We start from the raw sequence: 144,179 nt of genomic DNA on the forward strand, positions 1-144,179 counted from the left end.
ATTTCAGAGCATTCTGAAATGTTTTTTCACCATATTTTTTTTAAGAACAAAACCTCCTTCACATATAAAATGTGGAATAGTCGTCTCTGCTGTCTACATGTAGCATACCGCCACCTGGTGGTCTATCTTAAAATAGAACATGGAAAGTGACACACTAAGAATTCTACCTGTAAATTCATTGCCTGATCGTTTGCTGTCTTCACTTATCACCACTTGCCTTCTGCTCAAGCAGATGTTTCTGATAGCTGGTGCAACTTTTGAACTAATCTTAACCTCACTTAGAAATGCATTTGGGTGGAGAAATATAATATTCAAACTTGGGATGATAGCCTTCTCTCCCTATACAAAAATGTTGATTTTATTTATATATGATCATTTGACAAATATCTGTATATGTTTTATCATCCACATACCATGTCTTTGTGTATTGTTGTTCATTAAATACCTTGCACCTAAAGACTATGCTGTTTAAAAAACAATATCCTATGGTTGTATAATTACAATAAAATCAGGAGTCACAAAATTTGTAAATGTATGTAGCCTAGTAGGAACTGTATGGCTTTGGCCAAAGGATTAGCACATAGCACCTCTTTACATTTTTTTGAATCAAATTTGCTCTGATGGCTGGAGAGGCCAGGCTTGGGTTAGCATAATCAACAATATACATCTGTAAGAGTCAGTGAGTTCTGTTTCTTACAGTTAATGTTTATTCATCTGCATGCAGAGAAATTTCTTGGCAGAGTTGTGCATGGCCGCCCAGAGTTTGCAATGCCAGAGCTTCTATGTGTCAGATTCTAAAGGTTGATTTATAAATACACATTCTTCACAATAACTGCAGCATCCCATGATGACTTGCAGATTAAACCCCCCCCCCCCCCGCAGATGAAATTTTTTTCTCCCTAAAATGGAATCAAAGCACATATTCACCTGAGGATTTTCAAGTGTTAATCAAATTAGAATGATGTCTGTGTAAACTGACCTTTTAATCATTTAAATGAAGCTCGTAAACATATCAGACCTTTGGATAACCTCTAGGCATAACATAGCCACTTGCTTATATATACTGGTAGGCAAACAGGCAAGGCAGTAATGTGGATACAAAGGATGTTGAACAGTAATGTGGATACAAAGGATATAACCACATGTTGATGCCATGGTCAGAAACATGTTTGCAAAGTGGGGTTTAGACCATCTGTGGTTACTGTTAACATCTTTACAGGTGTAATATTCATTAGGTAGCTTGAAAACTAAAACAAGAATGCCTATAAAAGAAGGGAGAAATGTGAGAGTCTGTGAGTCACTCCAGATCATCTAATCATCAGTTAGGCCAGAGGCCTAAATCAACTCTAAATTTGATTTATTCTAGACACAAGCTCTATTCCTTCAAGCACTACCCCTTCTAGACACAAGCTCTAGTCACTAGAGCAGCCATTTTTAACCACTGTGCCATGGCACACTGGTGTGCCGTGAATGGTCCCCAGGTGTGCCACAGGAATTTGGGAGGGGGTCATTTATCAATAGGACCATTGAGGGATGTGAGCCCCCACTGACAGCACAGTGTGCCTTGTCAATTGTCAAAAAGCTGATGGTGTGCCTTGACTATTTTAATGCCTTGCCAGTGTGCCATGAGATGAAAAAGGTTGAAAATCACTGCACTAGAGCTTGTGTCACCCTGTGTGAGAGCTCATTGTGTTACCCCCATGATTGATCATACCAGACCATACAGAATCAATTACAATATCATATGCACAGCCTAAATGCAGTTGCATCACAAGGGTTGGTGTAACCCCATTAACTTTGTTTATTTAAATATATAAAGAACAGATCACCCAAAAAATCAGTAATCCACAAAAAAGTGTCAGCTTGATGATACTCACACAACTGAATAAGAGCTGTGTGAATTAGATCTGATGCATGGAAATGAGAGCTGACTCATTCTGACACTTCATTGGCTCTTGGAACCATCAGTCTCATTGTTCAGTTTTGATTTAAGCAAATCCACTTTTTGGTACATAAGGCAGTTGTGTTTTCCTTTTCTAGTTTTTTTGTTATACCTTTTTGTAGAATAAAGATATTTCAAGGTGGTTTGTTTCATTGCATTGGGCATTAAATTACTCATCAAGTGATATATAACATGATGGTATTATTGGAAAGTACCAAGATATTCACAATTAAGTAGACTTAAATCTACTATTTGATTGGAAGCCTACTCACACTTACTTGGGACTAAGTTTCCCAATGGGACTTACTTTTGAGTAGATAAATAAGATTGCACTGTTTTGCTATATTCTCAGCAAAGCTGCAAGTCAACACTCATTGTATTACAGCATGTTCATTTCAGTAATACAATGTAATGAAGTTAATCATTAAATATAATGCTATAATATATAATTCTGTATTAGCAATGTTCTTCAAAAATTACAGTTTGGCTTATGAATGATTAATATATGTTTATGATACATACATGTTTAGCTGTTCGGACTTCTGAAAAAGTTTTTAACTCTTTGTCTGAGGATATTTGATTAACACATGTAAAAAAATGTTTTTACATTACAATCCACTTTCCACCACAAACTAGGACAGAAATCCCCCCAAAGTTGTTATGTTTCTTTGCTCAAGAGTGAAGTGGTCCTCCTGACATAACTACCAGTGATGCCTCACCTTTCATATTTGCATTTAAAAAGAACTGCTATGTATTAGTACTATTTGCTTGGGCAGTTGTATTAAGAAAGTATCTCTCAGGTATGCAGATAGTTGCCTATTTTTCTTTTAGGCCACAAATGATTACTATACATATGTATCAGCAGGTAAGTTTTGTCAGGTCATTTGCAAATTTGCAGTAAAGCAAGAGTGGGAAGTATGTGAAGCATTGTTAGCATGCTAAAAAATAAAGTTGGCTCTTATGAAAAGGAAAGCCTATAAAAATTTGACACTCAGGGCTATATCTGAAACCCTTAACCTGTTTTAATTGTTCTGAAAGTTGGAAAATAACAACATTGTCATTCACCATGTGCACAGTGCCTCCCTCCTCCCCACCCATCTGTGCCACTAGGTTTCTAACTAGGACTGAGCCCCTGCACTTCTCTGAAAAAATAAATCAGTGTGCATAGCAGGAGATTTTAGCTGGAAATCAGAAGCAAGTATTCATTGCGAAACCTGCTTAGTTTGTACCTCTTCCTGAACAGAGGACTTGCAATTACATAGAACTGAGCTTTATTAATGCCACAGCTTTGCTGACCAGAAATCCAAGCTGATGATAAGAGTCACAATTTTAAACATATAAAACAAATCCTTGTGCTGTATTTTTCAGCAGCATTTTCATTGCTGAATTGAGATTAGCTCTCTTCTCAAGCCTCCTGTGAACTAAGACATCTATACTCATATTAGTGATCCTGCAAAAGTCGAAGAGATATATGTAGACTATATCCACCAGAGATGATCCAACTTCCAAGTTGACACAGATTGTTAATTTGATCTGTAGCTTATATGAGCTGCAGCTGTGGCCTGTGAAATGAGTTGGATAATGTTCTGTTAATGATAGTTCTTTTAGCAATAAATGGATAAGCCAGGCAAACTTTAGAAAATCCTTCCAAGGGCAGGAGTCTTCACGGCCAAGTCAGCCATTCTCCTTCTTGATTCATGCATGCAAAATGTGTAGGAAAAAGTGGACAGAAAACAGCCAATATCGAGGCTAATGTTATAGCATGGTTGAAAGTGCTTCAGTACAATTCTGTATATACCTAACTCAGAAGTTCCACTGAGCTCTGTAGGACTTACTCCCAGATACACATGCCTACGATTGCAGCCGTAAACACATTTCCGCAGTAGGACACCCTTCCAAATAAAGGAATGAGTTTAGGATTAATGTTTCAGCATAAATTTTTCTTCCTATAGGGAATTTGATCTGAACTAAGAAAAGCAGTGGAGATTAACAGAAAGGTTAGAATTTTGTCTAGTTCAGTGATTTTCAACCACTGTGTGTGGCACATTGGTGTGTTGCAAAGGGTTCACAGGGGATGCGAGTCCCCCCACCAGCAGTATGGTGAGCCTTGGCAATTGACAAAAAGGATATGGTGGGCCTTGACAATTTTACCACCTTGTCAGTGTGCTGTGAGATTGAAAAGGTTGAAAACTGCCCGTCTAGTAGAACTGATGTTTAAGGGCCCAAAACTATGCATGTCTACTCAGAGGTAAGCTCCATTATAATTAGTGGAGCTTGCTCCCAGGTAAGTATAGGTAGGACTGCAGCCTAAGCCAGTTCTGAAACTTTCAGCACCTACCAGGACCTACTTTTTAGAATGCAAATTTGTCCAGACCCACTGGCAGTTAAGTCATTAATCTGGAAGTGATGTTATGGCTGGAAGTGACATCATCAAGCAGGAAGTGCTTTCCTGAGAATGCAGCAAGCACTGAAATTGTGCCATTTTCCCTAAATAGGCAGGCTATAAACAATTATAATGAATAATTGGAAATAATTAAATAGGGGGAGATAAGTTGGTAAAGCCAGCCCTGTTCCACCAAGTGAATTCTCTCTCTGTAGCCTGCCTACGAAACCTAAAGGCCACCCCCACCCCCAAAAGCACCACAAGACTTTTGAGCCCTACCCAGTGCCCAGTTCAATTTCAGTTCTTATATTTAAGCCAGTTCAGTGTGATCTGGGACAAAATCAATTTTAAATCCAACATTTTTTTTGTTTCACTATTTTGAGATTCAAAGCTTGCCTCTAAATAGCATTAAAAACCCAGAATAACGAGGGGAGGAAATAAGACTCCGGGGGGGGGGGGGAGGTCCTCATCAGATCAGGACCATTCTGGTGGCATTAAGATTCCTCTCGCCCTGCCCTTCACAATGGACCAAGGCACAGTTGTCTACTCATGAGTAAATGCACAGTATCCCTTGGTTTCACATTTCACAGTGTTCAATGCATTTTGCTCGTCTGCTATCAGCTTATCAGTTGCAGCTTTGTAACACATCCACAATCAGGTGGTGACCCACCAAGTGTCACAACCTACAGTTTGAGAAACCTTGGTTCAGGCAGTTCAAGTTAAGACCGATTCAAAAAACTTAGAATATAATGCTTTGCACCTCTCATTTATACAAATGCAGAAGACATAGCAATGAATAATCGGTCTTAAAATAATAAATGAATCAATTAAAGATCACTAACTTTTCTCATAACCATCAAATTCCCTTTGCTTTGCTTGACTTTTGCTTTTAGGCATTTTTGTGCAAACAGCTGTTCGATCGCCTAAGAAAAGCAGAGACCATTTGTAGGCTCGGAATCCAGTGACCACAGCTGATTTAAACAGTGGTTTCAAGCAAATATAACCACACAAAACTTCTAAAGTAAGATGCAAAATAGGAGCAGAAACAAAATCTTCAGTATCATGATACTGATTCCACTGAAAAGTGGAGAAAAATTTACCTGCTGGAAATCACAGTCCTGTGAATATCCATTGTAAGGCTGGTGTGTGTGTGTGTGTGTGTGTGTGTGTGTGTGTGTTAAGTCTATTCCTCTAGAAAAGAAAGTAGTAAAAGATTTACAAATGATTATTGACAGCCATGCAGGTTAATACTTGGTTACAACTAATTATTTCAGTAGCTTAATCAAGGAGGAATTTGTTTCATAGCTAATTTTTCTGTTCCAAGCATGCAAAAGCTTTAGGCCTCAGATGGAGACTGATGGTCTCAATTACCTCTATAAACTGAAATAGGAAGAAATTAATAAAAGAAGTGCATTTGGAGTTTTAAAACCAGTATTTCATCTTTTAAGTTACATTTTCAAATGGAAAAAGTAGACTTTGAACAAAAACAATATTTTATTGCAGTGTTGTATGAGGAACAGTTAAGAATATAACACATTTTGCGAGAGAGAACATAATTTATACTCTTCAATCTACCTCCAATTCCAGTAAAAAAGGACATCCATGTACTTTTTCATATTTGTCTACATTTTATTGCATTTCATTAAACTGCTGGTAACTTAATATCTACAATAAGTTAAGAACATGTTACTTTCTAAAGCACAAGAACCTAAGCTCTTATAAAGAGCAGGACAAATTAAACATTATACAACATAATGTGACTATACCTACTGCACAGGATCCTATTTTCAGAACATTTCATTAAAATAAGATTGTTCTCTGTCTGACCGTCAATTTCTAACCCTGTGTTTCTCACTGGAGAAAGAAAACCTCTTTGGTTCCTTTAGATTTATTTTTTGTTCTTTGAGGGCTTCAGTATTCTTTTCTTCCTCTTCCAGAAGTGAACGTTCTCTGTTTTCCAAAGCAAACTGTAGAGAGCTGTAAAATCTTAAAACACAGACATATTTTTTTAAGGTTTGTTAGACTTCACCAATCTGTTCCGCTTCTATAAGGGTATAAGCAGGTGTTACGCATGTAATTAACACACTGAAATGCTGCTGCAGTCTCAAATGCACCAATCTAGGTGCTGCTGCTTTGATATGCTTCTCTCAACAATAACTCATCCTTTAAAAGGCCCCCTGCATTTCTTGTGAACATATAAGTATTTTCTCCAACACTTCCATAATTATCTCCTGAAGCCACTGTCTGCAGTAGGTGCTGCGTACCCCTGCACTAGGCCCCTGCCTGCCCCATTTGGGGCACTAAGTGCTTCCACTGCCACCAGTACTGAGTGTTAGAGGCAGACATGATCAGGTGGACCTTTTGATGGGCATGGGCCTTTACCAGTACTCGATCTGACCAACCCTTGATGGTTGGAAAAACTCTGGCCCTTGTTGAAGCCCATGTTGGTCTGATGCAACTGCTGCACGCGTAACAGCCAAACTGTTTGGAAAAACCTTTTCCTACCTGGAAAAACAACTATCATCACTGACTGCAACAGAATTGTTGTGATATATGAAATTGCCATGACTATCTGTGCCCCATCCTTTAGAGCAGGGGTGTCCAAACTTTTTGGTAGGAGGGCCACATCATCTCTCTGACACTGTGTCAGGGTCCGGGAAAAAAAGAATTAATTTACATTTCAAATTTGAATAAATTAACATAAATGAATATATTAGAGATGGAATTTAGAGATGAATGAATGAAGATCTTGCAAGGCCTATAAAAGGCCCTGCACAAAGCAAGGCCAGCCTTTCCTTTGCTGCTGCCACTGCATCAAAGATGTGAAACAGCAAGCAGTGGAGGGAACCCTCATCCCACAGCTCACACGAGAGGTCAAACAGTTGGTTGTCATGCTAAGAACAGTTGCATCAGACCAACGTGGGTTCCAACAAGTCTCCAGAGGGCCAGAGGCTCATTGGAAACTGGGAGCTCCATGAGGGCCAGATTGGGAGTCCTTGAGGGCCACAAGTGGCCCCAGGGCTGGGGTTTAGGCACCCCTGCTTTAGAGAGTTATTTCCAAGCCTACAATCAGTCTCATGAAAAATGTGATAGAATGATATTTAATTTGCTTGGCACGTACAATCTCTTATAAGATAATTTGAGAACTAGAAACAGAATGAGTTAATGCAATGGCAATGTTGGATCCTGATATCAATGTAAATGTTAGTGTATCCACAGACGAACCAGTGACATTCCTGGCCACTGCCCTGCCCAAGACATACCCCCAGGGGTGCTGCGCCGACCTGGTGGCCCCCCCATGCCCGCTGCCCTCCTTGGTGTTATGAGGGCGGGTAGACTGTGCACAGCCTCCCCGTTCCTCAGAAAACCTTGTAACAGACAGAAATCGTCACTTCCAGTTTTCGGTTAAATATTGGCAGTGCCGATTTTCTGCTTCCAGAAGGTCTTACGAGGCCTTCTGAAGGCCAGGGAGGCTACATGTGACTTTCCTGGCCTTCAGAATGCCTCTGGGGGGCAGGCTTAAGGGGTAGCCCTTAGATTGGCATATAGATATCGGTGCACTGACTGTTACCATGGGGAGTGTTTGGTGGCACGGCAGCAACCCCCAAATGCCTGGGGCATTTGCCCCCCATGCCCTCCCCCGGTACACCACTGAGACGAACAGAATAGTTTCAAATGATTTTTCAGATGCTTCTGAAAGCAATGCTTTATTCATGCAATAAACAGAGCATCATTCTCACTGAAGTGTAGAATTACTGTAATGAATATTGAGAAGCAGTAGATGTTTAATATAAACCACCATGCATCACAACATTTACTGCATCATTGGCTTCTTAAAAGTTGGTTGTATATATACTATATTAACAATATATGCTGCCTTCAGCATAAGCCTAACTTTTAAGTACTATTAATCAACATGTGAGAAGCCATAGAACCACAGGTATTCTGGTTAAGGAGAAATAGCAAATAAATATATACCTCTTCCTTCAATCATGCCAGCTTCTTTAGAAATGTCTGTCAAACTCCAAAATTCCTGTCTTTCTCCAAGAGAAATATAATGGCACAGTGCAATCACAAAGTCCCCCACTCCCTGCTATTCAATCAAATAGCTCAAAGTTTAGAACCACCTAAACTGCATGTTATGATTCCTTCTGTCAATAGAGACAGCATTCTGTATTAATGAATCAACACTAAGAACATGTTATGTCAATTTAGCTCCCCCATTCAGTAGCTATCTACATACTTGACATTTTTCTAGTCATGATAAATCAACTACCAGGATGGAAATCTTTTATATCAACGAACCTGCCAATTCTCTTTTGGTTTTCTTCCATCTTCTGATTAGCAACTTGAACCACAAAGTCAACATATTCCTCACTGACCATCAGTTTTCCTTTCTGACTTAATGGAACTTCTAAGCAATGAGTACTCCGGACTGCCTATGGTGATACAAAAACAGGATCCAGAACATTTTCATTACTGGAAGTCAACAACTTTAACGGATGTCCATTAAAATAAGACTAATATAAAAAATTAATATTAGTTAATTTTATTGTGCATATATTGTGCATATATATTGCGCACAATATATATTGTGCATATATTGTGCATGTGCGCACACGCTATATATATTGCAGGTGGAGAACAGTATTTGAAGCAGCAAAGAAAGAAACAATCTGTTTCTGCTACAATGCACATATTGTATAATGCTATAATTTTTGAAAAGCTATTTAATATTTTACACAGCCTGCGGAAAGCTAAGGGTTGGATCACACCTGTGACAGCCCCTGTGCAACTGCCTCTGAAAGCAGCTGATCCCTGGCCAACATCCTGTGATGACAGTGCTCAGAAAAGTGCCCCTGCCATCAGGAGACTTGAGGCAGTCACAGATGCATTCCCCATACAGAAATACTGGTTTCATATGCATCCACGTAATCCTAACCCAGCAGTGAGCCCAACAGCATATTTCAAAGTGATCATGGTCATTCCAGAGCAAAACAGAGAAAACATACCATCATAATTTTCCCTTTCCGCCCAACAGTTATACCAGAGTTCCTGAATCCGGCTTCCATCGCCACTGTATGCTGTAAAAAGAGCAAGCAAGCAGGAAACATAAACTGCATGCTTAATTTGGTTTATTTATTTAAGAAAAATTCTCTCTCACTTTCCCAGTCATACAAAAGCTTACAAGGCCCACCACCAAGCTTCAAAACTAACAAACATAGTAAAAGCTTGCAATGAATCCACACTGAAAATCTGATGTTGCATCTTTAAGATTTCCTTTCACCTGCAGGAAGATGCCTTGCTCTTGCATGCGTGTGTGCACCCCTATCTTGGTACAGCTTGCTGAAGAGCCAGGTCTCCAATAACTATCAAGAGATAGACAGGCTGGATGCCAAGCAGATCTCCCAGGGTAGGGAGTTCCTCACTTTATGGTAAATTAAGGATTTCAATTGTGTAAAGATTTAGGCTGCAATCCTAACCATTCACTCTTTCCTGAGAGTAAGCCCCATTGAACAGAATAGGACTTACTTCTGAGTAGACCTTGTTAGGATCGTGACCTTACAATAGTATAATCAAGTGTGTCATTAATTGGCTTCTATTCCATTGTTTATTCCCTTATTTTTTTTAACAAAACAGGATGATAACCTTCTCTCCCTGTTAAAAAATGTTGATTTATGTTTTCTCATCCCTAGAGTCGGACATGACTAGGCTTAATGCCGGGGAGAACCTTTACCTCTGCCTTTATCATTCACATATAATATGGCTAATAGTTTCAATCTATACCCAAATACCAAGAGCTGCTCTTGCTTTGAATGATTCCAAAATGTCACAGCAGAAGGAAGTACTGCAGAAAAAATTAAAATGTTTATGACTTTGTGATGAATCTACTGTTTCTCCCCTACTGATTTTTTTTACTTGTTTTCCTTTGTTTTTGGACACTTTTAAGTCATTACAAGCTCCTGTACAAATTCAGCAGCTTAAAAAGCTGCTGGGGCATACTTTGTAAGCGGCCTTTGTTGTCTGTTTGAATCTCCATTATCTAGTCCCACTTGTGTTTATAGATTGGGGAAATTCTTCCACGTCTGGAGTGGAAGGCGAGTGTCACCTAGCATGTGACTGGGCAGCCAAATCTGTATAGCAAGTCAAGGGGGTGGGAAAGAGTGATCCAATGCATTCCAGTCCTCCAATCAGGTAATGATGAAACCATCAAAGCAAAGCTATACATTTCCCAGCCCACTGGAAGTGGGGATTGTTCTTTGCCAGCTGCTTGAGTGATCCATTTGTTGGGAGCTCATAGAAGAGTACCCATTTACTCGCCTGTGAGTGTAATGTACCATGTTTCCTTGAACCATGTTAAGTAGCTTAAGCTAAGGACTGTCTAGCTAGATTGTAATCAGGGACCTTAGTTGCTTTGTCTGTCCTGTTATTCTAGCCTGTGTGCAAATGACCCTTGTTTAACACAGGAAGGAGTTGGGGGGTTGTGGGCTGAGAGTCTCAGTAGCATCCCAGCTCTATCTGCTGAGCTGTACTGGTTACAGCATCCATTTGGTGTACTTTGAGTATTCCAGCCAAGCTCAGGCATTTTCCATCAGCCCACTTGTACCTTTACTATCATTTTTTCTTTCCCATTCTGTTAATTCCTTTCTTCTTTTGAACTTCTAATAAACTAATTACATGCTGAACCTTCGCCTGCCTGGTCCATGTTCACAGGTTATTCTGTGAATTGTCACATCTCTTTGCCCTGCAGATGCTGCTTTTGGTTTGGTTTGGTTTTTTATAAGAACCCCTGGGGTTCAAGTGCTTCCCTGGGAGGGGATTCCCCCCCTCAGACAGCTCTCCTCTGTCTTGTCCCTGTAGCCTGGGATGATGGCAACACAAACAAACTACTAAGGCTTTTGCCTTGTTCAGGTGCAAGTCCAGTAAAGGAAAAACAAGGAGCAAGGAGGAGTGTGTTTACCACAAGGCATTACTTCCCTTGGGCAGCCGGCTTTCTCCTGAAACCCCTTTCCCTTACTTGAGTTCCTTGAATACTTATTTAACATTCAGCAGAGTGTTCAAAGACAGCGTGAAAATACATTTAGAATCAGAAAAACTAGATGTCATATGTCAGGCAAAAATGAAGCAAGCCCTTTAAATACATGAAAGGGCTTGCATAGGCAAGTCAGACATGCATTTTTTTCCTCTTAACAGAGATCACTGTAATCTGTTGAAGGCTAGTTTTTAAGCATCATGGAGCTTTAAAAATACCTTGTAATCATCATGAAAAGGGGAATCCCGGGGGGGGGGGGAGCAGTGAGTCTTCCCCAGTAAGCCCTTTTCTGGACTGTGACTGTAGTACATTCAGTTCAGCCAAATATGGAAGAAATACATTTTCTTGTTGATGTGAATCAAAGAAATGGAAAGATCTTGTGTGCCCTGAATGGCTCCTAAAAGTTACACGGTTACAGTCCTTAGTTGGTTTGCACCAAAGGGTAATGGCTACCAGGCTTAAGCTGTCTGCTATCAAACAGCTCGGAAAGTTGCCACTGGCCCCAAACCGAATGCTTGTTTCTGAAATTCTCATTCCAACAGTCAGTGGGAACCTTGCCACTGATTTCAACCAAACCATCATTTCATTTATGACCATCACATCTGCAGAAATAATACAAATCCCAATTTTTCCCCATCATCATATTTTCATAGTCCAGGTTATTAAACCCACAATGCTTCAGGGAATCTTCTTAGGTGAGAAAAGTGAGTCAAGTGCCAACTATTACTCATCAAGCAAGTATGGAATTTAAGTATTACAACAATAATTTTTTACTTTACCAGAAGTTGTGCGTCTTGCAGCTCTTGACACTGCACGTGAAGGACAAACGGTTCAAATTTGAATATGGCATCATCAGTGGCTCTCTGCAATGCCGAAAGCTAAAAAAAGTACACATTATGTTCATACCAATACTACAGCTGTGAACTAACAATCAAAACACTCATTAAAGATCTAAACCTTGCACAGCAGAAGCAGATTCAGTCTGCTAATTAAATACATTTCGGTGACTTGTAATACCCATGTGCTTTGCTTGGTTTATTCACTTCAGCGGAACGGTTATGAACACAATACGTGATTGAGTTTCCAAAGGCTGAATACAGATGAGTGTTAGAGGCAGTAATTTCCAACTGTGATTGCCCACAGTACACACATTTATTTTTAATGTCTTACCAAAGGTCATCCTGGTTCTGTAGATTCCTGAATTACTTCTATCTGTACTTACTAGCAGTAAAGCCAGGTCTGCTGTAATAGACACATATAGATTTGTGTGGGACTCCAAGGCACCCATTGCTAAACCTGATAAGTAGCACCTTATCTCCTGGAATTAATTTTAAAGCTGTTCTTAATTTTAAATTTAAAAGATCAGTGCATGTCCACACTATGGATTTTAAAAAATGAACAGTGCAAAGTGATTCTCTCTCAGCAATGCCTTCATTCATTTTATCTTGTGAAAGTTTTCATACAGTGCCTAGAATCTACTTGAAAACACAGCCTAGGCAATTTCACACTGTCTTGACTCATAATGGAATATGTACAAATAGCTCCAATTAGGACACGAATTTAGAGGCTTTTCTCCTTGTCAGAAGTCTACTCAGTTATGTCTGTGTAGTTATTAAGCCGCTAATGCAAGATCAAGGCTTAGGAAATTTGCTCCTAAGTACTTACTCAAAAATACTCCTTTGAAGCTTCCAGGGTATTTGCAAATGTACTTTCATGATAAAGCTTCATATATTTTGTGATATGCATATTTTTGTTTATCACAGATAAGTCTAAACAAATAGCAGATACCGTGAAAGAATGATTCCATCCTCATATCAGTAACAGGATATGCTAAATATGCCCATATCACTACCTTAAGGCAGTGATTTTCAATCAGTGTACCACGGGACATTGGTGTGGTGTGAATGTTCTGCAGGTGTGCCACACGAGCTTGGGGGAGGCTTATTTATTAGTAGTGGCCATTGGGGGATGTGAGTCCTCTTCCAGGAGCGTGGGTGCTGTCAAATGTCAAAAAACTGATGGTGTGCCTTGACCATTTTAGCATCTTTCAGTTGACCTTTCAGTGCACCATGAGATGAAAACAGTTAAAAATTGCTGCTTTGATAAAAAAAGAGATGTGCATGCATGGTGAGAGGGGGGAATGCCAGGTGCAGCAAGACAAGAGCCTTCTTTGAAGCAGCACCTTGGACAGACAAAGAGACCAGCTTCAACAGACAGTACAGTTTAAATAGCACCACTCAGAGCTGCTATGGCAAATGCTTCAAAGAAAGCTCTGGCTGTTCTCCCTCCACACATATTTATAGCTTCTCTGGCATGTAGCCTAAGTCTACAGAGATGTATAAATCACTTTTTCCCCCAAACTATGTTTTTGAAATCTATATTGTGATTGAAGGACACTGTTACCTTATAGCTTCGAGATCACTAATTTCCTGCAAAAGGTTCAACTGCAGTATTAAAATTGTGAAATTAATTTCCTATTATATCTTCAAAATGTCCTGTCACAGACTGTCTTTCATAAGAGCCAAATGCCAAACTCCCAGTGGGTAAGGGATCAGCCTCTCAATCAATAAATATGAAAGCATAACCTCTGGAACTGTAATTATACAGTGCAGGGCTTGCAAAAGGTCCTTCTTCAGATTTCAGAAATACCCATTTTTCATTAAAGTATAAGCAGAGAGTTTTTGCCATGTGGTCTTTTGATTAAGGACATGGGTGTCAGTAAGATTTTTATACAGTGACTGTGGCTACAGACTTCCTTACAGAGGCTCAACCAGATTTTCAGATGTGGACCAGGATCTCTGTTCCTGAGCAACTGAGGGCCCAATCCTATCCAATTTTCCAGCACTGGTGCAGCCGCAATGCAGCCCCAAGAAAAGAGACCAAAGGTTCCTATACCTTAAGGGGGCCTCTGTGACTGCTGCTCCACCACAAGATACAGTGCATGACCCATCGGTACAGCTGCACTGGCACTGGAAAACTGGATAAGATTGGGCCCTGAGTTGGAAAGATATCACGCATTAGTCGGATAGCAACCTTTCATAAGATATCACAAACTGCATTAATGATATCATTGTGTACAGTAATGCAACAAGTTACAATGATTCAAACTTGCCATCACAAGAATTTTCTTGTCAGTGAGCAAAAAGGTAAGAAGGTTTTCATCCAAAAAACTCAAATGTAATTTCAATGCTAACTATACAGCAAATCCATAGTGGGTTAATATACAATGAAATGCCTTTTTGAAAAAAAATAAAAGCAGCAGCACTTCTACTTAAAAATAAACACAACTGGAATACACACTAACCAACACGAAACTAATTCATAAATGTAGTTAAAGTTCTCTCATGTTTTCACTGTAACAAATCAGTTAGCTAAAAACTTCTGGACAACCAGCAATTACATTACACAGGCAAACAATCTCTATCAGAAGTCTGCCCTCATCTGGTAGAAACTGGAAGTTGCTATATATATTTTTTTTATTTTTGCAAAAACAAAAACCACCCCAAAAAGATAAAACTGTATAACCAAGTATTAATTCAACTCAGAATTACAGTGTTTACTCAGAAGTAAGTCCCACATAATTCCATTTGGGATTTGTTCCCATGTATGCATAGAATTGCAGTCCCGATGGACTTCAGTGAACTGTCACTGAAATACATCGAAAGCAAAAAATTCATGCAATATTCAAACATTCTCATTTTAAGCCCAAAATGATAGTACAGTAGTCTATTAGTATAACTGTCAGCAGATCTCCCCTTAAATCAAACTTTAATTCTGTATTTTAAGTATGAGTTTTTTAATACTGTATTTTTTTAAATCATCCATAAAATCTTTATGTTGAAAGCAGTGCTTATCAAACCCAGAATAAGTAATATGCTCTCATTAAAGCATGTTTTTACTAATGTAAATTGAATAGCTTGTGATATGTACAGCTTCTAGTGCACTATAGACTGGTAGACAGCATGCAAAATGAAACATAACTGTTCTTTAAGCACATGAAAGCATTTATGCTAGCAGAATACTCTTACCACATCCTCTGTGGTACATGTCTGATGGGTCACCATGAGCCAGGTACAGTTTTGCTTCTGGATCTCAAAGCCAGAAGTTGCCTAAGTGAAGGTAAAAAAAAAAAGTTTCACAAGCCTGGATAGGCTTCACAAAGGGAAGGTTTCACAAAAGACCCATTCAGATGATTCATGCACTTTTCCAGACCAAAGTGTACCCTGGCTGGAATTTCCTTCATACCGTGAAGGGTAGCTGGACAGTGACTGAGGAATAAGATCACGTGGCAGGGAGAAGAAAGGGCAGAGATACCAGGAAGCCTTCTTTTTTGACCACCCCACATCAGGCTCTGGTAGAATAAACCTTGTGAGAACTGGAAAGAGCACTGTCATTCAAGATTATGAGCAGGTTGGAAGGTGCAGGGGAAGACTGTGGTTTGGAGAAAGATGATGATGATGAATTTGCTTCTAGTAGCAGAGAGGCCAACAGATATATCTGTAGCTGCTCTGAATTCTTGCAGTCCAATTCTATGCATGTTTACAGATGCAAAACTCACAGTGCAATCCTATGCATGTCTACTCAGAAGTAATTCCCATTTTGTTCAATGGGGCTTAGTTACTCCCAGGAAAGTGTGCCTAGGATGGCAGCCTGAATTTCAATACATCTTGCTCCCTGGGAAGTGTGCAAAGAACTGTAGCCCAGGGCAATGTGAGGGACCACAAGAATTAGTGCAGAACCAAACACAATACACACACTTTCCAGCAACAAGCGCAACCACAACATTGTGCCATAATTCCCATCATATTCAATAGGGAAAATGTGCATAGGGGATGGGGAAAGTGTGCATAGTCCCAGAAAGTGTGCATAGGATGGCAGCCTGAATTCCAATACTCCTCGTGAAGTGTACAAAGAACTGCAGCCCAGGGCAGTGCAAGGGGCTGCAAGCATAAGTGCAGAACTAAACATAACACACACATTTTCCAAGCATGACCACTGCACCATAATTCCCATCATGTTCAATGAGGAAAGTGTACATAGGAGATGGGGAAAGTGTGCATAGTCCCAGGAATGTGTGTGTAGGATTACAGCAGCCTGAATTTCAACACATCTTACTCTTCAGGAAGCGTCCAAAGAACCACACACAACACACACAGTTTCCAAGCACAACCAATGCAGCATAATTCCCATCATGTTCAATGGGGAAAGTGTGCATAGGAGACTGGGAAAATGTGCATAGTCCCAGGAGAGTGTGCATAGTCCCAGGAGTGTGCTAGCAGATGGGGAAAGTGTGCATAGTGCCAGAAAAGTGTGTATAGTGCAGAAAAGTGTGCCTAGGAGATGAGGAAAGTGTGCATAGTGCCAGAAAAGTGTGCGACAGTGTACTCTAATCCCCATCATGGTCAACAGGGAAAGTGTGCATGGCTGGCAGCAGCCTACATTCTCACACATTTTGCTGCTTGGGAAGCGTGCAAGGAGCTAAGAACATAAGAACATGAGAACAGCCCCACTGGATCAGGCCATAGGCCCATCTAGTCCAGCTTCCTGTATCTCACAGTGGCCCACCGAATACCTCAGGGAGCACACCTGAGAACAAAATAGCTGCATCCTGGTGCCCTCCTTTGCATCTGGCATAGCCCATTTCTAAAATCAGGAGGTTGCACATACACATCATGGCTTGTAACCCGTAATGGATTTTTCCTCCAGAAACTTGTCCAATCCCCTTTTAAAGACATCTAGGCCATATGCCATCACCACATCCTGTGGCAAGGAGTTCCACAGACCAACCACACGCTGAGTAAAGAAATTCTTTTGTCTGTCCTAACTCTCCCAACACCCAATTTTAGTGGATGTCCCCTGGTTCTGGTGTTATGTGAGAGTGTAAAGAGCATCTCTCTATCCACTCTGTCCATCCCCTGCATAATTTTGTATGTCTCAATCATGTCCCCCCTCAGGCGCCTCTTTTCTAGGCTGAAGAGGCCCAAACGCCGTGGCCTTTTTTCATAAGGAAGGTGCCCCAGCCCAGCAATCATCTTAGTCGCTCTCTTCTGCGGCAGGGCAGGGCAGGGCTAGAGGCTGCAGGGGCCCCTCCCACAGCCCGTGCCAAGGTGCCAGGAGGCGGGTGGCGGGCGCCGGCAGCCCCAGCAGGAAAGCCCGGGCTGGAGCTCACCTCGCTGGGCGCGGGCGGCTGCTCTAGGACCACCACGCGCCCCGAGCACGAGCTGGTGGTGCAGAAGCTGTCCTGGCCGTTGAGCAAGCACACGATGCCGGCGATGGGCTCGTCCACGCTGCCCTTCCGGCTGCCGTCGGCGCGCGACAGCCGCTGCTCCTTCCAGCGCTTGAACTCGGCCATTGGACAATGGCGGCTCCCAGGAGGCTCCCTGGGCGCCGCCATCATGGCCCGACGGCAGCCCGCTCGGGACAAAAGACCTTACGCGTGCAGAAGGGGCTGAGACGGGCGGTGGAACTTTCTCGCCTGCCTAATTCCCTTCTCTGCAATGCTTCGAGCCTTGAACAGTGTTGACTCGAGCAGTGTTTCTCAAACTGTGGGTCTGGACCCACTAGGTGGGTCGCGAGCCAGTGTCAGGTGGGTCCCCATTCATTTCAGTATTTTATTTTTAATATATTAGGCTTGATGCTCCCATAGTATGTGACTGCATTTGGGGAAATGTTACGGACTTGCATTTCTAACAAGGCACTATGGATAAGCTTTTAACAATGACAGTAACTGGGACTTACTCCTGGGTGAGTGTGGGTAGGATTGCAGCCTAGAGTGGTGAAAAATGTTCCTGCTTGATGATGTCACTTCCTGCGGGTCCTGACACATTCTCCTTCTAAAAAGTGGGTCCTGGTGCTCAACGTGTGAGAACCACTGCTTCAAAGCATAGGCACTCTGTCCCCCTTTGGATCTGGTCACCCAGTCCTATCACACTTACGTGGGAGTAAGCCCCACTGACACTAATGGGACTTGCTTCTGAGTAGACATGCATAGGTTTGGGCTGCTAAACGCACTGAGAGTAGCTCAGTGTCTGAATCATGGTGCAAACCTATCTCCACGCTTCCCTGGGAGTGAGCACTAAGTACAAGAGGTCTTGCTCTTGAGTAGACACGCTGAGGTCTGCGGCTGCTGTCTCCCAGGTTAGTGTGGGTAGGACTGCAGCGCCTCTAAGGACGTTGCCCGGCATCTCACTCCAGCCCAGGAGACTGCAGGCTGCCGCCCCAGGAGCACTCCTGTCAGGCGCTTGCGTAGAAGGACCCTCACTGTGCCTTCCCCGGAAGCCGCCGGAAGGGCGTCAAAGTCCGAGTTGCGCTGAGTGCAGCGCCTGCAGGCTGGCGTCACTGCGTCTTTCTGCAGCACAGAGGTGAGCAGCGGCACGCGCACCGCGGGTCACAGGGGGAGAGGTGGCAGGAAAGGCTTGGGCTGGGTCTGCAGCATGCGCTAGCAGGCAACTGGCAGCCCAATCCGAGCCACGCTTACTGGGGAGCAAGCTCCATTGATTGTAATGGTGCTTACTTCTGAGTAGGCAAGCATAGGATTGCGCTCTGAGGCTGCAATCCTGTGCACCCTCCCCTGACAGGAAGCCCCACTGCAGACCATGGGACTTATTCTGAGTACACAAGCAGAGGATTGTGCTCTGAGGCTGCAATCCTATGCACACTTTCCTGAGAGTAAGCTCTACTCAAGACCATGGGACTTACTTCTGAGTAGACACGCACCTTATAGGATTGTGCTCTGACACATCAGGCAAAAAGTTGTCTTCCAGCTGCATCAGGAGCCTGGAGATATTTTAAATATTTTTATAATAAAATGCCGAGTATTGGATTTGTGTTGGAAAAAGGCAGGGGTTTAGTATTGTCATGTGGGTGCTTACAAATCTGTAAATAGTTTCAGCGCTCAGGCTAAAGGGTGTCAATTTGGCTGCCTGGAGCAAGGCCCTAAGTGATGTGTCCTGAAAGTCTAATGATTATGGCTTATCAAAAAGATTGTAAATTAATGATCTTTATGCAATTGGAAATTGACATGCTATATGAAAATAGATATTTTGGGTAGGTGTGAAGAGTGTTTTTACCCACTCTTATATCACTTCTGTGTCTGGCCTACTTGGTCCTATCTTTGGTTTCTTTCTCATAAAGATGGTGAATTTTGTGACACTAAGAGTTAAAAATTAACTTGCATTGGAATTGTAACTGATTCTGAAGGATGCAAAGGTTGCAATGCTTACAGCTGTAGAAAGACAGATATTAATTATTAAAGGCAGGTGGGGTTGATAAAGTGTAGGTGCTGTAATATAGTGGCAGAAGGACAATGGGGTTGGAAAGGTAGCCTGTTCTCCAAAATTTCACAAAGGAAAGTAAGCTTTGTCCACCTTTTTTACAAACTGTTTACTGTGTAGTCATCTGTCCTACATTTGCTTCTGAAGCATGGTGGGTTAGTTAGGTCCTCTACTAACTTCAAAAAATCAAGAATGGTTAACAGATGTTTGTTTATTTAAAAGACGTGATATCTTGCATTTCCTTTGGACTCAAGGCAGTTCACAATTAGAACAAAAAAAATTTAGACTTGTCAAAGCACAACATTAAGAGGAAAAAATCTCAGTTCAAACATAATGAGAATAAACAGTTTAATATCACTGGAGGTCTGGTTATACTTATTGCAAAATATTTGCAAATCAGACAACATTCTGGATAGATGGGGCTGGTGGAAAGAACACCACCTTCTGTTGAGACAGAAGGAAGGCACTGCATGGACACTTGCTGTGCACATGCAGTTCACACACTGGTTTCACTTAGATACCTGTCAACCTTTCAAAGATTTAGGGACCTGAGGAAGGCTGGAAACCTGAAGAATGAGAACAAGCTGCTCACATGGACAACATTTTTAAGCGATATCCCCCAAATTTTGTCAAAAGATATCACAGGAAGAAAATGGGAAGAGTGTTGTGCCACAAAACTAGGAATGTTGGCGCATGTGAGATGAAAGAGTGCTCAATCTTGAGTTGCTAGTACACTACTGAGAAAAACTGCAGTCCTGTGCGCACTTAGTGGATAATAAGCTCCTTTGAACATAGTGGGACTTACATTTGAATAAACGTGTGTAGGATTGTGTTGTAAATTGAACTTTTGTGGGGTTCCTCCAGAGTGTTCCTTGAACTGTACTGACCAGGCCTCCATAAATCTTGACCTCACATAGAAACTTGCTGTGTGCAACTCACATAGCTGCAAATGACAGAAGGGAAAGTGTGCAAATCTTATTCATAATTTCAAGATAGGAGAGAGCCCAATTATTATGGCGGGAAAGCCCAATTATAACAGGGGCCTGATCAATTGCTTCTGGGGGCTGTATCTGGCCAGCAGGCCTTTTGATTGACATCCTTGCACTAAACCAGGGGTACCCAAACCCCAGCCCTGGGGCCACTTGCGGCCCTTGAGGACTCCCAGTGCGGCCCCCAGGAAGCCCCCAGTCTCCAGTGAGCCTCTGGCCCTCCGGAGATTTGCTGGAGCCCACACTGGCCCAACGCAACTGCTCTCAGCATGAGGGCGACTGTTTGACCTCTTGTATGAGCTGTGGGGTGAGGGCTACCTCCACTACTTGCTGTTTCACATCTGTGATGCAGTAGCAGCAGCAAAGGAAAGGCCAGCCTTGCTTTGTGCAAGGCCTTTTATAGGCCTTGAGCTTTTATAGGCCTTGAGCAAGACCTTTATTCATTCATATAAGTTCATCTTTAATATATTCAGTTATGTAAATGTATGTAAATTTATTCAAATTTGAAATGCAAATTAATTCTTTTTTCCCTGGTTCTGACACTATGTCAGAGAGATAGTGTGGCCCTCCTGGACACTTTGGACACCCCTGCACTAAACCATAGCACCATATTGTTACCTCTCAAGGCATAGAAGAGGCTTTGTGCTAACTTTGTTTCTTTGCCTTTCTTTTATCCTTCCCCTATTAATTGGAGTATTTAAATATCTCAGTTTAGATTTTAAACATGTCTTTCAAAGCAATATGTATAATTTCATTTTTCAGACTTTTACTAGGATGTAAAGTGGTACATTTTTGTGTAAGTGTGTTTGTAGTTGAATAAAGTTGAGGAATAATAAAGCAGTAGTCCTGAGTATGCTTTCAGTATTTTATTAAGAATATTTTATATTCAAGAAAAAAAACAAAACAGAGTGGTTTGTTTTACATAGCAAAATATTTTCAGGTCCAATTGGCCTTTTAAAGCCCAAATTCAGTTCCAGGCTATGTATTTTAAGGACTATCTCCTCCCACATCAGTCTTTAAGATGTGTAACCACCAGGATCTTGCTAATAGATTCTCTGCTGTCAGAAGTATGGCTGGAAGTAATCAGAAGCAGAGCCTTCTGAGTGGTGGCCTTATATCACTGGGATACCCCTGCCAAGAAGGCCCTATGCTTCTGTGCCAAGTAACACTTGAAAGCCACTCTGCTTTGCCAGACTTTTGTTTTGTAGCATGATCAGTCGGGGGGGGGGGAGCCCTGGAAAAAATTTGTTTACTTCCGTTTTTACACTTTTAGATTTTATATGGCTTTCGTGCAATATTGTTGTACTGTTTTTATTTTTAAGTTTGTTGGCCATCTTGATATGTCTGTGACCAAAAGCAGGATATAAATAGAATAAATAATAAGCCTAGAAATTTCCTGAGAATTGAGAGACATCCTCTGTAGAGATGTGAAGGTCCGGAAAAAGACCGGAAAAATTCAGGGAAAAACTGTTTTTTCCCCGTTTTTTCCTGAAGACTTTTTTGTTTTTTTCTGAAAAATTGAAAAAAAGAAAAAAAATTGATGATGGAATGTTTTATTTTAACATGATGAATAAAATAGTTTAAGACAAGCTGTTCAAATATTTTCAAAATCATTTCTAAAAAAAATATGTATGGTATCAGATTATTCTAATTTCTGTGCACTGTGGACTGGCAAGTCCGAGGTTACAAACCAAACTCTCCAATGCAAGAACAAGATGCATTTATTCCTTTAGGAGGTGCTGCCGTTGTCACAAGAAAAGAAAAAGGTTTCAGTTCTGTTTTTGCATGTGGGTGGGTATGTTTGGTTCTGTTCTGTCCTCTTCACTAGGCCTCAAAGCATTGGAAGAAAATACAGAGCAATAAAAAGGACCTGAAAGTATATACTGAATTTAAAAAGGTAAGAGTTGACATTTATCTGATTCCAGAAAACTGAATCATTTAGCTACGTTAGTTTATCTTTATAACCTTTGTGTAAATAATGATTTAATCACTACTAATCTGTTTCTTTACTTCCCCCACCCACAACCATAGATTAGTATCTTCTTGAAAACTAGCCATTAAATTATTTTTCTTTCCTACTCCCCTCAGGAAAATGGTGAGACCAACATCTAGCATATGGAGGCATTTTCAAATTACAAGTTCTTCTGAGAAAAAAAATGTGATTTGCAAATACTGTCAGATGAAATATGCATTTCCAAATGCTACCAGGATGACAAAACACATTCTTGTATGTAACAAGTAAAATCCTTCATGAGGACCTTCAAGTGAAGAGGACCACAATGATGAAAATGCACATAGTTTTTCTCAACGTTCTCGTTCAAGAAGTCCTCTTTCTATTCCATCTACAGCATTCCATCTATTCCATATACATCTATCTATTCATGTAACATCAGCAGCAACACAAAGTGTTGCCCATCAGCAACATCTTCAAGTAAACATACTGAAGACAGCTGCTTCCAAAGTGAAGCAGGGCTGTATTCTTGCGCCAAACTTGTTTGGGATTTTCTTCGCTGTCCTGCTGAAGCATGCCTTTGGAACTGCAACAGAAGGCATCTATCTCCGGACCAGATCAGACGGAAAGCTCTTCAACCTCTCCAGACTGAGAGCAAAGTCCAAAGTCCAGCTGAAATGTCTGCGTGACTTCCTCTTTGCCGACGATGCAGCTGTCACTACCCACTCTGCCAAAGATCTCCAGCAGCTCATGGATCGTTTTAGCAAGGCCTGCCAAGATTTTGGACTGACAATCAGCCTGAAGAAAACACAGGTCATGGTTCAGGATGTGGACTCACCTCCCTGCATTACAATCTCTGCACATGAACTGGAGGTTGTCCATGACTTTGTGTACCTTGGCTCAACGATCTCCGACACTCTTTCTCTCGATACCAAGCTAAACAAGCGGATCGGTAAAGCAGCTACCATGTTTTCCAGACTCACAAAGAGAGTCTGGTCCAACAAGAAGCTGACGGAACATACCAAGATCCAGGTCTACAGAGCTTGCGTCCTGAGTACACTTCTGTACTGCAGCGAGTCATGGACTCTTTGCTCACAACAGGAGAGGAAACTGAACGCTTTCCACATGCACTGCCTCCGATACATCCTCGGCATCACTTGGCAGGACAAAGTTCCAAACAACACAGTCCTGGAACGAGCTGGAATCCCTAGCATGTATGCACTGCTGAAACAGAGACGCCTGCGTTGGCTCGGTCATGTTGTGAGAATGGATGATGGCCGGATCCCAAAGGATCTCCTCTATAGAGAACTTGTGCAAGGAAAGCGCCCTACAGGTAGACCACAGCTGCGATACAAGGACATCTGCAAGAGGGATCTGAAGGCCTTAGGAGTGGACCTCAACAAGTGGGAAACGCTGGCCTCTGAGCGGCCCGCTTGGAGGCAGGCTGTGCAGCATGGCCTTTCCCAGTTTGAAGAGACACTTTGCCAGTAGTCTGAGGCAAAGAGGCAAAGAAGGAAGGCCCATAGCCAGGGAGACAGACCAGGGACAGACTACACTTGCTCCCGGTGTGAAAGGGATTGTCATTCCTGAATCGGCCTCTTCAGCCACACTAGACGCTGTTCCAGAACCACCATTCAGAGCGCGATACCATAGTCTTTCGAGACTGAAGGTTGCCAACAACAGGACGTGCATCTCATGGGCTCAACTTGCTTTTTAATGATATTATGAAACTGGACACCCTTCAAATGATCTATAGATGAGCAAAAGAAGTCATAAAACATATAAAAGGTACTCATATTGTAGCTGCAGTTTTCAAGAAGAAGCAAGTAGAAAAAAATGCAAAGAATAAAATAGTGACCCTGAAGCTCTGTAGTAAAACTCGGTGGGATGGAGTGGTGATCTCCTTTGAAAGTATACTAAAAAACAAAGAAACTCTTCAAGAAACAATAATAGTTGAAGATCTTAAAAGTACCCATACATACATGTTGGCAACCTTCAGTCTAGAAAGACTATGGTATCGTGCTCTAAAAGTACCCAGGAGTGTGAGAAACACTGTTCTTGATCAGGATGTCTTCTGGGTTCAGCTGCAAAATTCCCTGAAGAATCTAAAGCCAGTTGCTGCAGCAATCACTGCATCTGAATCAGATAGTGCACTTTTGTCAGAAATTGCTTGTTTAATGACCAAGCTAAAAACAACTGTTTTTGAAAATCTCAGTATATCTCCACTTACAACTATAGAAGAAAGTAAAGTGAAAGATTTATTTTAAAAAGGGAAGAATTTTGTTGCCACCCAATTCATGCTGCTGCAAATTTGCTGGATCCAAGATTCAAAGGTGGAAATAGAAGTGATGATAGCACTGCTACTGCATTTGACTGGATTACAAAGCAAGCATCACGTTTAGGACTTGATGGTGGGAAGGTACTTTCAAATGTTGCAGAATATAGAACATCTTCAGGGATTTGGTCCAGGAATGCAAGCTGGGATTCTGCCAAATATATTCCTCCTGCAACATGGTGGCAAGCTCTTTGCACAACACAGCCTCTGACTCCTCTTGCTTCTTGCCTTCTTCAGATTCCTCCATCTTCAGCAGCATGTGAAAGAATCTGGTCTCTGTTTGGAAACACTCACACTAAATCAAGAAATAAACCTTCATGCGAAAGGGTAGAGAAGCTTGTTTCAATCCGGGCAAACCTTCTGTTTTTAGAAGTCCATAATAACTGTGATAATGACAGACACAACAGAGTAGCTGCAGAAGCAGAGACTGTCAGCCCAATCCTGAGCTGCCCGGAGTGCCTAGGCTCGGGGGCACCAAAAAGGGCTGCTGCTGAATTCTGCTCCTCCCGTGCTACCATGGGAGGCTCCTCGGGAGAAGGGGACGTTCGTGCTCCGACCACAGCATTGGGCTCTGAAACTGATGCTGATAATGACAGCTCAGAAAATGATTCTGATTAAATTTCATGCCCATTCATTGAAACTTAGTCCCATTCCCTTCTATACACTTTCCCCTCCTCAATTCTTTTTATGAGAATGGGTTTTTTATTTTTATTTAATACTGTGGAGAAGAAATGTGACTAATTTTTATTTCTGGATTTTTAAAAATTGTTTTGTGGGGGTTTTATTGTCTGTTCCACATAAACTAGTAAACAGTTCAAGAGATTGTTGCTCCATTTGTTACAATTACAAATAAATATTATAAAAATAAATTCTGTTTGTAATAATTGTTTGGATACACTATATTTTTAATATGCTAGTTGTGATAATTTTATGCCAAGTCAAATTGTCTATAGTCATATTTTATGTTCCTAAAGTAACAGAATGACTTTCAATCTGGAAAAGAAAAAAAGTGCTAATGTAGCATTTTTAAAAAATTTTCCCCAAAATTTCCTCCCCCCCCCCCCAAAAAAAAAACCGGGAAAAAACCGGGTTTTTTTCCAAGCTTCAAAATTTCTGGAAATTTTACATCTTTAATCATCTGACAACATTAAATAGAGGGATCTTAATTTCTGTAGCAGGCACTGACCATGCTATTGAGAGACTTATTATCAAAGTTACGACTAATAAGTCCCATTGAGCTCTGCGGGCTGCCAGGTAGGAACAGACTGTGTGAATTATGGATTTGTCAGAAATTGTTTTGCAAGCTGACCATATACTTTTTGCACAGAGTCGGGTAATTACAAACTCTTACATGCATTGGTATGCCTATTGTCATAGCAATTCAATTGTCCAATCTAGGTTGTCCATTGGATAGCATGTGGTGCTCCTTGAGTCAATTGTAACCATGCATGTCCTTGTTGACCAGCAGGTGGCTCTGAACATACTTAAAATTAAAAATATTGCATTTCAGTCAACACCAGCTGCTGCTAAATTTAAATTTAGATTTGCAATGGCGCTTTCACCGATGCACAAGTCATTTCTTGATGCTGTAATGTTTGGGTGATAGAGCTTTCGGATGTGAGCCAATCATTTCTCTAGAATGGCAGATGTAATTGAGCACTGGAAGTGGGATGTGGGAAAGAAAAACCTGGTGAAATTTGTCTTTAACATTACTAGCTTACATTTGGAAAACCATTGTCCTAAGTCCTGTTTATAAATGGTTCCGGTCAAAAGTATTTATGAAACCTGTCTGTAATGAAGTTCAACTGAAATTATTGTAGTTTCTGTTGCTTTACAAAGGAATTACAGACTGGTAGTAAAACCTGTTTCCTTGTGACTGTCTGTGTGGGTAAAATTTGTGTGGGCAGGACACTTCTGGTGTGATGGCGGACTGACCGGTGCACCTAGTGTGTATCTCCTATTGGAATTGCTAATATATACTGAAGAGGACTTCTTGTTTGGTTTCACTATCTTGCTAAGTGCCTTTTAATGACTATTTGGTTCATTTCTTACTCATTTCCCTGACTTTCGTGCCAAGGTTGCCCTTGAAAATGCCTTTGAAAAAAGTTACTCACCTCCGTCTCTTCAGTTTCTTCTCCCCCCACTACCAGACAGATGTCTGCTGCTGCTTCTGCAGTTTTACTTTCAGCAACAGCACCGGTTGAGGATGTCAACAAGTTAAACTTTTGGAACTTATGGAAAACTTCCAGTAGCAAACTGGGAACTATCAAGATCAGATATCTAATCAGATTAATTTGCAAATGCAAGAGCTAAAAAAACTCACTGGAGCTGTTCAGGAGGTGCAAGATAATCTTTCTGCTCTTCAGACTAAAGTAAATACAATGGAAACTAAAATTCATGGTTTAGAGCAGTGATTTTCAACCTCTTTCATCTCATGGCACACTGACAAGGCACTAAAATGGTCACGGCACACCACCAGGTTTTTGATAATTGACAAGGCACACCATACTGCCAGTGGGGGCTCATATCTCCCATTGGCCCTATTGATAAATGACCTTCCCCCAAATTCCTGTGGCACACCTGTGGACCACTCATGGCACACCAGTGTGCCATGGCACAGTGGTTGAAAATGGCTGCTTTAGAGGATCAAGTTAATCATCAGGGAACTGCTATGCATGCTTCTTACTCTCTTATAAATGCCCGTGTATCCCTGCTGGAAACTAATGCTAGGGCAAGCAACATTCGTGTACTGGGCGTTCCAGACTCTCAGACCTGTGCCGGAGGGCCTGGGGAGGCTATAGTTTCAATGGAGAAATTCCTTCGTCTATTGTTAAAAATACCAGATGACGTTGAGCTCTTCCTAGAGAGAGTCTATTCAATTCCACGTTGGGCAACCAAGGCTATGGCAACTCAGTCTTCTACTAAGATATGGATTGTGCAATTTCTGCGACCATCTATGCACAGCCATATTATATCTGTTGCAAGGCAAATAGGCAACCTGGAATGTCAACAAAGTTGTATTATGCTTTTCCCTGATCTGTCGTCTGAAGTTGCTCAGCAAAGATACAAATTTAGGAAAGCCCATCTCATGGCGAGAGACCTCAAGATTTAATACTTCACAAAATATGCTGCAACTCTCTGCATTGAAACTGAAGAAGGCATAAAACAGTTCAGAATCCCAGAATCAGCTGAATCCTTCCTTGCTGGTCTACTTCAGGATATGCAAAAAGATAACGGGCAGCCCAATCCTGAGCTGCCCGGAGCTGCAGGACCTGGTGGCTCCACAGTGGGCTCCTGCCGGATCCAGCGCCTACCGCGCTATCGCGGGAGGCTCCTCGGGAGAAGGGGATGTTCGTCCCCTTCCCCCAAGTAAGGGAAGTAGTCCTGCAATGGGACTACTCACTTTAGTGGCAACTGTTTGGTCGCTGCTAAAGTGAAGGTGCTTTTGTAGAGCAAGCAGCCCTGCCCAAGTTCCCTGGATCCTGAGGAGCTCAGCTCCACGGACCTGCCTGTCCCCCGTCACACCTCACCCACCCCTTCGGTCATGCCTCCCCCCTACTGGGAAAGCCTCCCCCACACCCGCATCATCCGTTCTGTAGCCCAGAGGTCATGGAGACCACCAGGCTGCGGAACCCGGGTGCCCGCTGTGCACTGGCTCAGCAACAGCCAGAGCTGAGCTAGCTCCAGCGGGAGCCCAGTGGTAAGCCCCACAAATGTGCCTTATGGCACGTTTGCGACTGTGGTCCACGCAGCGGAGGTGCAGTGCGGACCACAGGAGCTGGCTCTTCCACGATGAACCACTGGAGAATTTTTTTCCTTTTTTCCCCCCATTATTTGGAACTTAGTACTACTGTCACATTACTGCTGCTGTGTTAGTTTTGTTTATTTCTTTTTATGCTGTGTCAATAATATTCTGGGCATTTTACCAAGAAGACACTTCAGGTCACTTCCTGAAGGCCACAGAATTTTAAGAATTTTAAGGAAGAAAAAAGAGGGAACTCTCAGAAAGAGAGCATGTCATTTCAAGAAGAAGAATCATCATGTTTGGATTAAATCTAAAAAGAACAGAATGGAGAAAATGAAAGAAGAAAAGAGAGGGATTAAGAAATACAAGAGTCAAGAAAAAGAAGAAGAAATGGAAGGAGCAGAGGGAGGCGCAAGAAGGAAAATACCACCAAGACAGAGAACAAAGAAAGTACTAAAACAGAAACTGAAAATGGGTGAACAGTGGAAATTTTCTTGTAGATATTAATGGACTGAATTTTCCTCAGAAGCGAAGAGTATTCCATTAATTATATCAAATCAAAGCAGATATAAATGAAAACAAATTTGGAACACAAATATTAAGATAAGTAAAGTGGTATTAAGATAACTAAAGCGATATCTTTTAAAGATAATTTATATAAAATGTTTTATAGATGGTATTTAATTCCAGAGAAAATAGCAAAAATGTACCTGAGTCATCAAATAACTGTTGGGTATGTAAAGAGATTGAAGGAACTTTTTATTATATGTGGTGGAGGTGCGAAAAAGCAAAGAAATATTGGAAAATACATAAACTGTTACAAGAGATATTGAATTGTGCATTACCATTCAAACTGGAAATATTCCTCTTAAATATGACATCAGAAATTAAAGACCAAGACAAGAAACATTTTATTGTATATATCAATATAGTTGCAGGAATATTGTATGCGTAAAATTTGAAGCCTTTTAATGACTGGATAGATAATTTTAAACAATATTGAGTGTTAAAACATTAATTAGTATAATCACAAATATGATAATTTTTGTATTGATGGGTATTTTTCTTTTCAGTCATTGTTGATTTCTTTTTTGGATTAATGCAAAATACCTGTATTAGTATGTTGTAATCTATGGCCAGTACCCTTGTGCGTAACCTGTGTCGTACCAGTCCTAAGGCTAACCAATTTTCCTCAACTGTATCTGTAATAAAGAAATAAATAAACTTTGCTAAAAAACAAAACAGAAAACAGAAAACGATTTTTCTCAAGCTAAAAAACAAAAAGAGGGAGGGTTTGGACTTCCCATCCTTAATCTGTACCATTTTGCATACTTGCTAACTTTCTGCAATAGATGGAATAACCAGCACAGTGAGATACCATCATGGGTGGTGTTAGAAATGTCTGTGTTAGCTCCATTGTGTAAATGGGTAGCATTGGGGTCTAAACATGTCAATAATAATACCTGTGACAGTAATCTCAGCTAGGTATATTTGGAATATGATGGCCCAGAAGTTTGAATTTGATCCCTATTCCCACCATAGATTAACATTATGGATGAATCCAACTTTAGAGATTAATAGGGAATCTTTTTAATGGAGGAGCTGGACTGATAGGGCAATTTTTACATTAGATCAACTTATTGATCAGGTTCAGGAATTTTTCTCATTTGATAGACTTGGTGAACAGTATCACCTTCCAAAGTCCGCTAGCTGGCAATATTTACAGTTGCAACATTTATTAATTTCTAAATTTGGTCCCTCTGCATTATCTGCTTCACCAACTCCCCCACTCCTAGACATACTTATGCAGTCTGATATGAAGAAACCAGTAATATTTGTTTATAAATATCTAATGTCATGTACTAAGTTTGATACACATTTACTCCAAACTAAATGGAACTCTGAATTGGAATGTCCTATCCTGGGTGAGCAATGGGATGTGACTCTTAAGAATATACACGCAATATCTGGAGATCTTAAATTATGCCTAATACAGCAAAAAATACTCTTTAGAATATATTGGACACCACAGAGGCTATTCCTTAAAGGACTTAGCAATGAATCTAGATGTTGGAGATGTTTGCGTTTGAATGCTACACTTACACATATGATGTGGTCACGTCCTGTTATTGTAAGCTTTTGGGATGAAATAATTAATATTATAAAGAGAGTGCTATAGCAACCTTTAATTTTTACAGATATGTATGTAATTCTTAATTGTCTACCTGTTATCTGGAGATTCACACCTGGACAATTGAAATGGACTCTCTGTGCCTTCACGGTAGCAAAAAGACATATTACTTCATTGGAAGGAGAGATGCCCACCTACATATGCCCTATGGACAAACAATATTTATCAGTATTTGAGCGACTGGCATATTGGCATCAGCTGCGTATGGATCTATTTGAGGGTATCTGGAGGTTATTCCTTGATATAACAACATAAGCCATATGAAGTGTTGATATGCAGATACTCTGGTCGTGTATATGTATAAATTTTTTTTCCTTTTTGAAAGTAACTCATAAGCATGTATCAATGTAATACTCTTTTTTTGTTTTTGTTTTGTTCTGTTTATGTAATAGAATTTGTGTGGACTGCACTGAGAATATGAATAAAAATGATCAGCCTGTTAAAATGATTTTGCATTCTTTTGGTCCCAAAGAGAGTCCAAGGCAACATTGATATTTTTTTTTCCTAATGTGTGATCGAAGGCTTTCTGATTTTTGACTCCCAAGTTTCAAACTATCCTTCTAAAAGATCATTTTTAACATACAGCTTGGGGTTACCCAGAAAATTTTTTAAAAACAAATTATTAACCTGATATGGTATATAATTTTGAAGATGTGACAAAGGAACCCTTCATAAGCTGGCACATTTGCCTGCATGCTTTTATGCATTTGATTTTTTTTTTATAAATTCAATTTCTGCTCCTCTTGCAGGCTAGAGAATATCATAAGGCAAACCCCCAATAGCATGTTTTAGATAAGAATAAAATGGCTTGTGAACCTTTGATTTAAATTTCAGCTGAAGAACAAGTTATTTGATCCTTTCTCTTTGAAGTGGAAAAGGAGGTGAAGATTAAGACACTATATTTTTTTCGCTCTGATTTTTTAGGTTGCCATGGCGATGGGGAAAAATGTGATGAGAGCTGTCAGAGTGTTTGAATTTGGTGGACCTGAAGTGCTTAAGCTGGTGTCGGATGTCTCGTTGCCAGTTCCTAAAGAGAACCAGGTAGGAATGAATGCTTTGGACTGAGTGAAATCCACTGAAGTGATGGCGGTGGTGAACTAATTGTATGAGAAGCTTTTCTGCTCCAATAAAGAACACACAGCAACTGTTGGGCAGAGTAAAGTTTGATACTATAACAAAGGATTGCATATCATTAAAATGCAATACAACAGCAACCAAGTGAATTGGAAAAGCAGCAGCATCCAGAAATGATCAAAATTGGCATCAATAATGTAATATTGTAAAGAGCTCCTCACTTCTTGGGGGGAAAGCAAGGAACCAGCTGAGTGAGTTCCCCAGAATAGGTGCTTCACTGCAGCATGAGCTCCATGTGCAGCAGAGTTTACTGGGAAAATAGTGATGAGATGATCTCCCATTCAGGTATCTACAAGTAATTTAGCAGCAGATACTTCTCTGATCCCCATTGTTATGGGATTAGGTCATTAAGCGAACATTCAGCCCAATCCAGTGCTTTTGTTGTGTAAACAGACACTCCCTGCCAGATGCTGACTGTTCAGGCTACTGGAGACCAATTGCCTTTTCTTTGCATTAAGAGCCGCCTCTTTGTTGTGTAAAGAGACACTCTCCTGCAGGCTATGGGAGAATGCTTCATTAAGAGCCTCTTTGTTGTGCATTGACCACCTTCAGGTCCTTAGGTGGTAAGTTGTTAAGAGATGCCTACCTGTAATATCTAGTCACCTATTTGGTTATAAAGAGAACTATTTTGTCTGTGCATTCTTGGCACCTCTTCAGTAACACCCATAATACAACACAATTTTTTTTCCTGTTTTCCATTAATTTCAATTTGGAAAATCTTTATACCAAAAGACTGTTAATCAGTGTCAGGCAATTATCACACACAGGAAGTAGCCCTAAAAGGAAGTGTTGTAACACCTATGTGTCACTCAAACCTAACTGATGTAGTTAGTTAGTAACTCATTCAGGTAGTAAGAGGTGCCCCAAATTTATTGTCAGAGCAGCATTGGCAAGGGAGGCTTCTCTCAAAGGGTGAAGTGGCCTGTTCTCACCTTGAGGTGGAAAAACCAAGGAAAAAGAAAAGTCTCTTGTGTTGCTTGGTAGGGCTAGGCAGTTCCTGTGGAGATCCTATAGAGTAGGGGTCTCCAAACCCTGGCCTGGGGGCCATATGCGGCCCGCAGCCAGCCTCTATTCGGCCCGCGGCCAGCCTCTGATCCCCTGAGAGCCTCTGGCCCAGCTGACCAAACACAACTAGAGTTGTGCTGTGCAGTGGGGAAATGGGGGTCCATTTAAGTGTGTGCTTTATTTCTTGGGCTGTTTTGGTGCTTGGAGAAATCCTGGACATTTGAGCCCATTCATCCATCTAAGTTCCATCTCTAATATATTTATTTAGATTTTATATTTAATTTTTTTTTCCGGCCCTCTACACTGTGGCAGATGTTAGATGCAGCCCTTCGGCTGAAAAGTTTAGAGACCCCTGCTTTAGAACAGTGCTTCTCAAACGTTTTAGCACTGGGACCCATTTTTTAAAACATCAATCTACCAATCTATAAGAATAAAATGGCTTGTGAACCTTTGATTTAAATTTCTTATAGTTTTACTAGACAAAAAAGATCCAGAAAGACAGTTTTTATTTATTAATAATAATGAATAAATTATTAATTAAAAATAATTGGGGTCCTGTGCTCCTGAGGCTACTAGAGACCTTAAGTATGCGTGTGTGTGTAGCCATTTGCTAGACTTTCCCTAAAAATAGCGTTCAAGGACTGTTTGCTCAAATCTTTACAGTCATTCCAGTGTACCCTGAAAGCTGAACTGGAGAGCAAGATGTGCAGTTAGGGACTTCCAGCCCAGACAAAAGGCTGAAAATGGATTTGCACATGATCTTTGGCACACCAATTACTAGAGAAAATTTAAAAAGTGAATTTTAATTTGGGGGCATGAAGATTAACTCATACCTCAAGTTAGCATTCCAGCTGATAACAGTTTGGGAAACACTGCTTTAGAACACATTCAGAATGGGTGGGCCTTCCTGGCCCTTGAAGCTGCCACTGCTTGTCAGACCTGCGGCATAAGCAGTGATCAAATTTTTGTACTAACCTGTGGGTCTGTTTTTCACAGAATGCTAAACAAATGTTTATAAAGTGCTGGGCATTGGGCAGCCTTATGCAAAACTTGGTGACTTGCTCAAATATGTTACTAACCGACTTTATTCTGCTTGAATTTTGAACCTTCTTTTTAAGGAAAAGGGGTGAGTGTGCATAAAGAATTGAAGCAGAAGTGAAATATATTCATGTTAGCCTTATATATGTTGGCCATTCAACAAATGCCATTTGTTTTCCAGGTTCTCATTAAAGTTCATGCATGTGGCATTAACCCAGTGGAGACTTATATTCGTTCTGGGACTCATGCTAAAAAACCATCATTACCCTTCACACCTGGGTCTGATGTGGCTGGGGTGATTGAAGGAGTTGGGGAACATGTGACTGCTTTCAAGGTATTGGAGTTTAAACCGACTGATAAGCTATCTCTAAAACAATACAGTTCTATGGCCTTTACCCTGAGTTTTTCTCTTTGAGAACATGTTTGCTAGCATTGTTTCTCCCAAGCAGTTTGTAAATTGACATGGTTTGTTCTTTTCTCTGTCTGTTCCTCTGCACCTTATGATATTTGTTCAGACTTGTGTGTTATTGCTGTGCAATTACTTAGACTGACCAATTATAATGCAGCTGAGTAACTGAGGCTAGAGGGAGTGGCTTGTTTAGGCCCCCCAAAGAGTTCATAGTAGCAGGGATGCTGCCAGAAGTTGACCAGGTTGGGCCAACGCACATTGGAGGGCTCACCTGACCAATCTGACCCATGAACACTCAGTACCAGTGGCAGTGCCCATTGGTAATACTTAGGGGGTGAGTATGGGAGTTTTGTGGAGGGCCCTAATGCAGAATTTTGTCCTAGGGCTCCCACCAACCAGGTATTGGCGTCTCTTGGCAGAGGTGAGATTTAAATCATGGAAGTTCTGATTTGCCTATCAGTCTCGTAGCCACTACACTAAACCAGCCCTCATTTTTGTGCTCTGGGAATGACTTTGCATACTGGTATGCAATGACTTTGTGCTGGTACCTGATTAGCAAACAACTAGTAGGGGTAGCAGTTTGTAAATGAAGTTCTTCAGGCATCAAGAATCTCCTGAAAAGACTTCCCATTAAATATTGATGTTCAGAAAGTTGCATCTTTATTTGTCTTTATTCAGTCTTCTAAGAATCACCCAATATCTCTCTGTTAGTGCAAATAGGATAACTATAGTCATACCACCAAAAATGCAGCTTTCTTTAGTGCTGCTTTGTTACAGCATTTTTTTGTCCTGGTATAATTGACAGCCATTCTGGCCAATGGGAGCAGTACATTCTGGATCAGTCAGTGCCCGTCTCCTGCCTAATGGATTAAGTATTCTATAGTACCACTTTGCGCAGTGCTAAAAGATGTACACCCTGCACAATTGGTGATATTTCTGTATTTAGTATAATGTTTCTGTTACCTTGACATATTCATTTCACTTGGAACTGGTTATTCCAGTGTGTGTGAACTTGTGTGAAAATGTTAATTTTACTTATAAACTATAGAAAACATTTTGGCACAATGCTGTACTTTGTGCATTTGTTTTCTCCTATCAGAAAGGAGACGCGGTTTTTACCCTTGGTACCAGTTATGGCGGTTATGCAGAATATACTGTTGCTTCAGCTCATACGGTCTTTCCCTTGCCTGATAAACTGGACTTCAAGCAAGGTGCAGCCATTGGGATTCCGTATTTTACTGCATACCATGCTCTCTTTCAAAAGTAAGAAAGCTGCACACTAAAATTCAAATCCATGAGGTTCTGCCCTGATAATTCTGCCTATTTCCTTAATCCTCCAAATTCATGAGCATTCTGGAACTTTTTTTTTTTTTTTTGGTGTTGACACTGTGGAGTAAAATACAAGACTCTTGTGAGGTTGAGATATTTTATAAAAAAATTGTTTTGGCAGAGACTGCTGCAAGCTTTAATCTCAGCCTTTTCCATTGGCAGTCCTCTTAGGTTGGTTGGCCATTTGGCAAATAATGCAGTGATAATCCAGAGCCTGCAGCGGGTTGTTTGTTCCATACACTATCGAAACCATAGAGCGAACTGATTTTTCTCAGCGCTGCTATGTTTCTTGTGTGTCCCCTCATTTACATGATTGGTCTGCATCCATACACCCAGATCATACTGTAATTGGACTGGTTGGCAACCTTCAGTCTCGAAAGACTATGGTATAAGCCTACAGCACCCGGTATTCCCAGGCGGTCTCCCATCCAAGTACTAACCAGGCCTGACCCTGCTTAGCTTCCAAGATCAGATGAGATCCGGTATGTGCAGGGTAACAGTTGCTGCAATTACTGCATGTATATAAGTAGTGGCAGTTACACAAATGCAGCTGTTGCCATGGAGCAGATTCCTGATATCCAGAATGCTCTGGGTCAACTTAAAATCCAAGCGCAAAGAACCCACTGAATGTTGTCTTGACTCTTTAAAAACTTGACTTAGCATAATGGCTAAATATTGGGATGGTTTGGATGATATATTCAAAGTAGCTGCACTCATGTAGGATGTGCACACTCATGTTTCACTCCCTCTCCTGGCAAGCCATTCCAATGTTCATTCTCATGAATGTGCATGGTTAAAATACTGCGATTTATATATTTATGTTGCATGCTATTTTTAATTGCTAAATATTTAAATATTAGTAAAACATTTATAAAATAATACTGCTTTAAACAGTTTAACTGATCTACGCCCCATGTAGTAATAAAAACAGATTGACATACCAGGAGAGGGAAGTGCTATATGCATACTCAAATGCTGCCTTGCGTGGGGCTGGGGCTGACTTGGATCCATCACCTGAACCAACTTATTCTGGTTGTATGATGTGTCGCAATCAAATAATTATAATGCTGATAATGTTCTGTATTTCTCCCCCCCCCCAACCCCAGAGGATCTGCCAGAGCAGGAGAAACCGTGCTAGTTCATGGTGCAAGCGGAGGGGTAAGTATCTTGATTGAACCCTCTGTGCTGAAGGTAGTAAATTTCTTTGACTTTAGTGCCTCAACACAGCAACACAGCAATACCTACAGGCATCTTTTTAGTCTTGACTATTGAAATTCCTCCAGGCATGTTTCAAACGCATCTTTAACTCCATAATGGACATCAATATGATAACCTGTGCATCTGTTGATTGAAAACATATTAATCAAAATGCATTTATTATTATTAATATTTCATTTGGATGGACAAATGAAGAGCCATACTTTTGAGAATGTTAGTTCTCCTTATCCTGCTAATGCCAATTTCACTGCATTGCTAACTTATGAGCTAACAGGCACTAAATAAATCTTCCTTGGGTCTCATAGTAAAGCAGTTTCTTTGCCAGTACTAAAATCTCTACAGAAGGCAGATGTATTAATTTGCTGGACTTGTTACTGTAGGTGGTGGTCATTTCAACTTACTTTCTCCCAAATGCATCCATTTCTATTGAATAGTCACTTCAGGCTTCTCTTACTTTCCATCTATAGCTATTCCTTTCTTTTAGTTTCAGCCTTGAATGAATTGCTTTTAGGGGCTTTTCTGTTAGTGCTGCATGAAGTCATATTTCTGGGAAATCAGCAAGCAGTTTTAAAATGTCCCTGGGTAGACTTGAATGACACTTGTCCTGTCCAACTGGCTCCATGCAATTGTGGATGTAAGTGTTCACGGCACACACTAATCCTCTTGTTCGCTTGTTCTTTCTATAATTGCAGGGGAGGGGGAAGAGGTTTGTTTGAACATGCACTACTATACCTTGTTACCGGGACTTCTGCATACTGTTACCATGCACATCTGTAACGGTATAGAGCTAGTGGGGGGTTGGAATAACTTTCCTAATTGGTCTTTTATGGGAAACACTAGCAGGGTATTGCATTTATCTCTTTGTAACTTTCTAGGTTGGAATAGCAGCATGTCAGATGGCAAGGGCTTATGGCCTAAAGGTTCTGGGCACGGCTGGGACTGAAGAAGGAATGAATCTAGTTTTGAAAAATGGAGCCCACAAAGCATTTAATCACAGGAAGAAGGATTACCTAACTGAGATTAAGGTCCCTTTTAAAAACTTGTATCGTAAGATCTTTTGTTTAATGGTCAACAGTTTTAAATTCAATTCATGTCTCCCTTTTGGAATGATTTTTGTAATTTATACTGCATACGATAAGTCTGCACTGTCAGCATGATTAAACAGCTGGTCTCTTAAGCTGTTGGTGATGCTAAGGACCACAATATCATTCTGATAGCTTATGCACATCATGTGGCATCAGAGTCGCTCAGCAGTTGCACCATGGTTTGCACTACGGCCACTGCCTCCCTTTCAGTTTTGAATGTGCATGCAAGTGAACACACGCACACCCATTGCTTCCACCTGTACTGCCACCTCCTGGTCACCACCCTGCTACGCAAGGGTGATTTTAAAAACCAGAAAGAGAAAATGTGTGGGGAGAATGAGTGGTGGCCTAGAGTCCTTACATGTGTGACCCAATGTACTGTGGCTTGTGTGCAGTGTCTGACCCACCCACACATTTTGACTGGTCTGCTTTATTAAAAATTTTATATACTGTTTTTCAACCAAAAAAAGTTCACCAAGTGGTTTACAGTACAAAGAAAAGTCATTTAAGTCAATGGTCCACTGTCTCAAGAGGGCTTACAATCTAAAAAGATACATTTCTTGTATTGTAAAGTCCTTTGTTTAATAGTCAACACTTTTAAATTCATTTAATGACTCCACTCACTCCCATGGATGAAGTTTGCTGGTCTGGGTTGTTCACCAAGAATGCAACAGAGAGAGAGAGAGAGAGAGAGAGAGAGAGAGAGAGCAAAAGCAGCGTCATAGCTTCATATATTTTCCCCCTATTATGAAAGAGCAGTGGTCCTCCCTGGGAGGAAGAAACCAATAAGCCTTTTTGGGGGTAGGGCTGCAGCAGCCATGCAATACCAGGATCCCGCTGCTGCTGGGACAGAAGGGGTGGTTTTCTTACCAGCAAGCTGCACCGGCTTCCAATCAAAAAGTGGTTTCCATTCTCTGTTTTTAGTGAATCAGAGGCTTGGGGAGTGCTGGGAAGGGCTCTGCAGGGCTCCCTGCACCCCCCCCATCACTCGTAAGTGAACCGCCCTTCTGTCCCAGCAACGACACATTGCTGGGGATCACTTCGCTGCCTTCTGTCCCTTTAAGGGGCATAGGCCAGTGCTTCCCAGGCTGGTGAGTCACAACTCACTAGTTTGGGAGCTACTGTCTTAGAGTCATGTACAAAATGTATATATTTTATATAATTAATTTTATCCAGCCCATTATAAGAGCAAGACTGAGTGGTGTGGCCCTGGAAGCTGAAAATGCAGGAACTCTGGTAGAGATGTATGCTCCTTGTCACATAATGTATATGCAGTGAGGGGTAGTTACATTTAGTTTCATTTGATTAATTTATACCTTTTTCCTATGCTTAAGTCACTCAAAACAGCAATGCGTAAAGGTTTCTTTCAACCTATGTTGATTCTGACTGTTGAATCTTGAAGACATGTAGTTATTATTCCTAAGAGAGAGTAGTGTGTGCATAAGATTGTCTGAGCTGGTCTGTTGCTTTAAAAATGATGCCATTAAACTTTTGGCATAGTCTCATGTCTTCATATTGTAACTTGTGACATTATGTCTTTCAGGCAAGAAACTTGCATGACTTTATGTTGAGCAAATAATTTTTTGTTAACTTAGGAATTTGCTGGTGCAGAAGGCATAAATGTGATTATTGAGATGCTGGCTAACGTCAACCTTGCCAATGACCTGCAGCTGCTGTCAAGTGGAGGAAGGGTGATGGTAAGCATGTACTCCTTTCTTTTAATAAGAAGCTTTATATCAAACCTTAAGTTTTCCTTAACTCATTCTTCCTTGTATCACTTTTGACAGATTGTAGGTTGTAGAGGTTCCATTGAAATAAACCCAAGGGATACTATGCTGAAGGAATCGAGCATTAGAGGAATTAGTTTGTTCTCTGCATCTAAGGTAAAAAAAGAATTCATACTCTATTTTTTTATAATTCATTTAGGTCAGTTACCTTATCTTTTCTGCATCACATTCTCATTTATGGGATACTATAGGTCAAAAACTTGTGATGTTAATTTCACTTTCATTCTCCTTTACTAATCTTTCACAGTATGGGGAACTTTACATAAATTCTTGGAACTCATGTACAATGAAATAGTACTTTCCCATAGGATCAATCTTTCAAAATCTCGTTTTGCTACTTGGTATGGCAAATTACTCCTTATGCTTTATTGTTTTGTAATATACACGACCACTCACATTTAGATGTAAAGCTCTACAGCAGTGGTTCTCAAACTGGTGGGATGTGACCGAAGCTTACCCTGTCCCTTTAAGGGGTGGAGGATGGGGGATCCCTAGGATCACGTCTCTAACGGGGGTGAAAGGGGACTGTTTTTACTTACTGAGGGATGCTGGCAGCTGCAGGAGTTGTGAGGAGTCTGAGCAGCCCTACACAGGGCTCCCCAATGCTTAGAATGTTGAGGAAAAACCGGTCGCCAAGCAACCAGGAAGTGCTTAGTGACTAGTTTTTCTCAACATTCTAAGTCAACATTCTAAGCATTGGGGAGCCCTGTGGAGGACTGCTCAGGGCTCCCCACAACTTTTGCAGCTGCCAGCAGCCCTCAGTTAAAAGAGCCCCCTTTCACCCCCTGCTCTAGCCACTCCCCACAAAGTCTGACTTAGGGAGTAAAACTCTCCCTAAGTTTGAGGACCACTACTCTACAGGGTCTTCCCCCCCCCCCCCGGGCTTCAATGTAGTTTGATTTCTGGAGGATGGCGGAATATTGTCCTTTATGCTACTATTCTTTTAAAATTGTTGTCCTTTCTGTTTAGGAAGAGATGCGTGAATGTGCAGCAACACTACTTGCAGGTGCAGATGTTGGCTGGCTGAAACCAGTTGTAGGTCGTCAATATCCAATGGAGAAGGTGGCAGAGGCTCACAAAGATATAATCCATAACCAGGGTGCTTTGGGGAAGATGGTGCTTCTTATCTGTTAAATCATGTTGTTGAGTGCCTCTCTGCCCTATCACATAAATGTTGAGCACAACCTTTATGCAATGCACTTTGAAGGCCTTGCAGAATGTGATTTGGATGCAACTGCATTTTGTGCATTTGCATTTTGCAATGCATTTGCATTTTGAATGTGATTTGGATACAACTGATTTTGGATACAACTGCAGTGGGCACCAATTCAGATAAAACAGTGATTATTTTGTATAAAATTTGTAAAGGTAATTGCTACTTATTTTTTGTTTGTGCTAGTCACACTAGCCCTCTTCACTCATATTTGTTCATGTGTTCATTGAACGTGGGAAGAAGTGGAGCAGGAGCACACCTGCTGACCGTACACCCCATCAGCTCTCTTGTGTATCTTCATGTTTCACTGCTTGTATGTAGATGACAGACTGAATGCAGAGATAGAAATCATTCTAATTTAGCTAGAAATCTTCCTTTTTTGGCTGGCCAAAGGTCTAGTCATAGGTAAAATCGCTCCTTGCATTCAGTGCTGACCTTTTCAGACAGGTGTAGAAATCGAACTCCAAATGGGTGTGGCCAATAAGAGCGTCAGTGCGTAATGTGTGGCTTGCTGGCGGACCTCTATTCCTTCTATCCCTGAGTTCATTGAATGCAGGAAGATTAACAAATGAATAGGACTTACGCTGTTTCCTCTTCTGTATCCAGACAATGATGTTTTATCATTAACTTGAAAAAGTTGAATGTTCATTTGGTCATGCACAGGAGAAGTATATTTACTTAGTGTGGCTTTTAGTATCTGCCAGTCACAGAATTGCACTCTAGAATGCCTCTTCCTTCAAAATAAACAAGCAATATAAACCCATGTGTCCATGTACTTTTCATTTTTTTTTTACAGTGAATCTCATCAGTAAGACATGTTTATTAGCCATATCTCCAGCAGGTGTGCATATTCCAATTCAGTCTTGCTACTCTTTTGCACAGGGTGAGGGAGGTGTGATGTGAGCATTACAACTGACCTTTGGCTTTTGAAAAGGAAGGGGGACTACATACCATGCAGTCAGTACAAGACATACTAATATGTAGACTTATTGGATCCTTGCGAAATTTAAACTCTGGCTTTCATATATTTTCTTTGATAGTGAGTTGTAATATTCCCCCCATTAATACTATAATACCCATTGACCTGTACTGCAGCAATTTTAGTACAGTTTTAGTACAAACAGTACTATGAGAGAATTTGATGGATTGCTGAATTCTGTTACCTTGTCTCATGAGGTCTGGTATGTATCTGCATCATATCAAGATTGCAGTTGGGTTATCAACCAACAGCACACATGTTTTTGCAGGGAAAAATTGCTCTGACAAACGCAAACATGCATGGAAACACATTTTTTAAAAGATGTATTTTTTCCCTTGGGCTACTTTTTTTCCTCAAGGTTAAATAATGTCATTGTAAGTCTGAATTGTTCAGGCAAAATTGAAACATTTAGATCCTTTCTTGATGCTAATTTTGTGAATTGGCAAAACTCCGCATGAGTTTTGTTCTGGGCCTGAGTTGGTTCACTGGCCTATCTACCTCAGTATTATCTATGCTGACTAACAATGGGTCTTCAGGATTTTGGGCAGGAGTTTTTTCTTTTTTTCCCCAGCATGGAACTATCAAGCATTGAACCGGGAACCTTCTGCATGCAAAGCAGATGTTCTGCCACTGATCTAGAGCTGCATCCTCTGCCAAACCACAAAAGGGTCTAGAACAGCATTGCTCAATGTACGTATGTTCTTGACAATGGTCCACCTTTTGGAAATACCAAAATGATGATGTCATCACCAGTTACTTCTGGATTTGGAGGCCAAATGCAACACGACAGACACCTGTAAGAGGCTCAGGACTGACGGGAGGGCTTTTTCGAGCATGCAAAAAGTGCATGCTGGAGCTCTGCCCACTGAGCCTGTTACCACTGTTTGTTGCATTGCATTGCTGGTCTTGCTCTTAGGCAGTGGGAGTCTGGGGGCCCTATGTGTACCACTGGACACTATTTCAAGTACCACCGGTGGTACAAGTACCACTGGTTGAGAAGCTGGTCTCAAATAAAGAGGCCTGACTATTAATGTGGCAATGGGAGAATTTATTGACTTCTCACCAGAAGGTGTCATACTAGTGCTGTTTTTAATGCAATTCTTATCTGATAGCATTTTTTCCAGTGGGGAAAAAGGGAAATAATCACAACAGCACTTGTCAAAACATAATTTCACACTTTCTACCTGTGACACACATGGAATATTATCTGGAGAAATCTGGAACTCTACAGAATTTCACTTTAAAAAAATTTTTACGCAAACTTCTGTTTCATTAATTGTATCATTGTGATCATATAGTTGTTGTTGTGCATCCGGTATAATAAAACTACCTCTCTTCACAAAGAATGAGAGGTCAATCTCTTTGAAATGTTTTTGACCTGGTCACCGTATAAGCAATAAACTAATGCTGTTAATTTGTGTACAGCCCAATCCTATGGGCTCGGGGTGTTTGGGGAATGTGTTATACATTGGTGTAAACTTCATTCCAACTCATTGCTTTGCACTTCCGGGTCACCACTAGATATGGCAAGTGGCACTTCGTATGCAGCAGAGGCCAGGAGAGGCTTCACTGGTTCTAGTATATTGGTGAGGTTCCTGGAGGGGCAAGGATGGGAGTAATGTCATAGGCAGCAGGGGATGTATCCTGGTGCAAGCAAAGTGTATCTGGATGCTATTCCCCTCTGGAGACTCCCAACACCCCCTTTCTTTCCTAGGACTTGCAGCAGCTATATTGCTGGTGCAGGTCTGACCCATAAGCGATCAAGGGGTTTATGAAGGGGTAATGAAAAATATTTTCCCTTGTCTCTCCCAGTGTTACCAAAAAGGGCTGTTATGTTTTAAGGGGAATTATTATATTACCCTTTTTGGAAACCTCAGGGTCACAGGCTGGATAACAAAACAGCGTAATGCAAAGAAATTCCCTTGTAACTTAAAGAGGAGACTGGGAGAAAGGTAATGTTCAATCAAAGATTATATTTTTTATTACAAAACACACAAAGGTAAACATAATACATTTCTTGGTTCTAGTACTTGAAAAATGTACCTAGCTTTTATGGTCGTTGCATGTGCTATGTATTTGGTGCATCCGAGAAGGAATCAGAAACGGATAGGTTGTAGGGAAGGATTTTAGGGGTCCCTTAATCTGCTAAACCCAGTTTGCTAACTAAAGATGGGGAAGAAGGGAGGAATAGATGGGGAAGAAGGGAAAGAATTTCAGAAACGCAGGATAATTACCTGTCCTGGGGAGCAGATGGATGGGGGTGTGTGGGGAGTCCTATGGAGGACCCTGTGCCGTGTCCCTGAAAGGGGGGGGGCCCAGAGAGAGCCATGTGCTCGGAGCTTTCTCTTAAAGGGTTGTGGCTGACCTAGAATGACCCGGATGTGTCCTAGTGCTGGTCTAGATGCGCATGCTCAGTATACACACAGGTACATGTGGAGTATGTAAAACAGTGGGAGGGTCCAGAAATCAGCTATCAGCAGAGGTTGACTCTGGGGGAGGGGGGTAGCTTGCTTCCTGTTGCTACTGGACTTTGGAGTCTGGATGTAGCTTAATGGCTGTGATTTAGTTAACAATAGGAGATATTTAAGCAACAATTTAGGTGGAGGCTAGGTAAGGTGTCTGCATATTCAGTAATTGACTTAAACAATAAAGACATTTCCAGTGTTCCTAGAGAAAATGAGTCTTTCCAGACTGAAGGTGGCCAACAACATGAGAAATGAGTGAGTTTATGATTTGATTCCTTTTGTGGCCTGTAAGAGAAGTTTTAGGCCTGCATTTTAGTCCAAAATACATAACCAGATATAAAACCACAACTTGGAAGGGAAAAGGGGATTTTCACGTAACACCAGTCTCCCTCTCTTCCACCCACTAAAGCATACAGTGCAGCCTGTTTTGGTGCGTCTGCATGCTTTAGCAGAGGGAGGATAGAATTGGGCTGTTAGGTACCTAAAAATGCCTTTAAAACCTGGATCAATGCAGTGTAATAAAAGCAACAAGGTTTGCAGCATTACTTTGTGCTGAATTAGAAATTTAGGGCTGCTTCATTTGTTCCCTCCTCAAAGCAGAGCAGCATGGTATGAGAAGGCTCTGCATGGTTATGTGTAAACTACAGTGTATTGTGTCATAAATGCTTGGATTAGACTGTACACTATAGAGTCAGGAAAAGTCTTTAGCTTTCTTTTGGATCCGTGGGGAAGGTAGGAGGCCCTTTCTCCCTCTCTAACTTTGAAAACATTCAGAAAGTTGTGTGTCTTAGTAATCAACAGGGTATGAGGGAAAATCTCTAGATTTGAGAGAAGGAAGAAATCAAAGGTATGGAGCTCTGTTTGATATGACCAAACAATCTAATCCAGCATCCCCCTGCCCACTGTAGCCCACCCAGGCTGATGCCATTAAGGCCACAATAGGGCCAGAAAGTTATAGCCTTTTCTCACTGTTGCTCCCCAGAAACTGGCACAAAGAGCATACTTCATCTGAATATGAAGGCTCCAAATAGCCATCATGACAACCATAAACTGATCTGTCCTCCATGGATTTGTCTACTCCAGCATTTCTCAAACTGTGGGTCAGGACCAACTAGATGGGTTGCAAGCCCATTTCTAATGAGTTCCCATTCATTTCAGTGTGTATTTTATTTTTAATATATTACACTTGATGCTACCCTGGTATGTGACGGCATTTGGGGAAATGTTAAGATCTGTACTTTTAACAGGCTACTATGTATATACTTTTAACATAGGTAATGAGGCTTACTCCCAGGCAAGTATGGATAGGATTGCAGCCTTTGGGAGGTTTGGGGAATTTTTTTTGAAATAGATCAGCAACTGCTTGGGAGGGTTAGGAGGCTGATTCTTAATTTAAATAAATGTTTGAACTTTTTGTAAACTTGATTTACTTAATTTAGTTTGATTTTGTCATAGGAGGGGTGTTAAAATTTTCCTGCTTGACAATATGACTTCCGCCTATGACATCACTTCCAGGTTCTGGTCCCAGACATCACTTCTGCTGTGTCCTGCCAGACAGTCATTCTAAAAAGAGGGTCCCAGTGTTAAAACGTTTGAGAACCATTTGTCTAATCCCCTTTTAAAGCCAACTAAGGGCCCAATCCTATCCAATTTTCTAGGGCCGGTGCAGCTGTGCCAATGGGGCATGCACGGCATCTTGTAGTGGGGCAGCAGTTACAGAGGCCTCCTTAAAGAATGGGAACATTGGTTTCCTTACTTTGGGGCTGCATTACGGCTGCACCGGTGCTGGAAAATTGGATAGGATTGGGCCTGAAGCTAGTGACCATTACCACATTTTGTGGCAGTCATTGCCATACATTAAGTTATGTACTATATGAAGAACTGCTATCCCTTATCTGTCCTGAATCCACTGTCCATCAGTGAATGGACTGAATCCATCAGTGGATGATTCCAACTGCTAGTATTAAGGAAAGAGAGAGAAATTTCATGAATAAATTTATAATCTTATGTCCTACCCTGCTATCATATTTCTAAGCTAAGCAGGTTTCTAAACTTCAAGTTTCTATTGTAAGCCCTCATATTTCTAAACTAAAACACTTTGAACCTTCAGCCTTTCCTTGTAGGGAAATTTCTTCACCCTCTCCTCCTTTGAGTGGCTTTTCCCCCTGCATCTTTTTTAGCTTTACAACATACCTTTAGAGATGGGATGACTAGAACTGTGTGTGGAGCTCCTACTGATCCTACATGCCAAGGAAAATTTATGCTGGCTAGTGGCAAGTGCATTTAGGACCCTGCCTTAGTCCTTTACATACCCATAAATGCATTTTCATCCCTCCCTTGTCTCTCCCTTTCTACCCGCTCCCAAGAGCTTATTTTAGAATGTGAGCTCCTTGAGGCAGGGATCTGTTTTTGCCTATTGATTCATAAGATGCCATGTACCCTGATAGTATTTGCATAACTAACACCATAATAAAACTTGGAAGGAAGCTGTGATGTTCAAGTTAGCACTTTTACACTGCACTTAATTACCTTACAGACTTTGGTATTTCCAGAATATTATGGAGGGGAATATTCAACCATTTTTGGCTTCTCTCCTGAATCTTCTTTAAATGATTCTAAGTTCCAGTTCCAAGTTCTGCTTTCTCTAAAGAGCCCTGGGTGTGTGTGTGTGTGTGTGTGTGTGTGTGTGTGTGTGTGTGTGTGTGTACTGAAACTATGCCACACTTTTCATAAGTAGGTCCAAGCCTGCAAAATATCCCAAACTCTCCCCTCCCCCTAAACTCTGTCTTCTTCTATAGACTCTCACAACACCTCCCTCTATCATTTTGTCACCCCCTATCATTTTACTTGCCACCTGTCTGATGAAGGGTATTGGAGAACTCAGAAGCTCTCTCCTTTTTCACAGAAATATTGTTACTCCGTAGTTGGTCCTAGTAAAGTTACAATCTTACTTTGGATTATGGATTTTTTTCCCCTCTGATGGCCGAACACAGCCACCTATGATTTTGGATGAATATCATTGTGGATGAATTCCAAGTTTTGCTTTGCCTACACAGCCCTGGGTGTGTGCATACTGCAAGCATCTCACACTTTTTCATAGGTGGTTCCAAGCCTGCAAAATATCCCACACTCTTCCCCCCCCCACTAAGCTCTATCTTCTCCTACAGACTCCAACGTGCCCCTTGTTTCCCACCCTTCATCATTTTGCTTGCCCCCTGTCTGATGAAGAGTACTGTGGAACTGGGAAGCTTTCTCCTTCGCAGAGATGAATGCCATTTGGGGTCAATGGCAGTGCCAAGGATCATTTGATTTCCTGGCTTGCCTTTTTGTCTCTCCCCCCCCCCCCGAGATTTCATCATGGGGGTATAACTGGGTGGAATAGGGAGGGACTTTCTAGACATGATGCCTCCTGAATCTCAAAGGGGGCGGGGGAACAGTTCTCAAGTAACATACAGTCCAATCCTACGCACACTTTCCTGGGAGGAAGCCCCACTGACTCTAATGAGACTTACTTCTGAGTAGACATGCCTAGGATTGGGATCACAGTTTACACATTCATGCCGCCCCTGAGCTTCTCAACACTTTCAGCATGTTTACTCAGAAGTAAATCCCATTGTAGTCAACGGGGCTTACTCCCAGGAAAGTGTGCAAAGGATTGCAGCCTTCGTGACCTCTGGCAGCGCATGCCCTGCAGGGATCAGAGCTCCCTCCAGAGCCCCCCCCCCCGCTCCCATCCAGCCTGCCATCAGACGCGTGCTGCTGCCCCAGCATCTTTGCGCCGGGCTACAGGCGCCCGGGGAGCCTGCCCGCAGCAGCGCGCGAATGGCAGCGCCGCTCTCCCTATCAGCCGAGAGCGCCTGCCACCAGCTCCCCATTCATTGGGCGAAGGGAGTGTTTTTCCCCCTCCTCCCTGCCCACCTCCTCCAAAGCATCACCACGTGGTCCTCCTCCCTTAGCAACGGGAAGAGATGCCTGGGTACAGTCAGCTGGGAGGGGGCAGGAGAGGTCTCTTGCAGGCTGCCTCCTTGGGGGCAGAGACTGGGCTTGGGGCACTGGAGTCAGCGGCCAGCCTCTAAGATGAGCTCTGCCTCTTAAGAGCACCAACAGCCGTCTTGCATTAGCAGCCAAAAACATAATTAAAAACAAAAAAGCCATTCTGCAACAATGAATCATCCTCACCCTGGGTAAGTGACAAGATTGCAGATATCAGCTGGGTGGTGGTGGTGGTGGTGGTGATGATAATGATGACAGGGTAGATGCACTTCTCTTGGGTGGAGAGGCTTTGCTGTTGCAGCTGTGTGACTGTGCCCCCCACCCCCCCCATCTATTTATTTAACAGTCATTTGGTTTGACTGTTTTCAATTCTGCACCTCCAAAAAGCAAAGGCCTTTTCTCCCCATTACTGAAATGTCATTTCTTTTAAAATGAAATATAGACTTGCATGTATAATGATGGCATGTGTCATGCCAGCTGCACTCACAGGCAGCGAGGAGCTAAATCTCAATTATAGGAGGGGAGTTGGGTTGGGGGAAAAGATAATGTTTAGTGGAAAGTTATAGATAGCAAAGGAATTTGGACAGGGTGAGCCAGGGCTGAACTCATTCCTATTCTTCAGGAATGATGCAGCGCCAAGGAACAGGGGGAGTAATTTAATATTAAAAAGCTGGATCTAGACTAAAGTTGCCATTATCTTCTTCCTTTTGGGTTACCTGTTCGAATACAGATTTGACAGAGCTTACTACTTAACCATTGCCATCCTGCCTGCAAAACAAATGTGGAAAACTAGTATTCTCGAAATCCCTTGTTGTGATGAGTTTTTCCCTTTTTAATGAGCTCTCAGAAGTAAAAAGAGCAGGTAGGCAAGCTACCCCTGAGCTCACACTGCAACTAATTTAGGTATATTCTCTTCCTTTCTCTTGGGCTTATTACTTTCTTGAAGAAAAAAAATCTAAACAGGCAAACAAACCAAAATCTGAAGGCAGGCAGCTCAAATTCACAAGTTCCTTGTGTTAGAAACGCAACAATAACCTTGATGTTGAATGTTCATATTTTTTGGTGTTTCTAATTAATTCTTGGGGAATAGCGAAATCAAATGTAAAGAAATAAACAGTAATGAAGTCACAGCTGAATATATTTCATTGACTGTGCTAGAACTTGCAGAGTTTCAGTAATATTCACCCAGGGCTTGATTCCAGATAGATCATTTTTTTTAAAGGCACTTCTGACATATAAACATGTGTGCTCAAGTGAACCTAATGGAGATTATCTTACTGAAGACTAATTCTAGTGTCAAATTTTGGTATATATTTCTCCAAGACAACCAAATCAGGATGCTCTCTATATAACATTTCTGTATGGGTGTCTTTTTGTTTATGGACTGTTGATTCCGTTAACTATCATATTCTGATGACTTTGAGTAAGCAGTATGTAGGGGGTTAATGTACTGTTGTGAGGAAACCAATGTGTACTCATATTTACATAATACTGAGAGTGTACAGTACGAATTGTGTGATACAGCTGTGACTATACAGTGCAATGTGTTCTGCTGGCTTGAGAAGTGTATTCAGGGCAGATACTTTTGAGCTGCCCAAAGCACTGTTCAGAAAAATCCAATTCTGTGCTCAAGTTTTGAAAGTGTACTTCTTTTGTATATGTTGCTTGATGGATGCTTCACTGCTGACTTCACATCTGAGACTTTGCTAGTCTGGAAAGTGGAGGAAAGGTTCAGGTAAAAGCAGAAAAAGTCACGTACAGGGAAATGTTATCAGCAATTGCAATGGAAGCTTTAGCCTCTTGTTTCCGAAGATCATCATCATACCTTTTTTGTCATAATATAGATACAATACACGGAAGTCTTGTAAAGGGAATAATAGAATCATGTGTTGTGAGCACACCTAAGGAGCCACACCTAAGGAGCAAACGCAAGTTCTTGCCTCCAAAGGAATTTCTCTGAATCTACCATAAAGCACCTCAGAGGGCATAGAGTTGCATCTTGCAAGAGAGAAGGCTCTATGCTCATTATGGCATTTTAAAAAGTAATTTAGCCATGTGCCCACAATTAACTGGGAGATGCAGATATAAAGGTGTTCCCGCTGATATTGATATTCATTTCATTTGTTTGAAATATTTGGAAATCACACACACAAAACAATCCATCAGACAAAGAACAATCAATAATGATCTTTTAAGACTTAAGTAGAAGGGATAAAATATTAGATATGATCAGAATGAAAACACAAGGTAAGAAATGACACTGCAAAAGTAAAAGATGTAAAAAAACCAAAGCTAGAATCCTATGCACACTTTCCTAAGAGTAGGCCCAACTGAACATATTGGGACTTATCTGAGTAAATGTGCATGGGATTCTTCACAAACAAAATGGTTTTAACCTATGTTCTAAAAAAAAATCAAAGCAAAGGAATCTCCCCTGTTAGCTGGGAAAGAGTGTTCCACAAATGGGGTGCCACCACTGAGAAGGCCCTCTCTCTAGTTACCACCTACTTAACCTCAATGGGCAGAGTCACTTGGAAGAGAGCCTCTGTTGCAGGTCTTGCATTTTGAGCAGGTTTGTAGAGGACCCAATAGTCCTTTACTTGGGTATTTTTTTAAAAAGCCACAAAGTATTTGACATGCCATCAGAGATTAACATGTGTTGTGGTATAAACGTTTCTGGACTGGCACATGTCATATGTTTCTCAATATAGTTATAGTCATGGGCCCTGGGGGGAGGGGAAATATAACAGATTTGAAAATAGTACCACCCAAAGGCCATGAAATATGGGATGGGGGGTGTAGCAGTCTCTCTAACCAGAGTGGTACATTAGCTATCTCTCCGATGTGCTAGTATTCTATCTATAGTACGATATTAGGGAGGCAGGGGAGACTGTTCAAGAATACAGAATTCGATCTTAAAACAGACCTCAAGGATTTGACCATATTACCTTGCTGAATACATGGATTAACTAAGTGCAGACAAACTCTATTGCAGCAATTTCATCTCATGGCACACTGACAAGGTGCTAAAATGGTCAAGGCACATCCTTGGTTTTTTGGTAATTGACAAGGCATACTGCACTACTGGAAGGGGGTTCGTATCCCCCAGTGTCTCTACTAATAACTGACCCTCCCCCAAACTCTTGTGGCACACCTGCAGACTGCTCATGGCACACTAATGTGCCTTGGTACACTGGTTGAAAATTGCTGCTTTACTGGAAGCCTGCAGTCAAGGAAATTGATGTTTAGTTCAAATCAACATGTGACATTTGGACTCTCCTTTGCCCCCATTACTGCTCTTTTAGGATCACTAGGTTATAATGCTTCAGTGACTATAGAAATCAGAGCTATCAGAATTGCCGTTCTGAGCATTTCATAAAAGTTCAACAGCCCATTAGAATCTAGAATAAACTATATTCCTGGTCTACAATCCTCTCTAGCCCTTCAACGAACTCCTACATGTCCATTTCTCACAATCCAGGGACCTCTGTGAAGTCCTGCCCTGGACTTACCTTCACCTTGGTTCCATGTTTACATTGCCCATTGTTGTCCCAGCCCATGCCCCTTTAGGGTGCAATCCTAACCCACTTTCCAGCACCGACATAAGAGCAATGCAGCTCTAAGGTAAGGGAACAAACATTCCCTTACTTTAGGAGGCCTCCATGAGTGCCACCCAATTATAGGATTCAGGACATTTCCCATTGGCACAGCTATGTAAGTGCTGGAAAGTTGGTTAGGTTTTGGGCCTTAGCCACCCAAGTCTCTTGGCCAGTTTCCCAGCTCTCTATTTATGTCCCTTTATAGAAGCAGTTTCCAAAACAATGACCTGCGGTGCGCCCACCTGATCAGGTCAGGCACAATGGTGGCAAAGCCTCACTGTTCCACCCCACAGCCTCCTGTCTTCACACTCAGTCTTTGCAGAGCCTCACACTGGGCAGCTGCCTCCGCTGCACATAGGCTTTTGCAGAAATTGGTGGAACATCCGTATTCTGTGATAATCAGGCAAGAGTTAGCACAGGACTTAGCTTTTGATGGCTGTTTATAAATAACATTCCCTTCCTTGTTGAGTGTAAGCTTGTTCTGTTTGTAAAGCAGAACAGGACAAGTTTATCACCAACTGGAAATAATGCAAGATCAGTGAGTGAACTAAAGCTATTAAAATCAGGGAATATACCTCCAGTCTGGTTGGTGCTCATTACAGTTTAAGTATAAAATTTGCAATAGAATGCAACTGTACAATATATAAAAAAAGAGATTTTAATTCCCAGTGTCTGACTATCAATCAATATCTAGGATTTTTTCAGGATGTTTCTTTGGTGTACCATTACTAACTTAATTACACCATGTACAATTAACCATGAAGATTTGGTGTCTGAAAAATAATGTTAGAGGCTTGTGGAGACTGTGTTAAAATTCACTTTCAAATAAAACAAAACAGTCATAAAAGTTCACTACGATAGACAACATTGTTGGAGTGAGAACTACAGGACATAATGTACTGTGAAGCCAGTAAAGGGCAGATAATATATTTGGCTCTTGCATCACAGGTACTTTGTGACTTACCAAGGGGACAGACCTTTAGTTTATCAATGTCATAATTCAGCATCATTATTTTTACACAGTTTTGCATGGCTAGGCATTGACTGGAGGAAAGCTTATGGTCTGCTTGGCTCAGGCATTTCTTTCTGGGACTAAGGCTGAAATCCTATACACGCTTACTTGGGAGTATGCCCCACTGAACTCAATAGGACTTACTTTTAATTAGATGTACATAGGATTATGCTGTAAGTATTACAAGTTATGGGGGGGCTATGAGTTTAAGCAGAGGAATGATGCATTAAGAAGAGCCCTGCAAGATCAAGCAAAGGCCTATCTAGTCTACAGCAGTCTACCAGATTTCTTTGGGAACCCTGAAAGCAGAACAACTGGATATTCAGTGGCTTACTGCCTCTGAACTGGAAAATCATACTCGCTTGCTCACTCACTCACTCAATTTATATCCCACTTTGCTCCACAAAGGGCACTCAATGTGACTTACAATAGTAAGTCTATATATATATACGCATATAAGAACTGTAAAAATACATACTAATAACTAAATAACATACAGTAGTATAACTAGCAGCAAAACTGCAGCTATAAAAATCAATCAATAATTAATAAAGCCACCAATAGAACCAGCAGACATATCCCTAAAAATACCTTGCTGAGGTCAGAAGACTTTTTGGGAGAACAAACCGGAAGGCTTCTAGTGAAGGAGCAATTCTTAATCCAAAAGAGAAAGAATTCCATAAGACAGGTGCCACTGCTGAGAAGGCCCTATTTCTAACTACCACCATCCTAGTTTCTTTCTGTGGTAGCACATCCAAGAGGGCCCTTTCAGATGGCCGAAGAGGACAGACCAGATTAAATAGAAGAAGATGGTTTCTCAAATAGGCAGGTCAAGCCATAAAAGGCCTTAAAGGTCAAGACTAGCACTTAAATTGGGCCTGAACTGAACCAGCAGCCAGTACAGCAGTCCAACAGAGTAAACCTCTAGCCTCCTGCAACCACTTGAGCTACTGCATTCTGCACTAATTGCAACTTCCAAATCATCTTCAATGTCAGCCCCATATAGACCATGCTATAATAGGTTAAACCGAATGTTACCATGGGATGGACTTTTATGGCCAGACTTGACTGATGCAGATACAGACACAGCTGGCACACCAGCTGAAGCTGGACAAAGGCATCCCTGGCTACAGCCAACACCTGGGCATCCAGGAGCAGCTGTGAATCCAGGAGAACCCCCAAGCTGTGTACCTGCTTTTTCAGGTGGAGTGCAACCCCATTCAGAGCAGGATGGTAGTTCAGTACCCTCAGAGTGTTTCCAAACCTGAAGGACCTCTCTCTTGTCCAGATTTAATTTCAGTTTGTTAGCCTTCATCCAGATCCCACCCACCTCCAGGTAGTACTCCAGGATCTTGACAGCCATCCTGGTATTTGATAGAAAGGAGAGATATCATCATGTCATCAGCATACTGATGGTACCCCACTCCAAATGACTGGATGACCTCATCTAGCAGTTTCATGTAGATATTAAATAACAAGGGTGATAAGATTCAACATGCCCCACACCCCAAGGACCAAAGTACTGAACAAGGTTCTCCCAGCACCACCACCTGGAACCTATTGGCCAAGAGAGTGGAACCACTGGAGGGGCATGTTGGAGGTGGGGTGGCCATTTATGTTAAGGAAGGGATAGAATCCAGCAAAGTAGAGATTGAAGGTGGGTCCAACTCCACCGTAGAATCTCTGTAGAATCTCCATGGGTTAAATTACCAGGCCTGAGGAGTGATGTAATACCTCTACACACAAGGCATAATATTATAGGTTTTATAGTTTTGTTATCTGCACACTTGGCCACCTTCCCTTTTACCCTTGAGATACCCTTGTACAGTATGAACAATTAAAAAACAAACAAAAACCTGTCCTGAAACAGATCCTTGGAGGACTCAACTTCTTACTTGCATTCACTATGACAATTCCCTTTTCTCTAGTCTCTGTTCCTTGTCCTTTAACAAGTTGCCAATCCATAAAGTGACATGTCCTGTTATTTCAAAAGCAGCACTTCCCTGGCCATGTCTCTCCATTTAAACTGGCAGCCTTCCAATGTTGCTTACAAACTTTACTCTTGAGTATTTTCTGGTTGCTGCCATTTGTTGAAAAAATGTCATTATGGCTTTTGGTCAGGGGTGGGATGGTGGAAGGCATCGACCTGACACTAGTACTGTTTCCTTTATAACCAGGGTTCCTAATTGCATGTACTGGGTGTGTAACCTCTTTTTCACACCTCATGTTGAATGTACAGAGGCTGAACGCACAGCAAAAGGGTATTATCCCATTTCAATTCCCACACTTTCAATGAACATGAGATTGAAGGCCAGAATGGATCTAAGAATAAATACAAACCACAATCCAAATTTGGGTATTGTTTACTATTTCCAAATATAGCAAGTTCTCTATGCAATCTAGATGGGGTTAATGGCTTAGAACAGGGGTGAGCAAACTTTCAACTTTAGGGATCCTGGGCCTTTAACAATTATGTAGAAGAGGGAATTTCTGTATGCGATGACAAGCTTCACTTGCTGAAATTCCCTCTTCTGTACAATTGTTAAAGGTCCAGGATCCCTAAAGCTGAAAGTTTGCCCACCCCTGACTTAGAAGGTTCTTTGTGTCCTAACCAAACCAATCCAACCTCAAATAAGCAGATGAGTTTATATCTTAAAAAAGAAGCATCCAAATGATTTGCTTTGCCTGTACAACATTAAACCTACTTTGAAACTTTGTTACGCTGGTGCTTTGTGACCCCTGCATGTTGTATTTTTCCATCCTTTCTCCATCCCTGCCCTGAGAACAATTTATTCCTGTTTCTCCGTCAGCATGATTAGCAAGTGTGCGGTAAACAAAGAGTGCCCTGTGGGTTGTCCAGAGCAGGTAACTTAAGAAGCGTGTTGCTCACTTGTGCTCTTTCCAAGACTGAAAACATAATATGGGTACCATACTTTGCTGTTAGCACCTGGAAACAGGAACCTAGTCTAGGCTTTCAATAATTAGTGTGCCTTTGAATGAAAGGCACACATTCCATTAAGAGGGTGGAAACTATATCTGCCTGTAATCAGTGGTGCTATATTAAATGGTGTAGTGTAGAGGTCCTAGGAGGAAAGAGGAGGTCATATGCATTTGACATATGAAGAATATACTATACTACAACTTATGCTGACATCTCCTATTGCTTAACTTTTAATTTTTTTTTTCTGAAATGACATGATTTTTCTATTATTATCAGTTGCTGTGTCCTAGACCTGAGCCCTGACATTAAAACTAAGTTCTGTTGTTAAGTCCTGTTCAGATCTGGCTTAGAGATATCCTGGCTATATCTCTGTGATACTTCATAAAGAAAAATGGAGGTAGATGTCGCTGCATGGGAATAGGAAGAAAGGCATGGGCACCTCCTTTTATCTGCACAACAACCCTGTGAGGTTTCAGCCCTGTGAAGCTGAGAGATTTTGATTGGTCCAAAGTCACCCAGGGAGCTTCATGGCTGAGCAGGAATTTGAACCTGGATCTTCCAGATCTAGGTTCCAACTCCCAAACTATTGCACCATCCTGGATATACCTATTATGTGATTGAGGCCTGTGCGCTTGATTTTTCAAATGATCATTAATATTTATATATGAACTTTTTGAACTTCTTTGTTGAAAAGCGGTATATAAATACTGTTAACAACAGCAATGTATCACTTGTCAACAAATGTGAATAGCAGCCATGTGGGGCCTTGATGCAATTTGAAAGCATGGAGGGAGGGGGATTAACCCTGCCCACTGCCATGGTCCCAATTCAGATAGGACTGTCATGTGGCTTCTCCTTGTCAAGGAAAAGAAGCTCCCATGGGTGCCAACTCCATTGGGCATCACAACCCTATTTGACTTTTCAGCTACAGGTACTTGCTCTTTGATCCTCTAATTCAAGTGGGTATTTACTAAAGGTGGATTGTTTACCATTGAAATGAAACTCAAGGAACAAAGTGGATTGCCAGCTAGAGTTGCTCCATCTCTGTGATGTCAGAGATTAGTTGTGTTTTAACTTGTTATCTGGGCCATGAAATATTGAGAAGGAAGTAAATAAAAGGATGTTGGGTTAAGTTTATCCCTCCCGTCTCCCACAGTCTCTATTCATGCAGTGCTAGGAGACACCATAAATCAATACTTGACTTGATTGCTGTAATCTGGTGGTTTCAGATGCAAATGCAAGCAACAGGGTAAAGAAAGTAACATAAAGCAGTTGCTATAGCACCAGTGTTTAATCACCAGGCATAACATGGCAAATGAAATTGCCTGTTTAAAGTTTAATTTATTTGGTGTAGGCTACCTGTGAGATGATTGTGAAACCAAAAATAACCTTCCTGTAAGTCTCTTGCCTGTGTTTTTTCTTTCTTTCCTGAAGAGAATATTTCTGTTCCTCCCTTTCTGACCAGGAGAGCTTTTTTGTTTACCAAAACTCAACTTCCTCATACCATGTCAGCCTGTTTAAAAGCCATAGGAGTCATACCCAGCAGAAGAATGGAGGAAAATGGTAAAGGGCCCAATCCTATCCAACTTTCCAGTGCCGGTGCAAGCACAATGCAGCCCCAAGGTAAGGGAACAAATGTTCCCATACCTTCAGGAAACCTCTGTGACTGCCTCCCCAACACAGGAAGCAGAGCATACTCCATTGGCACAGCAGCGCCAGCACTGGAAAATTGGATAGGATTGGGCTCAAAGTTGATAACGGCACACACTGTTTTATTTAGGATAAGCTGGGTAGAAGTTGCCTTTGCTTGCTTTGAATGTAAAAGAAGAGGCAGATACGTTCATCCTGACTTGCATTGTTATCACAACAAATGCATAAAAGTGTTGACACTGGGCACACAACTTCCAACATCCCTGATTGGGACACAGTTCCTTGATACAAGTACATGGGTGTTTGAGAACCTGGGGCCAGGTTGCAAGAGGCCCTGGTTAAAAACTCTCCACTCCCCCCACCGGTTTACTGATGGTGGCTACTCCCACCCTCCCATTCAGTGAATGGGGGAAATCTGTTGGCAATTGACCAGTACTATGGGGCTCAGCTGATTGGGTCCTATGATGGGGATGGGGCCTTGGCCACTATATAATCTGGTCCCAATTCTTGACACTGCCCTGAAGGACTATCAATCAGGAGGTCTGCCTGAGCCATATTTTTTCATGTTTCTGAGGTGGGAATCGTGGTTTGTTCAACCCACACCTAATAAGCGCCATTAGAAATAAGAGGTAGCTCTTTAAGCCAATAAGTGCTTGAAGAGCCATTTTCAGTCCCAAAGAATGCCTTGTTCATTTTCATCAGATAGCCTCTGAGTTTATAGTGACTGCCTTGTTTTTTCCAGATCCCTGGCAACTTACAACAGCCTAACAGACAAGCACCTGGCAGCATATTTCAGCAACATCAGGATAAGGCATCACCTTCAGAGATCAGGTCTGGTAGGTATGCAAAGCTTTCCTCTCAGTTTCTCTAGGTGTCATGTCTTTCCATTTTATTCTGTCCCTTTTCACAGGTTCGCAAGTTGGCATCTGTGGTTCTTCACCACCCCACCCCATTTTTTTTCTCACCGTTTCACTGAAGAGTAAGAGCCCAATCCTGAGCTTGGTGTGCCGACTTTCCACTGGAGTGCACTGTCGCAAACATGCCGTAAGGCACGTTTGCAAGGCTTACCACTGGGCCAGTGTCTGTGCTAGCCCATTGTCTGTGCTAGTGCCAGGCGGGCACCTGTCATCCACTGCTCAGTGGTTGCACGGACCGCTGAGCCATGGCACAGTAAGCGGGGGTGGGGAGGGGTGCGGAGAGGAGGTGTTCCGGGGAGGGAGGAGGGGGCGGAGGGCGGGGAGGAGGCGTGATGGGAGGCGGGGACGGAGAGAGGGCAGGTGGGAGGTGTGCCAGGGGAAAGGAGCGGGGAGGCAGAGAGGTGGGCCCGGTGGAGCTCTGCTCCACCAGATCCTGTCTGTTTGTGTAGGGCTCAGTGCCCTACACGAACGGCTTTACCTCAGCGGGAAAGTGAGTAGCCCCATTGTGGTGCTGCTTCCCTTACCCGGGAGAAGGGGACAAAAGTCCCCTTCTTCCGAGGCTCTGCCTGTGGGAGGCTGAGGCATTGAGGATGCAGCGGCAGCTGTTGTCAGCACCGCTGCAGCTGTGTACCCTGGGCAGCTCAGGATTGGGCTGCCTGTTAGGCTGGGAGATAAGTTTAATCATATTAAACTGTACCTGAGTAATCTGTGCAGCCTATACCTGGGTACAGTTACGTTCTCTCCAAGACAGATACAGTTTGTGTACAAATTGTGTATATTTTGTATGGTACATGCTAGTGGTTCTTACACATTTAGCACCAGGACCCACTTTTTAGAATGAGAATCTGTCAGGACCCATCGGAAATGTTGTCATGGCTGAAAGTGACATCATCAAGCAAATTAAAATAAATAATTATAAATAATTAAAGAAAAACAATAATTAAATAAGGTGAAGCCAGTCCTGTTTCACCAAGTGAATTTTCTCTGTAGCCTGCCTGCAATAACAAAAAATTATTTTTTTCCCCAACAAAAAATTCAGTAATTGGACCTCTATAGACAAAACAATCTGGGTGAGTGGAACTATCTGAATTTAAATTTAAGGTTGTTTTAATGTGAAGTGAAACACTTGTAGATTTGTTGAATCTCTGCAGAACCCAGAAATTGGCCAGTGTGTTTGGGTTTATATACTTATATGGAGTTGCAAACACTTTGATCTGTTGGCACAGGAGTTGCTTACAATGAAGTGAAAATAATCTTTTCCTTATGATATGCTCCATTTCATATTATTGCTCATCACTGAACAGTCTGTATCACCAGGAAATCTCATCTACCCAGTAGGAAGCTACTAATTAGTATTTTGCACTTCAATCCTGTGCCAAAATTGTGCCGACGTTGGCACAAGGTTGTCATATTCTAAACCTGTCTAGACAGAATGGGAGGGGGAGACAAGAACCCAGGCAACCCACACTGGCACAATCCTTCTAGTAACTCTGCCAGCATCCTTGGAAACTCCAGCACATCCCAGTCATGGGGTGGTGGCCTGAAGGCAGCTTGACATTGGCTCAGTGTGCAAGGAGCCAATCACTGCCACCTAGTCAGCCTGAACATCAGTAGTTAGAAAAGCACCAGTGCCAGATTGCACTGGGGGCCTGACATCAAAGCCTGAGAGCTGGGGGCCTGAGAGCAAAGCCTTGCAGTAGTCTCCTGTGGCACTTCTACCTGTTGCCTAATGGCACATTGGATGCTAGCCTTGCCACTGGTTTCGAGGATCTAACAATTGGTCTGACCTGGTGGGTGCTCTGATAGCCTCTGACGGAGACCTGGCAAGTGCCCTATCTAGCTGGCCCACTGCTGCCTTCCTTTTTACTTACAGAACCCCTTAAAAATGGGGAGCACACTTCTTTTAATTTAAGGGGGTCACTTCAGTGAATATGCTCCAACCGAACTGTTTTGCAAGGTGGTTGCAGAAAGAAGCACCTCAGGTCCTCCTGCCCAGCAGGGGCAGCCCATAGCAACCACGTGAGAAGGTTGCGGTCTAACAAATTAACTTATGAAGGTGTGAGGTGTTTTTCTTGTTGGTGGATGTTTCCAGAAGAAGGAATGAGGGCAAACGAAAAACTGCTGGGCAATGTTGATAATATGGAAGAGGAGACTCCTTGGTCTTGAGGCATTTGAATGCGTTCTACTCAGAGGGAATCATTTCCCCTAATGAGACACTTAGCATTTTCAAGTGACATTTCAAGCAAAATGAGACAGTTCCATGCTCCGGATGCCTAACATTAGGAATGACTGATGAAGAAGTTTTCATGGAAATTGGAGCTTTGTTCCATCTTAATACACTCACTATCAATAGTGCTGCAGTAACCCATTTTCATGCTACTGGAGACCTTTCAGAGACATGAATTGATTAGTTCTTCATATACTTGTCTTGGCACAGGGCTTCAGCTGATAGCAAAGTTACTTTAATCATCTCTGCAGATGAATGGTGCCAAACAGTAAGCTGTAAGCAGATATACAGCTATTTCTCACTACGGTTATATTGTATACCTTTTCAGCCATCGTTTGTTTTGTCATCCTGCTATTATAGAAGATGTTCCTCTGACTGTGAAACACAATGGCTGGGATCCAAGGAGCTGCTTATTCTCACAAGGGACTTGTCCCAATGAAACTCTTGCCTTTTCTGTTTTAACAACCTCATGCTGTATCACTAACTGTTTTTGACATTCCACTTCAGAAGTTGCTGGCTTTCTTACTGGGATCACAAAACTACTGGGAGGAGGAAGGATTGGATTGCTAGTGCACATATGGTGCACATATGGTATGGTCCTGTGAATGCACTGGATGCATATGGAACTTTCACTCACATTGAAGGGAACAGGGAAGTACTTGTGCACAGTTGTTTCCATGTGCATCCTGGACCTAAGGAGGCCTGGATTATATACATATTTATTAATAATAACCAATATTTAATAATAACCAGTATTTATATACTGCCTTTTTTAGCCATCAGATTACTCCTTTGACTTCTGTGCAAGGCAGTCTTTTTCTAAACCCCTGAGGGTTTTTTTTTACAATAACAGAAAGATTCTATCTTTCAAGAACCAAATAACATTCCAGGTGGATCTTTCAACCATCTGGTATCACTTCTGGCCACTGCAGCCTCCCACACTATCTGATGAACAGCTCCTTTTTTTCTAAGGAGCAGCCAAGACAACTTCATTACTCACACTGAAGAGCAGGTGGAAAAACTCAGCTCAGTTTGTCAACCACTTCTCAAGTTCTTGCTGCTCATAGAAGCTTCTGTTGATCTTGAACCAGAGACCTTCAGATGTTATTTTTGGGCATTAACAGCAGCTCTACCCTCTAGACCAGACCACCTGCCTAACCACCAGACCATCTTGCTTCTTCTTCCATCACTCTCTAATTGCATTTTATTTTTTCATGGCAGATTTCAAGAAGTGGAAGAATAATATCTGAGAAGGAGTACCGACTGAATGCCATGAGGAAGGATCACCAGAAGTACATACGGGAATGTTTGGCTCAGGCCATATTCCACAAGGTCCTTGACATGGAAGTATGACTATTTTATGACTGCTTTTCAAAGGTTTTTCAGTTATATGTTTATGGTCTTATTCAGGTTTATTGATATAATGTACTGGTGTGAGAATATCACACAATCACACATTTTTCCTTTTAATCGAGAACATGGCCTTGTTAATGTAACAATATAGCCATTGCAGAAGTGTGGGGCAGGTTAACCACTAGTTAACCACTAGTTTATCACATTTGCTGACTGGATGTTGTTATGGGTTAATAATGAGGAAAATTCTAGGACGAATGTTTAATTGTAAGGATGCTCTCAGACATAGTTCAGAAGAAAATAAATACAGTAGGTCCACTGTATCCACGAGGGTTCTGTTCCAACATGGACACTGAAATTCATGGATAATTAATTCAATGGTCAGACCTTCTGAAAGGCACTGCTGGTGAAAACGAGAAGTGCCTGTCAGAAGTTTCCAGAAGGCCTTTTGAGTTGCTCCGGCAGGCCTTCTGACCGGTACTTCTGGTTTAGTGAAAACAAGAAGTGCCTTTCTGGACTTCCAGGGACCTTCTATGGCCTTCCGAGACCTTCTAAGGCCTCAAAAATGCCTCTTGGAGGACTTAGAAAGGTCTTCTGATGCTTGGGGAGGCTGCGCACAGCCACCCAGGCCTCAGAAAGCCTCCCAGGTGTGACCTCCCGGTGCTTCCAGTTGTATCTGGCAGGTCAGGTGAGGCCCTCCAATGCAGGTTTGGAACCCACGCTGAGTCAAATCCGTGGATTCCGAACTCACAGATAAAGATGGTCCACTTGTACCTCTCTATGAACATGTTTTAATCACCCTGAATGTGTGAACAAAATGTTAATGGAAGTTGTCAAGCAATCAAAATTGAATTTACTGTCTCAAAAATAGAATGATGATAGTTCTAATCAGTATTACAGATTGTGAGAACAGAATCAGAAACAAGATCATTTATTCTAGATTTGATTATTCTTGAGTAAATTCCAACAGAACTCCTGAGGGATAAGGTACATGATTTGTCATTAAATTGTCAGTGGGCAACCCATAACCTTAGAAATAATAAATAACAACTTCAGTAGTAACTTCATATTGGTGATGAAAGAAGGGAGGAGAAAACCCTATAGCAGTGGCCTGTAATTGGCCAGAACTGATAACCTGCCTTTGCCTCAGAATGTAAGGGTCCCCTATGCCCCTAGGTTCCACACAGTCATCTCCTGAGGGCAAGGCAGCAGGAGGTCATGTCCCAGCAGTGTACTCAAGAACCTGTTACGGCCCCTAAAAGAAATGCCCATTTCTACCCATATGAACACCAAAGGTCGTGGGAAGCCAACGAGAACAAAGAGGAGCATAGATGTAAAGAGTGAGCAGGGAGGAACAGATACTATTTCATTTACACAGAAAGTGGAAACTTGGCTGGAGGTAGGCCCCATTCTGGCTTTGTTCCGCCCATGGATTGTTACTATGTTCTTGTTCCTTTTGTGAGGATGATATCTCTAATCATTGATCTCATGCTACATTAGCATCTGTGACCTCAGATACGTTGGCCAGGAACAGACCCACAAAGCAGATTCTTCTATGTGGGTTTCAGGTCTCTGAGTCCTGCTAAGATGCCAGCTATGTGTTGTAAAGGCGTTTGGCATGCTTGAGACATCTACGCATTGGTTCTCTTAGAGTAGAGAACAGCAGTTGAGATCAACTGATTTAGAATCATGGAATCATAGGTCTCAGTGGTATCTTGGCCACATACAAACTAGGTGGAGCTTATTTTGCACTGAGTTGTCATCTTCCCTCTTCGAGACAGCTAAACAGTCCACAAGTTGTAGTAGCAGCAACACTCTGGCACTGCCAAAGACCTTAGGGATCACCAATTGATTCTGAACAGTTTACAATGAAACCCACAAACAGAATTTTGCTGTGGACTTGCTTGTTCTTGCTTGTAGATGGGCCTATGGCCTGATCCAATGGGGCTGTTCTTATGTTCTTATGTTCTCTGTCTTCCTATACACAGTCTGGAATAATTCCCAGTGAAAGAGTAGTGACAAATGAAATTTTTAATCACTTTTAACCTCTTGATTGTGATAACAAGAGTGTGTTAAAGGCTGACCTTTTTCATCATATAGCACACACTGACAAGGCACTTAAATTGTCAAGGCACACCATCAGGTTTTGTTTTTTTTTTTACAATTGACAAAGCACATCTTACTGCCAGTGTGGGACTCGCATCTCACCATGGCCCTACTAATAAATGACCCACCCAAACTCCTGTGGACCATTTGTGGCACACCAATGTGCCATGCTGCACTGGTTGAAAAATAGCTGGTTAAAGGGTTATATGATCTCCTAGCTGCCTGTCCCAAACAGTCCTACATTTCTGGACTGCTTGTGAAGTGTATGCCACAATCCTAAACACAGTTGTTGCCACCTCACCTAGGGGCTGTTTGAGATCTGGATGCCCTGAGGGGAGGAAAGTAGTGGCCAGGCTAGAGGGAGCATATAACAGCTGATCCTGGGGAGGCCAACCTGAGAGTTTTATTGTTTTAATATTTTAAAAATAACACATTTTTTTAATAAAGTTGTAAGCCACCTTGGGGGCCGCTTCAGAGGTAGCATAGTGGGATATAAATACCCATATAAACAAATAAATAAATAAATAAATAAATAAATATGTTCAGAAGCAAATCCCAGGAGGGCTTACCCTCTAATAAGTACGCTTAAGATTGCAGCTTAAATTTTCGCTTCCCTTTGCTGGCTCCTAGATTGTCAACACCCTATTTTCCTATTTGGGAACATCAGTGTGTGCAATGGATGGAAGGTTGCATCAGAGTTGTCAAAACTGTGACTAATGACCTTTCTCCTAGGGCAATTCAAGCAAATAGAATGTTAACATGAAAGTGAATGCTTTGTATACATGTGGTGTATACAGAAAAGTGTCTTCCCCCCCCCCCCCATTCTCCTTCATAAGAGACCAGGAGGATGATTGCTAGTGTGGTTGGGAATAGGGGAAAAAGGCTTGGAGTGGATGAAAAAAACAAATCATTTCTAGACATGGAGAAAGTGGATGGGAAAGTGGCAGGGACTTTGGGGACAAATGCAAGAGATCTCAGTCTGTTTTCACTAGCAATGTTTTGGTTGGCAACCTTCAGTCTCGAAAGACTATGGTATAAGCCTACAGCACCCGGTATTCCCAGGCGGTCTCCCATCCAAGTACTAACCAGGCCTGACCCTGCTTAGCTTCCAAGATCAGACAAGATCAGGCATGTGCAGGGTAACAGTTGCTGTTCTTGTATTCATAACTGAAATGAAAAATCTGTATAGAGTAACTGTGCATTTGACTGTTAACTGAGAAGTGTCAGTCACAGAGTGGGAGGCCTTGACTCCATGTAGTGGTTCCCAAACTGTGCGCTGCAGTGGTGCAGGGCGCATGCAGACTTACAGAGGTACTGGTTCTCCTGGGCGCTGGCATCTTGGCCAGGCTGAGAGAGCACAAAATCACACATGACTGTGTGAGATTTTGCACAATCTTGTGAGATAACGCATGATTTCGGGTAAGTGCTGATGGCTGTTTCACCCTCTTGAGGCCTGGTACTGCTGCAACAAGGAGCTGTGAAAGAATTCCTGCGACACTAAGGGTGTTGTGGCCAGGGTAAGTTTGGGAACCACTGCCATAAATATTTTGATCACCTCTTAGTCCTAGAATTTTTTGTTAACCTTGGTATACACTCTCCAATCATAATTTATCTGGGCTCAGTATAAACTTGTAACATAGTTCCCCTCCCCCACCAACTATCCCAACCCTTACATACAGTTTCATGGATGCCCATGATATACTTGGATCACATTGTGGCATGTATATCTAATACAAAAGTTGGTGTATTGTCTCACCCAGATGGTAGAAAAGGCTTGTCTCCTTTGGAGAAAATAAAATGGAAGAATTGGTTGGTATTCTTTAGATTTTTGTTTGTTTTGTCTACTTCAGCTTCTGTTTTCTACTTCTACTTCAGTTTTCACTAGCTTCTACTTCAGTTTTCACTAGCAATGTTTTGGAGAAAATAAATTTGAAGAATTGGTTGGTATTCTTTAGATTTTGGAGAAAATAAAATGGAAGAATTGGTTGGTATTCTTTAGATTTTTGTTTGTTTTGTCTACTTCAGCTTCTTATATTTCTGGCTGCCTGATTTATATTTATAATAAGGCAGTGTGGCCTAGCATGGAAATTAACAATACATGAGTAACAACGGCCTTTTGACATTGATCCTGGTCTCTAGTGCCTGTTCTTTTATGCACTCTCAAGTAGGGTTGCCAACTTTGACTAAAGCTATTCCTAGAGATTTCTTTTTTCCAACATGATGTAATGCCATGAAATCAAGAACACCCTGTTAAAGCCTCCAGGATTTCTTTCAGTAGTCACCCGGAAATTAATGCTAATTCCTGGAGATTTCAGTCCAGTCCTGGAGGCCTGAAACCTAACCAGAAGTCTAACCATTTAATTTGTATGTCTGGTGCCTCTAAATCTCATCTGCAACACTCAATCCCTTTGTTCCTCTCAGTGTCTCTTATTATTATGGTACTTGTGTTTCCTTCTTGCTGTCATTCAGATGCTGTGCCCTGTTGATTTCTGATAGCTGTTCACAAGAAATGCCAGCAGGAACTGTGGGACTTGTAGTTTGTGATAGAGAACCACTCCTCAGTTTTACCATGGGTAGAGTATAATCCAAAAAGCAGTGTTAAGCTTTAAGCTTAAAAGGTATTGCTTCCAATGATAATCTAACATTGCTGCGAAAGTGATTTTCTTTTTTCTCTGAATGCTGCTAGCATCGTCACCAAGTTGAAATAAAACGGAAACTTGAGAACTCTGCAAGGAAGGAGCGCGTTCAGAGAATCAAGGTGAGAATTTTTCATTTGCAGTTTACAAAGTATATTGAAAATGTATTTTGTGAATACGACTCTGTGAGGGTTTCCAGGCTGGATGCATTTCCAAACCTGGGATTTCTGAGGCGGGTCCTGGTGAAGTCACAAATCTGCCCACCCTTTGAGAAGAAATGTGGTTGTGTGGGTAGAACCATGTGATAAGGGGCAGGGCCCAGCAGTGGCCCTTTGTGTGAATTAACCTTTGCTGTTTGCCTGCCTGAAAACAAGGGGGAAAAAATAGCTCTAGAAATTGTAGTTTTGGGGGCAGCTGACAACCTTAGATTCTGTGCCTGTCCTAGGAAAAAAACCCATAAAACTGGGCTATTTCAGACAGAATACTTATCCCATCTAATCATGTTAAATGTGTGTTAAATGATGTGCGCATTCATGGTGCGCACATTTCCTGGCACCTCCCCTTGCTCTCCCCACTTAACTTAAAAATCTCCCTAATTGCATAGAGTGTCAGCCACTCCCCTGCACACACTTCTGACTTTTCAACCAGCAGTTGCCTCCTCAGGGAGACAGTACTGTACTTCCTAAGGAAAGACTTCGGAGGGAAATACATTTAAGGAAATCAAGGGGAGGGGAAGGGAGGGGCCAGATCAGGCAAGTGCGCACCACGAACACGCACGTCATTTAATTCATAGGGTTGGTTGAATGGGGTAAAGATTGTCTGAACTAGCCCATTGTTTATTAGGCACTAAATGCTTGCTCAGATTATGTAATCTGTACATTTATTTATACTTTATATAGATGTAAAGTTACACTTCTTGATACATCCGCATTCATATTTTCCCCACCTTTCTTTCTTTCCATTCATGTTCTTCTTTTTAATGTCCATTTGGCTATATCCTGCCATTCTTTGTTCCCAAATTCTTATTTTCTTGTGACCAGTCACCCAGAAATTATTTTTAAAAAACCAATTTATCATTATCAAACATTTCAGTTGTTTGTACTCTTGGCCCTCTTCTGAGGCCAGATGATCAAAATGCTGCTTTAATTGCCTAGCAAAGCTGTTATTCGCAGTTTTCTCTGAATAGCGGGGTTATTAGGAGCACGTTTGTCTCCTAATAGTACAATTTTATCTGGCAGCTCATACTAGCAATTTTGCCTTCATCTAGGTGGAACAATCAAGAAGGTCAGCAGAAGATCCACTTCTCTTCCTTTCCCCACACCCACCCACAGCGCCAAGAAATCACTTTGGGCGCCACAGATTGGGTGATAGAGGACAACCGGGTCATTCTGTGAGTACATAATGAGGACCTGTAGGCCAAAAGATATCCTGTTATAGTGCAATGCTGCATTCAGTTGTCCAATTATATCATGATGGGACACAGTCCTGTTCCAGCTGAAATCAAAGCTGGAAATCAAATCATTTGCTGCAATGGAAGAAAGTTACATCTCTGCATTCTTCCATCGCTCACATTTTAATCCTGTTTTTCCTCCAAGGAGCTCAGAGCACACACGTAATTATTCCATTTATCCTCACAACAATCCTGTGAAGTAGGTCAGGTTGAAAGAGAATGTCTTGCTCAAACCCACCTAACCGAGCTTCAAGGCTGAGTGGGTTTTTGGCAGTGGGTTTGTACTCGTTCAGCTCTAACACTAGCTACTGTACCACACTAGACTCTCCTAAAATAGACAGTGAACTTGATCATTCAGCCTTAAGCCAGTCATTTTTTAAAAGTGGAATTTTCCACAGAAAATAGTATTTATCTGTGTTGGCTTTATCATTTCTTAATATTAGATACATTTGAATACAATAATCGTTACCAACAGGAGAGCAAGCATTTGATGTGATACTATGAGGTTATGCTTATGCACAGTTCCATTTTAGTTTAATAGTATCAGCTACTGTATGGAGGACTTAAGCTGCAATCCTATACATGCTGACCAGGGAATAAAACTAACTGAAACCTATGGGGCTTGCTTCTGAGAAGGTACACATAGGATTGCACTGATAAGTCTACACATTTTGTGACACAGCCACACGTTGTCCTAAGTTGCACAGTGGATGACATTTAGGTTTCAGAAACAAGCATAGCTATTGATAGTTCAGTGTTTCCCCCCCATTTATTTAAACTGTGCAGGCTACTCTTCCTCGACCAAGCACTGCACCAGGGAACATACAGCATCCAGTTCGACTGCAGCCAATTTACAACAATGCCACAACAGAGTCTACACCCAAGGCTACTTCGAGTTCCAGATCAAAGTTCTCAGCATTTGAAAAAGAACATCATTTTGCCAGTGTGGTTAGATTTTGCTGTTTTATATAAGCGTTTGATAGAAGTAATTATTATAAGACTTGTTTAGTGCATTCAGACATATCTTATCACTTATCTAACTTTTGGGGGGGTGAAGGGGTAATAAGAGTACTCTGGAGTTACATTCTATTAATGTCAGGGGACATCCATAGGAACAAACTAGACAAGATGTAAATTGCATGATGGGGCCCGCATGTTTGTGTTTTAAAATGTCAACAGTAGCTATCTGGAACCCTGATCCAGCTCTGGACCATGGAGGACACAAAGGGTTAAAGCCCCCCTTCCTTCACTTTGATCTTAATCTAGAATAAGGGTCCTGCAGGGCTGTTACTTACATTTTGAAAAACAAACATGTAAGCCCCAATCATGCACTCTACATATCTGGTTTATCGTTTTGATTCAGCTTTTTGATTCATCTGTCATTTCTTGAATCTGTTATACTGGTCTCTGTTGCCATATTTGTGTGTCTGTGCATGTGTGTTGCATTTCAGCTCCTATATTTCAGTGAGGCTGTGTGTTTTTTCTATACCAGCATTTGCAAAACAAATCCTTTGCTCAAATCATTGGGCTTTATCTGTCACATTCTGGAAATTAAAATGAAATTATTGGCCTCTATCAACTGGATTGGTGCACCGTGCCTTTTAAAGCCCTTCCCCCCCTTTCTAGCTTGGCTGATAGAGGCAGTAACAAAACAATAAAAAACCAATCACACACTATTCATTCCTTACCAAGTGTTCATATGCTTTTAATAATGATATAGGGCCCAATCCTATCCAACTTTCCAGTGCCTATGCAGCTGCAATGCAGTCCCATGGTAAAGGAACAAATGGTCCCTTACCTTGAGGAGGCTTCCGTAACTATCCCTCCAACACAGGATGCCGCACACACCCCATTGGCACATATGCTTCAGCGCTGGAAGGTTGGATAGAACTGGGCCCTTCAGAAGGTCTTTTGGCACACCATACAACCATGAAGCATTGTTGTAAACCCATGGAAGTGTTTACTGAATCATAGTATAACAGATTGTCAGAGTTGGAAGGAACCTGAGTCCAACCCCTGCACAGTGCAGAGAACTGCTACAGCATCCCTGACTTGAGCATCCGGCCTCTGCTTGAACATCTCCAGTGAGAAAGGGCCCATTACTTCATAAATTAGACTGACAGTTCTCACAGTTAGGAAGTTAGTCCTTATGTCTATCCTAAACCTACTTCTGTGAAGGCCAGTGGTTCTCAGACTTTTAGCGTCAGGACGCACTTTTTAGAATTAGAATCTGTCAGGACCCACCGGATGTTAGGTCATAACCAGAAGTGACATCATCAAGCAGGAAAATTTTTAACAATCCTAGGCTGCAATCCTACCCACACTTACCCAGGAGTAAGTCTCATTTACTATCATTGTTAAAATATATATGTAGTAGCCTGTTCAAAGTACAGGTCTGTAACATTTCCCCAAAACAGTCACATACCATGATAGCATCGAGTTTAATATATTAAAAATAAAATATTGAAATGAATGGGGACCCACCTGAAATTGGCTCACAACCCACTGAGTGGGTCCCAACCCACAGTTTGAAACTGGTGTAGCCTATTGGTTCTAGTCTTGCCCTCAAGAATCACAGAAAGTAAGTTCTCTCCTCCCACATGACAGCTCTTCAGATACAAAAATAGCAATCTTCTCTCCCTTTAGTCTTCTCTTTTCCACACTAAGCATATCAAACTCTTTTTAAACTATTCCTTATAGAACTTAGTGCCCAATCTTATCCAACTTTTCAATACAATTGCAGCCATGCTAATAGGGCATGCTCTGCATCCTGCAGTGGGGGGGAAGCAGTCATGGAGGCCTCCTCAAAGTAAAGGAATGTTTGTTCCCTTACCTTGTGGCTGCATTGTGGTTGAAAGGGCCCTGGACAGGTGGATAAGTTTGGGCCATTACTTTCCAGACTTTTCACTACCTAACATTCCAACATATCAATGACTTGCCTAAACTGTGGTGCCCAGAACTGGACACAGTAGTCCAAGAGTGGAACCCCAGCATTGCATTAGATTTTTTCTGAAGCTCCTTGACATGTACCCACTGCATATTAAGAGATTCCCCTTCACACAGTATTCACTGTGGGTCACACCAGTGTTGATGCAGCAAACATGTCTGCCACATAAAAAATGGTGATAGCTAGATTGCTAAGCAGATTCGTGAGATGCCTTAGAAGTTTTCCCAGGCTCCTAAGGACAATTTAACAGATTGGATCAAGGAAGGCAGTTGCCTAAACAATATCACTTTTGGGTTTTCCAGATGTATTAATCTGGAATATCTCTTTAAACTAGTTTTGAACATACAATTATGAGTCCTTTTTATTAATCTTATTCCACACAAGTGTGTTAATTGAAAATATCAAAAAGCCACTTTTTATATACTTGTTAAGAGCCTTGATTCACAATCGTGAGTCAAATATGAATGGCAAAAGAGCATTTAACAGTAAAGAATCTGTGCCAAATGAGAGTCTGCTCTGCAAACTTGAAATTAACAAGTAAATGTATGCCCAACAAATAAATTACCTCCCCTAAACCAGAGCAGGCCCAAGACCTTCTGGTGCTTTTTACCTAGTGGTGAGCCAACTATTGCCACAGTCATTCTGTCTTCTCTTGCTTCCAAGATTCAAAAATGGAGAGGGGAAAGGGGCAGAAGAAGGAGGAGGTGAAGATAGTGCTGGGCTAGCGTAGTGGTTCCCAAACTTTTTTGACTGGTAATTCCTTTGACCTACTGGTCCACTGGCCATGGCTCTCCATTAGGGCTACAATCCTATGCATCAGTGATTCTCACCCATTTAGCACCGGGACTCACTTTTTAGAATGAGAATCTGCCAGGACCCACTGGAAGTGATGTCATAGCCAGAAGTGACATCATCAAGCAGGAAAATTTTTAACATCCTAGGCTGCAATCCTGCCCACACTTACCAAGGAGTAAATCACATCATTGTTCATCATTGTTAAAAGAATATATATAGTAGCTTGTTAAAAAGTACAGGTCTGTGACATTTCCCAAAATGCAGTCACATACCATGGTAGCATCAAGTCTAATATTAAAAATAAAACATTGAAATAAATGGGGACCCACCTGAAATGGGCTTGTGACCCATCCAGTGGGTCCCGACCCACAGTTTGAGAAACACTGCTATACATTGTATAGGGTTGCAGGTTTTTAGCAAGGAATCTGCGGCTCCCCTGGCTGGTTTCCATGGGGAGCCACAGCTCACAATTTGGGAACCACTGGGCTAGAGTGTTGGAGACACTTCCTATTCCTCTCTATTCCCCTCTTCCTGTTCAAATCCAGGAGGCAAGAAAAGGAGACGCAATGGGGGGCTCACCTGAGACATTATCTCAGCCTTATCTGCAGGTGGACTCTCTAAACACAATTATAGGAAAAAATTGTCATTTAAAAGAGCTGTCCAGTATTGCTCTTGTAGCTTGATTATTAACTAAAGATGAGTGCTAATGCTTGGAAAACATGATTTCAGGGAGAGCGAGGTGTGTTCCGGCACATGTATTCCATGGATTTTTCAACCACAATATCTCCCTACCGACTTCCCATCATTAACAATTATGTGATTCCTGTCCCACCACCACCACCAAAGAATGACAAGAACACTAACATGAAATTTGGGACATCAAGAGGTAGACGGTTTCGTCCAACAACCGCACCAAATGGCTTAGACCAATTGTTAGTGAAGGTAAGAGATCTTTTTGCTCCCAGCGTCTCATCTCATCTCTCCCCCAATTCCCCTCTCAAATCCTACATGGTCAATTTTTTAATCACTCTACAGCAGTGGTTCCTAAAGTCCTACTTGGACTTTGGAAACTCTGTAAGTCTTTGTGTGGGGTGGGGGAGGGCAGCAATGCCATCACCACGATAGCACTGCTGCTGGGCAGAGAAGGGGTTTTTCACCTACCTAGTGGTCGCTATGGCTCTTCAGAGGGTCTGGGGAGCCTGCGACATCCTCTGCAGCCCTCCCTGAGACTTGAAAATGTTAAAACAAAACCACTTCCTGCATTGGAATGAAAACTGGAAGTGGGTTTTTCCCCCTTTCCCCACATTTTCAAGCCTCAGGTAGGGTTGCAGAGGAGTTGTAGGTATCCAGACCCTCCAGAGAACCATAGTGAGCCAGAGGAAGTGAAAAAATCCTTCCCTTCCTGGCAGCAGTGCCATTTCCAGTTCCCCTGAGGGGAGGGTCGCAACCCAGCAGTTTGGAAACCACTGCTCTACAAAGTATGTGAAGAAGTGATGAAATACTGCATGCTTTTTTTTTTTCCTAGAAAAGACAAAATACACACACACCAAAAAACCAAAAAGAGTCCAACATATATGTAATTGAGGGACCAATCTTATCTAACGTTCCAGCACTGATGTAGCCATGCCATCGGGGTGTGCGCTGCATCCTGGGGTGTGGGACAATCATGGAGGCCTCGTCAAGGTAAGAAACATTTGTTCCCTTATCTCGGGGCTGCGTTGCAGCTGCATCAGTACTAGAAAGTTGGATAGAATTGGGGCCTAATTTTCTCTAAAGCGCATCTTAAATAAATGTAACTTGTTCAAGTCTTTATTTCCTGGAAAATGAGTGTGGTATTTATAAAACCACACCTTTTAATACTGCATTAATTAGAAGTGGACCCTGTCATCTGCAAAAAGAACTGTGCTGAGAAAGTGCCAATCTGAAACTGTGGACAGCTGCTGCCATTCAGTGTAGTAGGCAGTACTGAACTAGATGGACCAATGGTCTGACTCAGTGTCAGGTGTCTTCATTCTTTCACATATGTTCAAATGCTGAATTGTCGCTACCAGACCTTCTTGCAATTCATACCCTGTTGTCATGCAGTTAGAGCAGTGTTTCACAAACTGGGGGCTGCGACCTGCAAGGGAAGGCATGCACATTTTCGGTTGGATGCTAGGTAGCAACCTGACTGGGGACCCCAGGCTCTGTCAGTAAAGCACTTCGAGGTTTTGTTGCTGACATGCCACCGAATGCATGTCAGTGAAAAAGATGTTGTTTTTTTACTCACATGCACTTGGTGGTGGTGGTAGCAGCAGCAAAACCTGGAAGTGCCATACTAGCAGAGCCCACAGGCCCCTGGTCAAGTCACTACCCTTCTTAAGGGAGTAGCATCCCAACCGAAGGTTGGGAACCACTGAGTTAGAGGCTTTCTTTCTTCAAAGTACATTTCTATTCCTCATGCCTGGAAAGTTTCATTGTATTGTACTCTTTGTACTATGCAGTCCTTTGCCTTAGGAGCTGGTTGTGGCTTTGAACAGCAGCTTTAAATTGGAGGCAAACTGGCAAACAGCCCAATCCACTGTAACTTCCTGCATGGCGATGCATGTTAGAGTTGATGCAACTCCGTCTGCTGTCCAGAGGGGGCAGGATGCTGTCCAGAAAGGGTCAAGCTATGACCCAGTGACTCTGACCTTTCTACCTGTTCTCTCTGTGATCCTTGTGGGCTGTGGCCCTAACCCTTAATCCTTCCCTTCTGCTCGGAACACTTCCTTCCTCTTGTCCTCTGACCACCGACCTGTTAAGATGGCGCACACCAGGGCTCTGATGCCCAGGCCATCTTGAGCACAAGGCATGCAGGGCGAGGCAGCTCCAGGGCCTTGCTATCTTTAAATGTTAGCTGAACCTCTGATCCTAATCAGATGCTGTAAATATACACTCAATGGAACTGTAAGTAAATAACTTCTTTTTTGCAACTTTAACAAGCCATTGCCTCTTTGTCTTTTTTATTGATTAGCAGTCAGCCGAGTGAGGGAGGTTTCCTGGGGTAATACCCAAAAGGGGGGGGGGTCTGCTGCTTAAGCTACTCTGCTTCCCCCCAAAGAGGAAACTACTTTTAATTTCCTCTGACAATGCAGTGGCACCAATGTGGCATCCACTACATCCTGTGGCGGAGTTCAGCCTCTGGAGGCCTCCCAGCCCAGTGAGTCTACTCGGACCTGCCCCAGTGATATCACTGGCACATGTCTAGGTAGACCCATGAAGGCAGATCAAGCCTGAGAAGGAAGTTTCCCGGGCTTGGATTCAGTGGGCGCCACTGCTGCTGAACCCACCCCCTTCTCAGTCCCAATCTGCCCTCCCCTTTACCTGCGTCACTGTCTCATTGCACCCCCCCCCCACTTGCTGTGTGATCCTACCTGAGGCAGTGGGCATTTAGAGTCAATTCCTATGTGGAGTTGGAATGTGGAACTAAGCTTTGGCTATCTGAAAATGCAGATACCTCAGTGGATTATTGTATTGTGCTTTCTGATGTAGGACACCGGAAAGTTCTACAAGCCTCAAATACATAGCAATGCATACGTTAGCATGATCTATTTGGGAAAAAGCGTTCACCTCTCTCACGACCTTTTTGACTACCGAGATGAAATAAAAATCTACCAACAGCACTGCGGAGGAGAAAACGTATGTGTCTACAAAGGAAAACTACTAGAGGGAGGTGAGCATGCAACCACACAAGCATTCATTTTAATTCTGGCACACTCTTATTTTATATGGATAAACTGTTGAAGTGGTAGCAAAATTATTTCCGCGAAGCTCAGTACCATTATGCGCGCCCAGGGACTTATATACCAGCTGCCTCAAACTAAGTCTAGATTTACTGTTTCATGATTGAAAATGAGGCTGCAATTACTTTTGCAAATTATGGAAGAAGGGATGTACTTGGGGTGATTTAACAAAATACTGTGGGTTAGATTAATTTTTGGATGGAGATGTATGGTTAATAAAATGCTTGCAGGGGTAAAATGAATACCAAATTATCTGCTTACGAGAAGTGGTAATATATCAGCATGAGCTGTTTATTGCTCAAGAAGGGAAATGAAGACACGCTTGAGGTTTGATTCCAAACGTGGTGACAATGTTGACTTAAGCAGAACTATCCCAGGTATAATCACCATTGCAAACAAGGGAAGGATAGCATGCTGGGTAGTATTAATCTCATGTCATTGTGTTGGGACACTATGCTGAGGAAGAAGATATTACTATCAAGCATGTATTTAATTAGTCTCTGTGCTAGGTACTGTACAGATGATAAAAATGATGCAGTCTATGCCCAGAAGCCTTATTCCACATTAGAAGGATAGAAATAGGAAGAGGGGAGGAGAATAGGGTTGTGGAGTCTCAGCTGGTATGGGAGGAATAGGCTGAAGCTTCCTGACTCACTGGCGGGTTGTGAGCCCATGTGCGGTAGGTCACACGTTGAGCCCTTCCACCTGCCCCTGGGACAGTTTGACTCCAAATAAGAGACATTTCAGAAAGAGGGGTGTTGTCCCAGGGACACTGTTAGCTGGAATGACTTTCTGGGGTCCTCCAGGGGCCTCTTATGGATTGCATTGGGTTGACGACCCACTCGGTCTCTGTGGGCCTCAGAATGACTCCATTAAAATGGAGTGGGGAAAGTCGCTTCATCCATCCAGAGATATGTAGCAGAAAGATGGCGCCCGGGAGAAAATCACACCAGCAGACTACGTTGTACTGATTGGGGGCAGCAGGAAGGGTTTTAAGAGGAGAAGAGTAGGACCTATAGTCATGAGCACAGAACTGGAAAGAGAGCTTTAAAAATAAGAAGTACAAGCTTCATAGCGAAGCAGCACAGAGATGTGTGGTCCTAGTGACAGAAGACAGCTATTGGAGATAGGGCATGAGAGAAGTCAAAGTGATTACAGGGCCATAATGAGATTCAGCTGGAGAAATAATAAGAGTTGGGCAGCCCAATCCTGAGCTGCCTGGAGCTGCGGGACCCGGTGGCTCCACAAAGGGCTCCTTTGAGAATCTTAACTTCTCTCCTGGGTGGCCTGGCTTGTACCAGGCTGCTCAGATCTGTGCCACCTCTCTCAGTGATTCAGGTCCAAGTAGCCCCATTCACGCCACTGCTGCACAACATGGGTAAGGGGAAGTGATTTCTCTGCAACCAGCCCCGACACACAGCCAGCTGGCCTACGTGTTCCAGAGCAGGATACATACATACATACATACATACATACATACACACACATATATATATACATAAGACCTTTATTGGCATAGATAAAGGAAATACACAACGACAGACATCCAGAACACACAAACAAAAAAACAATAAAACAATCATAACCATCCATTACCCCCTCCCCCCCATTCACCATAATATAGCAGAAGACCCAGAATTCCGTCCTGCCAGTATCCCAGAAACAAAGTTGGCAACCTTGTCAAGAGAGTCAGTTTCCTCTATAGAAAGAAGAGTTTGTAATTTAAATGAATCCTCCCAACCCTGCATTTTGTTCAGCAGTGGAGCCAGATAGTTCTTACGGAGGGTGTCATGCAGTGGGCAGTAAAAAAATATATGATGTAATGTCTCCACACAGTTCCTGTCACAGGTACATCTTCTTTCTGAGTAGGGAATGCCACTAAACCTGCCCGCTAACAGAACTGATGGAAATGCATTACATCTCGCAAGGGAGAATGCTCTGCGAGCTTGCAGGCACTGCAGATGATAAAAGAAAGAAGCCAGCTTCCCAAAACTTGACTGGGATGTGCAGATGGAGAGGGGAGCAAATGGTGTTAGCTGCGCAGAATAGCTCTTGACGCTCAATATCAAGCAATCTTTCCTTGATAGTCCTGTAGGCTTTGTTTAAACCAATCATACCCAGGCTTGCTGTGTCTAGTCCTATCGATTTGAGCTTGGTGAGTATATCCGCAACCTCCACAGGCAGTACAGGGTCAGCCAGAAGCTGGTACATTAGCCCATACGGGGCAGCATTGAAGAGGATCGCAAGTCAAAATTTTACTGATCTCAGCCAAGCCAACGTTTTGAGTCTGATAAAACCCACTTCAAGACACATAGCAGAGTATGGAAAACATCTGGGGAAACCCAAGATCCTCCGCAGGAAGGAGGCCTGTATGCTCTCAGTTGAACGATTCAAGGCCTTATGCCAGATTGGAAAGCCATAAAGAACTTTCGAAAGTACCTTTGCCTTGAATACCTCTAAAGCAGCCGGGACATATCTGTTACCTTGGCTAAAAAAAACCTGGGAAATTGCAAGGGATGAGATTTTTGATGCATTTACGACTGCATTACGATGAGAAACCCACAAATGCTTGTAGTGGAAATTAATGCCTAAATATCTGAATGACTTTACCTGTTCCATTTTGTTGCCCATAAATGACCATTTAAATGGTTTCCAATTGTTGGCAAACATCATGATTTTAGATTTAGAGTAGTTAATCTGTAACTTGTTGGATGTAAAATACTCTATAGATTTATTAAGTACACGTTTTAAGCCAATTCTTGTTCGAGAAATAAGAGCCGCATCATCCGCATACAGTAATAGCGGCACTAGACAGGACCCAAGTATCAGGCAATGACCATCCACTGTCTTCAAGGCTGGGGCTAAATCGTTCAGGAACAGGTTAAATAGCATGGCAGCCAGAATGCATCCCCTTTGTTTATAGCAATGGGGTGTGTTAGGCTACCACTCTGGTATATCTGACTTTACATGATGTGTTAGAGCAGCCATTTTCAACCACTGTGCCCTGGCACACTGGTGTGCCGTGAGTGGTCCACAGGTGTGCCACAGGAATTTGGGGGAAGGTCATTTATTAACAGGGCCAATGGGAGATGTGAGCCCCCATTAGCAGCATGGTGTGCATTGTCAATTGTCAAAAACCTGGTGGTGTGCCTTGACCATCTTAGTGCCTTGTCAATGTGCCGTGAGATGTAAAAGGTTGAAAAACACTGTGTTAGAGTATAAGATCTTAATTAACATCAATAGTCTTTTATCAATCCCCATGCTGGCTAATTTAGATCAAAGAAGATCTCTATCAATGGAATCAAACGCAGCTCTTAGATTTAAAAAAGCCACGTAGAGCCTTGGCTTTCTTAATCTGCTTATGGACTAGATGAGATAAAATTAAACAGTTATCCATTGTTGATTTGCCCATTGATCCATTGTTGGATCCATTGATCCATTGCTGACAAAATCCTGATTGCTCAGGACCTAGGATATCCTTAGAGTTGATCCAGGTAGAAAGCTTATTACTTAGGTGTTTCGCATAAATTTTGCCTTTACAGAGAGCAAGCTGATAAGCTGATAATTCACAAGAAGGTTAGGATCGCCCTTTTAAAAACTGGGATGATTGCTGCAGAGACCCAATCTTTGGGAACTAAGCCAGTTCTATCGATCGTTGTGAAAAAGGGGGCAAGCAAGTGAGCCCACCACTCAGGATCACATTTTAAGAGTTCAGGTGGTATTTGATCCAGTCCGGCTGCTTTCCCTGATTTCAATTGATCTATTATCTGTATAATCTCCATGGCCATCACAGGGGGCCAGATAGGTAGATCAGAAGAAGTAAAGTTGGGTCGGGTATCTGGGGATTTGCTTTTATCAAAAAATAATTCTGAAAAATGTTTAATCCATATAGAAGAAGAGATTACAAATGGGTCATACATTTTGGAGCTAAGAGAGCCTGATAATTGTTATTTTTTTGCTGTATTGCTTGCAACAACTTGATCCATTGAGCATGGGTATACTTCTGCTTTTTATCTAACAGTAAGGCATTAAATTGTTTTCTGTAGAAAAAATATTTAACTGCCTCACATGGAGCGTTAGACTTTCTGAAGGCTAAATAAGTTGCTCTGATCAATGCCTTGTGGTCTCTGCATTCTTTATCAAACAAATCCTTTTTATCAGACGCACCATGTATAATACTCCGCTTAGGGTTGGAACCCAGGGTCCTAAGGATGTGATCAATTAGGCTTTCAAATAACTGGATTTGGACAAAGGGATCAGGCTCCTTCAAAATTGCCGATAATAAATCTATACTTGTTGACTCCCTAATTAACTGATGGAAATTTAAAGAAAGGGTATTATCCACCATGATTTTGCACTACTCTCTGTGTTTACTTCAGCCCCTGGGTGTGCTGGCGTTCTCCCCGAGTGTAGATCAAGTACCAGGGTTAGAGGGAAGTGATCACTAATGGTAAGAACCCCGATGTCAAACTTTCACATGTGGTTTCAAAGACATGGACACTAGAGCATAGTCTACAACGCTTGACCCACAAGGGGACATGTATGTAAATTCGCAGCACTGGGGTACTTCTTTAACCCATTAAGCCAGAGCAGATTAGAAATAATGGAAAATCTTGCAAGAGCCAAGCTATTAGCATTGTAATGAGAATCCTTTGACCATCTGTCTAATGCACAAAATGAGGGGAAAGAATCTTTTTCATCTACCATCCGTGCTCTAGAATAGATTTGATTAGAGTTTCCAACCCTGGAATTCAGGTCGCCCAGCAAAACAACTTCAGCTAGAGGATGGTGCCTTTTGAGGTCATCTATACCAGTCAAGAGGTTACTCCAGAGCTGGGATCTCTGAGAACTTTTAAGTAAAGGGGGGATATAGACATTAATACATAATAAATCAATAGCTTCACAGGATATCAGTAAAGCTTGCATCTTACTGGACTGTGAAGATGTGGCTAGGGAGCAGGACTTAAGATGCTCTGCCAACAGTATGGCTAAGCCTGCTGAAGGGCGCCCGCTAGATTTAGGTTTAATAGCAGGGAGCAAAAAAGCTTTATATCCATTAAGATGCAATTGGCCGTGAACCCATGTCTCTTGCAACAAAGTTTCTAAGATAACTTAAAAAATCAGTGTCATTTTCCTTGCTCCTCCATCCTGCAATATTTCAGGAAAGGATTCTCAAAAATGGAGAGACCAAGTCAGGAGAAGCGTTGTTCAGTCAATCTTTATTCATGGGCGGGTTCTCATTTTCCAGGGGGGCATGAGACACATAGCTAGATGAGGCTAAGTTTGCCTCCGTGGATAGCACAGAATCTCTTGAATTAATAACATAGTTTCTGATTCAGTTTGATGTCCCAAAGCTTGCTCTGGAAGAACCAAAGGATGCGTTCTGCCAGTCAGAGCTTCCTCATTAGGACTAATAAGTTCTCCTCTAACTTTATCCAGGCATTTTATTATGTTTACTTGTTCCATCCTTGGAAGGCTCCTGTAGGCATTTATAGCTCCTTCCACGATCTCATCATCTTCTTGAGAAGGGGAGGGAGGCAAATTTCCTCCACCTGGAGACTCCTGGTGGCTCTCAGCCTGAATGGGCAACTTCCGAAGGGGGTCTACTTCTAGGGATGATGTCTGAGGGTCTCGTAGAGATGAGCTCTTCGAAGATGCAGAAGAATATTGGGTCAATATAATGTCCGTTAGTTCCTGCCAGACCATCTCAATTTTTTTGACCATCTGTAATTGCTTTTGTCGAGAGAGAACTCTGTATGCCTCCAGAGCCTCCCTGGTTAGTGTGTCCTCATCTATATCCAGCTGGACCAGCAGGTCCATGGACTGGGTGCTTGTATCACCACTGTGAGAGCTAGTATTCTGAGGAGGCGTTGTAGCTTGTGAAGCATTAGCCAAACACTGAGTGATATCACCAGTGTCTGAGATCTCCTATGAGCTGAACACAGGTTTCCTCAGAAGATGATTCCTGACACACACTGTGTCTGAGGCAGGCAACTCATCCGAGCAGGATAGGATTGGTCTACCTGTCACTTCTGGTCATGACATCACTTCCAGTTTAATGACATCATTTCCAGAGGGTCCTGACAGATTGTCATTCTAAAAAGTGGGACCCAGTGCTAAAACGTTTGAGAACCACTGAGCTAAATCTTAAATTACGTATAATAGGTTTCAAAGTAGAAATAAGCAGCAGGCAAAGAAAAAAAAAAAGGTGATTTTGTTGTTGTTAATGGAACATGGCCATAGTGGATGTCACAACCAGCTCCTGCACTTTAGAATTGACCACTACACTACTACTTAACCTGTCTTAGAACCAAGTGAAACATGCAGGAATACAATGTGGTATATTCCTACCAGGACTATGGGACCTGAAACTACAGGTTGGGGGTTGAATGTTTGAAATTTGCTCCCTCTGCTACAAATTTCCCTGTATGTTGAAATTCGTAGCATATCAGAAAAAAGGGGCTTTAACCCAGTCTTCTTCTGGATCTACTACCTTCCTGCACACAAGTTTCTGATGTGGGAGAGTGTTCAAACAAACCACCTTCAATCTGAAATGGTGTAGCCAAAGGAGGAATGTACCGCATCCTTTTTCATGAATGTTCACATTGGCATTTATCCCATCTGAATGCAACTAGAAAGCCACAAGCCATTATGTCTTCTCTCATTGCAGAAACATTTCAGTTTATCTCCAGGCGGCATCATGGCTTCCCCTTCAGCCTCACCTTTTATCTCAATGGAATACAAGTGGACCGGTTAAGCTCTTGCTGCGAGTATAAGCATCGAAAGGGTACTCGGCTGGGAGGCAAACATGGACACTTTGGTTTTGTCAATGTGGAAAGATCATCTCCTTGTTATAGGTATGGACAACTGTTACCTGGTGTGGTTTTCAGTTATGTGTTAGCATGTACACATGAAGGAAATCTATTTCATGGGCTGGGTCCCTGTTCAATGACCAGCAGCAAAGCTCAATTGTTCGGCAGAAAAAATGAATGAAGTGAGGGGGTTTTGTGGTAGTGGGAAAGAAGGGAATTGGTGGAGGAGAAAGGGAAAATAAAAATCTCAACACTCTCTCGCTCTCGCTCTTGCTCTTGCTCTCTCTCTCTCTCACACACACAGAGCACTCACACAGAGCACTCACACAAAGGAGGGAAATGGTAGAGGCGCTAGACCTGTCATCGATTTGACTGCACACATGATAAGGAAAGATAGTACGGTTTTGTGGGTCAATGGCAAGGCTGTGCCAGGGATGTGTTGCACAGTTCTCGTTAAGCTGTGTGGCAGCATGGCTACGGAGCTCAATGATCTGGAGGTTTGGTGATGACCCATGACATCATCACCAAGCATCTGGAGATGGCATTGTGTCGGAGTTGTGATGCCACACAGCAAGAGCATGGGCCCTTACAGGGAACATAGGTGTTGATGTACATTAAATATAAAGCTAAATAAGAGGAGATTTAATCATTCTGGGAATGCCAAAAAAGAATCATAAACTGGGGTTGAACTTGAAAAATATATTGTGGGGAGTTAACCCATTGTCTATAGCAGGGTTTCTCAAACTTTGAGGAAGCTTTACTCCCTCAATAAATTCTTGTGTGGGAGGGGATAGGGCTGCAACTCGATCCCCAGGATTGCGTTGCTAAGGGGGGGCGAGAGGTGTTACCAAAAAGGGCTTTTTGTATAGGGATGTTTTGTATAGGGGAATAATTACACTGCCCTTATTGGAAACTTCAGGACCATAGACTGGATAACAAGGTGGCGTAATGCAGAGAAATTCCCTTTTAGCTTAAGGAGGAGACTGAAAGAAAGATAACTTCTAATAAAAGATTATATTTTTATTACAAAAACACACAGGTAAACATAATGCATGTGAAAAATGATGAGTCTTGGTCCTAGTACTTGCATCTAGTGTACCTAGCTTTATGGTGGTTGCATGTGAAAAGTATTTGGTGCATCCGAGGAAATTAGAAAGGGAACGGTTGTAGGGAAGGATTTTAGGGGTCCCTGGTTTGCCAAACCCAGTTGCTAACTAAAGATGGGGAGAGAAGGGGAGAAAAAAAGGGGGGGAAGAAAGGAAAAAATCCCAGACGCAAAATAGTTACCTGATTTGTAGAGTAGTTGGATGGGGGGGGGAGAGTCCTATAGAGGATCCACACAACACAGATGTGTTGTGTCCTTGGAGGCGGAGCCCAGAGAGAGAGCATGTGGCATCCAGCCCTCTCTTAAAAAGGGTTTTTGCTGACCTGGAGCTGACCTGGATGTGACCTAGAGCTGACCTGGATGTGCTTACTTACTACACACAGTGAGGTACTTGGAATATGTAAAACATAGAAAGGATTATCAGCAAGATTCAATAGGGTCAAATGACTGTCTTCCTAGCTGGGGGAACTTATACCATACAGTAACCCAGGAAAGCAGTTCAAATCTGCATAGAGTACTTAAGCAGTGATTGAGTTAAAACAATACAATGAATACAGTAATTTAGGACAGGGGTGTCCAAAGTTTTTGGCAGGAGGGCCACATCATCTCTGACACTGTGTCGGGGGCCGGGGAAATAAAGAATTAATTTACATTTAAAATTTGAATAAATTTACATATGTTTACATAAGTGAATATATTAAAGATGAACTTATATGAATAAATCAAGGTCTTGCAATAGCTCAATGCCTATAAGAGGCCTTGCAAAAAGCAAGGTTGGCCTTTCCTTTGCTGCCGCTGCTGCATCACAGACGTGAAACAACAAGCAGTGGAGGGAGCCCTCATCCCACAGCTCACACGAGAGGTCAAACAGTCGCCCTCACACTGAGAGAAGTTGCGTTGGGCCAGTGTGGGCTTCAACAAATCTCCAGAGGGCCAGAGGCTCATTGGAGACTGGGGGCTCCCTGAGGGCCGCATTGAGAGGCCTTGAGGGCCGGAAGTGGCCCCCGGGCCGGGGTTTGGGCACCCCTGATTTAGGAGACACTTAAACAATGATTTACTATGTCAGACTTCTTCCTAGAGAGGTGGAGGTTGTGTAGCTTGTGACTTGACCTGAATTTGGCCTGTATGAGAAGTTTAATGTGTTTGCATAAACAGTGATTGGATTAGGAGACACTTTTGCATAAACAGTGATTGGGTTAAAACAGGGGTGCCCAAACCCCGGCCCTGGGGCCACTTGCGGCCCTTGAGGCCTCTCAATGTGGCCCTCAGGGAGCCCCCAGTCTCCAATGAGCCTCTGGCCCTCTGGAGATTTGTTGGAGCCCACACTGGCCCAACACAACTGCTCTCAGCTTGAGGGCGAATGTTTGACCTCTTGCGTGAGCTGTGGGATGAGGGCTCCCTCCACTGCTTGTTGTTTCACGTCTGTGATGCAGCAGCGGCAGCAAAGGAAAGGCCAACCTTGCTTTGTGCAAGGCCTTTTATAGGCCTTGAGCTATTGCAAGAACTTTATTCATTCATATAAGTTCATCTTTAATATATTCGTTTATGTAAACTTATGTAAATTTATTCAAATTTTAAATGTAAATTAATTCTTTTTCCCCCCGGCCCCCGACACAGTGTCAGAGAGACAATGTGGCCCTCCTGCCAAAAACTCTGGACACCCCTGGGTTAAAACAATAACCACAGGGAGGTGGAGGTCTTGTGGCTTGACCTGATTGTGGCCTGTATGAGAAGTTTGGCCTGTATGATATTTTAGTCCATAGTAACATAACCAGATATAAAATCACAACTAAAAGGCAAAAGGGGATTTTCACGTAACGGGGGTGTGTGTGATTGTGCCTTACTTTGCATGACGCTGGTCTGTAGCAGGCTGCAAGAGGTGCAGGCAGCCCTGCACAGCGCTCCCCAATGCTTGGAACCTGCAAAAGAAGCGAGCGCAAAGCACTCTGGGCTGCGCTTTTCCTTTCCTTTGAGGCGAGAAAGGGGGCTGCCCAGAGCAGCATGGAATCATGCTGGGAAAGGCTTCAACTCCTGGCGTCATTCTAGAAGTGATTGTGGTGATGTGGTGATGTCATTGCAATTACTTCCAGGTCATGGGATGGGGTGCGGCAAACTGGGAGGTGTTCCCAAGTGGAGAAAAGCCCAGGACCACCTCTGTTTATTAGTAACTATCCCTAAAACATGTCAACCTAATTATTGCAGCTGCAAAACTGAGCAAAGTAAAATCAGTGCCCTGGTACAAAATACTCATTTCAAAAGCAATGGTATTATCCATGGTGTTTATAATATCCTATTCAATGTTTCCCAGGTGTATTATTGCAATGGGCCTGGACAAACAGCCTTCCCCACCCAAGAGAAAGGTGACTGATGAGAATGAAGAAAAGAAGGAAGACTCCAGAAAAGATAACATGAACCACAAGCTAAGTGAGACCAGCAGTGGTGTCGGCATTGGGGAAGAGAACAAAGACTCATCATCACAGTCTTCCTCAACTGCTGGAGAAGGAAAAGAATTTGAAGAAATGGAAGTAGAGGCAACAAAAGATGAAATGAAAAGTGATGAATATGGTGATGAACGTGAAAGAAACCAGACAGGTGCCTCCGACAACGGTAGATTGTTTGGTATTAACATTCCTAACACATACAATGAAATATGCATTTCTTTCTCAACCATTTTTTTAAATCAAGCTGCAGAGGAATTTAAGCCCTGCCTGCATATCCTCCACCTGCTCCATGCTTCCAAGCCCACTCCTCTCCTCTCCTCTCCTACATATCTTTCTTATGGCTCCATCACTACCAACACCAGGAGAAAGGGAAGACTTGTTTTTTCCCCACTTCTTTGTCTGACTCAGTCATGGAATCATCCCAGTGTGCCAGATGCAAGGAAAGTTGGGAATTGTACTGTCCTGTCTTGCTGAGCCATGGAAGAAATGATGGAAAAGCTATATTTCCCACACCTTCTTGCATTGGGAATACTGTGATGACTCAGTGCCAAGAATCAAGGAGGGTAGGAGAGGGTAGGAGGTATGATAAATATTTACCTCCATTCTCCTGTTGCTACCTCTGGAGCCACAAGAAAAGTAAGCAGGTGAGAAAAGAAGAAGATGGAGGAGTAAGGGGAATTTGTGGGAGTGTGTGGGATGAACAGATCAGACCCTGTTGCTGGCCTACTAAAATTATTGGGGGCATGACAGGATCTGAACAGGTTCAGAACTGAGGGTGAAAACAACAGTATGCTCTAAGTAAGGGGTGCCTAATCTCCGGCCTGGGGGCCTTGGGGACCCCCAATTCAGCCTGCGGGGAGCCCCCATTCTCCAATGAGCCTCTGGCCCTCTGGAGACTTGCTGGAGCCCACATTGCCCCGACACGACTACTCTCAGCACGAGGGCCAACTGACTTCTCACGTGAGCTGTGGGCCAAGGGCTCCCTCTGCCTCTTGCTGTTTCATGTCTGTGAAGCAGCAGTGGCAGCGAAGAAGAGGCTGGCCTTGCTTTGTGCAAGGTCTTTTATAGGCCTTGAGCTATCGCGAGATGTTCATTCATTCATTCATTCATTCATATAAGTTCCATCTCTAATATATTCATTTATGCCAATTTATTCAAATTTAAACATAAATTAATTCTTTTTTCCCAGTCCCCCAACACAGTGTCAGAGAGATGATGTGGCCCTCTTGCCAAAAAGTTTGGACACCCCTGTTCTAAGTTGCCGGTTGAGGAAATGTTTTTTACAACTTCAGCTTTGAGCCTTCATGGGAAAGGTTTGCCCATCATGACTCGTGATGCAATAGTCATATTATTAAGGGCGCAAATCCTAACCCCTTATGTCAGTGCTTTCCAGCATTGACATAAGAGCAATGAAGCTCCAAGGTAAGGGAACAAACATTCCCTTACTTTGAGGAGGCCTCTGTGAGTGACACCCAACTGCAGGATGCAGCACACGTCCCATTGGCACCGCTATGCCAGTGCTGGAAAGCACTGACATAAGGGGTTAGGATTGCACCCTAACTGATCTACATGATCAGTTAATTCATGATTGGTCCATTATTGCTTAGCCAGAAGGCCACAGCAGTGGTGTACAATTCAGGCCTGAGCAACGAAGCAACACAGAATGCAGCAGACTGTAGCCTATGGACATGTCTATGGAGTTTCATGAGCACAAAAGACTGGTCCTACCCCAGAAAACTTACAAATGACATTTCAAGGTAAAGGCAACGGGGAGGAGGAAGGAACGAGGCACAACCAGGTGATAAACAATAGAGAGGGGGAGAGATGCAGAAGAGATTAAGGCAATAAGGGATGACTTCCATTTCAGCTCTGCCCGCTCATACACTGTGAGACATTAATCTTCAAATTCATTGCACATATTATTTCTAAATTAAAGTTTTGGAACAAAATTCATTATTTTTAGATTCCAAACCGAGTTAACAAATTCATCCCAAATGTTTGCTTTAAAGCATGCAGAAGCAGTGGCAGCAGGTTGGAGGACTCCGCTTGCACTGTCTTGATCTGGGCTCAAACAGCTAGTCCTAGAAGACTCTTAAGAAAGTTTCCCTGTCATACAAAAATCCAACACTCAGAATTGTTCTTGTTCCATTTTCATTGTTGTCCTCATGGATTGTGCGGCCTCATCATTATCCACCCATGTTGTGTTTTTTTTCCTCCAAAAATATGTTTCTATGCACTTCCTACTCCAGAAACTTCTTTTTTGAGTTTATTGCCATTTTTCTGTTAGTTACCAGCTGTACACTTCTGTTTAATCTCCCCTTTTCCCCTTCTGGAGGTGGACACCTCTCAGATAATTACCTGTGGAAAAGGACCTGCTGTCCCTGATGCAGCTGGAACCTCAATCAATATGTTTCCCATCTCCCTACTGCTTAAACCCCACTGTACAGATAATTGTTTATTTGCCTAATTGGTTCTGCATGAGATGTTGTGTCCGTCCCCATTCCCCCCCCCCCGTTCTCCTTGGCATTTTGTCATTTGAACATGGTGGGGGGGAAAAAGTTGTTAGAAAAAGAAGGGTGAACAATTAAACTGGAAAGGTGAGAAAATGTGGTCACGAGGGAGAGCTGGAAAGTGTCTGACTGATGTGACAGCTTCTCTTTTGTGATAAGGCTTGGCTGTTTCTCTGCAAGGTGGGTAGTAAAATACAGGGATGCAGCCACATTGTCGTATTATAGAAAAGATGAGTACACATTATAGCTAGCATTCACAGAAGGCCTTCTTTCACACAGACAGCATCACTAAAAATAGGTCAGAGAGCCATCGATAAGTGACCTAACTTTTGCCTATTATTAAAATAATACTTTAATGAATGAATGCCAAGATATGCTGAAGGATACATGATATTTCTCGGGTGGCAAGTGAGTCACACAAAGCACATTGGGTCTTATGTGGCATTTTCAAAATATTATGGTGAAACCCTTTTGACAACCTAGGCTTACATCTAAAGCAGGGGTGTCAAACATAAGGCCCGGGGGCTGGATGCGGCACTCAGAAGCTTTTTATCTGGCCCTCGGGCTCTCAGCTGCTGAGCAATGCTTAGGTGACACTGCTGAAAGGGTGGCCCACATGATAATTGGGCTCTCCCATATCTTGAGATATGATCAAGATTTGTGTATTTTCTCTCCTGTCCTTAGCAGCTAATGAGTTCCTACACGAGAACAGAGTGTTTATTTCTGGTTTTGACCTGTTTAATGACATCACTTCCTGTGTAATGACATCACCTCCGGCCCTTAGCAGGCATCATGAATGCTTTTCGGCCCTCTGTATGACATGAGTTTGACACCCCTGATCTAAAGTCTCACGGTGCTAACCTCCTTTGTTTGAAATAATTATATACTCCTTCTCATCCTGACATGATGTATCTGTATGCCACGTGTGTCTTCAAGCAACAGCTTGTGCAACAGTTTGTGTCTCAACTAGTATTACATCTATGTAAGTTTTGTCCTCTGGGAGGATGGAGTCTCTAGTGATTGTCAAGTGAGGCTGTATCATTTCTATGACATATCTGTACAACTCCCTATGCATTTTGGGATAGAAGAACTACACATTACCTTTGGTGATGTATACTTTACAAACACATGTTTGTCAGTTGTATTGTGGATGAGGTATTTGGAGGGTACTGTTACTGGAGAATTTGCAAGTGGTGGAAAAGAGATTAGCACCACCTCTTATCTACCAGATCTCCCAGTAGACGACCACCATTATCCCCACATTTTGAACCGGTTCCATTTCTCAGGGTCAGTTCACAATGAAATCTGAGTACTTCAGAATGATGCTCACAAAGCAAATTATGCAATACATTCAGCAAACCTGGTTTTTCCAGCAAACTCAGCAGGGAGTTGCTGGCTCTCAGAAGACTGTATCTGTATGCCACATGTGTCTCCAATCATATTGTCTCATTCATACACTGCATTTTGAAAGTGCACACTTTCAAATCTTAGATAAACACCTAAAAAACCTCCTTTGATGAATGAAATGGAATTTAGTGAGCAGAACATCAGATTTATCTTGGTTCCTGCACACAAATCATTCTTGCCAGGGCCATCCCAATGCCTGAAGAGCTTGCCAAATGCTGCATTTCTGGTGACATGACCGCTATTGTTGCTCTTCTTACTCCCTGGATTAGAACAGGAACAGGGGAGTGGCACGAGGCAGTGGAGACAAGTGTAGTGGGCTAGAGTGTCAGAGGCATTCTAGCTCACTATTCTCTCCACTGGGTTCTTTTTTAATACATTGGTGGGAGGAGAAGAAAGAGCAATGTGGGCTGACAGAGGCAGGTGTCACTTGCCAATTCGCTTCCTGAGGCAACTGCCTCAGTCAACCTCATGGACAAACCAGTCCTTATTCTTGCAAAGTTCATGTGAATTTAGAATGATATATAATAATTCTAATAGCCTGTTCCTTCATACAAAAAATTCTGAAGTTCTTAATGTGCAAGGAAATTGATTGCATCAGAGCTGGTATTTTGTCTGACTTTCTTTATAGGAATAGAAAGGATAATTTTTTTAGAGTATTGGATAATTGTACAGTTCAGTTAATGGATCAACATGTTAACTTTATTGTTGTTGATTTTTTTCTTTTTAAGGAGGCTTCAGTGCAAAGGAGAACAAAGGCTAATGGACTTAACCTCTTTGGTGTTAATGAGAATTTCAAGTGGTATGCATTCCCTTTTCTATCTCACGGTACAGTTGTCCTTTTATTTCAGCATATGATGAAGATTTTGAAGCAGATGAAGAGAAATCAGATGAGAAAGTTAATGAAGAAGGACAGGTTGATGATCAAATGAATGGAATGTCAAAGTCACCCTCAGATGATGTAAAAGATAATTTAGACCATGAAAAGGAGAGTGAAAACTCATCACAGAAAGCTTTGCAGGCCTCTGACAGCGAACGAGATGAAAGTGATGGATATTCGGAGAGTGACTCAGAGGAGGATAAACAAGGTTAGTTGTTTTCCTTAAAAAGGCATTAAAACGATGGCGTTATGCATGTTTAACTTGTTACATATGCTCTGTAATGAGGTATCTACTTTGTGGTTCATGTTTAAGTACCCATTAGATTGCCAAATTGATGCGGAATGTGCCACTCAGCAAAAAGTTCTCTTGAGTTGCTTCCTAAACATTTCTGGTTTGATACCTAAAAGAGGGACCTATTTTGTCCCTCAGCTAATATCTGAGAGTGTCTTGCAGCATCAATGAGAGAGAAATAGGAAGTAAATCAGCTCTTGTGGTCTATTCCCTTTGATGATCTTTCAGCCTCTGTTTGGACTCAGCCTTACAAACATGAACAGAAATCATGATGTTGGTTGAAGAACTTGATGTTAAAACTTTGTTTCAGAATACATTCATGATCATGTACTTTTGGTTATGGATGCTCCCAACCTATGCAGAGTGGAATCGATTTCTGGACTTTTCTTGCCCCTAAATTGAGATGCAGGGAGACAAGAGTACAGACTCATGATTGTCTTTGCACCTCACTCTTCTCAGTAGGCAATATATTTCTATTATGTCCTACTTATTTTGGACAGTACCTGGTAACTATTATCCATAGTTAAAAGACCTGTTTGAACAATGCTTCTGACCCCTCATTTGAGTGCTAACTGTGAAATCAGGATAAGGTCTCATGGCTAGCATCACAACATATGTACTGAGAAATCCTGTATTTATATCAGTTGAGGTCACACAGTTCTTTTATGCAAAATCCTTTTGAGCCAATACAAACAAACACAACTGCCCAACTCACAAGCTTATGGAGCTGGCAGTATTTGCTTGTAGTATTTGCTGAAGCTGCCTGTGATGGTCCATGCTCTGCAAAATGAGGACCAATTTACACATTACAGTGGGCAGCATCATATCTTTTTAGACCAGCAATATGAGCAGTAGTTCAGGGCAGGCAGAACATCATTCAAGCACTGGTTGTAGCTCCAATAGGGTTCTAAAGTCACTCCCAAACCTTTTGGCCTCTCCCCGCCTCTGGGCTCTTTTTTAAAAAAATTTGTCCTTACTAGCTCCAAGGGACACAGGTTAAAATTCTAGCTCAGTCTTGTTTGAAGCACAGCTGGAAAACTGAGCAGAGTGAACAACTAGTTTTGTATGTGCATATATGAGTGCCAAAACAACCAAAAACATTGTGCACACGTGACTGTATGAGCTGCAAGTTTGTGGCTAGCTCTGTCTTTCCATGCAGCCATTTTGCAACATGTTCCTCCTTTCCAAAGCTGCCATTTCACTATAGTAGTTTCCCAGGCTCTAGTAAAAATAGCCTCTGGATGCCCTAACACATTCCCACTTCTGTAGTAAACTACTAGTGTGAGCTGCACCCTTTTGTCATCTTCAATGAGTTCCCACTTTGTGTTCGAGTAAGCTGTTCATGAGACTGGAAGGAGAAATGGCCAACTGATTGTGAATTGGCACTACATAGTGTTAGAGGGAACAATGGAAAGGACTCTTTGTATGAAAAAGGACATTGTATATGACAGCCAGTAGGTGTCACTTTTGCATTGTGAAGTCCTCTCTAAGAGTACAATATAAATGAGAATCAGTAGCAGGAATATTAGGGGGTCTTCTGCCATCTCTTTTTGCTCCCTGTTGAACAGAACTTGCAGTACACAGATACCTGGTTGGAGGTTTTAGCCTGTCTCCGCATCAGTCTAAGGATGACATGCTCCCATCCTCAAGGTGACGGACATGCCATCCTGTGCCTTTTGGGTTCTAAACAGGGGACACAAGCTCAGAGTGATGAACCCCAGATAATTATTACTGCACGGAGATTAAAATGCCGTGGAATTATTTTCAGGGGCATAAATAACATTGTCAGTAACCTCTGTCCTCCCCAGTCAGCATAACTGATGGAGATAATTATTTCCTTTCTGCGTTCTGGACCACAACACCTTCATAAATAATCTAGTGGGAAGCATGTATCTCATTTCCCATTTATTAATACAAATGCTGGAAGGGATCCAAAGCTGGGCACGCTTGCAGAACAGCACAAGTTGCCAGCGCTTTGGCTTTTCATCAGCACAAAGCTGATTTCTTCCTGTTTGCTTCCCATCCTGCTGTTCCTTCTTGATATGGACATAACTTATGCAACTGTTGCTTGTCAGGCTGCAGCAGGCATTCTCCCTTGTACTGCCACCCTAAAATCTCCCTATTGAAATGCCTCTCATTTCCATAGGCCAAAGAGGAGAGCTCTTTTCTCCAGCCAAACGTAAACCCTGCTTTTATGTTTGTCTTTTCTGTGTGAAATAGGCAAAGGTAAAGCAGCTGATTGGGAAATGGCTGCAGCTGCAAGAAAGATCCAGTCTTATTATAGGAAGCACAGAAGCCGACGGCAAACTCAGGGAGTGAAACCAGGTTTGCAGTTGGTTTGCCTGGAGAAATCATTGCTGTGATCAAGAGGAAATCCGGATTTTTAAGTAGTTGGCAAGCACGAAGGATAATCAGCTTTATGCTTTGTTAATTGTTTGCAGAAACAATTCTATTTTCTTTTTCAAAAATCTGATCTTGCTTCTCAGACTTGTAGCCACAGGATGTTGCTTAGTCTGAAACTGTGTCTTCTAAATTTGTGTATGGGTTTTGTGCATGCTCAGTCTTATCTGAGCATGACAGGTATGATCTGGGCCTAACAAACTGCCACATTAGTATTTGGAGAAGGCATTTTCCCTCCAATCACACTGGCTAATAACTCTGAGGATGCTCTGTCTCTGACTTGCTTGGTCCTATAGAGCTGTTTCCTATGCAGGCACTTTTCTTCAGTGCAGGTGCTCTCTGCTTGGGGCATGCTCTGATCCAGATGATGCAGCTGATCTCTGCTTGGGGCACACTTTGGCCAGGATGATGCAGGCTGGGTTTGATGGTTGATTGATAGTCCCACTTTGTGGCAAGAGCTTATCTAGGCAATCCCTTGGTTTCTTCCAGTTCTATGGTTTGTGTTACATAATTTACTTGCTCGCAATCAAATCCTTTGTTTGTCACTTGTGTCATTTTGTTCTACTGAGGGGAGTACTGTATAGTGTGGTTTTGTTTACACAAATGGCTTATCCAGTGTCTAGGAAACAATGAAGAGTTTCATGCTGACAGTGTAGCATAAATGTAGTTAGAATTTTTTTTCTTGTAATTTGTGTGGATCTTTGGAATCTAATGTAATGGAGAGCTATATTATCAAAAGGGACATTTTCAACTTTTTTTTTCTCCTTTTAAACTGGAAGAGTTTGAAGGCCATTTTCCAGGGGAAGAATTTATACACTAAGACTTAAGCAAGCAAGAATGCACTCCCAACATGCAAAGCAGTTAGCCTGTTTCCTCCCTCATGACTGAGGGCCATTGATGGCTCCTAAAACAGGGTGTTCATAGCATGTACGCAATGAGAAAGAAAATTGAGTAAGTTCATAATGAGAGAAGTTTAGAAAGGCACACATAGCAGAGAAGGAGTGACTGGACGATAAGCCCTAGTAGTTTTGAAAGTTGGTTATTTTAATTTTCACAGTTTTATAACACCCTTTCTCCACAGATCTCAGGATGGTGTACATGGTTCCTTCCCTTCTTTGTCCTTGCAACAATCCTGTGAGGAAGGTGAGGCTGAGAGATAGTGACTGGCCCAAGGTCACTATCCCGGAAGTTTTGTGTCTGAGCAGGAATCTTGATCCTGGAACTTCCAGATCTAAGTCCAACACCGGAACCACTACACCATCCTGGCTTCTGACTGTTAATCAGGGGTTATGTCCATGTATGTAACTTTCCTGACATTTGTTTCTACGGCAGGGCCCTGCACTGTTCCTGAAATCTATTCTTGAACATTAGGTGACCCTTAAGGATTGTGTGTTATGGGACACAGGAGACTGCAATGCGAAGAGGAATAAGCAGAAGGGTGTGGTGATTTGTGCATGTAGAAGTGCTTTTCCCCTTGCACAAGTTGGATATTTGAATATAACCCAATGAAATATAACATGGGAAGAAGTTCTACTGCAGTTATAGGAGTCTTTAATAGTAAACAAGAAGAAAGGCTTTGGCTGCAATCCTATGCATACATACCTAGAAGTAAGTCCCATTGAACTAAATGGAGTAGAATAGGATTGGACTGTTTGCCTCTTATCACATATCACCACAGCAGTGCCTGTAACACACTTGTGCATTGGGTTAATTTGGCTTTTTTCTGTATTAAAGTGATTACATGTGTTCAGTTAATTATATTAAGGCACAGAACAAGCTGGGCTTCTGTGTACATAACTGATGAGGCCAGTAAAAAAGTTATTTGGACTGTTTTTTTTCTTTGTATGAGAAAATGCTTGGTTGCTCTTGCATGCCATGCTCCTACTACCATTTAACATTATTCAAGCATGTCATTCATTAGGCAATTTAAAAAAAAATGTTTTGTTTTAATTGTAGATTTAAATGGAAGCTGAGTAGATTTGCCCCTTTACTCGCTCCCAGCAGGGAGTTAAATAATGCAGTTTTACAGATGAACAAATTTCAGATAAGCCACAATTTAACTGCAAATCCTGACCCATTTTGTGGGATAGTAATTGATCCATTCAGCGTAGAAATCCCAATGAGATATTACTTAAGTGGAATGATCATGCTAATTGGATAGGCGTGACAGTCTTTATTGAAGTGTTTTATTAATAGCATGCAAGACTGGTTAGGAAATGTGTGTATTTTGCAACCCGAGGCTGTTGAATGAAATAAGATGACCAGTCGTATTGGGTTACCATTCACTATCACCTCACTAATTACAGTTTTCATCAACCTGGGCATCAGCCATAGCTTGCTTTGTTTTCTCATCTAGTTCAATAACTAAGGTGAAACCACTTATAATTGTCTGCCGTTTCAAGGGAGACTACTTGTCATTCAGCAGGCTCTGCCACCCAGTGAAACTCAGTGCTTTCCCATGGACACAGTGAGCGCCTTGAAATATTCCCCGTTCCTCAGTTCATCTGTACGTTGGAAACAACAGAGACCTCTTTCATAGTGTACTTCTTCTACTATACTATAAAAATTTTAGTACAGCATATAATTTATAGATGCTATATAAAATACTTCTTGAAATACAATTCGTCAAAACCATAGTAGGAGTGGAAGTTCCTAGTTAGGAGCTAGAGATTGGAGGCTGCGCGTACAGCAGGCTGTTTTCAGTTTTGGGAGCTGTTTCCAGTTTTGAGGGGGTGGAACAGGGAGGAGATGAGGGTGGGTGTAGGCAGATCAGGCCCAGGAAGGGGGTGGAATTAGCGCCCCCCCCCCCCCGTGCACCATATCCTAATCTCCTTTCTGGGCTTGATCTGCCTGCACAGATCAATTCAGACTTGTGCCAACAATATTGCTGGCACAGGTCTGAGTAGACCCACTGAGGCTGCTGGTAAGCTCTAGAGCTTACATGCTGGAGCGTACCCAAATAGACCTCCAGCAGCCAGAACTCCTCTTCGTGATGTAGTGTAGTCCATGCTGGTGCCGCTGCCTCATCATATGGGAATTAGGATTGGAATGTTTGTCTTCAGTAAACAAAGCTGCACTGAATTTGTATGCTGAATATTTTGGTATGGAAAAAGAAGGGGTTTTGGAAGAGTGAAAATATTTCAGGATACCCTCTGCTTACTTTTTCAGGTGCTGTTTACCACTTGTTTTTACCTGTTCTCTTCCTGATCTTCAGCTTCCATGCAGTTTTTTTAAAGGGGGCTTTTTCCTAAGGTGATCTCAGCCAATTAGAGATTATGTAGGCAATGTGATGACATGATGTCATCACTTAGCCAATTAGGTTTGGTAGGCAGTGAAGTCATAAAACCAAATCCAGATAAGGTCAATGATTCTTGACCTCACTCTTAATGGGAAAACATAAACAAATACAACCTCCAAACAATCTGTTCCAGCTAATTAAAAGTAGTTTAATCAAAGACAAATTCATTTACAATTAAATTAATAAATCTCTGAGTTCTGTTTGCTTATTTGCTATCCCTCTTCTGATTCTTTATCCTACCAGAAATTGTTGGTTTGTGCTTAGTTTAAGCAGCATTTGTGAATAGCGTGTGACTGTGAACTACCTCTCTGATTGTCTGTTACGCTGACTTTGCTCTCAATTCTGATGTGCTTTCTGATTTTATCCCACTTGTAAACACATCACTGAATACATGAAAAAATGTAGAGATCTGTCAGGTATTTCTTTCTGTTGGCACAACATTGTTCTAAAAGTATGGTAATAAGGCACCTAGATCAATTATTTTGAGTGATGCATACTCAGACCCTTAAGTTAGGACATTTTTTTATTTCCCTTGGCTTGAAGTGTGTCACATAGCTGCTTAAACCTCTTTAAGCGGTCCAGCTGCTTTTGGTGAGAATTAATTGGATTCTGACTTTGTTGTCCAGTTTACTGTGAGTAATGAAACAAGCTTCTGTCAGTTCTCAGGTGTGTTGTTCGACATTATGTGATATTTTCTATATAATTAGCTTTAAATAAACATTTTTCTTTGTTTCAATCCTCAGGAAAAAAATTGGAGAGCTGCATTTTGAATAAATTTCTTATATTCCTTAGTAGAAGTCTGCAGAAATGTATTCATCTGTGCTACATCTAGATGATAGCTCCAGTTTCTAGCTAATCAAAATCTACCAACCCAATCCTATTCAGTCCCTGCCGCTGGTGCAGCCATGCCAAAAATGGGCCCATTGTATACAGTGGGGAGGGAAAGGATTAGAAATCTTCAGGAGGAAAATGGGTTTCAAATTCCTTTACCCCTGTGTAAACCTTCCACTCTGCAGAGGGTCTTCTTGGACCTGTGATAGTGATTTCACCAGCACAAGTCCGAGGAGAGCAGGGGGGCTGCTTGCTAGAATGGATAGAATCTGGTGTGCATCATTATTGCTCAATCCACCCATAGCCTGCCCAACCCCTATGCCACCTCCCCACCCAGTTGCACCCTTCCTTCACCCCTTCCTGCCTCTCCTGCTGGCCTACCTGCTCTGTGGGGTAGCGGGAGAACCAATGAATTGGTGAGATATTGATGATGATGTTGTTGTTATTGATATAGCTCTACTGAAAACTTAAATTCAGATGATGATTGTAAATATAATGGGGCAATGATTCAGTCATATCTGTGCCCTTCTTTCTTTAATAGCTTACAGATTCAACAAATTATAGAAGTTGAAGGTGGAAAATCTTCAGATATGGATGCCTCTCAGATAAGAAGCCATAGTCCTCCCCCCTCCCCCAGCAGCATTTTTAGGGAGGCATACATAAGGATCTGGTCAGAAAGCTTGAACTACTGTTTGCAAACCCTTGTTGACTATAGTCCTGAGAATAAATCAGAATGACTCATTAGCTGGAAAGCGGCGTAGACAATTTTGCGGAGGCAAACAGCTATTTTCTGAAGGAATCTGTTTATATGCTCAAAAAGTGTCATAATATTTTTTAATGAGCTGAGTTACTCTAAAGTCTCATAGCATTTTTACACTTTTGAAGTTTCATGTCCAATCCAGTCGAAGGTGGCTTCACACATTCTTTGGGAACAATGGCGAACAAGGCACGAATGACTCAAACTCCTTCTATCATCACTTTCATGTTAGGAAGGAAAGACGCACAGATTCCTACCCCCTCCTGTGATCTGCAGTGTACTGATGGATGATTAGAACATGTAGTTCTCTTTTGGAGCAGAAGGGCTTACTCATACTTTACTCTTCCCATGAGAACTGCAAATGAGAGATAGGAAAGGAAGCACAAGTCACTCATGCTTTCTCATAATTTCTAACAACTAAAGAGGCTTTGAAATGGAAGGTGATTTCTCATGGTGATACTACCGGGGGCACCAATGACTAGCTGCTATCACTATTAAATATTATCTCTCAGCTTGGCTTCCATTTTGTTACAATTTTCCAAGGTAGTGATTTGTGTTATTTTAAGGATGGTTTGCATAAAACAGGGCTTCTCAAACTGGGGCGTTGTGATGCCTCAGCCTCAGGGCCCTGACCTCTGCCTCCTTTTAAGGGGTGGTGTAGGGGGGAGGCAGCAATTGCTCCACTTTCACTTTCTGGAGGCTGGGGAGCCCTGGAGATGCTTGTGCAGGGTTCCCCGCACCCCCAGGATGCTGCTGCAGGGACTGGTAAGTAAATGCCAGTCCCGGCAGCCAGCTTAGCAACACGATCCTGGGGATCATGTCGCTGCCTTCCCCCCACCCCTACTGCCTTCCCCACTCCCTTGCAAGGACTTACTGTGGTCCTCAAACTCCCTGGGAGTTTGAGAACTGCTGGCATAGAGGAACTGCAACATAGAGGACTTTTACAATTATTCCCTATAGCAACTGTCTCCATGTAGTAATTTATTCACAGGTTATCATCATCATTATCATGCCACGTGGACTAGGGATTTTCTTCATGCCATGTCAGAACTTTGTGAGAACTGGAATAACCTGGGGGGAAAAAATTCCCAAACTCCACTGCAATCTTCCACAGTGAAATGATGGGCCATATGAAAATGGCTCCACTGGGAAGAATTTGAAAGTGGCCTTCCCGTGCTGGCTGTGTGCTCCAACCCGAATGGTAGCAGTTCCATGCAGTCAGATTTATCACATGATTACAATTACTGGGTTGGATCCAGAGAGCTATATAGATATTCTTGTGGGCTTGGGGATGCTCAGTAGAATTGTTGACGTCTTCCTTTTGAGGGGCACAACTCCATGCCATATCGAAAACTGTTTTGCAGATTTTCCTTTATTTCAACAAAACTCTGCCAGGGTTGGGGGGGGGGGGGAACCTGTGCAAGGTACTCAATTTGAAATCTGCCTTGCGGATGTGAAACTAGCCATGCAGTTCTTTGGATACAACCCACCATGTACGTTATATGATGTGCAAATGCATCCTGAAAGGTGTGATAAAAGAAGATTAAGCTGTGGAAAATGAACTTGGAGAGTGTCACACTTTAACGGGATCCCTATCTACGTTCTTGCTAAACTGATCTCCAAGAACCTTCATGATCCTGGATTTAAAGCAAAACAAAACAGCAAAACCTACTATCATTATGGTAGTCATGTACTATAGTGGGGCATTGTAATATCTAAGAAAAATTATAGCAGGGAATGTCCATTTGTTGGAGTGCTGTATTTGGATCTACAATGCTTTTACCTAATTCCACTCTTGTTGGTTTATTGAATGGCTGGTGTGATGACTGACTATGGACCTTTTAGTCCTTTTAGTTTTGCTTTCCCATCAGGAAAATGAGGATTATACCAACACTCTTACTGTGGTATGAACAAACCAGGAATTGTAAAATACTTTGTGCGAGAAGAGTGAAATATTGAGTTTAAATCATACATTTTTTTAGCTCAGGGAAAAATATATTTTATTCAACATTTTGGTTTACAAAAATTCAGAAGCCCTGCAGAATATTCAGAACAGTACAGATGGACAGAATAATTTAAAATATTAGCAGAAATTAGAACTACTGATCTTCAGAAGTAGAAGGCACAATGAAATATGTTGTAGTATTGATTTTAATTTTAGCTATCACAGATTTCCAATGGATTTTCTCTCTTGAACTCAGCCAAAATCTTAGGAATTGGGTGGCAATTTAGGAAAAGGCTATGTGGGAAAAGTCTTCTGAGATATCACTGACCTGGTTTTATGTTTTACTATATAGTGAAATACTTTTTAAATTTAGTAATAAATATGTGAGCTTGGATCCTATGTTGTGAGAGCGAGATTCTACTTATGCAGTGGGGCTTTCCTGCTTTCCTATCCCACTACAGTCCCCTGTGGCCCCTTCCCAATTGTTCCTGAGGAATACGTACTTTGGGATGGGCATTGAGTAGGGATGAGTTGCGTGGGATGAGTTGCGTGGGGAGCTGCAATGTGAGAAGGGAGGGTGAGATTGCCAGGCCTGCCTTGCACAAGAAGGAGTGCGCTTCCATGCACACTAGGCAGTATTGGATGTAACTGATATATAGTGATAAATATACAGTGCAATACTATGCATGTCTACTCAGAAGTAAGTCCCACTGAATTCAATAGGACTTACTGTCAGGTAAATATGTAAAGGATTGCAACCACAACTTCTGTGTTATATAAGCCCAGATAAATTCTTATCTGCTATGGGAAATCTTTCCAACTCTAATCTGAGACTTGTTAGTGTGTGTATGGAACTCTTATCCCATCACAACCCACAAATAGCCCCAAAACAGCACATTCTCATTTCAAGCAGAAGGTCTGATATTTAAGATCAAGAATGAAGGGCTCAATGGGAAACGACAGCAAACGCCTTTCCCAAAGTGTCGCTGCTTTTTCCTTTCTCTCTTTCTGCCTCAGATACAAGTAGCAAATTCTATCACTTGAAACAAAGTATGGAAGGGTCTGACTTTTGTAATGAGACTGGTAGAAGGATATTAGAGGTGTCTTTATCAGGTGGGTGATACCAATAATCCATCAGCCTTAGTTCTGTCTGTCCTTAGCTAAGGGGGTGGTCTGTGCTTACTATCTAGAAATCTTTTTAATAATAGATAATGAGGGTTGAAACTGGGCAAGTTATACAAGCACAACATGGTGCTTTATTACTGAGCAGCAAGACTCTGATCTTCTCCTGGCAATTATTTGAAGGAAGGCTCATCTCACACTTAGTTCTAGGTTTCTTTACACATCCTGGAAAACAAATGATTGCAAGAACTGAATGCAAGGCTGTTAAACATTAATACTGTATTTTTTCTTTGTAGATAGGAAACGTGTGCCTTCCCTCTCCCCTAGCAGCACACTGTATAGCAGTGACAACGATTCTGAAGGCAATGCCCAAAAGCAAGATGATGAAAAAGACAACACTGACGTCAATTCGGACTATGAAAATGAAGTCACAGAGACTCAAAGAGAGGAAGGTCAAGAAACAGATGTGGAGGAAGAGGAAGAAGTGAGTGAAGCAGACGACACAGAAGCCAAAAATGTGCCAGGTCATAAAAAAAGAACGGAGACGACCCTTCATGGCATGACTACGGTCAGTGAGAAACTCAAACTTGTAGGGTCAGTAGACACAAGGGAAGTCAGGAATGATGAGACTCTAGAAGCAGAAGCCAAAAGCAAGGAGTCTTCAGAAGATGAGAGAGAAGGTGGTGAGTATGGTCTGCGGTCTGGACAGTGATGTGTCCGTTGCATACAAGTGTGTGGTCCTTTGTTCTTATGCGAATGCTGCATTTCCAAGTGGTGTTTGGACCTGGCGTGTGAACTACAATTGCTTGATCCTTCCTAACAGTATAATATACTAGAATGATGTGTTTCTGCTTTGCCGTCTGTGCCAAATAATCCGCGGCGATGTGTCCTGAAATGTTCATGCTCTCTTGCCATTCCAAATCTTGTCATGGTGCTGTATGCAATTTAAGTTGTAAGGCTTTGGCGAGCCTTTCGCTTGTCTCCATCACTACTGTTTGTGGGACATTTAGTGACAGCTGAATTTATTTCTTTCTGAGATGGGATCAGAGACAACCGGATCCTGGAGCAAGCAATATGCCCAGACTTGATAGGGATCAACTCTAAAATCCAAGTTGGAGAGACTATTAAAAACGTAGGGAACTGTTGAAGAATGATTGTATCAAACCAGGTTGATTAGTATATAGTTCTTCTAGGCTCAGATACATGACAACACCTAAAACGCGTCTTTGTATGCTTTTATCAGCTGAGGAAGTGAATAGTGAAACACTAGATAAAGTTTGTGTTTCTTGATTTTTTTCATTGTGAGAGGATGGACAAATTTCTTAGTTTTCATTTTATCAAAATTAGTGTATGTTTTGGATCTATGGATAATAAAATATCCAATATTTCCTCAAACAACTCTTTTTCCTAGATCAAGTCCCTTAAGATGAAAGCAAAATTGTAATGCATATATTGTAAAATTTTGATCATGGTGAAATCATCCTAAAAGTGAATCAATTCATATTAATCAGTGTGCTGTCTGTGGTGATGTAGATGTGAAGGAGAGCCATAAGTCATGCCCATATTTCTGATTTATATCATGCTCTGATTTCTGATTTATACTTTTGTATGTATTTTTCCCAGGGGTGAAATATCTATGTTCTTGGTTGGTGTTCATGTATGTCAATGGTTTGATTCTCATTGCTTTGCCTTGGATGGAATAGTTTGGCATGTGCTGAATGTTTATAAAAATTGGAATTCGTATGCAAGTGTGCTGGATTGCTTTTCATTGCCTTGCAATTTGTTGTGTGTATAACATGGAGGAAAATTGAAAAAATACAGTTCTGGATGATTATGTTGAATTATTTATAGGTGTTTAGTTGTTTGAAATCTTTCCCTTCATCCATATGCTGGATTCTTGATGTGAGCAACTTCCCAATTAGACTGTTAGATGAGATGAATATTTAAGTACTGTTGAAGAATGAAGTTATTAACCGCTTAACAAGTACACATGGTGGATTAAGTGCTCTAATACAAAATGGAAGCATGGAGTAATCATGGGGGTTGAGTTAATGGCCTGCCACAGATTTTAGAGCAAAAGGGTGTCATCATTTCTGTTTAGCTCAGATTTCCAAATGCAGTAATTAAACAGTGATTTGATGGTTCTGGATTTGAATTAACAAAGTGTTTAGCATAGAGTATCTTCCAACTCTGCTGTTTCAGTAGAAGCCAGTGAAATATAGGATAATTGCTGAAATTTTATTCTTTAAAAAAAGATAAATAGCTTTGCAGTCTAGTGTTTGCTTGGGTAATCGGGTACGTCATGGCATATTTGAGGGGAAAACACAATTTGACACAGAAATGTTTCACAATCATAAGCGTAGCTAATGAACGTTTCTGAAAGACAGAGTATAGCATGATGACTCTTTAAATTCAATGAAGTATGGTAAGACTTCATGACCTCCAACTTGGCATTTGGGGATTATATAGAGAAGGTTGGTGGTCTGGAAGTCTAAGAATGTCTGGAAGGAGCAACCCATTGAGCAGTTCTTAAGATCTGTTCTTTGGGGAAGTCAGTAGCATTAAACAAAATGAGAGAGAGAGAGAGAGAGAGAGAGAATTTCTTAGGGGCTTTACTGGTAAGACATTTAGCTTGTTCAGCTGGAATTTTTTTTTCTGGTGAGGTACTAGAATCCAGTACCTTACTGAATTCACCCACAGAAGCCACATACACAGCTGATATGGGTGAGATGCTCATCTGGATGAGCATCTAATCTAAGAGTCCATTTGGGTTCTATTGAAATGGCTGAACAGATGTTTTGATGCAATCTGGATCTCCATGTGGGCCACTAGTTGCACGCAATGTACTGTGCATGACATAGAGATGGATTGGTTCCAGTTTGCTAAGGATTTTGTCACAGCTTTGAGTCCACCCCTCACTGCAGTGATTTATCAATTTCATCTATGTTGCAGATTCAGGAATAAAAGTTTAACCTTGTTAGATAATTAATTGGAGCATGACTAGTTTTGGAATCAACTCAGCTCTGAAATACAGTGATGAAGTGTCTATACTGAGGCAGAAACGTTTGATTTCTTTTTTTACATGCAGTTTTGGACAGAAGAAGAAAAATCTTCAGTTTTTGGTTTGGGAGAACTAGTTAAAAGCTGACAGGAAAGCAATATTAATATTACATATTCAGTAAAGAACCAGTAAAATGTAAATAACCTTATTATTTAAGCATGGAGGTTACAATGAAAACATTAGCACAACTTTAAACCATGTCATGGACCCAATAATAATATGGAGAAAATATAACAAAAATTGTAGACATAATTTCTCATGCATTTAGGGGTATGAAATATTCCTGTGTTGATACATAGGAATTTACATTTGTTTCTGCCTGTGCATCAAGATGAGGGGAAGCTTGCAAGCTATTTAACTTGTTTAGGGAATTGACAGAATCATCTGAATTGTGCTTGGAAGCTTAGTATTCAAAAAGGCCCAGAGTTTATCTGTAGAAGAATAACAGCTTTGCTACTGTCTAATTATTTTGGTGCTTTCAAATTAAAAATATTTCTGAACAAGGTCACCTTATGGCTTGTGGGTTCTTTTGTGGCTGATTTTTGTGTTTTGCATGGTGAAGATTCTGCTGCATGGTTTTCATTTATTAAGAATGGATTGCTTTTTGTGTTACGTATGTGTTTCCTTGCCGGTCAGGGTGGCTGGATTTTAATTGGTTCTCTTAACTGCTAGGAAAGTTGTTGTACGCTGATATATATATTTTCCCAATGTCTCTCTTTTACTGCTCCTTGTTTTATGATTGTTGTGCTACTGTTTTGAAGATTGCAAATCGGTCAAAGAAAAAATAGCTGAGGCCTTTGAGAATGATCCCCTTTTGAGTTCTGAGCCTGAACCTAGTGATTCCAGTACGGAGGATGAGGAGGAAGACGTCACTGCTACTCAAGATAAACATGAAGGTAAGGTCACCTGATAAAGTGTGGGACCTGCTTTAAATGTCACTACCCATTGGAAAGATGCTTGACCTTTAATCTTCTGATTTCATACTCCTTTTCTTTGCTTTTTTCCTTAGGTACAATTGTGATGGCTTTTACGTGTCTTACCTTTTGGGAACGCTTTCCACACTCACTCATGTGCCACAGAGCTTCTGTACTTTGCAGAGAATTTTAGAATGTGTTCAGGCACTCAGGGCCCAATCCTATCCAACTTTCCAGCTCTGATGCAGCCGTGCCAACGGGGTGGTTGTGGGGCAGTCACGGAGGCCTCCTCAAGGTAAGGGAATGTTTATTCACTTACCTCAGGGCTGCATCAGTGCTGGAATGTTGGATAGGATTGTTCCCGCTGACACTTTTATGCAGCATACTGACTGGGCCTTTTGGAGTTCACTATTTTACATCTACCAAAACACACCCCAAACTTTCCTGTGGCATTACATACAGAGAAGATGGAAGGGTGACATCAGAGATTGGCCAGGTTGGGCACTGGTTGATGGTTCATGTGCCTCAGAAGAGGGACAACTGGCCAGGCCAGGCTCTGAAACCTTAATATCAGTGGCAGTGCCCAATGCCCTATTAGAGGATGGGCAGAGGCCACATGGGAGGACTGTTGCAGTTTTGCTTGCAGAACCTGGCACTTCCACTGAGAAGTGGCAAGAAAGCTGATTTTGTGGAAGTTGAATAAATATCTAAGGCACCTCAGGTTTCTTGAAAACACAGTTTGTAAACTACTACTTCAAAAATGTTATATCAAATACTGACTTGCACTAGATTTTCCAGATATTTCTAGTTCAGCATGTAAAATGGCAGTAGTTCCAGCCCTATGGGGTACAGTGGGCCCTTAGTATCTCTGTGACTTCTTGGGCTCCAAGGATAGGATGCTCCTCGGTGATCATGAGCCCCCTATTCTCTGCTACTGTGTTATATGGCAAGCAGTAGCAAGGGAATAGTAAGGGTAGCATAGCAGTAACCAGGGCCAGCAGTTATGGGGGGTGTGTGGTTAGCTCGTTGGGCTGCTGTAGTAGGTACATAGGCATCCTGTGTCACATGCTGTTCAATGATTGGCCCATGCAGTGGTCCTTCTTCTAGGTCCATGTTCTTCAGCCTCCAGGCCAGGTGTGTATGTCTCTGAGTTTTAGAGGTAGGCTATATCTGAATGCCAGATGCAAGGGAGTGGAAACAGGATACAGGTACCATGTTGTCTTGTGTGTTCCCAGAGGCATCTGGTGGGCTACTGTGAGAAACAGGAAGATGGGATCTTAGCCTGATCCCACAGGGCTCATTTTATGTGGTGCATGCTGCTAAATCCCAAATAAGGGCCTCTTTGCCTACCTACTGCTGGGGCTGGTGGTTAGAGGGCAGTTTTATGGAATAGCTGGTGTGAGTTCTAGACATACGTTCCCCTCTTTTGTCCCTGTCATGGGTGTTTCTGGCCAGTCATTCAAAAAGTGAGTGCCTTGCTGGTGGGGGCAAGTCCCGGTCTGTATCTATGTGCAGTGAACCCACCAGCTCCCTGCATTGGTTGAGTGCTATTGAGGCTTTCCTTGTGACTTGTACCAGTCCCTGCCCTGGCATAAAGGCTCCTTCTGCCTGGTACGTCCAGCTGGTGGACGTCCACACACAAATTCAAACCCTTGCCATAGAAATACTTGTTTGTTTCACAGGGCTGCCCTCTTCCAAGGGAACTATCTTTCTCCCCTTGCTCTACTCTGCTCAGAAATGTATTCCTTGTATATGTGTGTTTGTGTGAGTGGAATGAGGGGACTTGAACCCTGGGCAGGGCCCGTGAGAGGGGTGTAAAAGAGGAAATTTGTACCATGGATCAATGCAATGACACATAGACATCACACTGCTAATGCACTGATATCACTGTGGTGACACATCAGTTTCACAACAATGATGCACTGATGTCGCCGTGATGATACACTGATACACTGTTCCAGGGATCACAGGCTGTGGCAGTGTTTCTGTGGACATAGGGAGCGTTACTAGGAATGACTGCACCAGTGATGCTTTGCCAAGATAGGCTTGGCAATTGGCCCTTGATGCGCCGTCATCACACTATCTGCATGGTGCCGCCAGGATGAGCTTAGGATATGGGGGATGTCACGCCGGCAGCTGAATAGGATTGGGCCATTTAACTACCAAAATCTTTTTGTAAAATCTTGGCAGATAGGCTGTCTCTTGCTAGGCTAACATGAAGGTGAAGCGCAAAGGCTTCAGTGCTTTTTTCCCCCCTTTGTACAATACTGCACAAATTTTACTGCTCCTGTAAGCAATTTTGTCGCCAGGCAAGTGGTGCTTTTCTCTGTAATGCTCCTTCTCCCTTGTTCTTCTGACTGAATTATCACCACTTTTGTCAGCTCTGTTCCCCTCAAATGCAGCTTTTTTTATTTCCAAGGTTTGTCTGGTTTGATTGCATTGAATGTCACACATAAAGGCATGGATAGAAGCTATCAGCACTTCAGCATCTACAATTTTTGTTGCACGGTATTTAAATTATGCAAACATACATGTCACAACAACCCTTTCTTATAGATTCCAATATAATTTCTGGTTTTGTTTTTGAAGAAAAGTCTTCAGAGGGCTTTTAGAGCACAAATTCTTGAACATAATTAATAGTATACACCACAGCATGAATGCTTATAGAGTCGTTCCAACTGAAGGATCCAGTTCATAGAGAGTTAGGACCCAATCCTATCCAACTTTCCTTCCCCGATGCAGCCATGCCAACAGGGATGCACTGAATCCTAGGCAGTCATGGAAGTGTCCTCAAGGTAAGGGAATATTTCTTTTTCCCTGTTACTTCAGGGCTGCATTGCAGCTGTTTAAGTGCTGGAAAGTTTGATAGGATTGGGCTCTTAGTTGCACTTGAAATCAATGGGGCAAGTCAGTCCCAAATAATTTTAAGTTGCACTAGTATTGATCACACCTGAACATTACTAACGTCCACTGGATCAGGGCCAAGAGACATTTTGACTTCCTTATTTGATCTTTAGTTTTCAGTTTATATCTCACTTTTCACATAGCCCCACAGCCACATAGAATCATATAATGCATATCTAATGATTAATTGCACACAGCTACAGAGTTTGTTTTATCATATGGTTGGAAACAATACATTGGGGACCTCACCTGCACCGCAGATATCATTGCACAGGAGCCTTATTGCATCATCTATAAGCTGTACAAGAAATATTGGTGGGCCCATCCTTCCCTTTGAGAAGGGATGAATGCTGTATGGAGCCTCCCACTCCAGTGGACATAGACTGATGGATGCATTCAACCTGCATTCAACTATGAATCTTAAAGAAGTATCTGAGTAAATACTTAGAGTAGCTGAAGAATTGTCTTCACCCATAATGAGACCACCTGTTGAGGACATACTCTGTGTCCCCTTGCCATCTTAGATATGGTAGGTGGGTAAAAGGGACAGGGCCTTTTCTGTGGTGGCACCAAGGCAGTAGAGCACCCTGCCAAAAGAAGTATGCTTCTAGCTGCTCTCAATGATTTATTTAAAAAGAAATATAAAATATACATTTGAACATAAGCAAATATGGCCACATTAGAACAAGGTTCTCATGCATTATTCTGTGTTGATGTACAGAATTACATCATTACATGGTTTAGCGTCTAGCATCCTGCCATGAGTATAATCTTCCACAGATCAGTATCTCACATATTAACCCACATAATCTAGTCACTAGTGGAGTACAGTGGTGAACCAAGTGCACTGTCCAATGAAGCTCTTGTCAAATGACTGAACAAAGACACCCTACAAAGGAGGGTGATAAACAGGACAACCGTAACACTGATAATAGTTATTACAATTCCAACTCATGCTGTTTTTATTTCAATAGTGCCAGATGGAATTTCCTTGGCTGACGAAGACCTGATGAAGCACAAATCACATAAAGTTGTAGAGCAAGAGGAACAAGAGAGACAGATGGTGGGCAAGGACAGAGCATTGGAGAAAGTGGAGGTTGTAGATGAAGAAGGTTCCAAAGAAGCAGCTCTGGAAGAAGAATTTCCAGCCAAAAATGTAGTAACAATTGTAGCAGAACAGAAGGTGAAGAAAGACCTTGTGATAGAACTGGAGGCAGCCACAGAAGAAGAATTGGACCTGGAAATGGACAACTTCGAGAAAGAAAAGTTATCTGATTCTGAGGAGGAAATGAAAGGGGAGGATGAAGTCAAAGAGCTGGGAGGAACAGCATCAACAGATGAAATCTCTCAGGGAGATGATATATTGTATGGGTCCAAGCTACAGAGGGAGCAAGTAGAGAACCCAAATTTCACTGAAGAGCCATTGTTTATTGAGAAGATATCTGAAGGAAAGGAAGACGCAGTCGAGGCAGCAGAAATTGTGGGGACTAGAGAATTAGTGGAAAACGAGATTGTGGTGGAAGAAGCACATGAGGTAATAGAGGTTGTGAATGTAATAGTTGAAGCAGATGCGGCTCTGGGGACTACATTTGTGCAAAGGGACTCTGTGGAGGAGACACTGACAACTGTGGAAGAAGAATCTGAAAGAAGTCAGTCACCAAAAGGAAGAGAACACGAAGCAGAAGCAGTAGAAAAAGTTAATGTCATGGAAAATGAAACCACAGAGGAAGGTGAGCCCAAAGAGGAGGAAAAATATTTCAACACAGATCTGAAGAATACTTCTGGCATGGAAGTAGATCCCATAGTCTTCAGATCAAAAGAAGAAGCAGAAATTATCTCCATTGATGAAAAAGCAAATGCTTCAGAAGAATTAATAGATGGTGGGAACAGTTTCAAAGGAGAACTTCCATCTGGAGTGGAAAAGATAGTCCAGAAAGTTCCACTCATGTGTGAGGAAAAACTAGAACAAACATTTCCAGAAGCAGGTGAGACAAAGAATATAGACACAGAAGAAGATTCAGAACAAGAGAAAGTTGACTCTTGGGTGGAAGAGCCCTCATTGGACTGGGAAACTGAAGGGAGCATTTCAGCATTGGAAGAAGAAAATAAGAAAGACCACCAGGGAGAAAAAGTAATGATTGAGGAAGCGGAGTCATCATACAAGCTAATTACTGGAGGAGAGGCAACAATCAAAGCCACGGTGAAGACCAGAGAAAGAGCACAGGAGGAAGACAGGCTAGTGCAAGCTGTGGAAGAAGACTTTGGAGGTGCAGAAGAGATGACAACAGCTGAAGAGACAGTTCCCGAAAGGAAGGTGGTAATTGAGAAACAAGCACTTTCTGCAGAAGAAGCAATTAAAACCGTCCCTGAAGCTATTGCATTGGTGGCTGAAGAAACAGCAAGGAGGGCAGAGGCAGAAAGAAAGGTGGAGGCAGAGACAGAAAAAAGCAAAGTGGGTAAAAGGGAGGTCGATGCTGACAAGGCAGAAAGAGTGATGACTGTTAAAGGGGAGGTGGAGGCTGAAGAGACAGAAAAAGAGGTGACGGTTAAAGGGGAGGTGGATGATGAAACGACAGAAAGAGTGGTGGTGGTTAAAGGGGAGGTGGAGGCTGAAGAGGCAGAAAGAGAGGTGACAGTTAAAGGGGAGGTGGAGGCTGAAGAGGCAGAAAGAGAGGTGGCTGTTAAAGGGGAAGTGGAGGCTGAAGAGGCAGAAAGAGAGGTGGCTGTTAAAGGGGAGGTGGAGGCTGAAGAGACAGAAAGAGAGGTGATGGTTAAAGGGGAGGTGGAGGCTGAAGAGGCAGAAAGAGAGGTGGCTGTTAAAGGGGAGGTGGAGGCTGAAGAGGCAGAAAGAGAGGTGGCTGTTAAAGGGGAGGTAGATGCTGAAGAGGCAGTAGGAAAAGTAACTGTTAAAGGGGAGGTGGAGGCTGAAGAGACAGAAAGAGAGGTGATGGTTAAAGGGGAGGTGGATGGTGAGGAGACAGAAAGGGTGGTGGTGGTTAAAGCGGAGGTGGAGGCTGAAGAGGCAGAAAGATTGGTGACGGTTAAAGGGGAGGTGGAGGCTGAAGAGACAGAAAGAGAGGTGGCTGTTAAAGGGGAGGTGGAGGCTGAAGAGGCAGTAGGAAATGTAACTGTTAAAGGGGAGGTGGACGTTCAAGAGGCAGAAGGAGAGGTGGCAGTTAAAGGAGAGGTGGAGGTTGAAGATTCAGGGACAGAGGTAGATGTAGTGTCTGTGGACATAGAACCAGAGGGTGAAATTATTTCTGAGGTGACTATAATGGGGAGGGAAAATGTAGTCAACAACTTAGGAGTGAAGGTAGCAGAGGCAGAACAAATATCTGAATCATCAGCCCAAGAAGTAGCATTAGAAGGAGAAGGATTGACCCAAGAGAAGAGTATGATGAATGAACCAACCATCCAAGACAAAGTAGAAAAACCATCTGAAGATACAGCAGTAGGGAAAACATCAATTGACTTGCAGATGAAGAAAGAAGAGGTGACTGCTGAGAAAGAGAAGAAGAAGGAAACAGGCACAGAAGAACAGATGATAGAAGGAGTAGTACCTCTGCAAGTTGTGGAGGAAGCTCTTTTAATAGGAATACAGCAGCTGATCACAGATGTAACACAGCTGAGTGTGGCAGTGGAAGATAAGGAAGAAGATCGTGACGTGGAAAGTGTAGCAGAAGAAAAGTCATCTCATGAGAATCCCGTGAGGGAAGCATTTCTTGCAGATGAGGTACCAAAAGAAAGTAAGACAGCCCAGGATGAGGAAGCTGATCAAAGAGGCGCAGAACAAGGGAAAGAAATCCACGTGGAGGAAAAAGACGGAAGAGGAAACCTAAAAACAGAAGCAGGAGACTATCCAGTGGAAAACCTGCTGGGGACAGAAGCCATTCCTCTGAGTGCACAGCAGTCTGGAAGAGAGCAGCAGCAAGAAATCTCTGCACCGCTTCTCAGCCTAGAACCTGCTGGAATGCCAGAGCTAAAAGACGAGCACTGAGACTGGAGGTCAGTGTGTGCTTGTGCTTTGGTCCGGATCCAAAAAGCTGCTTTAGGCATGCTTGCAAACTCCTGTGCTAGCCTAGTGTGGAGTTTGGACCACTTTTCATTTCAATGAGAAATCCCTGTGGCACGTCAACTACTGCTCTTGAAACTGCCCTTAGTTCTTTGGCTCTGGGTCTAGAGGATATAGCTAATGTCAAAGTGAAGCATGTTAAGGCCCTTGATTTAATGGAGCAGAATTACGCACACACTTAATGCTCCAAAAAAAAAAAAAAAAAAATGAGTGGAACTTGAAAAGTGTTTAACTTTGGCTTGTGTGTTTATATTTATTGATTTCTTTGACTTGTACTGTCTTCTGAAAAGCTCAGAGCAGCTTAAATAAGGCTTCCAGAGATGGTTTTCCATCAAGCCATCTTACAGGGCAAGACTCGCTTAGGTTGCTCAATAGAATTGTGACTTACTGTAGAACATTCTCTATTGACTAGATTATAAATACCATTTTTATGTATTGTCCAACAACTTTAGCCAAATTCTTTATATCAGCAAAATATTAGATGGTAGATCAGTGATTTTCAACCTTTTTACCTCACAGTACACTGAGAAAGTGCTAAAATTGGAAAGACACATCATCAGTTTTTTGTTTTTTTTTACAATTGTCAAAGTATAGCACACTGCTGACCTGGGGCTCACATCCCCCAATGGCCCTACTAATATATGATCCACCCCCAAACTCCTGCAACACACCAGCAGACCATTTGCAGCACACCAAAGTGTGATTGAAAACTCAGCAGCAGCACAATCCTTGGGATTGTGTTGCTGTCTGTCCCTTAAGGGGCTAGAGGTGGGCACCCCAATCCTGAGCTCCCATGGTGCTCAGCTTTGGTGGCACCGCAAACGGCTGCCGCCACATCCTGTGCACCTCGGGCTACACCTTTCGTCCCCTTCTCCCAGGTAAGGGAAGTAGCCCCGTAATGGGGCGACTCAATTCACTGCCATCCAAAAGGTTGGCGGTGAGGTAAAAGCGTTCGTGTAAGGCCCCGCATGAACACTCTGGATTCGGTGGAGTGGAGCTCCACCAGACCCACCTCTCTCTCTCCCCGCTCCCTCTCCCCAACACATCTCCCTGCTCTCTCCCAGCCTCCCACCTCCCCGCCATGCCTCCTCTCCGCCCTCTGCCTGCCTCCCCCCTCACCGGAACACCTGCCTGCCTGCCTGCCCCCATCCCTGCTTTCCTCACCGTGGCTCGGTGGTCTACAAGTGGTGGAGGCCAGATGCCTGCCTGGCGCTAGCCCAGCACCAACCAGCGCTGGGCTAGCACGGGCGTTGGCCCAGTGTTAGGCCTCACAAACATGCCTTACAGCATATTTGTGACAGTGCGCACCGGCAGTAGGCTGGCGCGTCGAGCTCAGGATTGGGCTCTGAGGCTGGGAAATCACAATACCCCAGTTCGAGAACCTCAGCATTAGATGATCCAGCAAATCATTGTTTGAACTAGCAGACAAGAGCAGTGGTTTAAACAATTTCAACAAACCAGGGTACGAAACCAAGATGAAATTGTACTTTGATATTCTAGTTTGAGAAGGGAGTAGGGGGCATTCAGAGGCTCTTAATTTGTCCATGTTCCAGTTAACCATGATTTGTTGGATTATCTGAACTGGGTTCCAGTGTTAAAAGCTGTCAGAGCAATCTATCATGCCGTAGCATGATTCTGTGCTTTAGGGAACCAGGTATGAAACAGCAGGAGTATATAGCATCACCATTTGAAAATCTACATAGCTATCTTATAAAGTTCCTTATTTGTCAGTCCAATTGTCCATCTTGCGTTCTCTGCAGAGTGTGAGAAGGAGTTCAGTCCTGGCACTGCTGCTTCTTATGTTGGAGTTGCCAGGATAAAATGTAAATTAAATCCTGAATTATGGATATTTTGTGATAAATTTGTAATGGTTTGCATTTTGAAGAATGCTTAGATGTTTTAAAAAAAACAACAAAGATAATACAACATATAAATCTTTGAGAGGTTCATGCTAAAGTTGCTTTGGCAGCTCTAAGCAACAAAAGGTTTTTGCTTTTGCCCCTAAAATATCAATTGTTTCATTTATGTTATTTAAATTGCAAATTTTATTTTGTCAGAGCTGTGCAACTTTGGGTCCAATCCTATCTAGCTTTCCAGTGCCAATGCAGCTGTTCTAACAAGGCATGCACTTCATCCTGCAGTTGGGGGGCAGTTATGGAGGCTTCCTCAAGGTAATGCCTCGGGGCAGCATTGGCGTTGGAAATTGGATTGGGCTAGAAGACTGCAATCCTATGCACACTTTCTTAAGAGTAAGACACACTGAAGACAACAGGACTTACTTCTGAGTAGACAAGCATGGAAATGTGCTCTAATTTTCTTTTCTTTTCTTCCCAGAATGCATTGGGATTGGGCATTCCTATTTTGTCATCATTGGAGTCCGAAGATGTGGCACGAAAAAAGCAAAGACTTGCTCAAGCATTCAACTCCTTCAGTGCATGTAGTTTCTGCTTTCTGCATCATCATCATTGCATCATCATCAGTTTCTTTCTGCATCATCATCATTGTTATTACTACTATTTTGTAACTTTTTAACAAATCACCCTAGATTGGTTCTGGCTGGGATGTCTGCTCTCTCCGTTCTTCCCTTTATGTGTAGCATAAGCATCTGTCACTTTACACTGGAACAGTTCCAAATAAGTGAATCAAAACTTCCTAGTCCATTTTTTGCAAATAGCACTTCTTTATAATTATGAAGATAATGATTGGGAGGCTCATCCAACAGCTGCCGCATATTTCTTTTTGAAGAAGGAAAAAAAAGCACACAAAAAAATTATTATGTTACTGGAACTTCCAGAAAACCAGCCAGTTAGTTCTAGTGATAGCAAGAACCATGTGAGGAATTTATGTAGAAGAATAAAACACCTGCAAATAGATCTGAGAACTGCAGATATTGTGATTGTATCTTTCTCTGCTGTTTGGCCTTTTCCATATCATTTGTCTTTGTAGATAGAAAGCAAGGCAAGAGATGCACATTTACACATTCAAGTGTTCCCGTAGAATGTTGTGTTTGTGTGTGTGTGTGTGTGTGTGTGTTCTGATTAGGTCTTCTCTACATTGCTTAGAACAGTGGTTCTCTAATGAACCAGGACCTACTTTTTAGAATGACTTATTTGTCAAGACCCACTGGAAGTGATGTCATGTCCAGAAGTGGCATCATCCATTTAGGCTTCAAACCTAAGCTGCAATCAAAGGTCCCATGGCACAGCACTCTTGTACTGTTGTTTTGCATAGCTCAGAGTTCAAACATTCCAGCTCAGAAGTCAAAGCAGAATGCAGACTTGGATCCTTCTCCAGCAGTCCGCTCCTTTCCAGTATCCCATCTATTCAGGACAAAGCCCCATGCCTTTCTTCAACCAGAAGCCCGTCCTGCCCAGCAGCTCTGTACCCTGTATTTTCAGCTCTGTATTTTCAATGGCGGCTGAGCTAGGCCCTATGCAACCCACCTGAAATTGGCTTGTGACCCACCTAGTGGCTCACAAATTCACAGTTTGAGAAACACTGGCTTAGAATATACGTATCAAATCATTACTTAAATCTATTAGTTCTTCACCCAGATGTAGATGGCTCAATCTGTTTTGCTTTTAAAACGGATTGGGTTCTGATAGGGAGAGTGATCATGCATCCTCTAAAGTACATGTTGCTGCTGCTACTGTATGTGTGATGATCAGGGGTAATCCATGCAGAGAAAAGGAGAATGACATATATGATGGTATCATTCCCTTGTCAACTGTTATGGGCTTAGATACAAAGTGGTCCCTTGGTGAGTGAAAGGCATTTTTGCTCACAAATGGGGAAGTCCTGCAATTTCTACCACAACCTTTCATGACACATCACACAGTGTTCCAGGTTGTTCTCTGACATTGAGTGACATTCTGGCAGGCCACAACAGGAAAGGTGGACAGGAAAGCACTATTGTGCAGGTGGAACTCTGCATGGTTCTTTGGTGCTAAGCCATTAAATCTGTAAATGACACGACTGCATAGGTATATAGAAGACTGCCTTATACTGAGCCAGGCAATCAATGTCAGTATTCTTTCTTCAAGCAGCAGCTTTCCAGGGTTTCTGGTCTTTCTAGTTCTATCTGGAGGTGATAGAGACCTTCTGCAGACTAAGCACATGTTCTGTCACTGAGCAGTGGCCCCAGCACTGACCCACATTCGCAGATGGCATCACAACAGTTCAGTGCTATACTTGGTATTAGTTTCGTGGTATGTTTCTGACCCAAAGCATGTGTGTGGGAGGCTCCATATTACTGTCCTGACATATGCAAGAGTTTCATTATAAGGAAATATACTCTTGCATAGAAAGTGCCCACATATTATTATGTGCATGCATGCACATGCACACAAACACTCACAGTCACCCCAGAAAACTGTTCCATTGGCATGAAGATTTTCTGTGTTATTTTATTGAAGTTCCTGACTGCGTCATCTTTATAGTATAGGTGCTCTTTCCTCATGTATTGACACTGCACATTTTGCCATAATGGATCATTCTACCGCATGAACTGTGCATGGGTACTATGTTACCTGAACAGATTGGGCTTGGGACTGAGTCCACTTATATACTCAGTGCATAAGAAGACTGCCCTTCAACGTTGTTGAGGTTTCTGTATTTTCTATGCTTCTGGGAAACTTGCATATCGTCTACTTAGGAAGGCTTATCCTTCCTTGCTAGCATCATAATCTGTATGTGAGAAAGAAAAATCACACTGTGTAAATGCAAGTTCCCAAGCCTGCAGCTTCTAGCTTCATGTTCCCACTTCTTTATCACTTACAGAAGCTGTACTGTAGGTCACTAAAGACAGCTCTTGCATTTATGCAATCACAGAGCAACAGAAATAGGGCAGGAATTTCACTGCTCCAAAGATTCAGCTCTCCCTATAAAAAGGTGATGATGAAGAAGAAGAAGTTCAACCAAGTGGTGTAGACTTAGCATTTGCACATGTGTGTGTTGGGAGAGAGCAAGCCCCATCACTGGCCTGCAAATGTTCCCTCAATTGTCTGTACACACTCACTAGGGTGCATCAGGTGAACTGACCTCTGGGTGAACATGCATAGGGTTAGACTGCATATTACTTATTTTGAAAACTTCCCAAAATTAGCTTGGTAGAATGGCTTGTGTTGGGTTATAGCCAAAGAAAGTAAGTCATGATGGGCAACCCAATCAGTGCTGCATGCTGTGGGCTGGTGAAAGATAGGATTGGGCCCTCATGCTACAACTCTGTACACAATTGTCTGCGAGCAAGTTCAATGAAGCTCATTGGGGCTGCTGAGTAGACATTATAAGATGTTTCATTGGGGCTGCTGAGTAGACATTATAAGATAACAGTAGTGCACTGTTAGCACTACTGAAATCAACAAGAAGCGTTAGGCAACATCATCTTAAGTCCCATTACTTCCAATAAGATTTTATCAGAACTAACTTTCTTTGAATACAATCCATTAACACTGGGGGAGGAAAAACTAGTTTACATGTCTCATATTCAGCAGGCCTGAATTCTGTTCTTAGATTTCCCATTAACTTATTACGTTTTCAGTAATAGATCTTCAGCCTTGAACTTTATACGAATGAGCTGTGCTGTAGAAGAACCCAACAATGAAATAACGCCTAATCAGTGTGTTGCAGGTTTGGTACATCCATCAGAACCCTCTGTTTTTCATGTGTCCATCACTGATAGAGGTGTATAGGTGAGGCATTCGCTGAAAGTTAAAGTCCCCCCCCCAGCTAATCTTCTTTCAAGTTAAAAATGATCATACATTCAACTCTGTAGCAGTGTTATTTATTATTATTAATATTAATATTATTATTAGTATTAATAATAATAATATAATAATAATAATAATAATATAGTATCTAATTCTTATTTCTGCACTGGCTCAATCCACTTACGAACATCTGAGAACAGGCACTACAGAGATGGGAAGGAGAAGGTCTCCATCTATAGTGAAGACCCCTCCCCCCTTGCAAAATGTGGACTGTCAAACCATCTTCCACAGAAGATGTGAACTGCAGCATTTGGTAAATAGGATGGGCTTGGCACACGTTGCTGATGCCTGCCCTTAAAGTGTTTATTTTTCACATTTATATATCGCCCCACCACCAAGGAGCTCAGGGCAGTGTACATGGTTCCTTTTCCTCACAACCACCTTGGGAAATGGTGATTGGCCCAAGATCACCCAGTAAACTTCATAGCTGAGGGGAACTTTCCGGGTCAAGTTCAATATTCTAAACCAGCGATTTTTAACCTTTTTCATCTCACAGCACACTGACAAGGCACTAAAATTGTCAAGGCACACCATCAGGTTTTTGACAATTAACAAGGCACACCTTGCTGTGCCTTGTTAATTGTCTCCTATTAGCCCTACTAATAATAATTCCCCCATTAGCCCTACTAATAATAATTCCCCCACTAGCCCTACTAATAAATGACCTTCCCTCAAATTCCTGTGGCACACCTGTGGACCACTCGTGGCACACCCATGTGCCTTGGTACATTGGCTGAAAATGGCTGTTCTAATCACTTCCCACTCTGGTTCTGCTCAGACAGAAGGCTAGCCATCTCTTGTTTCTCAAACAACCCTCAGCTGCCACTATGTATTTATTGGTCTCAGTGGTGGCAAAGTTCCTAGGGTTCCAAGGGGCTGGTATGCACCATATTTTCACCTGTTCTTAGAATGAGGACAGAAACTGATGATGCTTCATGACAATGACACATCACATAGTGTTGTCAGGTTTTCAGTCAGAGAGAGGGTAATGTTTCTGCCCTCAGGCTCAGGAAAAATATTGTACCCAACAGTTGCTGGATCATTGGTGCTGGTGTGGTTTGCAGAAAGTCAAGCCATTTTGCAGCCTCTCCCATCACTGAGATATCACCTCCATGTTCACAGCACATGAAATAGCTGGAAAAGTTACAGGAAGCATTTTGGCCAACGCCTAGCTCCTTGTGACAGAGCTGGGGGACAATTTCTACTGGAAGCCTAGGGGAGCCTGGGCTCAAGGGTATTGGTTGCCAGCATTACTAACACTGGGACAGAGAATCTATGTATTTGCCCAGCACACATTGTGGGGACCTTGGCTCGCAATGATATTTAACATTAGCCATCTTTCCAGAAGAATCCAAACAAAGATGGCATGTTCAAATGAGCCAAGGTAATGTCAGTGTCCAAGTCCTATAAAGTGAACCTTCCTGTTCACATGAAAGCTAAAAGCTATGCATCAAATGTCACAGGAAAGTTCACCAATGGGAGTTTTAGGTGGAGTAGCTGACATTTTAACCTGCCACTCCATTTGAGCCTGGAATTGCAGCTCCATCTGTAGGTGCTGGTGTTTCCATATGGTGGAAACCAGCTTCACAGCTTGTTTCTTCAGGTCAAACAGTTGTTAAAAGCACAGGAGGCAGTCCAGTGCAGTAGCAAAGCTAGAGGGGGACAAAACGGTAAGTACTGCGGTGCCACAATGCACCATGTAAGCACCCCTTCTGATTCCCTGTCTCAGCCATTCCGAGTAGCAATGGCAATGTGCAGGAGATGCTGTTTGATTCGGCAAGGGCCTGCGCATTTCCATCGCTGCCTGGAATGGCTCTGACGGTGAGTGGGAGGGGCTGTTTAGACTGCATTGTGGCGCCTGCAGTACTTACTACATATTTTGCCCCCCCCCCAGCTAATGCTACTGGTCTTGTGTCTTTGGCCACCCTGGCCTTTGGTACAGTGCTTAAGCCTGGACCCCTCACACCACTGGAAACGGCGCAACTGCAGACCAATATCTTAATTTACTGCATATCTATAACTATCCCCAGACTTTATTTATCACAGGCAGCAACTGTTACCCTGCACATGCCCAATCTCGTCTGATCTTGGAAGCTAAGCAGGGTCAGGCCTGGTTAGTACTTGGATGGGAGACCGCATGGGAATACCAGGTGCTGTAGGCTTATACCATATTCTTTAGAGACTGAAGGTTGCCAACCGTATTTATCACAGCAGCAAGGGAGCAGCTACTGGTGCCTCCCAGAGGTGCACTTTGTACATTTGTGTGTGAAGAGCAAGCATTTAGCCTTCACAAATGTGGACATATGCTTAGGCGCAGAAACACGAAAGCCTTGCTTGCGGAAAAAGGAGAGACCAAAGGGGATTCTAATGGACTTTGCAGGAGCCATTTTCACTTTTCACAGTTATCTGTCGCTCCTTTCGGATTCCACTTCTTGGTGTCCTGCAGTGGTGAGCAGATGCAATAGGAAGATAGGGCTCTTACATGGTTAATAGTTTGCGTGGATCAGAGAATTTCCGCGGAGGCAATTTTTCCCCTGCAGTACCATGACATGACAAGCTGCAGCTTGTGTGACAGACATTGGCTGTATCAGCATGGATATAGCACTGGCTTCCCATTTCCATTCTGGAACCTCTGAAACACTTGTCACAAGATAAGAACTAACCACAGCATCTTCGCTTAAGAACGTAACCATATTAGTATGGTGTGATTAAAATGGAACTGTGGCAAATATTCTTCTTTTCTGTGTTCAGTCTCTGGAATGACAGCTTTTCAGGTGATCCACCCCACCCACACAGGGCTCCAAAATGCTGGAAATAGTTGGCCCAGAAGCAATGCAGAGGTGCGCTCAATTACACGATGACATCATTGCTTAACCACCAAATCACTTCTGGGTGCCACACATCCCTCTGGGTGAGTAAAGGGAGTGTCAGTGTATTGGGGGGGGGTAACGCCTGCCCTGGGTAGTGCCCATGCTGGTGATGCCCTGACATAGCCTAACCATCCGTCAAGGCCTTTGGTACACAAATAAATTAAAATGCCTATGTCTGTGGTACCCTCTGGACAGATGTGCTCGCTCATGGGCCTTTCGTCTGTGCTTCTTCTAACCACAGCACTCATAAATTAGCATTCTGATTTTCAATCAGGTTTCTAGCAATTAGAAATGTTGCCACAGCCACTGATGACTGGATGACCTCTCAACACATCTCAATGGGATCTTTTATGTATATTTCAAAGGGATTTCACTGCTGAATACCTCTGGGAGAGGGACAAGACTAAATTGGTCTCAGCAGCAAACTGAGGACACTGCACTGGGCTGAATTTTACATTTTGTTTTTTTAAAAAAAATTCCATTTGAATTACTAACTCATCACTTCCAAGAAGCCTGCTTCCCCCCAAAGGCCTGATATTTCTCCTATAGAGACCAATTAACGGAGGCAGTGTTTCCTTCTAATAGCCAATTATATTAATTACCAGTAAAACAACGTGTTTGCTTTGCATGAATCCAACCAGTTGCTTTGCATTTCAAACTACCAAAGTCTACGGCAACAACTATCCAGGAATCAGAATGGTGTTTAGCAAATGAAATGCAAATCCCACCTGGATGATGGTTCGATACTGGCAACAGGCTTGGGCAATTAAATCCAGCACAGCTCTTCCCCCTCGCTGCTTGCCTTGTTCTATTTCTAGTCCTCATTAATTTCTTACACTTGAATGGAGCTGTTAATGGAGAGGCATTATGCAGAGTTGGCACCCTTTTCTGGCAGGGCTCCTGTGCCTTTACCAGCTGAACATAAGGTGTACACTGGGAGAAACCATTCCTACTCTGTATTGCCAGGCCATGAAATGCTGCACTGGTTGCACTTTCTCCCCCAGCAGGCAGCTTAAAGACACATGAGATCTTCCAGAAAAAAAGGTGGCAACCGTAATTAATCATGTAAAATATCACTGGACAGTTGCTTAAATATACAGGCTTGCCTCGTAAGAATTCAGAACACAAGCAAATTCTACAGTGAGAAACTGTAGCTCTGTGATTGATTGCTTGTTCTCATCTAGTTCTTTCGTGTTGACTGTGTTATTGAAATTGGCAAAATTGTGCAGTTTCATGCATACATATTCTGGGTGCAGCTAGTCCTTCCCCCTCTCTCAAGAGATGCTAGGAGCTTGAAAAGTGGCATGACAAAAGCCAGGAGGTGCAGAGACTTCTGACAGAGCTAGAAAAAGTGGCATCTGTTGAACTACTGCCTGTCACGTAGCTGGTGCAGAACCTTTTCCCTGAAAGAAGAAGCAATCATGGTTGAGGGTTATGGAATTTGTTGGAGATACTTGGTGGTGAAAGGGAAGGTGGCCTCAGTGGAGAGTCATGAAGTCAAGGTAGAACATCCCAGTTGCAAACCTGAGATTTGGGAGGGGGGGAAGCAGTGATGGCATCAAGGTTCAGCCAGGTTGGCCCATGGTTGAAGGCCCATGACCAACAGAAGGCTTGACAGGGCAGGCCAACCCCTGGACTCTCAGTCCCAGTGGCAGAGGCAACACCCAAACAAGACATGCCATGGTACAGGACTTTGCCCAAGGTATCAGAGAAGAGAGAGACCAGGAGGATGAACAAGGTTGCCTTTTCTCTCTCTGCCGAATGCAGCCAGCTGATGGACCAGCCCCAGCAGTAGCTTTGAAAAGAGATGGCCACAGGGCCTCAGCTCCTCATTGACCCTCCGACATCACATATTAGTAGCAGCTGCAACACTGTTTTGACACTGCCAAATTGCACTGTCTCTGATGCTTGCTTTTTGCAATATCAGTGCACAGGAAAAGGTCCTTGCCCAAAAGGCAATTACTCAAAACAGCTGGATTTTCAAAGTCAAGAACTAGCCCATTCATCTACTCATTGTTTTATCAGTGAAATTATCCCTCAAATACGTGCAGATAAGCTTCCCCCTCTCCAAGGCATCCTTCCTTTTTGCTGGTAAAGTTAAGATCAGGTTTCTCTACGACTCTTGAGAGATTTACTCTCCCCCCTCCCCCTAATCTCTCGGATGCATCATCTACTGATGCATCATCCCCACTTGTCATTGTGACATCTCAGGTGTTCCCCCCCACTCCCAGCTGTCAAAAGAAGCCTCGGTTTCTCCCTTTCTCCCCCCAAACGCTGAATTTGCTCATTACTGTGAAAAGAAAAGATCAAAGTTCACATTCAGCTTTCTGTATCGCACATGTGGGCTGTGTCTTAATTGTGCCTCTTGTGTTCAGTGATGCTCAGCCAGGCAGGAAGAGCCCCACAGAACCAGAAAGAACGAGGGAGTAAAAGGTTGAGAAACTTTTAAAAGCCACTTAATGTTAAGAAAAAGGGTCTATTTTCCAATGAATAAGCTGTACTTTAAAAAGGAAATAAAAATAAGCCTTCTGAGTCATTTTAATTAGGTGGACTCTGGGTCAGTAGCATGTGGCACTTGAGGGCACCTGCCAGAGCCCAGGTACTCTGAGAAGCTGACTGCTGATGCCTGCTCAGGCCCAACGGGTAGGACTGGGTCCTGCTGCTGTCATCTGCCCCTGCCTTCACTGTTGCTACTGGCCCCCTGTCAAGAAGGCCTCCCCACATCCACCTGTTGCCAGGCAGTGTACAGGGACGGGGTTAACAGAGGGCACCTTCTTGAGAAGTTTCCTTAAAGCTCTAGATAAGCTTTATGATGGAAAAATAGATGGGCAGTGAAAAGGGTGGCTTGCTTTTTATTTTTAACCACTTCCAGGGGGGTAGTAAAAACAACCATGGGTCTTGTCCCACCTGAAAGACTGCCCAGTTGATTTTGGCATCTGCTTTCTGGGGCTACAGTCCACGTCTCCAGACAACCACAGCCCTTATGGATGCTGAAAGACATGTGTTAGTCTTCCAGGTGCTATCAGAGTCTTTTCTCTTTCTGTGACTAGCTCAGCTCCGGTGCTTGCAGCAGCTTGCTCGCATTTAGCAGGTGAAGTCTTGCCAAGCATACTAAATTAAGCTTTCACAGAAAGCTCATCACTTGGAGCAGTGGTTCTCAAACATTTAGCACCAGGACACACTTTTTAGAATGAGAATCCGTCAAGACCCACCAGAAGTGATGTCATGACTGGAAGTGACATCATCAAGCAGGAAAATTTTAAGCAATCCTAGGCTGCAATCCTACTCACACTTATCCAGGAATAAGTCCCATTGACTATCATTGTTAAAAGCATATACATAGTAGCCTGTTCAAAGTGCATATTTTCCCAAATGCAGTCACAAAGCATGGTAGCATCAAGTCTGATATATTAAAAATAAAATATTGAAATGAATGGAGACCCACCTGAAATTGGCTCACAACCCACAGTTTGAGAAACACTGACTTGGAGAAAGGCTGCTGTTCAGGAGTTGGTACAGGGCACACCTCAGGCTACCTGGTGCTGGAGACTTGCCCAGACCAGGAATGCAGGACGCCTTACCACCATCACCTCTGCTTATGGACTCTGCATTTCTGGGTCTACCCCCTAGGCTTAAGCCTTCCCTTTGCTCCCTGTTAGGAATGGCACCTTTTAAAAATCAAGCTGCTCTCCTACTTTTAACATCACAGAGAGAGAGAGAGAGAGAGAGAGAGAGAGAGAGAGAGAGAGCGCGTGAGCGTGAGCGCCAGCAAGAGCAGGTGAAACTCTTTCTGACACTGTGATAAGTAGTGTGAAAAGTTTCACCTGTGAATCTAACTCTCAGCAACACTTGCTACTACTTTTCCACTGTAAACATGTATGAAAGTTGGAGGAGATAAGTGTCCTTTATTATTAGCTTCACTTTGTCCTGGATTTCCTGAGCTGCTGATCCAGCAGTCCTCTATAGGGCATTTTTTTTGTCACATTCTCTTTCTTTGTGCCCAATGGGCATGTTTATACATGTGTCCCAAGAACAGCAAAATGGTTGAGGTTTTAAAAAAAAAAAAGGCATCTTCCCCTCAGGGGCACTAGGTGGCGCTGTGCAGCAGTATTCCGGTGAGACAGAACGGTGGTGACAATTCCAGCATTCCAAGGATCTGTGCAGGACACCGCAATGCCCCTGTAGCAACAACGGATATGCATTGGTGCCCTCTTTAAGTCCTTGTCTTGCAATATCTTTTGTAAGGGAAGCAAAACTGGGCTGCAGAGCAGAATCCATTTATGCTATTTTGATGGGAAATGTGAATTGCAACAGATCAATATACTGAAGTATATTTTTTAAAAGCAAAGCTGGTTTCTGTTTTTATCGGTCCTGGGAAACAGTTAATCACCCCAAGCATATGTAATGGGGCCAGTGGAGAGTTGCCACTGCATAGGGGTCCAGAAAGAGATTTGCCTTTTGTGGTGCACCTGTGGCCTCTTCCTTCACTGTCACCAGCCCTTTAGCCCAACCCCTCATCTGATTATTTGACTGGGTTATTTGGGTTTTGACAATATTGTTCTTGCTTTTAAAATCTTATAAGCCACAGTGGTTAAAAACAAACTACATGAAATTGAAGGATGGGATATCGATACAGAAGATGGACTAAGTAAACAGATAGGGCCTGTGGGAACAATGTAACATGAAGAACTGCTGCTTGCTTGCCTTGCCTGCTGCAGGCTCTCTCTCTCTCTCTCTCTCTCTCTCTCTCTCTCTCTCTCTCTCTCTCTCTCTCTCTCTCTGATGGTGGCAACTCCTCTTCACTGGTTGGAACTGGCTGTGTACTGGAGCACAAATCCACTGGGAGAGGGAGACTGAGAAGGAAAGGCTTCAGGTTCAGTTGAGCAAGTAGGCTGCTTGTAGAGCAAAAGCAACACCTGCTCTGCAATTTTGGTGGCTGCAGCCCAACATCAACTGCTCAGAGGGCCCCCTGCAACCACACAGGCTGCACCAGTACCCAATGATGTCCACCACTGATGATGATCCTGTTTAAAAGGAAGCCCCAAGTATTTGTCCAGCACCTTCACTAGCTTCCCAGAGCCACATTGTGCTAACTTCTCTGTGTCTTTTTGCGCATTTAATTACTCTCTACCAGGACTGCTTAACCCCCCGTTTTGGGGCAAGTTCCACTTCTGCAAGTACCCTGCCTCCAGAGATGGCTTCTGTGTGCAGCAATGGATGACTTCCTGAACAATTGTTCTTGCAGCAAAGGATAGACTTCTCTGGTTGCTGCTGCCATCAAATATCCCCTGCTTTGTATATGTCTTTCCTCTTTGCCCAACCCACACTGCCTTTGAAGGGCTTGGCTGCCCAGTGCACTGCTGCAGCCATTTCCACTTCCAAACTAGGCAGAGGAGTACCATGTGGTTCTTGTGGAGCAGAGGGTCAAGTCACAGCTGCCACACTGTGAAGTATCAGGACTGGCATGCTTGTGGTGTTTGGACCACTGCTATATCACACATGAGCAATGTAAAGTTGATCATTTTCTGGGATCCTCAAGCATGAGTACAAGAAGGAGGTAAGAATACTGCAGGTACTGGCAAGCTGTGGGTGCCTGCTTTGGTCTGGTTCTTCCTTCCGAGGCCAGTACAGGCAGAGAGCAGGTTCTGTAGATACATGTGAACTAACCCATAGAAAGTTATTCAGTGGTCTGACTAAACCTCACTCCAGTCTTGACTTGCTGGGTGTTTCAACATCCATCAAACAAAGATGTCCCATCTATCTTTAGAAGCAATAAATGGGGCCAGATTAAGCCCAGAATGTGCTGGGACCACTGCCAAGTAGACTCCATCCCCAGAAGGGGATAGAGCAGAACCATCTAAGTTTATTAATGAGATTCAGAAACATGGAGCTGAAAGAGCAGGAGAGCAGGCCACCCATTTTGGGTCCTCCATAGTCTAATGCAGTGCTTCTTAATCCTTTTACCACTGCAACCCATTTTGTCAGCTGCAGCAACCACGTCATGCCCCAGAATACCTTACGGCTCCCATGTAGTGCTGGTGCACAACCCATTTCATTGACCACATCACACCCCAGAATGCTTTGTGGCTTCTGGGTAGCGCCTCAGAATGCCTTGTGGCAACACAGCCACATAATCCACTGGTGGGTCATGATCCACAGTTTGAGAACCACCAGTCTAATGATTACCGTTCCTTCCTCACCTTCAGGATAAAAGAGGATATTTGTTCCACAGCCCCTAATTGCCTCCATTGGCCTGAATTCCCAGGACAAACAGCACAACAAGTTTAGCTGATTTATTTTTTTCCTTGCCTCCTTTAAATTACGGGTATAGAAAGGCTAGCTTGAAGAATAATTTATGGTGGAAGAGTTAGCTATCAGTAAATAAGCAAGCCCACGTAAGCTCTTTGATGTAACGGATGGTGACTGGGAGCAGTGGTGACACAATAAGAATTGTTGCTGCCAGTTCATGGAGAATCTCTCTTCAGGTAGATGTTCCTGCTGTCAGCCGCTGTCTTCAAAGCTGCCACTGTTGCTGCGGGAATGAAATCGCATTGTACTCATGGGATCTGACACATAACCTGCGGAAAAGGAAAGAGATGCTCAGGTGCTAGTTGCAAGTGTTGTGCAACCCAGCAACACCCTCTCCTTCCTCTCCTGGCTCCCTTCGTATTTAGAAAGACAATATATGGATGTCTTGTGCAGTTTAATAAACAATGCAACAATTCACAATACACTGCAGGCAAATCTCTTTGCTACCTTTGACATCCAAGTTGAATGCTGTTCTCTCAAAGGAAACTGCTAGAGGTAAAATATGAAATGCTGATAGGCTGCCATTCACATGCAATGTTGTCACAATAGGCATTTAAACCAATGGTGGAGAGATATTTGGAACCAAGATGTTTTAATACACTGTCACATTGCTGTTTGATTTTTTTTTTTAAATACCTATTTTGACCTTGAATGGGGAATCCAACAATCAACAATAAGCAGACTGCCAGAAATAATTATGGCCTTAATCCTGGCAATTATCATGACAATAGCTGTGACTGCAAGTACCAGGTTGCCTATTAAGGACTATTATTATTCTTTTATCTTCAGGGTCACTGGTCAGGCATGATTGCTACTATTATTTTGCTGCTGTAATACTTGCCAACCTAACCTAGTCATTGAGACTTTCTCTCAACGTCAAAGCAGCCATGTGGAGTTACTACTTAGAAAGGCAAAAAAGTTAGGAGGGGAAAAATACTTTCAAAAGGTTGCAGAGGAGGGAGGACCCATCACAACAGAATTATAGTCCTGTGAATCCACATCTGCTGAACTAGTTTCAGAGATGGCTCCTTTGACAATCGCCCGCCATCAAGCACTTTCCCCAAGTCTAGGCACCTAAAATAACTTTACATTCATTTTACTCCAGGAGGCTGTGCCTCTGGGGTCTAAAAATGTGTTTCCTTTTGATTGTGGCACACAAGCTACGAGCACAAAAGCGGATTTGCCAACAGAATGTGCGGCTTAGAGTATCCTGAATGGATAAGGATTAGAGCATAATTCTATGCACATATACTCAGAAGTCCCATTGTATTTAATGGGACTTACACCCAGGAAGGAGTGTATAGGATTGCAAGCTGTACACGTTTGGTCCCTAGTGCGTATACGCAAAGTTGGGCAGAAATGGCTTAATGTGCACCTCCCCACTCATCTGTGGTGCATTAAGAAGCTCAGCAGGTCAGCTGTTATAAATTCCTCCAAAGACGACTACAAAATATATTTCTGAGAAAAGCCCTGAGAATTTGATTAGAGATTGCTAGATGAAAGAAGCTGTTTCTAGACACAGTGTCAAGGTGTGGCAAGTTTCACCCGTTGACAAGCCACACTGAGTCAAGGAGCTAGGGGCACAATGCTATGCTTGGAATGTTTATTTCTGTGCCTGTTTCTATTTCTTTGGCTTCTGAACAGCTGTATTTTGCAGGGATACCAAGATAAATTGCAAGTCTAGGATATATAAACTGTTTTAATAGTTCCTCAAACTCCCCCATCAGTTCGGTTATTTGAATCTCTGTTGCATTTGTGCCTACAGGCTACAATGAGAAAAAAAAGTCTCATTTTATTAGGTGCTGTAGACTAGTACTGTATAAGAAAAATGTGGCTTCCTCTCTGAAAAGATTGTAATGTGAAGAACCAGTACATGATGAAGGGGTCACAAATGAGTTCAGGGGAATAAAAAGCGGCTGCGAAGAAGAAAGGCCAAGCAGTGGATCATAGCATGCAAGAAAAATTCCAGCTCGTGTAGGTGATTCTCAGCATAGATGAATCCAAGAGTATCATGATTCTCTGTACATTTTCAAGTTCAAATGTGGATGTGCCTAAAGGTGAAACTGCAAGTGACATTAATGGCCCAATCCTAAAGAGACTGAGTGATGTCAGTGTACCTGTTCTGCTGGCACTGACTGCTGAAAAGCAGCCAGTGCAGTCGTAGAAGTTGCTCTGGCAGTACACACAGTAATGTGCTGCTGGGATGCTACTGCGAAGGCCAAAGATGGCCATGCTAGCGGATCTAGATCCATCTGCCACTGGAGGTGGTAAGAGGGCGTAACGGAGGCAAGATATGTCTAAACGAGAAAGCAATGGGGCAGGGGATGGGCAGATTGGGTTTGGGTTTGGAGGCAGTGGCAGTGGAGGCAAACCCTAACCCCCTTCCTGCACCTGATCCCATGGTGTAGGTCCATGCGGACCTGCACCGGCTATTTAGCCAGTGCAGGTCCAAATAGAATCCCTGCACCACAGAGGCTCCCCCCCTCTGGGTAAGGAAATGGGTGTTTCCTTACCAAGAGGAGACTTTCTAGACTGCCCCATCAACACAGTATGCAGCGGTACTCCTGTTAGCTATGCTGCATCAGTGGGGGAGGGGGGCTCAGGATTGGACTCACACTCTATCTCAACTCCCTATTTGCAAATGTCATAATTATATCCACTCTGAACATTTGAGGTGCATGCTGAAAACACCATTGGTGTACACTGAAAACAATAGCAGTCTCAAGGATTGGTGAGATTCACAGCAGTGACCTAGGTTAAGTACAGGTATGGTTAAGTCTCTTCTGACCTTTACAGAATACTTATTACCATTTCTACTTTTCTTGCTGGTAGCAAAAGTCTAGAATTTTAACCAAAGTTTTTCTTTCGCCATTTTCGGAGTGCCTCTAATTCATAGAACCAGTTTCATTCCCAAGAAAATGGGACTGGGAATCCAGGAATGAATTTACTTTCTTTGCATCTGAAAAAGCTCTTTGCACTTACCATTTCGGTCAATAGGTGGGTACTGAAAATTTCTCCTCATCTCTTCTAGCGAAAGGCCTTGAGAAGGGTGTTGCCCAGTGCTAGAAAATGGACAGGAGAGTTCCTTGACATATCATGTGATTGAAAACATTATGTTTCTAACAAAACCAATATCCTTTGAAAGAACCTCTATGTATGAGGACCAACAAACTGAAACACAATTCAGGAAAGCACCTGTAGCAGCAGGTAATAACAGGTTTATTGGTAACCAGAGTTCTGTTGAGCTGGATTGAAGTTGCATCACCCAAAGGATCAAATAGATAGTTTGGTTCTGCTCTTTGATCTGGTGCTGTCTCTAGTTTCCCAAATGGTGTCACTAGATAAGAGGGCTTTACTCCAGTGCTTTGTTTGCCAGTTGCAACTCCACCTAGTGAAAGAGATCCTGGTCCCATTCACACATACCTTACTCACACCTTACTCATTATTCTGATCCTTCACAGGTGTGCAAGGGATCCAAGTTACTTCAAGAATCAGAATCACCCAGACTAACTCACCCAAGTTTTAAGATCCACATTGCAGGACTTGCTCTATAGCAAATATTCATTGGAGATATGACTAGTTGACACAATGGGTAGGACATTTTTGGTGGTGGCACCACAGTTGTGGAAAACCCTTTAGGAGGAGATAAAACAGTCTCGCCCATTCCTGTTTTTAGCAAGACTTTCATATTTAGGCAAGTATTCAATGACTAACTTGTTCTGTATTGCTCTAACTCAGTGTTTCCCAAAGTGGTGGGCCGTGAGCCTCCAAGGAAACCAGAAGAGGGCCAATTCGCTTTAAAGGGACTGTGGCACCATGGGGACCCAGGGGCTTGTATCCTTACCTGGGGGGGTCATGCAGTCTTTGGGGAGGGTCTGGGATGTTCACAGCATTGTCTGCGTGCCTCCCTGCTGCTTGTAATCGCTCTGATCAACGATTGGAGCGTTTTTGTGTGAAAAATGGAAGTGGGCTCTGATAGCTGATCAGAGTGATTATGAGCAGTGGGGAGGCACGCAGAGGGGGCTACGAGCCTCCAGGACCCTTCCAAAGCCAGCGTGACCCCCCCAGGTAAGGATACAAGTCCCTGGGTCCCCATGGTGCTGCAGGACACACCCCTGCCCCAGTCCCTGCCTATGCAAACACTTAGTGCGGACCCAAAGTCCAAGTAGGACTTTGGGAACAGCTGCTGTACCTGCTTTTATATTGCTGTGTGTTTTCTGATGGTTTTCCAACCTGTTTTAAATATTTTTGTTTTACTCTGCTTTGAGTAGTCCTTAGTATAGTCAGAAACTTGTATAGGATAAAAACTGAATTAGGGAGCAATCCTAACCCCTTATGTCAGTGCTTTCCAGCACTGGCATAGCTGTGTCAATGGAACCTGTGCTGCATCCTGCAGTGGGATGTCACTCACAGAGGCCTCCTCAAAGTAAGGGAATGTTTGTTCCCTTACCTCGGAGCTGCATTGCCCTTATGTCAGTGCTGGAAAACACTGACATAAGGGGTTAGGATTGCGCCCTTAATAAATTGTCTACATGTCAATAAAACATGACAATGCTTTTACAATGAAGCAAATTGCACTGGAAGAAAAATGGTACATGGGTACACATTCAAACACATAGAATTTGTTTCCAGAATACTTTCTTACAAAACCTGGGTTTTGTGCCACAATGTTTGTTACGCTTTTGATTTTAGAAGCAATTCTAGGTGACAATTCAGTATACTATAAATATTTGATTTGCACCTGGGCTATCAGGTTCATGCATACTTATTTCTGTGCAAAAGAGAACATTACCCTTCTGGAGCTATTGCTATGTTGTCCACTGTAAACATGTTCCTTTATCCTCAGGTGTGATCAAGTAAGGACTGCCTCTACCTGCTGCTCTCATATGACGGACAAACAGATATCAAGTATGCCCATCCGGCAGAAAAGAAGTCACCCAAACTGCATATTAATATCCAGTGGATTCATAAAAATATGCCTCTGCTGTGCCAAGAAAAGCATACAGTTGTCTAAAGTGGTTTCAAAGAACGTTTTCAAAGAATTTTTGTAAAATTGTGGATGAAGGGACAAAGTCAAGATTTTTTCCAACTATGTATCTTTCCTGGTGATTTTGATGAAGGCAATTTCTAACTAATGGCAGGTAAGAACATTGTGTCTTGGTTTGGCTGTGCACATGTGATTTTTCCAATGATAAAACTGAAGGTGAGTTCCTAACAATATATGTTCCTGGAAGTAAATTCCATTGAAATACATGGGGCTTACTACCAAATTAGTGTATCCATAGCTGAGGAAGTGTCAGCATAGTGTTGTCCTGATATTAGTCCTGTCCTGATGTCCTGATATCTTTACCCTGTATCCTAGTAGATTCTAATGTTGCCAGTCTTTCTTGGCAAGATGCATCTCCCTTTCTTTTTAAATGACATTGGCCCAAATCCTAACCCACTTTCTAACACTTGCATAGCTGTGCCAGTGGGCCTCCTCAAAGTAAGGGAATGTTTGTTCCCTTACCTAGGAGCTGCATTGCCCTTGGTGCTGGAAAGTGGGCTAAGATTGCACAAATACATGTCTCCTGTAATAACAAATATACGTACAATTCACAAGTCTTCTCAGTTGGATATTTACATCATATTATATTTATAACGCCTTAACATGTTCATCTGTCCATTCATCTGTGTATTTCTGTATATACAGAGTGCTATGGTACTTGCGATAGTGCCAGTATGTTTGCAGACACTTGTGTGGATATCTGTGTACACACACCCTCCCACACCCACTGAGTGGTTTGCCAAGCTTGAGAATTACAGTGAGAATTAAAGTTTCCTCCTGTGTTTGACTTAGGCTGGGACCCAAAAAAACTGCTTCTGGCAAGTCCAAGGGCATGTGTGTGTATCCACTGGGCCTTTAAACTGCAGAACTGCCCCCGAGGTTTCAAGAACAGCTTGCCCCATGGCATGGGAACTGCTGTTTGAGAAACAGGTCTTCTTAGCCCCAGGGAGGTAACTACAGAAATTTCTTAACAGTAAGGGCAGTATGACAACTGAACCAAGTAACATGGGGTGGGAGGCTGGATGCATGACTTCTTGCTATAGGTCTTCAATAAAAGGCTGGACCATCTATTGTAGATCCTCTTATTGCTATAGTTCTAGGTTTTTTCCTGCATTTAGCAGGGGTTGGACTAGATGGCCTATATGGTTCCATGATTAGCATAAGGGCATAAGTAAAGCCCTGCTAGATGAGGCCAGAGGCACATCTAGTAACCTGACTTGCTTCCTACAACCAGCTGGGAAACCCACAAGCAAGAGAGAAAAGCGTACTGTCTCCCACAGTTGCTCCCACATAACCGGTATTCAGAGGTACACTGCTACTGAGCCTGGAAGAAACACATAATCATCATGACCATAGATACATCTCTCCTCCATTAATTTGTCCAACCCCATTTAAAGATATAGTCGGCCCTTGGTATCCATGGGGGAATCTGTCCAACTGGAAGACACATCCGGTTTCTCAGTAAAAGTGTTTGGGAGGCCTTCTGAGGCACAGGGAGGCCACGCGCAACCTTCCTGTGCCTGAGGAGACCTCCCGGACACGACTGGAAGGCACTTTTGGTCATGTCTGGGACATCTTCTGAGACTGTCCAGCTTGGGCTTGGGATTCATGTTGAGTCAAATTTGTGGATCGCAGAACCAGAGATGAGAAGGGCTCATTGTATTCAAGCTAGTGGCCATCACCACATCTTGTGGCTATAAATTCCACAGACTATCTATGCTCTGTGTGAAGAAATACCTTCTTTTGTCTATCCTAAATCTTCTACCAATCCATTTCACTGGATGACCTCTGGTTCTACTAGTGTGAGAGAGGGAGAAATACTTCTATCTTCTAGCTCTCCACACCATGCATAATTCTTTAAGTCTCATTCATGTCCCGTTTCCCCAGCCCCAAATCACCTTTTTTCAAAGCTAAAAAAGCACTTTAACCTTTCCTGATAGGAAATATGGTTCACTCATTAATGATTTTGTTTGCCTTTTTTGCACCTTTTCCAGCTCTACAAGATCTTTGACTGTACACAGTATTCCAAAAGATCCCATACCATATACAGTAGAACCTCCAAAGTTGACCACCTCTCTATATTGGCCACCTCCTTAAGTTGACCTAATTCTCACAGTATGGACAGACACTGCATATACACTATAGGAGACCAACCTCTCTATATTGACCACCTCCGTAAGTTGTATCTTGACCACTTCGACCATTGCACAGAGTATTAATTTACCTTCCGTAAGTTGCCCACTGAACATGATACTGTGGGCCTGTGTTTTGTCTGGTTTGTCCCATCTTGGAAAAGCAAGAAGCCACGCAACCATCCCTCCCCTATGCCTGCTAGTGTGTGTGCGGAAGGGTTATTATAGGTGGGCACACTGCACATAGCTGACAGACCTGCACCGGCTTCCAATTGTACCTGGACATGTACCAAGTTGTAAGGGACATGAGGTTGCTTGTGCATAGTGAAGCCACTGTCCTTTCACTTTGGTTCCCATCACCAGTGCATTACTTTACACTAAAATTGAAACACAACTGCTATTTTGCTGCCTATTCTCCCGGTTTGGAGAGATCCTTCTGGAGCACTTCACAATCCCTTCTGGTCTTCACCACTCAGAAAAGTTTAGTGTCATCCACAGACTTGTCCACCTCTCTGCTTATCCCTGTTTCCAGGTCATTTATGAAGATGTTGAAAAGCACCAGACCCAGGACAGAGCCTTGAGGCACACCACTTTCCACCTCTCTCCACTTTTGTTGTCGATTGCCCATTGACACCCACTCTCTGTTTCCTGGTCCTCAACCAGTTCCCAATCCATGAGAGGACCTGTCCTCTTATTCCCTGACTGTGGAGTTTTCTCAACAGCTTTTAGTGAGGGACTGTATCAAACACCTTCTGATATTTAGTGAATCTGAGGAGACCCAGTGGAGGCCAGGCAGCCTAAGTAAGAAAGTGTTTTTTGTTTTTTTAAGCTGTTGGGGCTATGCAACATGCTACCTGCTAAGGGCTGGCAAGGGATAGCATTGGTCTGCCTGTCTGCTATGAAACAAAATATTTTTTTTAACTTACAATTTTTTTTAAGCTTATGAATTTTCAGGGGTTTTTTTAAACACTGATTGTGGGCTGTTTATTCTCTGTCTCTTGATATAGATATAGATGATATAACTAGTAAGCATCACTAGAGGATAAATTCTCATTGATACTTGCAATAAAACTTTTTAAAAATCCAATCTAAATAATAACTTGGCCTTGCATTTGATGTTCTGGGAGCTAAACATGATAATATTTAAATGCCTTTTTTCCCGTATGTTGACCACCTCCCTATGTTGACCCATTTCCTCCAGTCCCTTGGGTGGTCAACTTAAAGAGGTTCTACTGTGTTTATATAGCATTAAAATACTAGCAATGTTATTCTTGATCTCTTTCCTAATGATCCCTAACATGGAATCTGCCTGCTTCATAGCTGCCAAACACTGGGTGAATAGTGTCATTGAGGTACCCACCACGACTACTTTGGTGTCATCTACAAATCAGGCCAGCCCACCGTTCAGCCTTAACTCCACATGATTTACAAGTTAAAAAGTACACATTCCAAAATAAATCTCTGGGGGACCCTATTTCTAACTCCCCTCCATTATTCCTACTCTCTGCTTCCTGTTTTTCAACTACTTACCAATTCATAAAAGGACGTGTCCTCTTGTTCCATGCCTGCCAAGTTTATTCAAGCGGTCTTACTAATATATATTTTGTACTTTTTACTTCCTCCCTGGTAGGCTGTCTGATTGCCTATGGGTTTCCTTGGATCTATGCCAGCCATTTTGCTGGCATAAGTCAGAGGAGAGAAAAGTGGCAAAGTGGCCTGGGAAAGTGGGGACAGGACCTGGCAAATCAAGTTATTGATGTGCGTTAACAGATTAGCAATTTCACATCCGAGTTTCTTAAGAATGATTGGGTGGATGAGATCTGGATCCAAGGGATTGTTGATGTTTAATTAGTTAATATGCTCTGAACCTCATCCCTATTCTAGTTTCACACTCTTTGGACTCTGGCCCTACACTTTCACAATACTCTTCTTTAAACTGGATGCAAAAAAAGAAAAAAATACTTTAGCTACTAGCACTTGCCATCCATTTTAAGTAATGCAATTTCTGAAATAGGCAATTATTCTCCATGCCCTGGATGCCCCCTCATTACTGCTACTGCCTTAGGTGGCCATCCCATATTCATATATAAATATATATCCATTCAGTGAATGTCTTGCATTCTTCATTCTATGGTTAGAGACAGAAGGAAATTCACAGCGTTGTAGGGTCTCTACAGAATTGAAATAGTTTTTGTTCATTTGTTGCTTAATTCAATTCATTTACTTATTCAAGCTATTTGGAGTAGCCATACTTTGTCTCTGTCACCAATCCAGCTCCACATTTACCTAAATTAAAACTAATGTATAGTTCCCGAAGTGGGCCCAGGCAACAAAATCTAATGAGGGTCATGGTCAAATGCAACATTCGGAATCAATGTAGTATTAATATTCGTCAACATGGCTGTCAGACAAATGATGGTTTCTTAGGCTTCCGGAGTGGGCAATTGCTTTGTTTTGAGCAATGCCATTTGAGTTGGCAACTTAGCATGTTTACTAACAGAGGAATGTAAGATGTACTTACAGAAAAGGCAGAATTTCATTTCAGGTTCAGGTACGCACCATAGAACCGTACTGGATCAGAACAAATATCCATCAAGTCCAAAACCTTGCAGCCCATAATCACACCTGGTCTAGGGGGAAATTGGCATAGGAAGTGCAATGGACATTCTGCTGCATTGCTGCTGCTGCCCTGGGTGGGCATCCCACATCCATTTCAGAAGGAGAGAAGAGAACCGATGACAATGGTGGTGGCAGCCCTCTTCACTCTTCTGCCTTCTCCTCCTCCACTTAAGTTTTAAAACAGAGGAGGAGAGAAGGTGATGGCAATGGACTTCTTCTCCTACCCACCTGTCAATCAGGGAGTGGGAATAGGACTGCTTCTTCTTACCTCTTCCCCCAGCTCATTCAGCATCCCTCTGTCCTCACTCTGTTGCCTTGAATGGTAAAATATGGCTAGAACAAGGTAGCTAGGAGGAGAGGAACTGTGTGGGGCTTTTCTCAGCTTCCTTGTTTCACACTGCTCTGCTAATCTATTTAAAAAATACGGTGGCCCAACAGGGAAAAAGTTAGGAGGCAAATGGGGGGATGGATGGGATGGCTGTGGAAATGGCCAATGGGCGCAGGGTGCTGCCTGTGCCCACTGACCACCTGAGGCAGTCCACCTCATCTTGCCTCGTGATGGTACTGCCAATGATGGGCAACCAGATGCTCTGGGAAGCCCACAAGGAGGAGATGAGGGCTTACCCATCTCCACCACTGGTCCTCTGCAACTAGTAGTCAGGTTCATACTGATGCTGAAGCTGGAGGTAGCATATAGCCACCATGACTGGTAGCCACTGATAGACTTGTTTTCATGAATCTGTTTAAAGCCATCAAAGCTAATGGCCACCAACACATCTATTGGCACAGAATTCCATAGCTTTAATTATGCAGTATGAAGAAGTACTTCCTTCTGTACTTCCCCCTATATCCGTTAGCATGATAACCACAGAGCAAATGACTGAGAGCCTGATCCTTATGGCCCATGCTGGCCCAGCACTGGTGCTCAGTGTAGCAAACATGCTGTAAGGCACGCCTGCTACACTTATAGCTGGGCCGGTGCCACTGCTGGCAGGCGGAGAAAGGACAAACAGTGCCCAAAGCTTCAGATGAGTGCTGGGCGGTGGAGAGATAAGTCAGGATGTGGGGAGAGGTGTTCCAGGGTGGGAAAAGGAGGGATGGGGGACGAAGCAGGGTGGGAGGGGGTGGATATGGCAGCAGGCCTGGCTACCATATCCTAACCCCCCTCCTGCCTTAGGAGACTTGACACAGGTCTCCTCAAATCTGCACCTGCTCAATAGTGGGTGTAGATCTGAGGAGACCCATTGGGGCTGCCTGGGTACTACACGGAGTAAAGGAACATAAGCTCCCCTAGCCCGAGTAGACATGGCGCTGCTTCCCAGCCCCATGGGATGTAGTGGTCGCCATTTTAGCACCGCTGCAGCCCTGGATGCTGAGAAGCACATGATTGGGCAGTGAATGTCCTCCATGCCTAAGCGGTACTTATTCTCAGCTGGTCAACTTTAATATAAAGCCCATGACGTTCAGATGGTTCTGTTCCTCCAGTGAATATAAAGGAAAAAACAGCAGCCTCTAAGAGCAGAGGGCTATCTTTTTGTATGACTGTATTGCTGATTGAAGCCTACTTACTGCATTGCTGATACCAGAAATAAGAACAAGGTGGCAACTTTCCTGTTGCTCCGGAATGGGATTGTTTTTTATATCTTTTGGTGTGGGATTATTTGCGCACGGTTGATACCCACCCCTGGAAATACTGACATTCCGCTTCAAAGAGTTTGCTCAGGGGGCAGCAGGGATGGTTCGTGTTGTGTCTCCAAATCACATAAACAATGGCTACTCCTGTGGACAGACAGTCATCACGACCCAGGGTAGCGAATTGGAAAGAAGCAACTCCACATACAGTGTGTTGGAAGCACACCCTGAGGTGTAGAATTTTTTTTCACAGAGAAACTTAACTGAAAGGAAACTCTAGCAGGGGAATAGGTAATGCAATATGCCAAAGGTTCCCATAGGAACACCGCATCTTTTATTTATACCTGCCTGGAACAGCTGCCTCATTTGGAGTCTGGCTTGTTGAAAGTGCAGGCGGCAGCCCCTAAAGCTCAGCTGTTGCTGACGAGTCTCCCTGCTGCTAAACAAGCTTCTTGGTGCTCTTGAGCCCATTGCCTTTCACTGGTTACTGGCTTCTCATGGTTCATTAAAGGCCTCTGTGCAGCATTTTTAAGGCTTGCCACAAAAAAGCATGTGCTAAGAAACATCCTCCCCTGCCTCCTGTCCTTGTAAAGCTACAGGCTAGTATGTGTGTGTGTGTGTGGGGGGGGGGGATAGAGAAGGGTAGAGCTGCTTAGTGCATAAAAAGAGATGCTGTTTTTCCAAGCTGCAGCTTCCCTGTATGTCTCCTGTGCTCTGTCTCAGAGACAGGACTGAGGATGATGCAGTGATCATTCATTAGCACCAAAGCAGTGGCCGTGGTTCCTAGACTTGACACAGCAGGAGAGATAGCAGGCTTGTAGGCATGATTACACCAGGTTGCCAGCTGAGAGAGGCCTGCTGTGCTATTCGTGCCCAGCACCTGTGCAAATATGGGAAATCATCTTCAGCCAGGCCTTCTTTCCCCGTCTTGTCAAAGGTCTGATGCTCTGCAGGTTCATATCAACAGTAATTGAAACTTCTGCCACAATTAGAACAGGCAACCAGGAAGTGCAAAGAAAACGTCTTGCTGAGCACTCGGGAGCACACACAGACTGCAGAGGTTTATCAACCTAGCTGTGCATCAAGGATGCTTCAGGAAAGAGACTGATGTGTCTGTGTACAGCCTGCAGCAGAGAGCCAATCAAGGACTCACAAGCTCAAGGATGTTTAGCTGTGTTGAAACACCACGCCAGAAGGAGCACCACAAGGCTATATACCACAACAATGGAGAAAGAAATGCAGCCATGACCCCTGGCAAGGCTGCTGTTGATTGGATGGTGGTGGAGAGATGGCCAGTCACCAAAGCAGACCTCACTATCTGCTGAGTAAAGACTGAAGCATAAAACAGGAGAGTGTTCTGCTGAGGTGCTGATGTCTACCATCATGGTCATTTTGAGGATTAGGTGTAGAAATGTCCCCTATCCATGCTTATCTAGTAATCCACGTGCCTGGGGCCACGTGAGCATCACATTTCATCCTTTGAGCTAATGCTGAGGTATCTAAGGGCCCAATCCTATCCAGTTTTCCAGTGCAGCCGTGCCAGCGGGGCATGCACTTCATCCTGTGGTGGGGAGGCAGACACAGAGGCCTCCTCAAGGTATGGGAACATTTGTTCCCTTACTTCGAGGCTGCATTGTGGCTGCACTGGTGCTGGAAAGTTGGATATGATTGTGCCCTTAACCATTTATACTAGGACTATATCTCTCAGTTTTTCTCCCCCTAGTAGTTGGGGGTGCCTTGCACTGCATGTATATCAAGTTTTATCTTTTAGGGAGTGAAAATCTTAACATATGAGGGGCATACTTGTTTCCCCTCTTATGAGGGAAAGATGTACAATTGTTCCATGTTCAGATTTATTTACTTTTTTTTAGTCCTCAAAATATCTTGGACTACTTGTGTGCAAAATTTTAGCTTCCTACATCATATGCTTCCTACATCTTGCCTTAACAATTTTGATACCTCAATTATCTGGGATCTGAGCATTATGGTTCTGTATTTATTTATGTATTTAATTATTTGCTAACTCTTTATATTTCTTGCCCTTCTATTTGAAGGATTCATGAGGCAGCTAACAATATGATAAAACCATTTTTAAAATAAGTACAAGGCAGCTATAAAAAGCTATAAAAAGAAAACAACACTAAGAAAAGAGCATTAGCCAAACCTAAGACAGCCTCCTTTCCTCCTGAAGGGGGGAAAAAAAAACCCAACATAGTGAGACTAACAGAGAAACAGCATCATACAGCGTTCACTTTACATTTATCCCAAAGGCCCTTCAAAACAGCCATGTTTTGGCAGATTATCTAAAGGCCAACTGAGAATTTTCTTCCACAGCTAGACTGTGAACATTCTTCCCTTGACAGTTTTATTTCCTGAGCGCTTGGGATGTGAACATTCTATGATGTCACAAAAGGTTCAGCTGATTGCTCCCAGGTCTTCTCCATGACGTCTATTAGCAGCATATCTCTGTGTGTCTGTTTATCTAGTGCTGATGCAGCCATGCCAACCGGGCGTGCACTATACCCTGCGGGGGGGGGGGGGAGCAGTCACAGAGGCCTCCTCAAGGTAAGGGAATGTTTGTTCCTTTATATTGGGGCTGCATTGTGGGTGCATCAGTGCTTGAAAGTTGGATAGGACTGGGCCCTCCTTTCAGCAAACCTGGATTTGCAGGAAGCCTTCTTGTACTGAGAGTGTGCATCACAGATTATTTTGATGCTCAGCAATATGTAAATTGCACTTGCAAGGTGAATGACATTCCAGTGCATATAAAGCTGTTAATTCAAAAAGGAAAAATGAGGGGTGAGAACTTGGCATTATTTATACATGTGAATATACGTACCTATAAGCTAAATTGGTTGATAGTATAGCAGACTACCTTTCTCTTCCCCATTTTCAAGCAGCGTTCAGCATTAGATATGTCCTGTAAACCACATGCAGAATTTACTGGATTGTGCTTGAACTCTTCAAGGCATGACTGCAAGGCTGCATCTATCAAACCGGAGCTGATACTCAATGGGAAGGATAAAAAAAAATGGCTGTTGGTTTTTAAATGTTCCATAAAAACCTCCACTGAGTTCTGTGCTTCGGAAAGCAGCTTTTCATATGCTTTGTCTTCAGTGAGTCTGCTTGCATAAACCTTGAAAAGTCTTTTGAATTTATTATTTTTTAATCATCAGCCATGGTTCCAGGACACTGACACTCTTTTCAAAGCAGTGAAAGAAGCTGTTTGAGAAAAAATGAACTTTATAGAAACTTAATTAGTCATTGGGGGATATTATTTACTTCGTAAGACAGAGAGAAAACAAAGGTCTGTCACCAGTCAACACAGCTGAACTCCAGAGATGCGTCCTTAGCTTCTAGGTTTGATTAGGGAGTCTCTTTTAAAAAAAAAATGCTTTCAATGCCTTTTTTTGTGAAACTTGACAGGATAATAGAATTAGATTTGTTGAATTCCACTAAACTGTAAAGTAACGTGTCATCAGGTTTACTTTTCAGATATTTTTCTGTGGCAGTAGAGCTCATTCAACTATCTCAGCTAACACATAAAAACCATGAAAAACAAAAAGAGCAACTCAATCAGTTATCCAAGTGACAGAATGTTAAACATTTAGTATGGCTATGTTCTGTGACTGGCTTCTGTTGGCAGAACACAAGCCAGTCTGCATGGAGGTCTCTCTCTCTCTCTCTCTCTGTCTCTATTTGTATGTGTGTGTTTGGGTGTAGTCTGGATGTAAATATGATTGCAAGGTTCTTTTAGCTCTGTTAAGAAGACAAAAGGACTGACTGTTTTCCTGGAGAGCTGCTACACGCTGATGATGTCTGGAGTGGCAAGGTCCAGACTCTAGACCTAGAGGTTAAGCTCTATCAGCCTGAGGCAGGAAAAACATGCCAGATAAGTCAGGCAAAGGCCACAGATGAATTCAGAACGATACCCCCATTTATAGCATGAGGGTCAATGTGATTTGGTGTGTTGGACATGGATTTGAGAAGCCTTCACTCAAACTCCCATGGGAGGACAGGGTCTGAGATCTGCGACTGAATTTTCTCAAGTGTTTAATGTTAGAATAAAAGCAATCATGGCATGTGTGTCATTGTGTGTCTATGACTGTGTGCATGTAGAATCAGACTGGGGCCCCAATGTGGGTCAACCCTCTCTATGTCATCTTCCTGACCTAAATTTCCCCTCTCCAAGCTTCCTGTTTAAGGATAAGCCCCCTTATAAGGATAAAGCATTCAGATTAAGAAAACAGAGCAGTGAAAAGGGTGAAACTACCCCTCCTCAAGGTGCATCAACCGTGATCTTATTTGGCCCTGTCCCCTACAGCTTTTAATTTTTGTTAAAGGGAGCTCCAATTATGTATCTCCTGCCATCTCATCTAGTTTAATCATCTTTAGAATATCCCCAAATCCCAATGATTTAGTTTAAAATTCCCCTCTTCGAACTGGTTTCCTTTACCGAACTCAGAGCTATTGCTGCTATAAGGGTTAATGAAGATGAGGAAGCTTTGTGTGAGGTAACCAAAGCTAGTGCAGTAACAAAACTTCTAAAGCAGTAACAACACACAAAAATAGTGACTTAATTCTATTTTCCCCAAAGCAGATCATTTTAAGAACAAAATTCTATGTTCTCTCTTGATAAATGACTAGAGGAGACTTTAATGAAAGACTTTAGGTGTGCGTTAAAAATTCAGTTTGTGTGCAACAACATTAAGGCTGGTGGTAGTATTATGAGGAACAATATAGAGTTTGAGAAAGCATGTAGAGGCGGTAGTGTAGCTACAGGGGGTGCACAGTAGCTACCATGTAAGCAGCCCCTCCCACTTGCCGTTGGAGCCATTCCAGGCAGTGATGGAAACACTGAATAAGAATATGAATATTTATATACTGCTTATTCAGAAAAAAAAAAGATTCACTAGTGTACCTGGGGGGTCGGGGGGGGCAAATGTCCTGGGCAGAACTCTGCGGGGGGTGCCACAGGGACCCTTCCACTGCCATTGAATTTGGGCCTGTTTTTGAGGCCTAGGCCTTTTAAGGGCTGGGAAGGCACCACAAGGCTATCTACAACAACAATGTTGTAGATAAAAACACCAGAAAACGCACTGCTCTGGAATGAATAGGGACAGTTGCGCTCCCTATGCTAAATATCAGAGGACCATCACT

The 144,179-nt window shown here is 42.6% G+C and overlaps 4 protein-coding genes and 2 pseudogenes across 9 annotated transcripts in view; 3 read left to right on the plus strand and 3 right to left on the minus strand.

Moving 5' to 3' along the window:
- Window positions 1–5,833: 5,833 nt before the first annotated feature.
- TYW3 (tRNA-yW synthesizing protein 3 homolog) lies at window positions 5,834–17,710 on the minus strand. Its single transcript, XM_066625720.1, has 6 exons — window positions 17,528–17,710; window positions 15,387–15,467; window positions 12,138–12,236; window positions 9,338–9,409; window positions 8,631–8,764; window positions 5,834–6,311 (listed from the first exon to the last, which is right to left on the minus strand). Exons 1-6 carry the CDS (start codon window positions 17,708–17,710, stop codon window positions 6,155–6,157), a joined length of 726 nt encoding a protein of 241 aa, XP_066481817.1. The 3' UTR covers window positions 5,834–6,154.
- Window positions 17,711–17,823: 113 nt separating this feature from the next.
- CRYZ (crystallin zeta) lies at window positions 17,824–41,823 on the plus strand. Of its 2 annotated transcripts, none has more exons than XM_066625461.1 (9): window positions 17,824–17,944; window positions 31,767–31,883; window positions 34,201–34,353; window positions 35,528–35,691; window positions 36,864–36,915; window positions 37,851–38,000; window positions 39,656–39,757; window positions 39,848–39,943; window positions 40,817–41,823. In XM_066625461.1, exons 2-9 carry the CDS (start codon window positions 31,773–31,775, stop codon window positions 40,979–40,981), a joined length of 993 nt encoding a protein of 330 aa, XP_066481558.1. In that variant the 5' UTR covers window positions 17,824–17,944; window positions 31,767–31,772; the 3' UTR covers window positions 40,982–41,823. The 2 variants fall into 2 exon arrangements, with proteins under 2 accessions (XP_066481558.1, XP_066481557.1); XM_066625460.1 differs by lacking the exon at window positions 17,824–17,944 and adding an exon at window positions 18,615–18,719.
- LOC136650564 (5S ribosomal RNA) lies at window positions 36,149–36,268 on the minus strand (annotated as a pseudogene).
- A 6,645-nt stretch (window positions 41,824–48,468) lies between the features above and the next one.
- ERICH3 (glutamate rich 3) lies at window positions 48,469–115,515 on the plus strand. Of its 5 annotated transcripts, none has more exons than XM_066625055.1 (15): window positions 48,469–48,688; window positions 58,442–58,535; window positions 62,065–62,190; window positions 66,989–67,060; window positions 68,206–68,328; window positions 69,175–69,336; window positions 72,860–73,072; window positions 75,644–75,824; window positions 82,565–82,751; window positions 86,120–86,418; window positions 91,018–91,254; window positions 101,988–102,374; window positions 105,514–105,648; window positions 109,545–112,575; window positions 114,977–115,515. In XM_066625055.1, exons 1-14 carry the CDS (start codon window positions 48,669–48,671, stop codon window positions 112,565–112,567), a joined length of 5,259 nt encoding a protein of 1,752 aa, XP_066481152.1. In that variant the 5' UTR covers window positions 48,469–48,668; the 3' UTR covers window positions 112,568–112,575; window positions 114,977–115,515. The 5 variants fall into 5 exon arrangements, with proteins under 5 accessions (XP_066481152.1, XP_066481154.1, XP_066481155.1 ...); XM_066625057.1 differs by having other exon boundaries at window positions 101,988–102,371; XM_066625058.1 differs by having other exon boundaries at window positions 86,120–86,403.
- Window positions 115,516–120,455: 4,940 nt separating this feature from the next.
- On the plus strand, window positions 120,456–120,572 carry LOC136650385 (5S ribosomal RNA; annotated as a pseudogene).
- A 6,986-nt stretch (window positions 120,573–127,558) lies between these two features.
- TNNI3K (TNNI3 interacting kinase) overlaps window positions 127,559–144,179 on the minus strand; it is a 204,810-nt gene continuing 188,189 nt past the window's right edge. The window contains exons 25-26 of the mRNA XM_066623520.1: window positions 130,572–130,651; window positions 127,559–127,858 (exon numbers count right to left, since the gene is read on the minus strand). Coding sequence (XP_066479617.1) covers window positions 127,782–127,858; window positions 130,572–130,651 — 157 coding nt within the window. The 3' untranslated portion in view covers window positions 127,559–127,781. The remainder of the gene's footprint in view (window positions 127,859–130,571; window positions 130,652–144,179) is intronic.

The sequence above is a fragment of the Tiliqua scincoides genome, chromosome 4 (genome assembly GCF_035046505.1).
Source record: "Tiliqua scincoides isolate rTilSci1 chromosome 4, rTilSci1.hap2, whole genome shotgun sequence".
Taxonomy (NCBI): domain Eukaryota; kingdom Metazoa; phylum Chordata; class Lepidosauria; order Squamata; family Scincidae; genus Tiliqua; species Tiliqua scincoides.

Bases quoted from the DNA above. Each gene is read 5' to 3' on its own strand.
- TYW3 (XM_066625720.1), bottom strand. From the start codon at position 17,710: ATGGCCGAGTTCAAGCGCTGGAAGGAGCAGCGGCTGTCGCGCGCCGAC. The intron at 12,237-15,386 runs GTAAGAGTATTC...TACTTTTTTTAG, and splicing joins CATGTACCACAGAGGATGTG to CTTTCGGCATTGCAGAGAGC. The intron at 9,410-12,137 runs GTAAAGTAAAAA...CTCTTTTTACAG, and splicing joins TGCAAGACGCACAACTTCTG to CATACAGTGGCGATGGAAGC.
- CRYZ (XM_066625461.1), top strand. From the start codon at position 31,773: ATGGCGATGGGGAAAAATGTGATGAGAGCTGTCAGAGTGTTTGAATTT. The intron at 34,354-35,527 runs GTATTGGAGTTT...TTCTCCTATCAG, and splicing joins AACATGTGACTGCTTTCAAG to AAAGGAGACGCGGTTTTTAC. The intron at 35,692-36,863 runs GTAAGAAAGCTG...CCCCAACCCCAG, and splicing joins TACCATGCTCTCTTTCAAAA to AGGATCTGCCAGAGCAGGAG.
- ERICH3 (XM_066625055.1), top strand. From the start codon at position 48,669: ATGAATCATCCTCACCCTGG. The intron at 62,191-66,988 runs GTATGACTATTT...GAATGCTGCTAG, and splicing joins ACAAGGTCCTTGACATGGAA to CATCGTCACCAAGTTGAAAT. The intron at 75,825-82,564 runs GTGAGCATGCAA...CTCTCATTGCAG, and splicing joins AGGAAAACTACTAGAGGGAG to AAACATTTCAGTTTATCTCC.